Source organism: Ostrinia furnacalis, unplaced genomic scaffold (genome assembly GCF_004193835.3).
Source record: "Ostrinia furnacalis isolate ACB-3 unplaced genomic scaffold, ASM419383v2 OfSCF0710, whole genome shotgun sequence".
Classification (NCBI taxonomy): Eukaryota; Metazoa; Arthropoda; class Insecta; order Lepidoptera; family Crambidae; genus Ostrinia; species Ostrinia furnacalis.
This window is the reverse complement of record NW_021130949.1, coordinates 240,457-384,635: the sequence shown is the minus strand read 5'-3', so window position 1 is coordinate 384,635 and position 144,179 is coordinate 240,457. Positions and strand designations below refer to the sequence as shown.

The 144,179-nt window shown below is 35.7% G+C and overlaps 1 protein-coding gene across 1 annotated transcript; it reads left to right on the top strand.

Moving 5' to 3' along the window:
* Nucleotides 1-53,133: 53,133 nt before the first annotated feature.
* On the top strand, nucleotides 53,134-133,737 carry LOC114349886 (lachesin). Its single transcript, XM_028300478.1, has 9 exons — nucleotides 53,134-53,201; nucleotides 75,432-75,551; nucleotides 121,620-121,732; nucleotides 122,892-123,077; nucleotides 124,199-124,391; nucleotides 130,337-130,465; nucleotides 131,620-131,739; nucleotides 132,342-132,512; nucleotides 132,787-133,737. Exons 2-9 carry the CDS (start codon nucleotides 75,491-75,493, stop codon nucleotides 133,041-133,043), a joined length of 1,230 nt encoding a protein of 409 aa, XP_028156279.1. The 5' UTR covers nucleotides 53,134-53,201; nucleotides 75,432-75,490; the 3' UTR covers nucleotides 133,044-133,737.
* Nucleotides 133,738-144,179: the final 10,442 nt, after the last annotated feature.

Genomic DNA, 144,179 nt, shown 5'->3' with positions numbered 1-144,179 from the left:
GCGAGATAGGCCGAGCTCGCATCAATCACCAGCTGCAAATTGCACATGGCCCTCAGAATGCGTCCTGTGCCATTTGCCCCGGCCAGGATTAGGAGGCATTAGTTGAATCGAATTCCCCGCTAAGCGCTCTGCGGGGCTATGTGTTTCGGTATCCACCGCATTCTAATGCACTGATCGCTTGACGATACGAATGCACGGCCTGCTTTACATTCGGTATATTGACTGAGATTCTTAATTTGCCTGAGATTCCTAAGTGTAACGATTAACTTGACGTAACTGAAAAAAAAATTGACGGTATTGCCTGCAAACCAATTTTACTTTGCAGTCAAAAGACATTTTACTATACGTTTGAACTTAGCAGTAAAGCACCATGTTTCAAAAACTATTATGAAATAGTAAAATAAAATAAAAATTAGCTCCGGCGATTTTGAAAATCTATAATATTTTTGGACTCCATGGTGCCGTACTGGCCATGACATATTTTATAAGACATTTGCAGGGATTTTATTATTGCTCAGTTATCGAGTCTTATTTATCGAATTCTCCTAATTCTGATGGTTCGAGGACATGAAAATTTTATCGAGCAGCAAGATTCGCTTAATTTAAGTTCGCCAATTCACGCTTCCTGAATCGGTCGGCGATAAATTGGTTACTTTCGTCTCGATTTTAACGATTTTGCGTCAGATTCTAATCGGAGCGAGAGATCGCGAGGGTCACGATCGAAATATTTATAGTTTCAACTTAAGAAATAACAGAATACGTCAGCAGATTATATCTACCTAGTTTTACTGTTTATATTATTGTGAGATATGTATTATTGAAAAATTAATTAAAGAAACTTTGGACCCAAATTTTAATACCAACATAAATAGGAAATAAGTAACATGTTTTTTGTATAGTAACTAATATTTTATCAGGATCCGGCTTCCATCGGACGTCATGATAAGGGTATGATAACACTAAGTATTTATTTTGGTCAACTCCAGAAAAAATAATACTGAATTGAACATCGAAGTACGGAACTAAAAAAGAACTAATATATTTTTAATGTTGCAGTTAAGTTACTAACTTCATTTCAATGTCCTCAATTTCATCATTACTATAACTTAGGAGAGAAACAAAAAAGTGAAATCATTTGGAGGATTATCCCACGCTATTATTCTTGGGTATTTCTATCGTTTTTCTATGACTTTTTCATAATCTTAATGTTCATTACGCCCACAGTATGAGGTAAGCTACTCGTCCATGTCTATTANATTAAGTACTTCATAATAACTTTGCTTCTGCTTGATACAAATCGGGCTCCTAAAATTGAACATAAAGCATATATCAGAAGTTCGACAACTTTACTTTTTATACACAAAATTTGACAATAATGATAAGCTCTTAACTCCATGGAAGTAAGTGAGAAGTCCAGATGTTTTTTAATAAATTTTAATGTGTTTACTAATCAAGAACTTAAAATTGTCATTCTTAAATTACTTATAAATCTCAATAACACATGTTTTATATTTTAAATACGATCCACACAAAGACGGTCAAGGTTTATCTTTGTAGATAAAATTTTGTTGTTTGAGCATTTTTACGAGTATTTAATAAAGAAAACATAAGATAAGAAATGAAAAACAATTAAATCCAGTTTTCATAATTTCAATTGTTTACTATAAACAACATGATAACCGTACACTTAGAAAAAAAAACTTTAAATGCAGACGTATACGGAACAATTTTTAGTCTTTTGAGGCGCTTTTCACTCCCATTGACGGGCAGACAGGTGCGTTGTAGAACTTGTTCAAAGACGAACTTTGCAGACGAGAGATGTCTGCGCTCCACACTTTTTACTTACTTGTTCGTCTGCTATTAAAATTTTACCACTCATTTACCACTGGGAATTGCCCATGCGTTCTTTTCCACTTAGTAATAAATTGTTTCTTGGAAATCGTAGACGATTACTTATTGTTTGTTCGCTATATTTTCTAACAAATAGTAGCTACATTTGTGTGACACATTACGACTTATATTAGCTTCAATAAAACGGGCGATTAGGCTGAATACAATTAAATTGTGCATTTAACACATTTTGAACTATAATTATTGGAGTTCCTACGTAATAATTTGTAGACAATAATATCACTTTTTAAATATTATGTTGATATTTTAAGCCCACTGGCTTCAAAATGTAGAGTCGTAGTCTGTGAAGTAGATATTTATTTAGGTAATCAATGACAAATCCTAATAGAAATTAACGTGATAATCCCTAGGTATAAATTGATCTAGTTCACTTCCTTGAGTAGAATTAGGGACCTCAATAATCGAATTCGACACCAAAATATATACGTAGGCTCCTTGCCCCAGATTGATTAGCATTTTAAACATCAGCTTATCTGAAAAGAGATTTATTACTTCGTGCTATCTGATTAACACTACTATTGATCGCAGGACGGACAGACAAATATTTGTGTGTTTATATAAGAGCCAGCTGTTTGTTTTGGTAACCGATCGTTTTATCAACACCTTCATAACTATAAATAATGAATGATAATGTTGTGTAACGTGATCTTGTGTTATGACGGATATAAACTATCATTTCTTTGAACAATCAAATTATCTAGCTTAGTTAGAGTTCAATAATCTTAAAATACTTAAAAAGAAATGAGTACGACTTTTTTTAAATATAGAAAAGAATTTCCACGGTTTTTATGCTGAATGAATGAAATTTGAAAATTTTCACAAAAAATGAAATAAAGTTATTTATTTTAATATTAATTAATGTATTATTCTGTAGATTAAAAAGGATGAATACATATAATGCATATTAATACTAATGAGCAGTTAGATTGCTATTCATTTGCCTACAAACGAATATTAGATAATATTTTAAAAATTTTATAAATATAAGTATGCAAGAGTAGATCAAAATAGTAGGTGTGGTGTAATCATAGCATTTCGATAAATATACGAGAATATTAAACTTACAAACGGTAATTTTTTTCGTGAAGTTTGTGGTAATTCAAGTTTATTTAATTGGATTTGAATGAGGATGCTTCTTCGTAGACTACAATTTACTGCAGAGGAGAATCTCCTTCGGATTTTAGTGCTGTCAGCTGCATAGCTCACTCGAGTGATTAGTGCGACTGTACACTGTAGTTAACTGCTTAGGACGCGTTTGGAAACGTACTCTGGTTGGCGCGAGGAATCTTACAAACGGAGTGATAGTTAAAATAGTTCTTGCAACTCACGAAGGCGAGTGAGCTTTACTTGTGTGTGTACGTGTATGTGACACACAACCATAGTGTAATGTCTATCAAAACTTGTGAAAAACGATCAGTAGAAAGCCACCACAAATGTAAAGATCACTTGCCTTCGTGAATTGCAACATCTATATTGATAATCGTTATTGATGATAAATATAGAACAGATTTGACTTTGATGTAGCGTTCCAAAATATGATCTAGTCTCTCGATGTGTCCAACGAAACGCGTTATTCTGTGAGACAGAATCTCTCAGTGTTTTTTGTTAATTGCAAAAAGTTCATCGGTCTTGTTTGTAATAAAAATCTAAGCTAAACTAACCCGACCTCAGTCTAACCTAATGAGGAAATTGGGTGAATGGATTATACCTACTTTTAAATATTAGTCATAGTAAAGATAAAAAATGTCAGTTTCGTAAATTACATATTGCGTACCTACCTACATTATTTATCGTAACATTGAAAACGATAAAAATATTTCAAATAGTTGTTTTATCTTTGGCTTATAATCTGAATTTCGTAAGGCTCAAGGTCGTCGATAAGCCTATTTTTTACATAACTGAAACGCAATGTGTTTTTATTATTGAAATTATTTTATTTATCACTTTCATTCCGATATCTCGTTAGTCGTGTCCAAAATGGTGTATGACAGTGTAAATTACAGTAAAGTTATATCCGATGTGGTTACATTGATACTCTCAGTGATTATTAATTTTACTTTATTTCAATTGTACCTGTACCTAAAACACAATGTTTCCAACATAAGTGACAAATAAAACCAATGACTCAAAAGTACGTAGTTTTGTAACTTTTTTACCATACTCCGTATCCGAACGCGCCTCCTGTAGTGTTACTAGTAACAAGGCCAATAATTGTAGATCAATGAATGGGTTAGGACCAAGAATCGCTGACACGTCCCGTAGAGGGGGAAGGGGGGAGGGTAACATGCATTGTTGACACACTCCTGCTGACTCCTGCCAACTTGTATATGCAAAGATGTTTACAACATAACTTGGGCTGGACTTAAATTATTTATGTGGTAAGAAACTAGCCTCTATTTCTCGACGAGTATTTTGGGAATATTCACGGTTGTATTATTTCGGTTGTTACGTGTCTAGAGAAGCTTAAAAAATACATAATCAAAAAATTCTTCATGCGTACCTAATAATAAATAGACAGACCTAAAATATTAATTCGCTAAAAAGAGAGCTACTTACTTTCTAATAACACAAGTATTACTATACTTGTATTATTAGAAATAACACCAGCAACCTAAAATCATATAAGGCATTTTATTTAAATGTTAACCCTAACATAACATACCAAATTTTTTATACATAGATTCATCACTTAAGAATACGTGAATATTAAAAAAGTTTAAAACAACAAAAGTTTGGCCGCTGTATATTTTTATACTGGTTTATTGTGGCCACCTGTGTATTGCAAAACTTCTTTTGCGGTACGGTGAACAAAAGAAGTGGTAATAACTCCCCTAGCGCAACCACTGGCCAAAGTACGGACAGAAGTACGGACAACAGAAAAGGCAGTCTGCGTTCTTGAGTGGGCAAGCCATTGATAGCCAAGAAGGTGTGCAGTTTTGGAACTTTTAAAATAGAAACTTTGCTGACGCTACTGCGGTGTCCTGTGAAAGAAAAAAGTGTAATATACAACCTTGGAAATGTATTCTTGCAGATAGGAATCCGAGTTTGTAATTTAAATCTTATTTTATTTACTACGTAGATTTTCGGCATTATGGAAATTTTCCCAGAGCATCTAACAAGGAACTATGTACTAGGTACAGTAATTTTCAGGATGGGATAGAATTGAGATGCAAAAAAAAAATCAATAGCATATTATATCAAAACTGTAGATAAAAATATTAATTTCTCAAATATTATTTTAGTATGATAATATTGTTATTGTAAGATTTCCTTTTTATTTTGTTTTATTTTATACATAATACCTACTTTCCCAATAGTTGCTCTACTTGGCACCTTAAAATATTTTAAATTAATATTAATGTACATAATACAGCAATTCTTATTTCATTAAAATATTATGGTCCTTTATCGAATCATTATATTGAAATACGCAAGTGACATAATATTATTCTATTTTTCTACACTCAACCCTAACGTGTTCTTTTAAAAATCAAACCCACAATATGCTAGAAATCCATTTTATTTGCAAGCAATAAACCGACGCTCCGGTCTTTTCATTTCCGATACACATTGACATGTTCCATACTAGCCGATACTTTTATTACTTTTCAATACTAAACTGAATATAACTCAAATAAACCACGTAACGAGTATCTCGTAACTCCTGCTGACTCCTGCCAACTTGTATATGCAAAGATGTTTACAACATAACTTGGGCTGGACTTAAATTATTTATGTGGTAAGAAACTAGCCTCTATTTCTCGACGAGTATTTTGGGAATATTCACGGTTGTATTATTTCGGTTGTTACGTGTCTAGAGAAGCTTAAAAAATACATAATCAAAAAATTCTTCATGCGTACCTAATAATAAATAGACAGACCTAAAATATTAATTCGCTAAAAAGAGAGCTACTTACTTTCTAATAACACAAGTATTACTATACTTGTATTATTAGAAATAACACCAGCAACCTAAAATCATATAAGGCATTTTATTTAAATGTTAACCCTAACATAACATACCAAATTTTTTATACATAGATTCATCACTTAAGAATACGTGAATATTAAAAAAGTTTAAAACAACAAAAGTTTGGCCGCTGTATATTTTTATACTGGTTTATTGTGGCCACCTGTGTATTGCAAAACTTCTTTTGCGGTACGGTGAACAAAAGAAGTGGTAATAACTCCCCTAGCGCAACCACTGGCCAAAGTACGGACAGAAGTACGGACAACAGAAAAGGCAGTCTGCGTTCTTGAGTGGGCAAGCCATTGATAGCCAAGAAGGTGTGCAGTTTTGGAACTTTTAAAATAGAAACTTTGCTGACGCTACTGCGGTGTCCTGTGAAAGAAAAAAGTGTAATATACAACCTTGGAAATGTATTCTTGCAGATAGGAATCCGAGTTTGTAATTTAAATCTTATTTTATTTACTACGTAGATTTTCGGCATTATGGAAATTTTCCCAGAGCATCTAACAAGGAACTATGTACTAGGTACAGTAATTTTCAGGATGGGATAGAATTGAGATGCAAAAAAAAAATCAATAGCATATTATATCAAAACTGTAGATAAAAATATTAATTTCTCAAATATTATTTTAGTATGATAATATTGTTATTGTAAGATTTCCTTTTTATTTTGTTTTATTTTATACATAATACCTACTTTCCCAATAGTTGCTCTACTTGGCACCTTAAAATATTTTAAATTAATATTAATTTACATAATACAACACTTCTTATTTCATTAAAATATTATGGTCCTTTATCGAATCATTATATTGAAATACGTAAGTGACATAATATTATTCTATTTTTATACACTCAACCCTAACGTGTTCTTTTAAAAATCAAACCCACAATATGCTAGAAATCCATTTTATTTGCAAGCAATAAACCGACGCTCCGGTCTTTTCATTTCCGATACACATTGACATGTTCCATACTAGCCGATACTTTTATTACTTTTCAATACTAAACTGAATATAACTCAAATAAACCACGTAACGAGTATCTCGTAAGTACTTGTGTAAGTTCTTTCTAGTGCCAGTAATATAGCGTGTAGGAAGTCAAAGTTTAGGGTGACCAAGATTTGATTTCAAGTAAGACTATAGTTAGTCTTACTTGCAATCAAATGGCGGGCTAGTGCCCGCCATTTTGTATCGTTTTGTAGATCAACAAAGATCTGTCTTTTAAAATATAAAACAAATAGCAATTGATGCTTAGCTGCCACAGAACATAGAAAGAAGTTAGCTGCTAACAATATAATTAACGCTACTGCTGGCAATGTTAGAAACCACTGATCAGTGTGCTTACCATGAGTTTACGTTAGGTGTGCTCTCTAGCGACTACGTAAAAAAATGACATTAATTGTATGACATATTGTGCAGCGCCCCTAGCGGCTACTTTCAAGAAACAAAATCTTCATAGAGATTTTTGACGTACTCGCTAGCGAGCACACCTAACGTAAACTCATGGTAGGTGCACAGTATGTACTTACTTACGTTACTTACCAAATACATCTGTCTATAAAAATGAGAGCCGTCATTGAATTATGTTCTTCTAAGCCATTTCATTCTCGGAAAAAATCCAGGCAAAACATTATCCCATCAAAAACAATACTTGTCAAAAAAACCAAGTCTCGCAACTCAGTTGTTCTACGGTAAAAAGTTGTGAGATCCATGTAATACCAAGTCCAGGCCAGGAAATCTTTAACGTTTTACATAAATTATTGACTTGGCCATCGCACTAAATAATTTAATTTACACGTGTTTTCATGCGATGGCCAAGTCAATATATTTATGTAAAACGTTAAAGATTTCCTGGCCTGGACTTGGTATTACATGGATCTCACAACTTTTTACCGTAGAACAACTGAGTTGCGAGACTTGGTTTTTTTGACAAGTATTGTTTTTGATGGGATCTCATTTCTTTTTGTATTTTGTAGACAGCAGTTATGTATCTAGAAAACTGGACCGAAATTGAAAAATTTTACTCGACTTGGCGGTTGCACTACCGTGCCCCCAAATCTCATTTCTTTTTGTATTTTGTAGACAGCAGTTATGTATCTAGAAAACTGGACCGAAATTGAAAAATTTTACTCGACTTGGCGGTTGCACTACCGTGCCCCCAAATATTTTAGTTTTTCCTTGATTCATACACCAAACACTACTTATATTCCAAATTTGAAGCTTCTAGGTCTGCTAGAAGTGCCTTAGAGTTTTGATGATCGGTGAGTCAGTGAGTGAGTCAGTGAGTCAGTGAGTCAGTCAGTGAGTGACAAAATTAAGTAACTTTGACCCGTTATAATTCTTAAACTACTGGTTCAAATTGAATGAAATTTTAAATATACCGTGTCTTTACAATGCCTGCATAGCTAATGAAAATTCAGCCTTCTAGTTTTATCCACAACGAAGTTACAGGCGGTCGAAAATGGCCTGAATTGCTTCGAGAAAAGGATGGTACGGCCGTGCCGCTTTTTTGCTCGACTTGGTGGGGGCACTGCCGTGCCCCCAGATCTGAATTGTTTAATGGTACTAATTTAGAAACTAAGGCTGAATTGCACCATTTTATTTTTAACCATGACTGTTAAACGATAACCGGTGTTTTTGTATGGAGTTTGACAAACTTTTGACGTTTGTTAGAGTTAAAGTTAGGTGGTGCAACTCAGCCTAAAAACTTAAAATAATTGAAGTTATCTATCTTTATCTCTAAATACACCGACTTTGTGGTCACAACGTACTTATTGCGTAATAAAAGTATGAGAATCCAGAGTGCACTCCGCCTGGCTCGTCTTAACATAGAAACGGATCGTCCCAGCTTCGTCCCACTATCACACGCAACCTTTGTTGAGAGTTGAGACAAAAGTGTTCTGCGCTTGCAGATTAAGAACTAGGTTATGTAAACACTAGCTTTTTGCTATAATATGTTATTCTGGGTTATAAATAATATAATACTGTACAAAATCCATTTATTAGTTTTTGCGTGAAAGAGTAACAAACGTCCAGACATCCATACAAACTTTCGCATTTGTATTAAGGATATTTTATGTAGTTTTAATTATTATTAAAGATAGACGTCTGTCTTTTGTGACTTTACGACCGCCATAAGCATTTGACATGGCTCAACAGCTTTTATACCCCATGCACAAAGGTATTTATCTCTTTTTGGATATGTACCTCTAGATTTCGGATAATTATGTAGATTAGTCTACAATTTCCTGAGTATTTTGGGCTAAGTGCGTACGGTAAAACAATAACCGTGTACCTCTACGCTCAAGCTTAGCTAATCGACTGTACCTTCAAGCCAGTTGTCAACGTTAATAATGTAGGGACTAAAAGGAGATCCAGGTATACGCTTGGTTAATCTAGAAGCTTGGCCACTGTTCAATGTGTATAGAGAACACCTGGGAATATAGGCGAATAGAGTCGAATACCCGCAAATGGACGGAAAATTAAAGCTTCATTCATGGTCAGTTAACACTGCTGATCAGTTGAGCTGACGTAGGCCTAAAAAACTGACAGTGTACAATTTCAACATAATATTTGGCACACACGGTTTTTAGGATCCACGTCTAACCGTGTGTGTCCAGCTTAAGCACTATGATATGAATGATCAACTGTGCAGCTGTACAAGAGTCAAGAATCAAAGTAATAATGTAAGTACAGACAAGACAATAATAATATGAGATAGTATAGCTTTAAGGGGGTGCAGCGCCGACGAAAAATTACGATTTGCTAGCCGAGATAGCGGTGGCGCAACGAACTAACACGATCGCACACAAACTACTTTACAGAGTAGACACAAAAGAGACTCAATACAGAGTAAAAACACGCATTTCACTAATTTTGCTAAACAAAACGTGAGTTTATAATACTTTAATTAGGAAAAAGGAAGGATTTGATTTTTTGTTGGTATTGCTGCGAAAATTCTTACACAATAAAAATCCTAACTAATATTGATTCTTCTGATGAACAAAGGCGTTAAAAAAGTTTCGTAAAAGAGTATTTTTCCTAGACGGAATATTTTNTTGGGCTACCCTACACAAGTTACTTTGATGTATTTAAGTCACTAATCGCAGAGCACTCGTGATTTAAAAATATGACAATTTTAAGGATTCTGTGCAGGACCCCCTTAATGACATTATTATCCCGAAGCACAGTAAAAAAAATTAAGTTATGTTGCATTTTAAAATTTATTCTCATGAATTTTTATTTCACGTGGACATTATTGTTAAAATAACTACATGTTGATTGGACTACTAGTACTTGCAACTTGAACGGAAGCTCGTATCAGTAGTACTAAAATAAAATTATGTGAGTAAATTACTCCTACGATTTAAAGGGACAGCCATTAATTTAGATTAAGCTGTTACATTTGTTTCAGGGATACACAATCCGAATTTCAATAACTACATACCAATAGCTCGGCTAAAATAGAACAGCTAGCACACTAGTTACATNTGTGGGGGCTGGTTGCGGACGGACACGAAAACATTTAATGCAGCCCGAAATTACCGACCGAATGGCGCGTTTACACGACAGGATCCAAAAATGCTGTGTCCAAAAAAGGTAGTAGCAATGGATGTTTCACTTCAAAATCAACCCTGGGATGAGCCAAGCGACCGCCCACCCTGAGAAGACCCGCTTCGAGACGAAGATTAACGATATACGAACATTCATCAGTAACAACTCGACAATAAACAACAGCACAGATTTGATCAAAAAACATAAAGGCGCCATGAATTTCGGACGGCTGCAAAGGTCCGTAATTACNCGCACCCGTCGGGCGCAGCAAGCGTCTGGCACTGCGGGACAGCCGGTGCCAAACACCTGATAGCCGGTGCCAACAGAGCAGCCGGTACCATACACCTCCTGCTATGGAGGCAACGTCAGCAACAACAGACAGCAACAATAGACAGCAACAGCAGACAGCGCAGAGGCTCGCCACCGAGCACTGCCCAACCACACACAATCTTCAACAGTAATAAAACTCAGCACGTGGCAGTGAGTCCACAAAATCGGCGAACAGCGGGATTTCGGTGTCCAACCGGAATTCCTTTTTTTCAACAACAATAATCTGCGTGCCCTGCCCGTTTGAGTTGAGAATGGCACATTTAGGGCCGACTCAGAATGCCACAACACCACACACTAACGAACTTCCGTCCAAGAGCACGGCCAGCCGAGCAAAGGGAAAGGTCACTCCAAAAAAGCGCCGGTCATCACCCGTGACTTCGTTTCACTCAGAATATGTCAAATTTCTAGAACGTTCCGAACCCATGATCGATCAAGATACATTACAATGTTATTTTAATATAAACATTCACTTTTAGTCAAATGAGATGACTTTTAGTGCGAATCTGGTAGTTTAGTACTGAGATCCGAAGATGTATGTGAACATACACTTATGGGCTACAATTTATACTTGGTGATACAATTTATGGGCTACTGAAATGGAATAACATATTTTATAAATAAATACAATTGTTACGCTCCCATTTTAAGCATTGAGCATACTCATTTTCTTTCATCAGAATTGTGGTAAATTGAAAACCGATGATCAAAACAAATTTATACCCTTCCAGTTTTTAATTTCCTTTTAAATTATAAGTAAATACTTGTACTTTGTTAAATAAAAACGGTTGTCATAATTAAAAGCACTAATTAAAAATTATACATAGGAAACTGATTCCTAAATTACAAGAACAACGGAAATTGTGTCTTTTTGTTTTTTTATGATAAAAATATTATAATACATATTTTCAGCTCAGAGCATTTCTTAAACCTAATAAGCATACGTAAATAATCAATATTAAATATTAAATTCCACCTAAAAAAATGTTGAATGAAAATTTTATCACTTTGTATATTGGGGTGTGTCATACCCCACCTGGTACGGGACGTAACTTTTAGTCACCTCGTACACGGAGGGTTAAAGTTCACTGCTTAGTCCCGTTGAGTCTATAAATTTCCAGATTCTTTGGAGCGTGATATCTGCTATCTCATCCGGGTGCATGATGTGTCGCCCGAGATGGATACTTCTTTTGCTCATAAGCGGGAAGCATGAGCAAAGAACATGCATGGCCGAAATATAAGGTAACCTAGACTGCCCCCCNTCATTGACTGGACTACACTCAAAGTTTCTTATTTCAGTTTTTATTAAAAAAATATACCTACTATCCTACTAATACTGATTGATCCATCCGACCGATTTCGGCCATGGCGACCACTCCGACTCCTAGCTGTCTTGGCGGCGCTGGTGTGCCCGAAGATGGCTTACGTAGCCTATTTTCGCGGTAAAATCCCTTCCCGCGCTAGCGACTGCGTAAAAAAATGACATTTAAATGTATGACAAATTGTGCAGCGCCCCTAGCGGCTACTTTCAATAAATAAAATCTTCATAGAATTTTTTGACGTATTCGCTAGCGAGCTCACCTAACGTAAACTCATGGTAGGCACACTGAGCATTTACTGTTAGTGTATAATTTTAAATAAATGGTCTATACAACATGCGTACAATACATAATAATTATCTTTGTTTGAATGTGACGTTCTTTAACTGAAAGATTGAACTTTGAATGGGTTCATAGCAAACAATGGCTCGTATAACTTAATACTCGTAGAAAGTAGAGTCGTCAACATATTACATTTATTTTAGTTACAAAATAGCATAGAATTGAGATGCAAAAAAAAAACAATAGCATATTATATCAAAACTGTAGATAAAAATATTAATTTCTCAAATATTATTTTAGTATGATAATATTGTTATTGTAAGATTTCCTTTTTATTTTGTTTTATTTTATACATAATACCTACTTTCCCAATAGTTGCTCTACTTGGCACCTTAAAATACTTTAAATTAATATTAATGTACATAATACAGCAATTCTTATTTCATTAAAATATTATGGTCCTTTATCGAATCATTATATTGAAATACGCAAGTGACATAATATTATTCTATTTTTCTACACTCAACCCTAACGTGTTCTTTTAAAAATCAAACCCACAATACGCTAGAAATCCATTTTATTTGCAAGCAATAAACCGACGCTCCGGTCTTTTCATTTCCGATACACATTGACATGTTCCATACTAGCCGATACTTTTATTACTTTTCAATACTAAACTGAGTATAACTCAAATAAACCACGTAACGAGTATCTCGTACCTAAGTACTTGTAAGTTCTTTCTAGTGCCAGTAATATAGCGTGTAGGAAGTCAATACTTAGGGTGAGCAAGATTTGATTTCAGGTAAGACACTAGCCCGCCATTTTGTACCATTTTATAGTAAAAACAACAATTATTTTGATCAACTAAAACAATTAGCAATCTAATAGATGCTTACCTGCCAATTTAAGCTGCTGCTTTCAATGTTAGAAACCACTGATCAGTATGTACTTACTTACCAAATACATGTCTTTATAAATATGAGCGCCATCATTGATTATCTCTCTTCTAAGCCATGTCATTATCGGCAAAAATCCAGGCTCTTACATTCTCTGAAATTTGTAATGGTACCTATTAAGAAATAAAAAATTAAAATTATAGAAGTTATATATTTTTATCCCTAAATACACCGACTTTGTGGTCACAAAGTACTTATTGCGTAATAAAAGTATGGGAATCCAGAGTGCACTCCGCCTGGCTCGTCTTAACATGAAACGGATCGTCCCAGCTACTTCGTCCCACTATACTGTCCCACTATTACACGCAACCTTTGTTGAGAGTTGAGACAAAAGTGTTCTGCCGCTTGCAGATTAAGAACTAGGTTATTTTAACTTAGATGGCTAGCTTTTGCCCGCGGCTCCATCCGCGTTAAATTTAGTTTGTCACAGATCGTAATAAATTATATTCTATATGTTATTCTGGGTTTTAAATAATAATACTGTACAAACCTTGGGGGAGACCTTTGTCCAGCAGTGGACGTCATTTAGCTGAAACGACTGTACAAAATCCGTTTATTAGTTTTTGCGTGAAAGAGTAACAAACGTCCAGACATCCAGACATCCATCCAAACTTTCGCATTTATAATATTAGTAGGATATTTTATGTAGTTTAATTATTATTAAAGATAGACGTCTGTATTTTGTGACTTTACGACCGCCATAAGCATTTGACATGGCTCAACAGCTTTATACACTCTACACATACGTATTAATATCTCTTTTTGGATGTACCTCTAGATTTCGGATAATTATGTAGATTAGTCTACAATTTCCTGAGTATTTTGGGCTAAGTGCGTACGGTAAAACAATAACCGTGTACCTCTACGCTCAAGCTTAGCTAATCGACTGTACCTTCAAGCCAGTTGTCAACGTTAATAATGTACGGACTAAAAGGAGATCCAGGTACATGCTTGGTTAATCTAGAAGCCTGGCCACTATTCAATGTGTATAGAGAACACCTGGGAATATAGGCGAATAGAGTCGAATACCCGCAAATGGACGGAAAATTTAAGCTTCATTCATGGTCAGTTAACACTGCTGATCAATTGAGCCCAAAAAACTGACAGTGTACAATTTCAACTTAATGTTTTTTAAAATGAAATTGTACACACGGTTTTTAGGATCCACGTCTAACCGTGCGTGTCCAGCACTATGGATACGACTATGAGCTGTACAAGAGTCCAAGTAATAACGTACAGTCATTACTTGGGGCAATACAGCATTGGGTTTAATGACTTTTTCTTGCGTAGATTTTTCTCAGTACTCACTACATTACTGTCCCGAGGCATGCAGCAAGCAGCAGAAGATAAGTTGCATTTTAAAATTATACTCATGAAATTTTATTTCACGAGGACATTATTGTTAAAATAACTACATGTTGTTTAGACTACTAGTACTTGGTACTTGAACGGAAGCTCGTATCTGTAGTAAAATAAAAATAAGTGAGCAAATTACTCCTACGATTTAAAGGGGCAGCCATTAATTTGGATTAAGCTGTTACATTTGTTTCAGGGATACACAATCCGAATTTCAATAACTACATACCAATAGCTCGGAAAAAATAGAACAGCCAGTACACTGGTTACATTATGGCAGGGAAATTCAACGTAGGCGCTTTGCATTGTAAAGGGATATTTCTTGATTACCTAGATCTATACACAGTTTCTCCTTTCTTAAAGTAGTCTACCGTAACTAAGCCGCCAAAAGATGAGTGTACAACTATAATGGTTTGGATTATTTATTTGATTATACTTTTGCACATAATACAGTACAGTGGCGGGCTTAATGCCAGGTAACATTCTCTGCCAGTCAACTACAGGTTAATTAGCGAGACTAAGGCGGTGCAAAAAATATGACGGATTACATACCTATTGAGTAGATACTATGGGGCGAAACGTCAACATTGGCCAGTGTAACGGTCTGCATCCAGCGCCTTACTGTAACCTTTATGAGGTCATCTTTCCACTTCGTGGGTGGACGTCCGACGCTGCGCTTGTCGAAGTTAATAATAACTGATGTTGCTGTTCTCTTCAGCCTGTGTCAATAGTACGTTGTGATGAATACGCGTATTAATACAGGTGAGGCCGGCCTCAGATGGCCGGTAGTGGTCGTCAATTACCCGCAAATCTGGGGATAACCCGTGTTATTGTGGCACACGCGATAATGTACTGCAAATTACTTGCATTAGCCTGAAGCCGGGCAGATCCGGTAATTAGTTTGGTCGGCTGAATTAATTACTTGACAGGTGTCTTGATGGAAGTAATGTGAATTAGGACTTTTAATAAGTTGTTGTTTGATTTGAAAAAATAATTAATTTTAAATAAATAATATTTTTTTTATTAACCTAATAATTTCGATAGTTATTACATACTTACCTAATCATTTAAATAGCGTTCCTTTGTAAGGACACAATGAAATTGACGAGTAACGAGTCCTCCACGTCTGATGTTTTTCTGAAAAAAAAAAAAAACAAAGTAAGAAAACTTATACTAAATTGCTAGTTTTTTTACATGAATAATCAAAATAAATTCAGCATGTTCCATCTATTTTGTAAATTTTATGCCAATAAAATCATGTAGGTATCATATAAATAGTAGCAGCCACCCGCGACTTCGTACGCGTGGACTCCGTTTTACCCCCCCTTAGGGGTTGAATTTTTCGAAATCCCGTCTTAGTGAGTAGGTACCTAAGTTCTAAAAGGTGCACGCAAAATTTGAGACTCTCACTTATAGTTTCTCAGATTTAGTGATGAGTGAGTCAGTCAGTGACCTGTCGCATTAATTTATGTAGATAGATAAATTAACGCAATAATTCTTAAACTTAAACTTTTCCTTTGTGATAACGTGCCTATTTCCAAGTGCAAATATTTCAATGCAATAAGGACTCTTTTCCTAACTTCCAACTGTAATATACTCGCAGACAACCGATGCAGTTGTTTAGAAGCGCCTCCTTAATAGCGGCCAATTCCCGTCTTGCCCGCCCAATGGCTGGCGATTCGGGTCATTGTGCTTCTATGCTCTGTTTGCTTTGGAAAAGCGAAAGAAAACCCCTTGTGCGGAGTGACCTGGAATGATAAGGTCAAGGAGTCACTTAGAAAGAGAAAATAATATTCAGTCTAGTACTTCATACTACATAGAGAAATAAATATGAAACTTCTGCCTGGTTCTTTGTTACGTTTTATTTAGATATAGAGAAACTTCGTGAAAGGCAGTTTTTATTTTTAGTTGAGTTAATGATACTAAATTGCCAATCGCTTCGCGGGGGCTTATTGGATCTATTTTAGCATTAAATTGGATCATCTCTTTAGCCTATTATGGCATTCAATCGTTAAATTAAATTCATTATAATTTTATTTCATCCATTCTTATAATAGGCTCTAAGTATTGTTGGCCACATGAATGGAAAAAGGCTATTATCATTACATAGGTACTAGCGGCCGCCCGCGACTTCGTACGCGTGGACCCGTTTTTTTAGGGGTTGAATTTTGCAAATCTCGCCGTAAAAACTATCCTTGGAATTCAACGAACAAAAAGAATTGGTAAAATTGGTTCAGGCGTTGTTGTTGCGCTTACCAACACATTTTGCATTATTTTTATATTACTTATAGATTATTGGACTCATATACATATTATTATTATTTTGATAAACTCATATAAGAAACGTGGATTATACGCAAGGGAGTAGGGAGTCAACCGTTCGAAACATCGCAAATCACGATAAAACACTTAACGTACTCGTACATCACATGTAGGTATATTGTCTCAATCTACGCCCGTGTTAAGACGTCAAGTACAATGCCGTACATATTTTATGTTGTTGAAATAAAAAGTAGAAAGACATTCACGGGGAGACTCGGCATCAGTATTCCGCGCGCCAACCAACGGGAGGAAACAAATTCCCAAAATTGAATTTTAGGAAACGAGTTGAATACGACACGGGGTACACAAACTTGAGAAAGAAACGAGATTTTTATCATTTCAACAATGACTTTATTCAAGCCACTTTTTCAGCTCGCCTGAAGGGTTGTGGTGACACTATATTTTGTTATCATGACAGAGTTGTGTAAGTCTAGCAGCATTTCTTGTGAACGGTCGAGAAAGTGCGGTAAGTAGCAGCAGTAACAGTGTTTCAGGATTATTTAAGACGCTAAGTTAGATCTTTTACTATTTATTCTAAAAGAGATTATTCTATTAACACAGCACGTAGGTGTCGTAACAAGTCAGTTAACAGACTTTATAAGCTATCATACAATGCTTTTTTTTTTAATTATTTAGCATGAAATTTGAATAGTTCATAAAACTGGTATAATATTAGCAAATAAACTTAGTAACTCTTGAGAAAAAGAGTTAATAACACTTTTTAAGCCCTCGATCAAAACATCAGTGAATAGATATTGAGCTGCCGAACGACTCTAAAGCAAAATAGATATTTAACTATTAACTATCATCGAAATCATGATCACAATTCCTAATGAAAAACAAGGTAAAGTTGTTAGCTTTGTTTTCATTATCATTATTATTTCCTAGACGAGCATTTTCCATCCAATTTCGTCCACCGAAATTTCAACGTGGACACACTAATTAATTACTCAAAGTTATCCGGATAAATGCGAACTCATCTCTATAGCTCCATCTTTAACTAGATTCCAAGATTAATACCAAGATTTTAAACTCTTATAAGTTTAAGTCCCGCGGAAGTCTCAACTAGCATTAAATTCAAGTCTTTGTGCAATTTAACAACTGCAGCTACGAAGATAATTCCCTAAAGTAATTCAAGTGGTATGAAATTTCCGATTTATAACTTGTTCGTCATATCTTTGTGATCTACAAGTTCGGTTGTTCGTCTCAAGCAAAAGATGTCCACTGTTGGACTTTCTCAAGGATTCTCACTGCGATTAATTCTACCTAAACCTACATGGCATCTACAAGCAGGTAAGTAACGGGACTATTCCCACCTCTCGTTCCCACCACTGCAACTCCTGTGTAGCCAGGATCTACAGCTTGACCGCCACAAAAACCCAACCAATGAAGGTCAAGTTTGTCCTGGTACGTTGTACCCGTAAGCAGGTAAGTAGATATTTGAATGCAATAAGACATACTTAGGCTAAGTTGCACCACTTAACTTGACGGTAACTGTGACGATAACCGGTGCTTTTTGTATAGAGATTGACAGATTTTTGACTTTTGTCAATGTTACAGTAAGATGGTGCAACCCAGCCTTAGTAATCAACATCATACAAATCTGTGGTTATTCTTAAGCCGAGACCAATCAGTTTCAGTACGATATCGCCTCTACATCGTAATAAAGGACACCCCACACTGAGCTAAGCAAGACGTATCATTTCAATACAACGTATACCGTTATAACGGTAATTTATAACGGATTAATCAATGTAGTTACGGCCTAGCTGTGCCTGCAATCGGTTTCCGAGTAGAGCCTGTATTCACGATCATTACTTGCCAGCCGATTTGGACACGATTCGGACCTCAGATTCATAAGGGATTAAATCCAGAGGCCTATAAACTATCTGCGGTGGAACAAGACTATATTAGGACTGAGGTACCTACATCTCAGGTTCATCCTACTTTAGATTGAAACAAATAATCAGATATCAAAATAAAAATTCACTTTCGAAATGTGGGCGATTAATTCTGAACATTTTATTATGTTAACAACTGGGTGAGCCTTATCATGTGAAATAAATTTTATTTTATTGCATCGATCACATCTATATTTAATTTCGAGGATACAACGTTTCCTCCCACCGTATTGAGCCTTCACTTCATTCGTGAAATCAAATTTCCGCCATTACAATCTTTCAATTGGTTCACGCTTGCATGAGCACTACACGTTATGATTTTGACCTTTTATTCCGTATGTTACGAGTAGGTATATTATTTTTCCGCAACACAAAATGTCACTCTAACTGTTTAAAATATATATAAAGACCCTGTTTCAGCATTAAATAAAGTAAACAAATATTTCACATCCATAGGACATAGCTTAGCAAGTGAGACTCTAAACCGCATTGGGATGACGGATATGGACTTAGCTAAAAATGCGAAAACGGCAAAATCACCATCCAATTCATTTAGCACTGCTCCTACAGATTATATTGAGATAAGAGAAATCATCTTAGGACTCAAACAGGATAGCTCGCCGGGCTGGGATGGCATATCAATAAAAATCCTAAAATATCTCAACAAATACCTAGCCTCTCCTATAGCACATCTCTGTAATCTAAGCCTGGAACAAGGAGTATTCCCCACATTGTTTAAAAAAGCGATAGTTTGTCCAATTTACAAAGCAGGTGAAAAAGAGCTAACATCNCAATTGACATCATTGGATTGTTGTTAGTCATATTTCAAATAACATTTGAGCTGAAATTGCTGAAAAATGAAAATTTTCCACGGACCGAAAGTGAGGTTATGTTTTACTTAAAACTTTTACTTTTTTACTTTTACGTTAATTACTTTTAAAATACTACACGACAGGCGTGGGGCGGCCCATAACCTGATGAAATAATAAATCTTTAGATAGAAATAACCTTGGTTTTATTTTATCAAAGTAATTTAACAAAAGAAACGCGCACACCGTGACCATAGACCGGAGAGAGTAGAGATGTCCCATAGACAACACAAAACGAGTTGCGTTCACACTTCATCACTTCAAATAGAACAATCTGATGACTCTATACTAAATTAGGTTACAAAGTCATATTATGATATTTTAAGCGAGCTCTATCTACACCAAAAGTCACTTTGATTTAATTGCAAGTCTGCAACTGACGTCATTAAAGATTTTGGGAATGCGGGATGCGAAAACCCTATAGCCTGGCCAACTATCTAATGGGAACTCACCGGACTTTCGGCCAGCCGTCCCGTCACAGGGAGCCGTCACTCCTGAGCCCTCCTTGGCTGGCTTGATAGGTTGCGAGCTTGTGGGAATGCGATGCAGAGCAAATCTACTGTGACGTAAAATTGACAGACAAGCTGACGTTCTTCCGAATGAATTCCACCTGTCACTTGACAGTCTATGTAAGTGTGTAGTGCTATGTAATGCGGTTTTATGAAATGAGGTTTTTATGTGGTGAAAGAAAAGGCCATAAAGTGGCGCGAACAGAACTATCAGAAGAAACTTTCCCAAATTTTCTTCTATTGTTTTTAAAATTTGTAACGTCCATTCGCATCCCCATTGTCCTTCCTGCCAACCCTAAAATGACTAATGCCACGTTGATCCGAACCTAAGCCATCTGCGGTAAACAACCCCCCAAATGAGTAATCTACCAAAAAGCCGGGAACACTGACATATTGTGTCGGGAACAATAGGATTTTTCATACAAATAGCTTTTGTCCAATAACACGGGGAAACGCTATTTTGTAAACAGCCTCTGCCACAGTGGAAAAGGAAGTAGTAGCTACGAGTACAGCGATTACAGATCGTTTCATCCACGAAGACGCGCCCCACCATTCTTCCGCTAATATTTAAGTGTTATCGGTACACGCTGAATTATTATCCATGAATGCACACGCACACTACAATAATGACGCTCGGATCAAACTCCCTTCACCCCGTGCTTCCCTCGAACAAAAATAGGTGGGGCGCGTCTTCGTGGATGAAACGATCTATAACCAAACGGTTTAGAAATAATTAGAGTGCCATACATTTAACTTATTAGAAAGGATTCATCGAAATATTAGTCGTAAGGTCCTGGTGAATACCACTCAACACACAATGATCTTCAACTAAACTTAAAATATTGTGTTTTAAGTAAGAGACCAGTGTTCCTCGCATTTGTAATTGGTGGCTATTGGTTTATTGTCGCCTCAATTAAGGATAATTTTATGTTTTAATTCATATTCTGTGTCTAGTTTAGGACGATACCATTGTAATTGAGAACTTTAGATAACACACAAAAGCTATAAATTCAAGCAAAATGGTGGCTTTAACCTACTGCTTCCACATACATTATGGCAGGGTTGAAAAAATCGTCCGCAATTCACGCAAATCGTAAATTTCTGAAACAGAAAAATAGCAAGTTATTTGTAGTAAAACATTCTGAAAGGCTCTTCTTTGAAATTTCTCGGCTCTGATTTGTTCTTGGCCTTTTTCGAGCTGTGGACGTTTATGGGAGGATGGTTTCAATCAGCTTAATTGATTGAATGGTTTATTTCTGGATTCGTGGAAAAAGCACTGCTCATTGAACAGGCTATTGAGGCATTTTGTTTTCGTAAAAACTGCCACATAATAAATCTATTTGTTAGGAGTTTTTATTGGGTTTCGCATCCAAACGGGACAATAAGATGGAATAAACTGGTTCTCGAACAGAGACCACACCTTCCCAAACGTAGCATATGATATCCACCTGCTGGATGGACTGACGACCTCAAGTAGATGCGTGGATGCAAAAAAAAGGAGATCGTGTTTTATTTTATTTATTTATTTATTTAATTAAAATGCAAGTGAGCTTACAGATTTATATCCAAAGCGCTCACATTGACAATTTGAAATTACATTTAATGTTAGTAAGTACTTATATCTGTTTATGGTTAGTAGACAAATACATTTTGCTGAAATCAGCAGGGATTCATATTATTATCATGTCTTGCTGTCTCTTTGAGTATAAGTTGAAATTCAGGTATTAAAAGACGTGCAATGGAAAACTGATTCCCAAATAATTTTGAAGTTTGATGCCTTGTATTCCGATTTCAAAACTGTGCACACTTACTGATTTTTTTGAACTGGAATTTCTGGTTAAAATAACTTATTATAACTAGTTATGACTATGGGATACATACACAATACTTATGCGTTCCTTTGGCCAGTCAAATGACTACTTAAGTATGTATAATGATTCTAATAAAACCATAATAAAAATCATCAGCGGAAATCAAGAGGAAATTCGTTCACATAAAACCACTTGTGTGACATAATAATTTAACATATCTATGCAAATTGATAATACACACTACTTAACGTAATTTCTCTATAATAAAACCGGTACGCTTTTCTCGAAGTCAAAATTTTCTCTGGTGATCCCCGGTCGTTAAAAAATACGACTTATATCGACAGAAATAAGAATGTTTGAAATGCTGTGGGATTGGATAAATATGAAACATAGCAAATAATAGAACAAGAAAATTATTGGAGAACATATTTATTCACATAGTTCCCACAGTTGTGTTCCCAAATAGTGATGTAGCTAAGTTGACTATCGGAAAACTATCGATAAGACCGATATTTCACATTATTTTATTGATCTATATTTAAGATACAGCCATTTTATAATTTTAAAGTAACTACTAAGTTTCAAATACAAAATTACAAAAGATTCAGAATACTAATGCTGAATTTCTAGTGCTTCTTTTTTTGAGGCAGTGGTAGGGATCAAGTTGTATTGTGATGTACCTATAAAGTGCTTTACAATAGCGTATTTTCAGAAATAAATGGCTTTCAAAATAATATTTTAGCACAGCTAATGATTTAAAAATGTTTTTGCACGCAATACGAAATATCTCAAGCGAAGGTAATTAATTTTTTGGCTTATTCGTGACAGTATTAATTACCAAAATGATTTTACGTACGAAACTATGCAAACAAAGTTGGAGAACACGAAAATCTTTCCCTGGATGCAGCTCGAATTTTTCATGAATATAATTAATTACAAAACTTCTTTCATGCAGTCGTGATATCGTACTTAATATCGAAAATTTTATCATTAAGCATCGACAAAAGTATCGACATCTTCCCAACACTACACGTTCCCAATATGTTGGTAAACACTTGGCATTCCTTACACAACGAGGTATAGTCTCAATATAAAATTGAAAATACTCCGCTCCTCTGATAAATTCAATATATTCACTTATTTTAAAGTCGAAGATCGAGTATTGAAACAATATCTTGGTTCTCGAAGACTACTATGAAATTTTATTTGGTTCAACTTTGTATTTTATATACCTGCAAGTTTGTATCGTTAGAGCGTATTTGTTATTATTCTAGTCTTAAATTAGTCGGATTGTTTTGGGGGTTCTGTTTCTTAATTTTTTTTTATCGGAATTATAAATTAATACTAGCGGCAGCCCGCGACTTCTTACTCGTGGATGCCGTTTTACTCCCTAAGAGTGAGTCAGTCAGTCAATCAGTGAGCTTTCGCTTTTATAGATATGATGGCGTTTTGCATGTTTCTGGAACAACGGAACCGTGACTAAAAATCTTGAGTCGCACTTGACAGCTTTTAAACTTTTATTATCACATCAATCAACATATTAACCAATAATAAATTCGTTGTCATGAAATAAATTGTTTTACTTTATGAAAGCCGATAACGTACACAATCTGATGAAACCCATTTCAATATTTCGTTCCGGCACTTACAAACAATCACACTATTAAATAACAATATTTTAAAGCTGTTCCTGAAAAATAAGACACACCCTCAGGACACTGATTCTCTCAATGAAATCGAATAACGGCCATATACAAACAAACACAGTAAACACAACTTGTTTAATATGCGAGCTTAAAGCTGCATCCTCAATCAGAAGTCTCATGGGAGATATTTTTGCTGAACATAGCGCCAGTGTTCGTTAATATTATTGGATATTGGAAAATAATGTTTTGAAATGAAGTTACGAGAAAATATTGCTTATTAAAATACTAAGCTTTCGGTCGCTTTGCCGGCTTGAATATCAGTGTTCCGCTTCCAAAATACGGCATAAAACTATATTAATTTATTTTAAAGAATATTAGTAATTACATAGTAGAAAATACGAGATTGAACGACTTGTCGTGCAGGGGAAGGTTGAAGGCACAAGAGCGCGCGGCAGGTCACCCATCTGGTCAAAACCGCACTCAATGGTCCACTCCACGAGTGCACAAGAAAGGCTGCAGTGCGGGAGGAATGGCGACGGATTGTGAGGCTTGCCACCAAACCAGGTGTGACGACCACGGGCACTCTGCCAAGAGTGTAGCGACGAAGAAGAATAGTAATTTGTGCAATACAAAGTCCTTTTAGCCCCTTGTACTAAGCTAAATATGCTTGTATCACGAGTGGACTCACCACAATAGTCGAGCGGCGGCGGGGTTCGAACTCTCGTTCCTCGGATGTAGAGTCGGCTAGTTCAACCCTTTCATCATTCGGCTATCGTGGCTTCCTCCTTAATTACTGTTCCCTCCTACAAAACTATTTTAAAATATTTATTTATGGTCCATATTTGAAGCCACGATAGCCGAACAGTGAAGGGGTCTGGCCGAGTCGTGATTCGGGGAACGCGGGTTCGGTCCCCGCCGCCGCTCGACTATTGTGGTGAGCTCACTCGTGACACAAGCATATTTAGTTTAGAACGAGAGGCTAACGAGACTATTAATAATTTGTGCAATAACAAACTACTCTTTTTTTAAACACAAAAGAACATAATTCAGACTCCAATCGGACACAAATCATTCTTCTTTTATTATATGACTAGATACGTCAAACTGGCATATTAAACAGATATTCTTTTAATTCTCTTCATTATAAATACTTTATAACCAAAGATGATTTTTATTGCCCCGCAAAGATCGCGTCAGTCCCCTAATACTACACATTATCGTTTATTTGGCCATAAAAATTATTGCACGATTAATTTAAGCTCTTTAATATGTATAAACAATCCGAAAGCTGGTACAATCTAAATATTTATGTAACTAGGTATTATTTAACGTAACTTAATGCAGTAGAACCTTTACTTTTAGAGTTGACTATGTTATGAAAATTCTAAAATGGCCACTAACAATCATCTTATGTCGGCAGCGAAAAACTACACACTCAATAACCCTCCTTCTAGCGCAGTCGGGTAAAAATAGTAATCGCATGTCTTTCAATAGAAAGACCGGATAATTATTAGGTACTTCACAAATTACTATCTGCCTAGAAGGTCACACTTATCTTGAAATGCCATAGCTAAGTTTCTTTAAAAGCAATCTTTAGTTAGGAACGAACAAGACGCTTTTTTCGTCACGTAATTATTTTATGAAATAAATTAAACGACGCTCAGTCCAACTATAATCTAAGCATTCTACAATAATTAAAATTGACTGTACTACGTCGATTGTACCGAAAAACGCAGCGAGAGACGTCCACCCACAAGATGGACCGACGACATCATAAAGGTAGCAGTAAGGCGCTGGACGCAGGCCGCTACCAACCGGGCAACATGGAAAGCATTGGGGGAGGTCTATGTTCAGCAGTGGACGTCCTATGGCTGAGATGATGATGATGATGATGTACAACGTCATAATAATATTGCATTATATTGCAGTAAGGTTACTCCACCATTGTCTACTGTGATATCAACGCTATAAAGAAAAGGGCTTTTAAAATATCGGATTGCGAGAAAAAACATTTCAATTAATTATACAGTCTATTAATCTATATTTATTGTGCAATTAGCCGTTTTATGGTGGCGTCGGCCGTTGACAAAATGGAGCGGCTCAAATGTTATGGGTAAGTTTATAAAGTTCATAAAAAGGGTTAAATTGACCAAACAGAAAGTTTCCTACCGTGAACAGTCTTTAATGCCTTTCAGTGGGAAATCTGTGAAATGATTTGTAAAAATTATTTCATTTTTAATTCTTTTCTTGTTCCTATACATCTGACGTAGACCGGGAGACGTAGTGTGGGCAGGCCCCCCCACTAGGTGGACCGATGATGTGGTGAAGGTCGTGAGAGGTGCCTGGATGCGGGTGGCGCAAGACCTAAGTCTTTGTGGAAATCCTTGGGGAAGGCCTTTGTCCAGCAGTGGACGATATAAGGCTGAAACGACTACAACATCTAAAAACTTACTTTGCAGTATATTCTAAATTAATTTGATAAGTAATTATTCTTTGTTATCAATTAGTGGCGTTTATATTCGAATAAACAGAATTACCATGAAATATGTAAAAGTTCAATAGAAGCTAAAATACAGGCAAAAGAAGTAACGAAATATAAATGTTTGTTTCGCTTTGACTCAATTAACCTTTTCAAAGCCAACACTGAAAGCCAACAGACATATAAAATGCGTAGCATCTTTAATACTTACAGACTTAATAAAACTTAAAATTCACGCGCAAAACTTATTATTTTCTATGAAAAGAATTCGCAATTCATCACTGTCATCTCAAATGTAATTTAAAACTTAAACCACGTTTTTTCATAAAGTATTTTAATAATTGCATCAAACTTTATAGCTGTGACAGCGAGACGAATGAAATCTGTTTTTTATGCAAATATTATTTATTAATTACCCACCGGCTGGAGACATGTGGTTAATTATTGAGCATTTGGTTACAGATTAATTATTCTTTATATCAACACTTCGAGTCACCGTGTCAGTTATGAAAGAGAATACGACGGCAAAATTGTAAAAGAGTGTTACTATTACACTACTCACAGGTGGTCGTAAGAATTTTAATGTCTTTTACTGCATAAGTGTGTTCTTGAGTGTCGACCACGTGCCTGAAGACGGCAGGCCTCCCACTAGGTGGACCAACGATCTGGTGAAGGACGCGGGAGGTGCCTGGATGCGTGCGGCGCAGGACCGGTCTTTGTGGAAATCCTTGGGGGAGGCCTTTGTCCAGCAGTGGACGTCTTTCGGCTGAAACGAACGAACTGCATAAAAGTGAACTGTGTGCTTACCATGAGTTTACGTCAGGTGTGCTCGCTAGCGACTGCGTAAAAAAATGACATTTAAATGTATGACATATTGTGCAGCGCCCCTAGCGGCTAATTTCAAGAAATAAAATCTTCATAGAATTTTTTGACGTATTCGCTAGCGAGCTCACCTAACGTAAACTCATGGTAGGCACACTGTTTGCTACAAGCTTATTAAACAACGCCAAACTAATTATTTTATAAGGCTTTTCCCGGATTTTTTTTTCTATAATAGGTATGCATGTTTTAAACCTATAAACCTTCTAAGCATGCATAGGGACAGACAGCGGAAAGCGACTTTGTTTTATACTATCCTCGTAGCGCCCACGGATTTTTTGGATCCTCTTTAACTACGACCCGACCGTCCTTCTTATAGGACTTATAGTTATAGTCCTATCAGCCCAAGATTTTGAGTTGAAATTTGTATGTGTTAGAGTTACCGGTTTGAAGTGAAACTTTCAGGGTATAATTATGATTATATTCCAACTCTCAGTAAAATATTAGAAAAGGTAATGAACAAGAGACTTGTCCTTTTCTTAGAAAAGCATAACATTTTAGTTGATAATCAGTTTGGATTTCGTGAAAGAAGNCTAACATCATTAATGCTGTTGAACATTGTTAAACAAATAAAATAAAATAAAAATCTAATTATAGACCAATTTCACTCCTTTCAACTCTCAGTAAAATATTAGAAAAGGTAATGAACAAGAGACTTGTCCTTTTCTTAGAAAAGCATAACATTTTAGTTGATAATCAGTTTGGATTTCGTGAAAGTAGATCAACTGAAGATGCTGTCCTAAACTTGACCATGTCGATAACTTCATTTACAGATAAAGATGAAAAATGTATCGGTATTTTCTTGGATCTTCAGAAAGCATTTGATACGGTGTCAATTCCAATTCTGTTATCAAGACTCGAGAACGTGGGTGTAAGGGGCATAACGCTCAAATGGTTCCAAAGCTATCTTACTGACAGAGCGCAATGTGTTCGAATTGGAAAATACCTCAGTGAATTTTCTACCTATTCTTATGGGGTGCCCCAAGGAAGTACGCTGGGACCAACACTATTCTTGGTTTATATAAATAGCCTTGGCGAAATTGACCTAGAAGATGGCACCATGTATATGTTTGCAGATGACACTGTACTTTTGTTCCATGGTCCTGACTGGCATTCAACTACTGTGTCAGCTGAGAAGGGCCTCAATAAGGTCACTGCATGGCTTGAAAATAGCATACTCTCACTCAATATTGCGAAAACTAAATACCTATGTTTCAGTAAAACATCCGCTGGCCAACCTGAAAAGAATCACGAACTTAAAATCCATGTTCGTCCCTGCAATGAAGAAATGGCTTTTGAGTGCGTCTGCTCTAAGCTGACTAAAGTAAATAGAATAAGGTACTTAGGTGTTATTATCGATGATAAACTAAACTGGCTGGAGCACATTAAAACTATGGAACAGCGAACTAGAAAACTTATATATATGTAGGAGGCCTAAGTTTGGTGTGTGGTGTGTAGCCTTCCTACTTTTCAGTGTTGAGGAGAGGTAGTTGAAGTAAAACTCAATTGCTGGTTCAGAAGGGAATAATTTATTGGCGAAACAATGCCATATTTATTTACAAAACTTATGTACAACTAGACTACCTAAGCAACCATACATTTTGACCAATCGCCGTTTGATGTTATATTCTTGTCGTCTCGCTCCCACGATGTCTCTCTGTCACCGGGTTCGCGCAGTGTTCCGAGTGCGGCGCGAGTCTTCTGTCTCGCTCTCACGCTACCTCCTTGTCGCGCGGCGCGCGCGCGGAGTGCGAGGGGAGGTGTCGACTGGAGTGCCCGCTGCCCCCAGCCTCGATCTTTTCGACGGCGGGCAGCGGCGCAGGACGCACGCGTGTACCGGAGCGCGACGCGGCGCGTGCCCACGCGGCTCGCCGCTCCACGCGTGGGCGTTGGTGATGCTGCTTGGTGACAGTGGTGCGAGCGGTGCTGGTGCTGCGATGAGGGACGGTGCGACGTGCAGTGGTCACAACGAAACAGCTCTTCTCAGAGCTATGCAACGGCTCTTGTCAGGGCCACATTCCTGTTTCTATTATGATGACCAATGTGGTGTTTCTGTGCTGAAAGTTGCTTGTGGCTTCGGCTGCAAACATTCATTGTTTCGATTCGAAGACGATTTTTATTGTGGTCGCTGGCGGCTACATATATCTTCAAAAACTTACGGGGAATTGCTGACATGGAACTCCTTAAACAAATCTATCAGGCCTTGTGTGAAAGTGTAGTAAGGTACTGCATATGTGCATGGGGTGGTGCAGCTAAGACACATCTGATTCGAGCGGAACGAGCACAGCGTTCAGTACTAAAAGTGGCAATGTATCTCTCATACAGGTATCCTACAGAAGACCTCTACAGGAGAATGAAAGTTTTATCAGTGAGAAAGCTCTTTATTTACGAGAGTATTCGAAGGTATCATCGCCTCTCCGCCGTCAATCAACAGCCTACTGACAGAAGGAGAAGAGATCGTTTCCCGGTCCCGATTGTTAAAAGCAAATATGCACGTAGACAGTATGAATACATGGCTGCACGTTTATACAATAAAATCAACATTCACACAAATCTAAGAAATTATAGTAACCACGAAATAAAAAAGGTCATTAAAGATTGGCTGCAGTACTTTGATTATGAGGCTGTTGAAGCACTAATGGTTGACTATAATCGCATGTAGTTCTTACACACACCACACATTATACACACCACACACTACACACTCAACATACTACACACATCACACACCACATAGTTACTACATACACCACACACTACTCACAATACACACATTCTTTTTTTTTTATTACATTTTTAAATTAAACTTCTTTACATACTACGTATGAATGTAAATTGAATCAACCTATTTGTTAAACTGTTTGTACCTAATAGGGGAGGACACTGTCGTCCATACTACAGGCAAATGCCTATTTTGGAAGACAGAAGACTCACTCAGAATTGTAACACTTTTTTCTTGCAATAAAGACATTTATTATTATTATTTTTTCAAAAGAATTTTGATCTCGACCGTAGTCGGCAGTAAATATAAATTTTATTATTATTATATGTAACTATATTTTATCTCAGCATTAATGCTGGTAAGAGTTAGACCAGATACGGGCCAAGCCAAGTATCTGAGCCATAGAATACCACCTGTTACATTAATAGTTGGTTCATCCTGTAGGAACCGCCTCACTATACGGCAGGTGTTCAGTATTGCCGCTTTCTGCATCGTGATATAACAATTTTCGTGGAGATCTATAACTTTGAGGCTATTAAGCAGATGATTAGGTATGACTCCAGTGCTGGAGAGCACCAGTGGCACAATGTACACTTTGTTAAGCTTCCAAATTCTGATTATCTCTTCTTTTAACTCTGAATATTTATGTATTTTCTCCGAAATAGTATTTTTGATGTTATGGGTGTTAGGTACTGCTACATCTATTAGAAATGCAATCTTATTAACTTTGTCTACCAAGGTGATGTCGGGTCTATTGCAATGAATGGTGCGGTCTGTCAAGATTAAGATATCCAAAATCCTGCAAGACTGCAATTTCCTTCATCTAGTTCAAGACGTGCAAGAGCGAATATTAGTTAATACTTGGGGTACACAATTTTTATAACAATAAACAAACATCATGTAAGATGCCAGAGTGACTCTGAACCGATATTGATGAGTATTTCAACTTTGAAACTCCGAAACCAACCAAACTAATACCGAAAAATAACAATACATATTAATTGGAAGTACATTGGAGTTGAATTTTTGGGAACCAGTCAGTATTTTACAAACATTGGAAAGCAAAAATCTAAAAATGCTCAGTATGGACGTAAAATCCTCGGCTACTTTAGAAAAAAAGTTGTGTGAGCATAGAGATTCAAGCTTCAATCATAAAGGACTACAATCAATAGTTTGCAGCCTCGTCGCACGTAAGCTCAGCGCTATTTTGTACCANAATTGAATTAACCTATTTGTTAAACTGTTTGTACCTAATAGGGGAGGACACTGTCGTCCATACTACAGGCAAATGCCTATTTTGGAAGACAGAAGACTCACTCAAAATTGTAACACTTTTTTCTTGCAATAAATACATTTATTATTATTTATTATTATTATTATTATTAAAATTACTATGGAATTTTTTAGCAAAAAATCAAAGTTGTACAAACAAATTATATTTTAAAACCTTTGAAGGGCTTTATTAAATTAAAATAATGCACTCTGTACGCCAAATTTAATTATTATTCACAATTAATTAGTGTAAAATGACGCGCGGATGTTTTTCCGCACAGCTTGCCCACAGATTATATCAATGAAGTTGATAGGCGCGAACAGCCTAGTTTAAAAATACAGTTGCAAATTCGCACTTAATACTTAAAACTTCTTAGAATAGGTAGGTACCTCAGTGTTTTCCTTGATGTGCCTTCGTCTAAACCTAAAGCATTCAGAACCCCAATTATTTTATTGTTGACAAAATTAATATGTTTTGATCAACACAATTGGTTTACTTAGTTTGAAACTAAAAGCGTAGTGTAAAATGTCCAAGGATATAAGTATTTATTCAAAAACTGTTAAGAGAACATCTATTCGATTGTAGTTTTCAAAACAAGTTATATTACAGCACTAATGCAGTCTTAATAATCAATAGCTATCGCGTATGTGATTAAGGCATTGCGAAATTAACATGGTGCTATAACGGTCATTCTATTAGCAAATGTTTTCCAATAAAAACCAGTTGAAAGACCTCAAGATCTCATAAGATATTGCTCATAATTGAAACCTATACCGTATGCAGCAAGTTTCGTTCCAGCAAAACGTGTTCAGAAATGAGAACTGTGGTTTTAGATCCCTTCATTAAATGTTACGGGTGTCTAATTTAATCCAATGTCAATTATCTGAACTAGTCGTGGGTTAGAACTTCAGAAATTGAGCCATATTGCGCCAACGTGCTTGATATTACTTTATTAAGATATCCAAAATCCTGCAAGACTGCAATTTCCTTCATCTAGTTCAAGACGTGCAAGAGCGAATATTAGTTAATACTTGGGGTACACAATTTTTATAACAATAAACAAACATCATGTAAGATGCCAGAGTGACTCTGAACCGATATTGATGAGTATTTCAACTTTGAAACTCCGAAACCAACCAAACTAATACCGAAAAATAACAATACATATTAATTGGAAGTACATTGGAGTTGAATTTTTGGGAACCAGTCAGTATTTTACAAACATTGGAAAGCAAAAATCTAAAAATGCTCAGTATGGACGTAAAATCCTCGGCTACTTTAGAAAAAAAGTTGTGTGAGCATAGAGATTCAAGCTTCAATCATAAAGGACTACAATCAATAGTTTGCAGCCTCGTCGCACGTAAGCTCAGCGCTATTTTGTACCATATTCATATTACATGCCGCATAATTTTGTAAAAATTTCAAAACGCTCTAAATTCTTAAAAAGAAGTTTGACCATGTCATGCTGTACTTTCTGAATTCGAAATTTGAAACCGGTTCAAAAAAATGTTTTTAAACAATAAACTGAAGACTTGGCTGTATAGCGAATGCCTTTGCTTTTTCCTGCAAGAGGAAATAAAGAAACAAAAAGAAACAATTGTTTTTTTTACCAGCCTGTATCCATCGCGAAACCTGAAACTCGGCATTTTGAAAATCCATTACGATTTTTTTACATTCGTTATTTAAAAGGTGCTGCTTAGGACACCATGCTAAATAAGTAAACCAATCGGACCACTGTCGTTAACGCGTGTCGCGTCGTGCAATTGATATTCAGCCAGCAACACACAGCATGCACCGAAATGCTACCGCCACCGCGTGCGCAACATAAACTACGGCTCCCGATTTAAAATACAAGTTTGCGACAAACATGCCAGAGTTCTGAACTTATATTGCCTTTTAAAATATAATACTTCCGTGATACTAATGCACAAACTGACAAAACAAATAAAGAAAAAGCTGGTAAACCAGAACGCTTACAATTAACTTGGGATAACTTCTCCTACAATAGACTTAGCAGGATTATTGAAAGTTTGTGATAGTTTCCAAATCTTTCCCCAGCCGATACGTGGCTTCCGAACAAGTTTTGTGCTTGTGTTAGAAACTTCCACATGATGCCCATTAGCAGAGATCACTATTACCAAGTACCTATTTATTCTAACTAATAACTAAAATAAACGGAACTAATTTAGCATCAATATTTTGATGAAGAAGGTTACAGCTTACCACTTATCAGAATTAAGTGAATTCTGTACCTCTACCATGAGTTACCATGGAAGACTTGTATTCTTATACTACAGTCGATAGCGAAATGCTCGATAGGTAAACTCATGGTAGAGCTAGATTTTTATACATAAAAAAACAAGTGGAATTTCAATCCACGACTTTGCTTCTGACCTAGACTGAGCGAGCTTTAGATGCATAATATTATTACATAATGTAAAACGAATGAAAGGGTGCACGTATGTATACTAAGGCAATGTAAAGCTTTGATTACTAAGGCTGGGTTGCACCATCTTACATTGACTTTAACAAACGTCAAAAATCTGTCAAACTCCATACAAAAAGCACCGGTTTTCTTTATAGTTACGGTCAAAGTTAGGTGGTGCAACTTAGCCTTAGAGCTTAGACTGACAACCTCTTTTTTTGAATCGGTTAAAAAACCTACCAATTGCTTTTCAAACCAGACAGAGCCTGTGACAAACGCTATCGATCGAAACGAAACGTCACCATCGCAATCGATAGAGATTTTTGTGCTAATTGAAACATGTCACAAGTTTGACGGTCACGTGAGATGGATGTCTTTGTCCGGTGACGGACAGATACGTTAGCGGGTCCGTCCGTCATGTCAGTCCTCGATAGCAGGCCGCATTCAATTTCCGCTGTGCTATACTGGACATGTATTTAATTTCGTTGACTAAATTGGAATTCGCGCAGGATTGAATTATCGTTCGGATACGCGGTCTGGTGTGTGCTTGCCTTTTTTGATTCAAGTATCAAAATAATGTTAGGCTATTTCTTTTGAGGAACATGTTCTTTATTATACAAATAAGTGTAGGTTTTTATACAATTTTGTTTTCTTAAATAGAACTAAAAATGTACCAGTTTTAGCGTGTGTAGGAGTGCAAAGTCTACTTCTTACTGTTAGGCTTTTTGTATAGGCGTACCTATTTTAATTGCCATTAAATAGCTTTACTGGGGAAACGTGTTTCATCTTGACCTTAATATTAAGTATTGATGAGTTAGGCTGAGTTGCACCACCTAACTTTGACCGTAACTATAACGATAACCGTTGGTTTTTGTATGGAGTTTGATAGATTTTTGACGTTTGTCAAAGTTAAAATAAGATGGTTCAACCCAGCCTAAGATTAAGTTCAGACAGTACTCAGACATTATTGAGTAGGTACTTATTCACTGATCAACTTAATCAAATCAATCAATCAAAACACACGAAATATGTTATGCATAGATACGACCGTGGAGAACTTACGAGAAATTACGACTTAACATCGAAGTCTGTTAAAAACAATCTGGGCTAAAAATCTTTTCAGGCAACCCAATTTTTTCACAAAAAGATCGGGCTGTGGAAGCGATGACTGCCAGAAATTTACGGAGATAGACAAGAGCCGAATTTAGTGGTGCAATTTTGAATGCATCTAAGGTTTGATTAATGATGGTATTACAGACTTTAAAGTAACGATAATTTGTACGTGTATTTGTAAATTTTTACGTGACTTCAAAGGAAAGAGTAATTCTTAATCAATAAATGGGTGCATAGAACATTAACTATAAAAATTACGCCTATATTATTAATTATAATGTTTTTATACACGCCTTATTTTGAGACTACAATCTGCAGTAATTATAAAAGTAATTGTGTATAATGTAGCACAATAAATCAATTGCCATTTAATCAAAATTTCCCCAAATTTTCTTAATTGCCTCCTCAAAGTAATCAATGTTGATGCGCGCCGGGTCATTCATAACGTCTTGTAACACTCGCTCCGGCTTGATTCATTTACCTCTCCCATATTAGGCACGTAAACGATTTAATGCCTTAATTTCAAGAACAAAGAGAAATTAAAGAGCCTGTTAAAAGCTTGACATGACAAAGTGCTCTTTCTATTATAACTTTTAAGTCCATAAGCCTTGCGTGCAGTAATTTTCACTAATTACTCGAGTCATTTAGTGTGAGTGTAATTAAAATTGGGCACCTCTAGTGTGAACTCTATTTAGGGGATGCTAAACATCTTTATACAAACGTAATTGAAATTTAGAAGTTTTGCATCTGTTTTGTACTCTTATATGTATCTACAAGCTATGTTTTCTAAATTACATTTGGTTCTCTAAACAACTTATACTTACTGTAATCAAACTGCACTGCAAGCATGCTCGGCGGTCTGGGTTGTCGCGTATCGTATCGTCCAATGCGGTCCCGGAATCGAATCCCACGAGGGACAAATGTTAAGTGTGATAAGCACAGTGTACTCGAAAACTAAATAACTACATTTATAATATACTTATCCATAGAATGCATACCTCTTAGCCTTTGGCGTCAATAAGTTACTTTTAAGCTATTTTAAGAAATTTCTAAAAATATTTTATTTGATCGATAACAACCGCAAACATAAAGAAAAGCTTTAAATGACATTTTTCGTAATAATGTGAGGTGAAATGTCGTGATCATTATGAAATATGAAACTTTTTGAGGAGTGTAGGTAGATGTGTGTGGGTGTAGGTATATTATTATTTCTTCTCTTTGACGAGTGTAAGTATTATTTCTTTGTCTCTTTAATTATTAGTTTTTTTTTTTTTTTTTATACACAACGAGGAAGCTCTTGGCCTGTATCTCACCTGATGGTAAGTTGAAGGCGCTATATGACAATGATATTTGAGACCTCTTCATAATGTACGAATAACATTAGAATTTGAAGGAAAAAAGCTTCATTGAATGTCCATCCAGATGATAGTTTTATAATGGTGAATAAATAGACTACTTATTACCTATAAGGTGATTCGTTTGCTCGTTTGCCTCCTGTCACATAAAAAAGGCTACTTAATTATATTCAAGGTGTCGTATTTTACTGTCGACTGTTTTGTTGAATTTGTAGTTTTGAATATCCCAGATACCTCACTTCTGAGGTTTCACACACAATGATTATTTGACAATCATTTCATTCTAAGATGAAACTTCCTGAAAAGCATATTTCCAAGAAATCTCTATTAAAATACAATGCTCTTACGATGTAAACTACGTTACGGGTTTTTGTATTTTCGCACATTATATTATATTATATTTCCGTGAAGCTGATATTTATGTCGAGATCCTGTAACGCTCACCGAATGTTCCCGACAGATATGAATTGAGGTATAAATCAGTTATCAAATTTACAGTATAAAATGATACGCGCAGTTCATTTATCAACGGTTAATTGACAATGTTTGCGTTTCCTATTAACAACATAACTGTATTTTAATGACTGAAACTTTTTGTTCTGTTTGTTGATACAATTGAATTAAATTAATGTACTGGGCTTCAAATTGTAGGTAATGAGTTGTTAAAAAGTTATGTACTTAATCATTCAAATATTTTATTTGTACCTTGCGTCGATTCATCTCTTGTCTGAAATAGTTATTGCCTAAATATAAAAGTCATCCATCGAAAGCATTTTCGAGTTAAAGTCACAGATTCGAGAATTATAGGTATCAGTAAGGGAGGAGAACCGAGCATTATAATTCGCACCTTGTAATGATAAACTACAGTGCTTCGAAATCGAAAGTCAAATCTAATTTGTTACATTACACCTCAGATTAATAAAACCTAGATAGATAGTCAGTGCACGAAAGGTGAGGCAGTTTTTAGGGAGCCGGCACGGCTTACCTACCCGTAAACGTCACATGAACTGTCAAAGTGAAAAATTGGTAAACTCTTCCGACGAATTTTAATTAATAAAACGGTTTATGCTGTGGGTGTCTAAAATACATCAGAAAAACAAAAGAAAGTGACCAGTGTTACATTTCATAAGTAAGTACTACGATTCGACGCGTATTTTGCTTGATTTTGGCTTTCAAAAATTAAATACGGGAATGATACCAGTAACAAGAAAATTTATTTCCCAATTGTTCGCCGTACAAATACACTTCCTTTTTTATGAAATCGAGACTTTTAAGTCGATTTATCTTATTGTTATTAGGTAGGTTAGGTACTTTGAATTCAATAAATAAGTAAGTACATGATGCGTTTTGTTTTTGTTAATTATAAAATTATTAAAAACGTATTAAAAATTTCCCTACTTTCGGGAAAATCGCCTTCACTGTCTACACTCCCCAACAAAATTGACACTAATGACATAAGATTTTTGCCTCACTCTTGACGAAGCGTTTGTATGAAGACTATCCATCTAGGTTTTATTAATCTAAGCATTACACTTGAAAACTTCTAGTGATTTTTATTTTTTATTTTATTTTATTTATTTATATTAGGGAAACAAACAATTTTGATATACAGACAAATAATCACACAAAAAAATATGTTATGATGGAGCACCTTAATGTTAAAACCACAAAATCCAAACTGAATTCTTTGTATAAATGTGGCCAATGGCCATCTAATTTCTAATTCATTGGCTGTGGTTTCAAATATCTTATCAAACCATCTACATATTTAGTTAATAAGCCAACCATCGAAACCATATTTACCCACAATTCCTGTAAAGCTTAAATTAGTGAAATAGTAAAATAGTGCTGTACGAAATTAAGCAAGTTCATAATGAATATTTATAGCTTTAATACCGTCCAGCCGGGCTCCGGTTAGGGCTACCATTGATCCGGATTTGCCCGGACTTTTTCAATTCTAGGTCGTCTATCCGGATATTAATAGGACTTTAAATCATCCAGTCGTACGACTTTCGACCTCCTCCTGATGTATGGTTTATTCTTTATATTTTAGACGGTTACTTACTCTACAAAATTGTCCCAATATCGCCAGATCAAGCAATATTGGATACCTCTATAAAAATATCAAAAGCTTATCCAAATATGGCCTTTAATCATTCCTTTTGGTATTCCAAAATGGTCATCCTAGCTTTGGTAGAGTTTGCAGAGTTACAATCGGTGCATGCAGGGAATTGCCACAATAACTGAGCCTTTTTTGTATCGGAACTGCATTCGTATTGCAGCGAAAAAGTACTCAAAATTGCAGTTTAAGGCGAGCTAAATAAATCAACTAGCATATTATGAAATACTGCATATGGGATGTAACGTAATAAAAGAGTAGCAAGCATAATACTTCGATATGCATGAAAGAATAAGAACAAAAAATATGTACACTGGAACAATCTAAACACAATATTATAAAATATGCGAAAGTAACTCTGTTTGTTGATTAACAATTTTAATGAATTTTATTATAACATTGAAAAAGGGGCTGGAAGTTTATAATGAGTGAAATATAGACCGAAACTTCGTATAGGAAGCCCATCATTTGAATTTATTTCTCATTTTATGAACGTGAACTGGACGCGTGATTAAACTTTATGTGACAAACCCAATTTCTAGCGGGTGAAGTGAGAAACATGTAGTAGAATATTGTTGTTTGTAGTCACCGGCAATCATCAAATTCGCAAACATAACAAACTCATAGTGGATTCTGTTACAATGTTATATTTTAAAATATTATAGAGGCTAAATAAATAATTTGTGCTGATAAATAACTGCATAAATCCAGCATAATATGTAATAATCATTCTATTAAAATCCAAAGCCAGACATGAACTTGTACTGCACTATAAATAATAAAATCCGTAAAAGTGCTCTCTGAAATAATCCACCGATAGTTCAGAGAAAATACTATCAACCGTTCGTTGAAATTACGCTCCCGTGATCTTTATTTCGACGGCAGTAAGGACTATGGTATTTGTGGCTGTGTACACAAGGGTGCACGGACAATGAACAACTCTATTTGAGCGCTAGAACAAACGCAGAACTGCTATTAGAGTTAGAAAATGTCGACAATATACTCGGTGACACAGCCTTTCCACGAATCATTTGTTTGAACTGCATACAAGCTAATGTACAGTCGACCGCACATCAGACTATACGTTTTGTTGCAAATTTGGCACTTATCACAACTGCTTAAGAACTCTGACGTGCTGTCTTTCGTACACAGTAGGATATGCGGATTGTTGCACTATGTTCAAACGCTATCGGTAGTCTACGTGATTACGAGATAAATGTAATCCTGTGTGCACAAAACAGATACGTTTTATTCGACTTTATGAAAATTATACAACTACACACTGTTTTTACTGCAGCAGCCTGCAACTTTGTTTATGAATGTTAGATTTTCCAAAGCTTAGTAATTTTACTGAAGACATCAATGATTATGATCTTTAGAAATGAGCTAGAAGAAGAACGAAACAATGTATTTGCTTTTTTTTTTTAGTATAAACCTTTTTTAACTAGTTTAGATTCTTCCCTCTACAGTAAGATATATTATATAGTATCCTAATTAAAGTACCCTACTGCGCAAAATACCCATGTCTCTTACTTACCCAGGGATTTTAATAGAACATGAGAGGTGCAGAGCCGATATATTGATTCGAAATCGTTTAGCAAAGTGAACTGAGGGCCATTGAATGCAGGCCGCTAAGGATCTTTCAGCTAGAAATTATTAGCAGCGGACTTTAAACGCATGTTGGGTTGTGGACAGTTATAGGCAGAAATCGTAATACTGAAATTGGTTTAAATATTAGAACTAAGAACAGCTTTTTTTTTACTTAGATAGTAATTAATATGGGACGCATAGTATAGTAGGCGGGACACATAGCTCGTAGAGCTGATGGCCGTTGAGGCAAAAAAATCTCAAGTAGCGACCACGGGCCGGAAGACGTAGTGTGGACAGACCCCTACTAGGTGGACTGACTGGTGGTGAAGGCTGCGGGAAGTACCTGGATTCGGGCAGCGCAGGACCCGTCGTTATAGAAATCCTTGGGGGAGGCCTTTGTCCAGCAGTGGACGTCATTTGGCTGAAACGAACGAACGAACGATAAAATGATAAGTCAAACCTTTTTCGTGAATCTATCTAAGGCTGGGTTGCACCATCTTACTTTAACTTTGAAAAACGTCAAAAATCTGTCAAACTCCATACAAACACACCGGTGATCATTATAGTTACTGTTAAAGTTAGGTGGTGCTCAACCTAAGTGTATGAGTGTGTAAGGATAACAACTGCTGTCACAGCCTATCTGGTCGGTTCTATGACTATAGGTAACTGCTATGGCTCAGTGTGTAACGGCTTAACGTCCCAAAAGCAATCAGCTTGATTCTATCCCACAATGTCCTGACCATACACAAAGTGATTTCTCCCATTTATGCGCTATATCTGGGCATCGGACCTAGGTGATCTAATAAAGCAGGCCCAATCCTGTAAACAATAGACCCTATAAGTTTAGTTACATCCTGAAAAACCTGGGTATTTTGCTAGTTATTTACTGAACAAAATCTATTTATGGATTTTGGTTTAGAACAATCTGCCATATTTGTGGTCCGTTTGTGTCGAAATAAAATGGTAATCCGGGCTCTGACCTACATATATCTATAACAAATACATTTGTTTATTGACAAATTAATACCCCAATGTTATTTATTTCCACAACATATGCCGAATTAATCCAATAGATTTTCCATAATGAAGCCTAGAGTCCTAATTATCTTGTATCACAATGCTAACAGAATAAACCTCTTATAGACTATAGTGCGACAAAAAAGATTTTCTAGAAAGCTGAATCACTTATTACTCGGACATACGAGTACACGTTGAATGTGCCTAAGTGTGCGTTCATAGAAACGGAGAAAAACAGACTCAACTACCATAATGGGACTATTCTCACCTCTTGTTCCCACCGCTGCAACTCCTGTGTAGCCAGGATCTACAGCTTGATCGCCAATAAAAAACCCAACTAGTGAAGGTCAAGATTGTCGCGAGGGATAAGTTAAACAATCATTGGACCTGCAACGAAATTAATCAGAAGAACATCATAGGAGGAGGAGCTCGAAGTTGCGGTTCGCCTTCTCTTCAGTGCAAAGCAGATAGCTAGCTCCATTTTGTCTCCAGTGGGATCCAAACCTATAGCCGCAACTATCGTTGTAGTTCGATACACGCATCACTAGTCTAGGCGGCCATCAACTAATCAACGTTTGGGTAGCCGCAACCGCACAAATTATTTTATGCAATTAAGACTAATGTCGGCTTTACAAGTTCACAAATACTCGTATTCGTATTATTATTCGAATATTCCAGAGGAGATGTTTAACGTTGATTCCTAGTTTGAAAAGCGTAAATGCATGAAACATTTAAAGCAAACATTCATAGGCTTTACCAATACATAATATTTAAAACTTACTAATAATAGTAAGCAGGCACTGAAGGTTCTGACTACTCATATTCCTTCTGCCAAAATAAATTCACTGTTTAGGCTATACCTAATACTAATAGAGCACGCGGAAAAACACAATGAAAAACATTCCTCTCTCCTTGTACGGTAGGGTATTAAAAAGATTAGCTTAGAAAATGCCTTATAACCCGCTGCCACGCTCGCTCAGCCTCTCAGCATAATCTCAACCAAGCCGTATTTTCTCGCTACAAGACATTGCAATACTTTTGTTTGTTCCGGTCCGTATCTTTCTTTTTATAAGATGTCTTCGGGAGGTAACGGTCTATACACCTTGTAAAGTTTGAGCTCGAGAGCTAATAAACTGGCTCCATCGTATTCGCAGGTACGTCAGTGGCAGAGTGATAGCTCGCAGATCATTTGGTTAGGCAAAGGGCTTCCAAATGCTAGGGACGTAGTAGTACCGTAGTGTATTGAATCATCTCCGAGTAAGCATAGTGTTGTCATTACATTGGAATATTTGATATATGGATAAACGGAGCTAAAAAGTGTTGTCGAATATTGAATAGGCTTAATCTTGATTATAATTTCACACAAAAGCTTCAGATGCGAGCTTTATGGTAATGAAAGATAAATCTTATCAGATGAAGGTGGTATTTTTTTTTATCCACAACGAGGAAGCTCTTGGCCTGTATCTCACCTGATGATGAGTGATGATCAGTCCTAAGGTGGAAGCGAGCTTCACCCGGAATCCTCAACCACGGAGGAACTGGCTATCTTACCTCTAACTGCCGGAACACAGCAATGCTGTTAACATTGTTGTTATGGCGACAGACTTACGTAAGATGGTGGTAGCTAGCCAGGTGGACTTAGAACAAGCCCCACCACCAACCAAACCGAACAGAAAAATCTGCCCCCATTGGGAATCGAACCCGGGACCTCTGCGTCTGAAGCAGGTGGTCTTACCACTAGACCACAGAGGCGGTTAAATTATTACTCTTTCTAGTTCAAGATATAAATAAGACGAGCTTTTTCATACATTGTTCCAAAAGCATAGATTAAATGACTTGAAATTCGACGCAATGACTAAATCGTACATTTCGCCCATGATTCATGAAAATACCGTATTAACAGTCGAAACAGCAAACAGTTGGATGTTAACGGTCAAATGCATTCCAATAAACGTACTATTACTATGCGTTGAAGCGCTTTGATTCACTCTGCCATGATTCCTGTCATGTTCTATGTGTGAACTGTAAAATGAAGTTCGTTGTTCCATGTCTATTTTGTATACAGCTAACATTTCTATGTTAAATATATGTGACCTATTTATATGATAGCAAATCAAACCTTTAGTGCTGCAATGATTTTATTTCTACGCTGATACGTAAAATCATTAATATTATTTTGAAGGCTGTGTGCCTTCGTTATAAATATGTCTTTCATTTTAAGATATTGTAAATAAGTAGGTACGATTACTAATTTTTATACGATATAATTAATAAGATTTATCATAAGTATTACTTAGGTTGAAGTTTTTAGAGTATAAGCTCCTCTTTAAGGGTTTCAATATAAAAGCTGTAAGCTAACTTTAGTCTTCGAAAACACTGTTGACTGTTTATAAATATGGTCGCCAACAACGGCAGATTTATTAACCAACTAAACTCATTTTGACTGTTTAAAAACTAAAAATCTTATTTTCTAAAATAAGCGTATTTAGTTAAGTTTAATAATGTTAAAAGTAATATGACTTCTCAAAAGGATCACCTATCGTAGCATGTCTCAGTAGCAGTACCTATCCGCGATATTTCGATTCCCTACGCATAGCCAGCCACACATACGTGACGCGCCCATCGATATTATATTAAGAGCCTCTTTGCCCGAATACTTGTGGAAGTAATAGGTGCTACCAAATCACGTTACGCCGGACCTATTACGGGTACTCGTCCTCCCTAAGTGTATTACTAGCTATTTATCATGACATTGAGACCGCTCGTCAGGGCAGTGTCATCACGGGTGTGACAGACGACCCCTAAATTGCCACTTAATAGTATCTTTATTGGTAATCAACGTTACTCATACTTGCAGAGGATTTATTATTTGAGGCGAGAGTAACTTGTATTAGGTGGCTAAATTGGGAGAGTATCGTTGTGAATATTTTTCGTACATAACACGTAGGCTATTATGGTGATTAAAGCTTTTTAATGAAACATGAGCTATCGATAAAAAATAAACAAAATATTTCTTAACGCATTTTTGCACACACAATTATTAATAAAAACTTACTTGGACATACCATAATTATTACAATATTATACATAGAAAACAAGTCAATACACAATACAAAAAAATGTGTCCATTTATGGTTATACACACGCAAGTTTTTTATGAGAATCGAATCCACGATCTTTGGCGAAGATGTCCAACATTCCAACAACCATTATTCCACAAAGCTACCTTCTCAAAGATGCCTACTTACTTGCGTTACAATGTATGAGTTTGAGTGGAGTGAAGTGCACTCACGCCGCGATGGGCGTCTGATGGTTGAGATTATATTACTGCAAAGGGAAGAAGTCAACTATGAGAAAGAAGCACCCTTTAACTTCTAGGCCGTATCCAAGGCGTATATCATTATACAGCCCGGTTCGTCAGGAACGTACTGTAGTAATCTTAATGCAATCTAATAAAAATTGAGCGTGCTGTGCCGCGAAATGTGAACCTACATTTTGTGGATCATATGCTCCACGCCACAGACGGGGCCATTTTGACATTGGAGCATATGCTCCACGCCACAGTGAATATGATTTTAATGATGTAATTCACACGTCATATTCATTTGTACACAAAATACAAATCTAGAAAATGACTACTTTCAGCGAAATCTTAACTAACCCTGACAGCTTAACTTGCAGCAAAGAACAAATTTTTAAAATAACTACATATTGTACAACTAGAATATCATATCAAAATACCCAAAATACAACCAAAACGTTAGCACTCAGAGAGTTCAAGCTTTCAGCCTTCTTAATTNTCTTAATTAGTCCACCACATCCCTCCGAGCTATACATACGTAATACGCCTCGTCGCCACCAGGGGGCAGTAACGTGATTTCACAAATCGGCCAGCTCTTCGCTTTGAGTGCTCTCGACGTCACGTAAAAGGCATATCTATGACGCCTGCGTGAACATCGCTTTAGCATGCTTGTGTCAATATTGATACTATAATGAAGGCGCTACGCACACTTATACAGTTACACATGCTCATAAAATGTCATGCTTATTAGCATTCTTAGCAAGCATGCTCGAACAACTCGAAATGAGCATGCTACAAAGTAGCAATTGCTAAATAGTGGAGATGCTTTCGTGTTAGTAATAACCATGTGTATGTACCTTTCCATTAATATGTCTATGTCTTACCTTTGGTCCTGATTTTCCTTTGGCGCTTCAAATGTCTCTTTTCATAATTAGATGTGAAAAAAAAACATAATTAATTAACCTTACTTCTTTTCACGGTTTGACGAAAAAAATAAAAAAAAGCAACAAGAATAAGAAAGTAAGTTGTCTTTTCTTTATCTCCGACAAATAATCTGGTTCAGAGATTTTTCTTAATTTTTGAAAGGGTTTTATTAACCTTTAACACATAGTTTAAAAGGAATATCTAAAAGTAGTTTATGATAAGCCATTTCATTATCTCTTCATAAAGTGCCAAAGGTAGGTAAAAGCTAGTATCGAGTCAGGTAGTTTTCTTAATTAAGTAAATATTTGGACTATTTACGAATAATTGTCTTGGCAGAGACTTGTTGAGTCTAATTATTATTGTTGTCACGCACTAATTACGAAAGCCGAAAATAGATAGAGGTCGCTAAGTAAATTACTTAATAAGTAATTACCAAGTAAAAAACAATGTTAAAAGTTAATAATGATAAGAAAAATTTCACTTAGGAGTAATTCTCATCATATCGCAAAACGCAGCGGCTGAGAAAAGATATAAATTCATTATCTTAGCACGCAGAAGAGAAAAAGGGGCGTTTAGTGTTGACTTCAAGAACTATTTTGGCTGCCTCGAGCCAAGTAAATGGGTTAATGAAGGGGAAAATGACGTCATCCATCTTAGTTGGATTCCTCTTAGCATCCTCGTGCCACGATGCCCGGCTTAATTCACTTCATTAATGTTTTTTACTTTTTATATTCAGCTATGCATAAAAAATAATGGGGTAGATAAGATGACAAAGGTTTGTTTAGTGTATTTTCTCACTAGAATTTGTTATTAGTTTCTAACCTAAATATTTCAATTTTCTGACATAAATTCGATTAAATCTCAGTCGTAGATTCTATCCTTTGATTTGTCTAAATTGGTCTAAATATTTAAATTCAAAAGCCTCCTATAGTTCCAAAGCTCCAAATATATTTTTGAATTAGAATTCATACTAGTACTAGAGTACTACATTCTAGTAATTCAAGGACAGTATTATCTCAGGCAAATGCTCCTTTAAAGTTAAGTACTCTAAAAATGCTAAAAACATGCCTAATTGTGATCATAGCAATCTTTTAACTTTTCAGACTACTTAGGCACAACCGAAGTTTCTTAGAATAATTGTATTTTATCTGACTGAGCATAAATATTATTTTTTCTACGCGCAAGGGCGCTCATGCCACTTAAATTTTATGTGTAAGTCCAAATTTTTTTCTGAGCTCATTTCTTATCATCATACTTGTAATTTGTGTATTATGGAGAAAAGCAAAAATATTGTTTCGTAGTACTCGTAGCTTTTTATGTAATTATCTACTTAGTTTACAAAATACATAATGTCTTAAATTAAATGACACTGTATAAAAGTCGTTATTTAGTTAAATAAAGTTGCGCCTTACACAAAAGCAAAATAGAGAAGAACTTAGCAGAACAATTTTCATTGGCGTATAATTTTTTTGTTTTTCAAATTATCACGGCAAACATCTCATACGTCATAGAAAACCGAACATACTCCAATGTATTCCGTAACAAACGACTGTAAACCGTGCAACAATGAGGGTATAGCTATAACATCACATATTTGCGCTAGGATAAACCTCTCAATCCCATTTCAATCACGGTTTTATCCAATATTCGTAATAAAACACATAATAACGTCGTCGGCCGGGACAATGCAACATAAAGATCGCCCGGCATCCGATTGGCCCGAGATAACACAGATATCAGGCCATGGTGGATGCCTACGGGATTGTTGCCGAGCTAAAGGCCCGATTAGGGAAAGCTCTTGCTAAGCTCATTGACTCAGTAGGCGTATTTCCCTATCACATTATCACTCACTAAGTTCATTCAGTTTACATAGTTATTAAATTTTTAGCGTTAAGAGTCGCATCTCAAACTTCAACGTGGGTTCAATTCCCGCCTTAGGCAGTTCGATTTTTTCAAGTTATTTATAATTTTCAAATTCATTCAGTTTAGTTTCTAAAGTAAAGTAGTAAAGACCTGAAATAAGCTTTTTTACTCTTGGGAAACTCTGTGTTTCTTTTCAAAATATTACAAACACCAAGCCCATTATATTAATAATACCTGCTTGACTTTTACACAAACTTTTCCTGATGACTACTGCCTGCTGCTAAAAATCTTGATTTCATCCATATTCTCTCTAATTTAGAGATATATTTTATAGTACTAAATAATTGTAATAATATGTAGAATTTGTAACATTATACTTACATTCTGTAACAAAAATGCTACAGCAATCACAAAACAACAAAACATTACAAAAACACATAGATTTGTTTTAAAGCATACTCTAGTACCTCTAACCCAAAATGTCCTCGTTTGGCTTCCCATTCAGTTTCCATTACTTGTCCCAAACTACCTGTATATCAAAGCGCGGATGTGAAAGCCTCCGCCGGAATTTTTCCGCCCAACGTACGGTCCGCCCTAGCAAAACTGCGGCACTAATGAAATCTCTTGTATTTTTGAAAATCCTCAATATTTATGAAAAGTTATTGAGTTTTGTTTGGTACGAAAAACATACAGAGCTTTTCACCAATATTTTTGAAAACCTATAAAACTTATTGTATTTATTAGTTGTTGTATGCATATCAACCAGAAAAGGTTATGTTAATTAAGTCTGTCATCATCCAGAATAAATATAATATCTATTGTTTATTATAGTCATCGCGATCCGTTTATGAACGTGACACACTTATAACTTTGTATTTTTCATACAAATAATAAATGCAGTAACAATGCCCGCGCAGGCTTTGTTAAATTACTTTTCCGCAGGACTTTTCAACTTTATTGCTTATTGTTTGGTTCCTATTTACTCTCTTCATTATTATTATTGTGAGATACTCATGTTCTAACTTGTTGCGTAAAAATGTGTCGAATATATTACGTCCAGTCTACCAAATAGAAATGTTACCAAAATAAAAATAGGTAAGTATAAACTTTGACCTACTTTTTCCTTTTTAGAACACAGTCAATATTAAATTACCTTTACAAATCAATGTAATAACAAGGTACTCAGAAGCATTATAAAGACTTCAATCATACGTCCGGAAGTAACAATAGGAAGTCTAAAAGATAATACTCCGTTGGTTCCACTACGGTCTACGGGCGATATCACTAATCGGATTTCAAGTCGTCCGCCCGCCCAGCTGGAACATCCGTACAAAGAACTTCCATTAACTGACAAAAAAACCTTGGACGTTTTACCTTAACGCCTTCGATGGCCACATCTCACCTACGCTGCCAATAAAGCTTACCTCGGTGGAAAAAAATCCGTTGTAAGTCCTAATAACGGTCGTTTAACGTTTTCAATGTTGATGTTGCTGAAGTGATTGAAATGAAACTTTTGAAATATTCATTGTATTAGTACTTTTTTTTACAAGATTACGACATCAATTATTATAATTTGACCATTGTCTGGCCTGTTGGTTTGCGTACTAGAGTTCATATGGTTAAGGTTCGAATACCGTAAGGGACATATGAAACAGACNTAAAAGAGTTTTCTTTGTAAACCTATTTATTTACTGGGTGATTGTTGGAAAACAATACATATTTGTGAACACAAATAGACGTTATACAAGAGTTGAGTAACAGGAAACAATGTTAACTGTTACATACTACTTCTTATAAACATTTTCTGGAGTAGGTGCAGTTTAATAAAGTGCAGCAATGAACCCGGCTGAAAATAAAACGCGACGAAGTAATTATTCGACATTAAAGTTAGGATTAAAAAGTAACGATTTAAAATTGAAGTCATTTTATATGAACCGCGGTACGATCATTGTACGACGGGAGGCTGCCGGTCTGAGATTTTGGGATAATATGGATAATCCACGCCGCTCGGAATGAAGCCATGGAGCGATCCTTTGCCGTTCATCCGACTCGAAAATTATTTATTCATTGCCTTGTTTATGATTACGACGATAATATTGTGTATATACAGAGTTGTCCCGACCTAAATGGCAGCTGGGACACCGAGCCGTTTTAATCTGCGGTCGAGACAAAAGAAAAACTAGTTTAAACTTTTTTCAACGCATACTCTCCTTGCGAATAATGCAGTTCCTGTACCAGTGGAGGTAAATGAAAGCGCATTTTGTTGGTGGACTACCGAAATATGTATTTAATTAGTTTAGATGACCAACTTTATTAATTACTATTGTAACTTCATAAAGGTTCATTTTAATTAGCTACAATAAAAAAATAAAATAATTTTATAGTTCAATGGTAGAGAAAAAAGAGCTCTATGGAATTTTAATTACATTTAGGTCTCGTAGGTTACTAAAACAAAAGCGAGTTAAGAAATATTAAGGTAATATTGTGGACATGAAAAATTAAAGCTTTTTATGGCTTTACGTAAAAAGTTTATCACAAAAATAAAACAGAGAACTTATGACGTAGTTACTAGTGAAATCCTACTTAGGCCCAGTTTTTTGATTCGTAGTTAAAATAACAAATTGTTAAATTTTGCTACTAATGGTTAAATATTAACAAAATGTTAACTAATAGTTAAAAAATGTACTAAAAGTCAAGCTAACCATTGTTCAAAAAACATTTTTCTCTGATATTTAACCACTTGTCATTTGACATCTGTCAAATTTGACTATTGGTTATTTTAACTACGAATCAAAAAACTGGGCCTTAGAATATCAAAAGATCACAAAAGGTCAAATGTTGAACAGACTATCCATACCATACTTTCTGAAATGGCACCCATAATATTGAACTCTCAAAAGTACCGATTCACAATATCTACTTATTATACCTTTTTACTCTTGCCTTTGGAGGCGAACATTTATTACTATCTTATTGCTCCGGAGTGCTTGAAGCCATACTGGGAGCAGTCAACAAGAGGTTATTATGTTGGTACTGGCTAAAAATGAGTAAGAAAAGCATTGCACTCCGCATCGGTGCGGGACGTAAAGGAAGCAACTTTTTTGAAGCAACTTTTTTACGGCCAACCGTAAACTACGCTGCTTTACTTTTTTGAAGAAACTTTTAAATGTGGGGTAACTGCTACCAGATTTTTTTAATAGCGGAGTGAAAGATGTTGTGCTTCAGCGAGAATATCGACTCGAAACTTTTCTTGGTAATTGAAAACTTTAAGGACCGTTTGGTAATGTCCTAATTTCTACTTAAGACTCGATGTTTTGTTCTTAACAGATTTATGCCCCTACTGCTAATTAAAGGACGAAATATCAGGCTACAGACTAGTGGTATATTAAGAAGTCGATGTGTAGTCTGATCGCTGTTGATTGCCTAAATAAATCAATAAACTTTGCAAACATATTTGGACGATATAAAACTCTGTGAAACGAAATATCCGTGAAAAGTCAAAACTAGAACCATGTCATGTCCCAGTTAATGTACGTTAGGCCTATTTATAACGCGGCAAATATTAAAATACCGCGGAACCTAATTTGACTTCCAAAACACTGTCGCTTGCAACAAAAACCAATAATCAGATACAGATACGAGTTATTTGTTGGTTTTAAAAGCATTGTGCGGCAAAGAAACCTCGTTGTTATGGCATAATGCGTAAAAAGGTACATTCGGGTGGATTTATGAAGGAGGCCTCGGTTGGTTTATGATGACAATGCGGCCGGAGTGCCGCGAGCGCCACCTCATTTCCGCGCTGAAAGTTATAAAAACATATTGAAAATGAGATTCCGCTGGAAGACCTAGCGAGTGTTATCTTGTTTTGTGATTTGCCTGTTTTTATGTACGCTCGCGGGGAAAATAAACTTATTTCTGGCGGGACCTTTACAATTCGCGCGGATAAATTTCACGCTTATACCCTGCCGGGAGAAACATACTTTTAATTGGGTGCTCACTGGAAATACTGTACGTTTACATCAGCGATTACAAAGGGCTATTCCGACTGAAAAATGTTATGTTACGCGCATAGATTAATCTACTGGATATGCAAATGAATGTGGAATGACAAAAAAACGAAATGTATGTATAAGTTTGTAGCTAAATAAATGGCCTTCGTAGCCCGTATGTACCAAATATAGCAAACAAATTAAAATGTACCTAGTTAATTTTGAAAAAGATTTATTAGTTGAATTATTAAGTAAGCCATCCTACAGCTAGCAGTGTTTTGGCACCCCATCAATTCAATTTTTTTTCTTCATCCTAAAATAATTAATAATACTATCGCAGCGTGGGACGTCCACCTACAAGGTGGACCGACAACATCGTAAAGGTAGCAGGGAAGCGCTGGACACAGGCCGCTACCAATCGAACAACACCAATCGAAAATGGAAAGCATTAGGGGAGGCCTATGTTCAGCAGTGGACGTCCTATGGCTGAAATGATGATGATGATGAAAATAATTAATTCCAATCCATAAACTTTAAATGGCTGACTAGGTACAAAAAAAGAAAGAGCTCTAAACTTGATCCAATTCAATCCAAGACATAAAACATCTTCAGGATTCCTCTTATTCGTAATTCTCAAGAAAAAAAGGTACAGAAGGCGACATTTTATCTAAACACAGAAAGATCGTATGTAGTTGAGATAAGTACTATTTCGTAAAAAATATATAATATACTCATGAACTGTGGACTGTACAAAGAGACTAACGGAAAATAATATTTAGGTACGAAAGCAAACACGTATCCAATACGAGGAACTCTGGATAAATTTAAATCCAAGTTTATTCGGTGTAATGTTAGTAAATTAGAGTTCCTGAAGTAACGTGTACGCACGTGAAAATGTCATATAATTTAGTTAACAACTTTGTTACTCCCATTACTTGCTATTTAGCTAAAGCTCGCTTTACTGAGAGCGGATCTAATTATAACGTGCAGGTTAGGTAACTAAGCTGTGCTGCTTCAACACACTTTTAGCTTTCTAAATAATTAATGCACTTATTTGAATTTAAAAATGCTGCGAAGATAATATTCGCATATTTAAATTAGGCGCTTGTTTTGCATGTAAGAGTCCTTGTAAGGCAGTCTTATAAAAGTCTCTAGCTATAGTCAAATTTTAACGAAATACTTGTAAGTTTTACCAGATAGTTGTATTTTTTTCGACTAACTTAACAAAAGAAACCATCGTCAACAACAAGATTTCATTTAAAAAGATATTTTATGAAGCGATACAAGTACGAACAACGGCTTATCAAGCTTTTACTTTACATTGTAATGGTACCTACGAGTACCAATTAAGCGACATAAAATCTAACCCCCTTATTAAAAATGTTATACCCTAGTTGAAGTTGTCATTTAGTATGGAAATGTCATTTTAATCCAGAGTTCATCCTAGGTGTAACATTTTATTAATAAGGGGGATAGTGTTTAGTATGTCCGAAAGGTGGGAGTAAGTACCTAGAAAGAGATGATAAACACAATTAACTGATTAGATAGGTAACTAGATTATAATGAAAATTGTATCACTTTAAGTACACGTGTGCTGTGCATTGTGCATATACGCTGCAGTAACGCACTTATTGACACAATAACGCAGTCAAAGACAAGTGCATGCGATGACGAGATCAAATTGCTTGTGCCACGGCTTTATGCACGAAGTAGTCAGTGTATGCACGTCACTGTACTGATTTAATGTCGCGAACACACTGGCTTTGAGATATAATCACGTTTGATATCAAATGTTAAACGTTAATGTAAGGCAGACGTAGCTAAACAGTTGCATTGTTAATGAAGACTAAAGCCTCAGTCAAACGGCTAGCTTAATCTTGACTTAGTGTACCTTTCTGCTTTTAAATTCTTAATAAGTATTATTTAATAACCACGTATAACGCATTTGTTTTGAAGTGTCAAATATTAATAATAATATTTGACACTTCAAAACAAAGGCGTTCCAACCGAAAATCGGTCAGTGAAATTCTCAAACAAACTTACCATCAAAATGATAAATTTAATTACAACCTCACATTTCCTTCAGCCTCTTCAACTTTGAAGTATCAAAATGAATTCCAATAACAATTAGATAAACGGCGTCAATTAGCGTCGTGACGGCGAGTTAAAAAGACGGCGGAAGACAAAGCTCGTTACGTTATCCGTGTGAAAGCAACTTGCTGTTGTCAGTTAAGGGCCACGTAGCAAAGAGTGTCTTGTCAAGCGCCCGCCTCAGTGCGAGCCACCCTGCGACTCTGGGCGGACGCTACGCCGTAGCAGCGCGCGCTACGATCCCCGTAGCGACTACGAACTTTGTACAAGTTTGTAAAAGCGTGTGTTGATTGAGGAATTAGGTGTGGATTTTTAAATAAGGATTAGTAAGTATTGACGTTTTTTGGATTTATGTTGTAGATAGTTGTAAAATTTGTGTGGTTTTTTAAAATAATTTATCGGGCTTCGGATTTGGTTTGAAATAATAGGATTACGAACAATTGTAGTGAATTTAACGTGTTTTAGATAATCGTATTTCCAAAAATATTGTTTCGCTTTCATCAACATTTAATATTTATTTTATTAAAAGTTTTACAGTGATTTTAAATTAAAAAGTATAAAATTTTATAACAATGTGTGTTTTAATTTAAAAATACTCATAAAGGTTTAAGATTACAATTTTTAAAGTAAAATATTTTATCAATAATTCCGAAACTTTTGTTCAATTAAAAAATATAATTGTATTATATTTACTACAAACTACACAGAAAATTGACTTAAAAATAAGTCTGTAATAATAACGAATGAAACCCTCGAAATAACGAATCGTTTGTAGACCGACTGAATAAATAACATTCGATACAGAAACAAAATCGGATCGCGCTAAATACACGCACTCTGTAAAACGTATAAATATACCTCATTAGAAGGAACATATTATAACTATGTCGGGTACCGTAAGTCAAAATAACGAAGGAAATTACGTCAGTGATTCCGAAGAGGGCTCATTTTATTTCGGCTTCCTTTGTTTTCTCTCGTCAAATCGCTTTACGTTGCCAGTTAGTAAGATGAAAGGAAAAATAATTAGTTCTGATAATGTGCGATGCTTTGAGCGATCTAATGCGAGTCCCGAAATTAGCTTTGTGCTTTTCGACTAGTGTATAGACAATGCTCTCTTTAATTATTGTTCGGTGGACGTTTCGACTTAATTATTATTGATTGATTTAATTACTTAGAACTCTTCACGTATCCATTTTCGTTACGTTTGTAGACGCTTTCATTGTTTGTTGTACCTACTCGTAGATCCGAACCGAATATGAAATATTTAACAAATTTTTCAATGAAATAAATTAACTGCATAGTTGTAAATAAAGACATAATGATATGTATATTCGTCTGTTATTGTCGTTTCCTAAAATAACAACAAAAAAGAAGGTCTATTTCTATATTTTCGTAAAAGTAGTGTCATCATCATCATCATCTCAGCCATAGGACGTCCACTGCTGAACATAAGCCTCCCCTAATGCTTTCCATGTTGCCCGGTTGGTAGCTTTCGTAAAAGTAGTGTACATTATATTATGTAAAAAGAGTAACTTAAGCTGTTTCAAACAGCTTAAGCTACACTTTTTACATAGGTACCTAATAAGATTTACACTTCAGTTTTATATTTCCAACATAAAAAGCAAAAATCATAACGCTTAACTAATTTTTATACAAACACAATTAGGCTCGTATTTTGAAACAACGCTAAAGTCCACTTAAGAATAGATTAAGCCTATGATTGGTGCAAATATTGAAATTCAAGCACTCGCCTTAAATCTGTACTTGACTTTGAATCGAGCTAGAACTTCGTTTGATATAATAAGACCCTTTTTACTTTAAAGAAAATTCTTATTTAACTGAAGAATTACTTTTACCTACCACAACTATTATGCAGAATGCAGATATACCTAGTACCCATATCGCTATAAGCATGTCAAAAGATGTTTCCTGTAATAGAGTATTTCAAAAAAATACGCAAACAATGATAAATAAATCCAAATATCCGTAATAAAACGACAACACATACCTTTTAACAGTACTTAAACATTCACGCGTGTCCGATGCCCATATTACGTAACTTTTCATTACAAAATATTCAACTGCAAATAATGGAACTTCACGTCACACCGCGTCAGAATAGTTTCACCGTTTCATACTTTTAAATTAATCCCAGAATTGAAATAAACTTTAGTTGAATTTAATGCCAGCCGAGCTGCCGGGCTGGGTTTAAACATACCTAGTTTTGGCATAGCCAGCGGTTAAATGTGTAGAATAGCCCACTGCGGGCTATTTACCAAATAAACAGTTTTAGTTCAACCATTTTCAATGACAATGGGAAGTTTAAGGTATCTAGGCGGATATTATTGTTGACCTTAATCCTTTATTGCTGAAGTTTGTATGAAAAGAATATTGTGCATTGAAATACATTTCGAAAAATAAAATTTATTAATGTTCAGTGTGCTTACCATGAGTTTACGTTAGGTGAGCTCGCTAGCGAGTAGGTACGTCAAAAAATTATATGAAGATTTTATTTCTTGAAAGTAGCCGCTAGGGGCGCCGTACAATATGTTATACATTTAATGTCATTATTTTACGCAGTCGCTAGCGAGCACACCTAACGTAAACTCATGGTAAGCACACTAGTCTTTAACCTACCTTTAGGCTGAGTTGCACCACCTAACTTTGACCATAACTATTACGATAACCGGTGCTTTTTGTATGGTGTTTGACAGATTTTTGACGTTTGTCAAAGTTAAAGTAAGATGGTGCAACCCAGCCTTAATCTACTATCTTTCACAATATAAACTCGAATCAAAAAAATTCAGAATTACGTTTTCTGCAACTCGTGCTAAAGCTTTTATTGATTCAATATCCAACGCTACATGATTTATGCATTAACTTCATGAAATCTTTAACAAACGCACAACCTTTTATAATACGATTGTAATAAACTCTGAACGTGATGCGAATTGCAAAAACATTAAATATTAGGTCCAGTATCAAGTACAGCAGAATATTGGACTAAGTAATAATTTTGTTCTAAGTTACGAGCCAATAAAATAGCAACGATTTCTAGTTGGAGATTTTTTCACAAATGTCTATTACTTCGAAATATCCTTTCGAAGCCAAATTGATAGATATCAAATAACATACAAAACGAATTATTCGAATTTCATTCTACGTAAATCCAATTTGTAAATCGACCTTCAATTTGGGTTTTGTGGGAGATATCCCTGTAGATTTCTAATATGGCAACATCCATTCGTAGCTGAGCTTTTGAACTAATCTGGACGTTGTAGAGAATCTATTAATAGAACTAATTGCAAAGAATTAGGATAGAATAACAAACAAGTCTAACATTATAATTTTGTAGGAGGGATACGCTGGTTGAAATGTTGAAAGCTGTAACAAATTAATCCTGTTTATTCCCCTAGGAGTAGATTCATACAATTACTGTTTAATTACGCCGTCACTGCTGAACAGATGCGGACGAACCAGAACCGCTGTATACACGGTGACTGGAACTGAACCCGCCATAGCTAATAGGCGTATAGAGGAGGTCATTTNATGGCGGGTTCAGTTCCAGTCACCCTGTATAATAGACTAGAGGTACAAAATAAAAGGGATCAGAAGGTCTACTTTAGAGAATGAAGAAGTTAAGTTGAGCTAAGATTTGAATTTAAAAATGCGCATTATGAAAATCATCTTCTTTCCATACTAATTTAGAATGGAATAAAATGGAAAGCAGATTAGATGTAATAGTCTTCAATTTCATTAAAGTTTAGATTATACTATTATACAGAATGTTTCTGTAACCGCAAAAAGAGAGTAAATATTATAAGAAAAATCTCACGAAATATTGCAAAATTATTCAAATCTAGAGGTATAAAAATGTCCCTTCAATCTTATGACTAATAGATATCATTACTTCCAGCCTTAGCACTCTATTTGGAAAGCATTTACAAATCCTATTCGATCAAAAGCATTTTCGTTATAGGGTCGCACTTCTTACTATCAAAGATACCATCGTCTTCTGTGCCTAAGTAGGTACGTAAAAGTTATGAAATATACTCAACATCAAATAAATCGCACCTTCCGCGACGCGAACTTTAAAGATTTTCTTCTGACACAATCATGGTACCCCAACAATATTGGTGTTATTTGAAAGCCCAATAAATAAACTTAACGAAAAACACATTTAATTTTTTTATAAACAATTAACAGGTACCATAAATGTGACTTGAAAAAAGGCCTCCCTTGGGGCTCACCTATGGGACCAAGTAGACCAATTTTTGTGGTTATAAAACCAAATAATGATCTTACGTGTCCTTTTTAACAGATGGATAGCAATTAATCCCAATTTAACAGTTTTATAGCCATAAAATTGGCTCAAGCGTAACTACCTATTTCTTGAAGAAGTGACTCTGAATCCTTCTAAATACACATTTTTGGGGTAAAAACCTTTCGTTTAATGAAATGAAATTTAGAACTAGGCTTTCAAATGTTACCAATGTTGGTGGGAAGTGGGGATGCATACGTTTGAAAAGTGCTTGTCGCAGGAGGTGCGATTTATTTGATGCCGATTGTATTTTTAAAAAACATAATGCTTCAATCACACCAGCGCGTGCAGATTGCCATTGCCGCCGGCACGATCACGGTGCGATCATAGGCCAATGACAGGTCGCGCGGACTGTCATGGGTCGCGCGACCTGTCATTGGCCTATGATCGCGCCAGTGATGGCGATCTGTACGCGTTGGTGTGATAGAAGCATTATGTTTTTTTAAAATATTTCATAACTTTTACGTACCTAGGCACAAACGACGATGGTACCTTTTGGTTGAAGCTTAAGTAAAATACATGAAAGTTGTCAAAAGACGAGCTTACTGCATTATTTATGTTGTGGCTATAGACTGCAGTAATTCCAGTTTTTGTTGAGATTAGTTACTTAGCCGGACCGTTTTGTCGGAGTCACGGGTGTTCGACCCTAAAGTTTCCCTGTCCGGTAATTACTTACCGATCAATTGTAGGTGTTATCCTAAACACTTTGCTAATTAGGGAGCTGGAATGTTGGTTCTATTGATAGAGATAGCAAACTTTCTCGGCTTTGAAGCCTTGATTCTCCTTCCCAGGTAGAGTGTATACCTACTCCAAAAGAAAATTAAGAGTACTTGATTTGACTTATAGGATTTGGTTACGGTACTTTTCTAAAGTATAGCCAGAAGTTACATAGTTTATAGCTTGAGCAGTGAATACTTAGTTCCGGGGGTAAATTAAACTGTCATCGGACCTTCGACCAAATTAATCAAAAGAAAATTCAAGTTCAAAGCTAAGGATTGAATTCCCTCCAGTGCAAAATGGATGAGAGGTGGCGGCAAATATTTTCAAAAGGAGATCTACGCCACTGAGAGTATGCATATATTTTATGGACCTGTCACATGACAGTAATATTTTTTGGAATGAAACACAGCCACATTACATGACGCACACATCATAAATGGAAAAATCTGATGTACCTATATGTACATAACTCTTAAAACCTGAAATAAATCATACATTTCACTGTCCTGTTTCTGTTCTTCTGTCCTGTGAGATACTGATGATGAAAGTTAGACTGACTATTCTTGGGTAAAACAAAAAATAAAAGCAACAAGTCAGAATTCATTCCAGCTTGGCAGGTTTGAATAGAACTAATCCAAGTTAATTCATTGATTTCAAATTGTTTCTTAAATGAATATCATAAGCGATAAAATATTTGGTTTGGTTGCAAAAATGTCTTCACAAAAAAGTGACTTGCGAACTGAGTGATTATTACCTACCTATCCTACAACTAATAAACTAAGTATAGAGCTCACTACAAAATAGTTTATTTTATTTAACATCTTATTACTCATAACCAAGTTTATTTTCTTTCAAAATAACCAAAATAGTTCAGGTAATCGTTATGCATCTCTAAAGGTTAATAAACAATCTAGTTCATTAAATTTAAAGCATGAAATTCAGTACTAAATCACCAGCTTCTATCTGCGATTTCAATCGTGAACAGGAAGAAGTTAGATGTTATACATATTTTAGCACATTTGAACGTACGCCAAGTCTGATTTAGCGTGCAATGAATACTTTCGAATAAACTATGAGTTGAGGAAATCGATAACCCATGTTTTGGGATTGGAATCTTAGACTGTAGTTGACATTAAACTTTAATCAATAAGTACAAGGCATAATTGATTTACAACACTTTATTTATGAGCATAGAACGCATAATAAAATAATTCCCTATATATTAATAGAGTCAATTGAGTTGGTAAATGCAACCTCGTATTTTTATTGCTATACAAGCTGTAAAAAGATTGATCGGTGCTATAAAGTGGTAATTTGCTAACTTTTGAGTTCTTAAGACTATCATCATTTATGATTAGACGGCATGATTAGATTTGTCGAAGACTGCATTGTTGCTTTTGCTTTTAGTGTATTCTGCAATATAGCAAATTGTTCAAAATGTGTAATTTAAAAGTCAAATAAAATAGGTCGTCAACACTTAACATAAGGTACCTACATAATGCACAAAGAAAATAAGATCAGAATAATTTTATATGAGGACAGAGAATAACGTTCAAAACGTGCACAGGTTTCCAACCAGAAGATAGATAGCTTTAATATCTAGCTTTAGAAATATCGGGTCACAAACTCACAATAACACAACTATATTGCATATTTTATGCAAGTTTCATAAAACGTTCCGATAGTTTATACTCAGCGACTTCATTTGAACTTTACAACATCATTGTCTATCCAATAATTGTTATCATGGTTTCTTGTTACCGATTATTTATAATATTACTCGCTTCTCAGTATTCTCGATTCGATCTCTCAATAAATTAATTAAATTATAATTAGGAATCTAAATTAAGTTTCCACTAAATCGATTATAACAATTCGCGGCTAGTTAGCCTTTTGTAATTAAATTTCACGTGTAATGAATTCAGGGTTTCGAAATAAACGTTTGAATTTTAACGAAATAAGCACTAGGTATTAGCTAGATAGCTAGTCCAGCAGCTGGAGATCTAGCAGTGCGAGTAGGTATACGGAGGGCCATCCATTCTACCGATCATCACTAGCACATGACTCAAACCTCAAAATCTGTTTTTCTTTGTTATTTAGGAGCATCTGCGCTTACACATCTTAACTGCTGTTCTACAATAACCCCCTTATTAATAAAAAGTTACACCTAGGATGAACACTGGATTGAAATGACATTTCCATACTATCGTAAATGACAATTTAAGTCAGAAATCAACTAGGATGTAACCACAGTGTGTAACTTTTATTAATAAGGGGGATAGAGTTTATTTTAATGGTTGATAGATTTATAGATACCATAAGTATACCTCTACATCGCGAGTTACAGCACCAACCACTAATGATGCCGGCTGCTTAGATCCGTCAGCGAATGCGCGCTCAGTGTGAATTTTTAATCAAGTTTTCACCATTAACATCCAAACATTGGGGTGCTCGAACTATCAGCAATTCCAGCACTCCTCCAAATTGCGACACACGTCGAAGCTAGCGATATCTCCGCAGGGTCATTAAGGGTGCTGTTGTCCGAACTTATTATCGCCTAATTTATGGCCACACATTACCGCTTAAGGCGCCATTAAGCAGCTCCAGTCGGGAATAAATAAGGGGAAGAACATGATGGAATAGTGATGGGCGGTGATCACCTGCATTCTTACCCTTCTGTCGAAGAATTCTCTGAATTCTAGTAGATGAATTCTTCTGGTTCTCCTATTATGATTCTAGCAAGCTTAAAAATTAACTTATTCAGAGTTGAAGCGAACCTCATAACAGTGCCAACGAATAGGTATATTTTCAATTGTGTCATAAACTAAAAATCATTTTTACACACATTTTAAAGCCTACAATAAATTTTATTGACTACTAGTACGTAGAAAAAGTAAATTTATTTTTCGTCTCTATGTATTTTTGTACATACTTAATCATTAAATTGTGTTGTCTTTTTGAATATTTTATTACTATACGATTANTACGATTTCATGTAGGTTGAGAAAAATACTATTTTTAGTCATTACTTATTTTGTTTCACCTACGCCTACGCATCGTACAATTATATTATTACCTACACGTGAAAAAGTTTTCTAAGGAGTTGGGAAAGTACCAAAATATTTATTCGCTTTAAACAATAACATTATTATGTGTATTTAGCTTGATGAATCAAACTCTTCAAAGTGACTTTACATTATCCAGTTGGTCCTTTATTTGAGTTGTGCTTGCTGCTCAGTGAATCCATTATGAATATATCGTAATAAATGACTGCCGTAAACATCAAAATAGCATAAATACAATTTTATTGCATTTGTTAAAAAGTACAAAAAATATTTCTATTTTTAACTGTCCCCAAATGGAAAAGCTATTTTGGAGCACATCACTAGAAAAGTCGCGATAAATAGAGACCTACCTATACCGGGGAAGTCCCGCCAACGCAACCCCCGAAGACGCCACGTGCCGGTTAATTTGTCTGCGTCACACGCCATAAACTGTTTATAGTTTTCTATTAGCGATGTTAAAGGGGGTTTATGTTTGATAACTTTATGTGCTCTTTTTGCTTTGGAACGAGCTTTCGTTTGTTACGCATTAAGTGCTTGAACTAGCTCATTTTATGGCGCTGAACGAAAATTCGAGCCCAAGTGGAAATTATACATTTAAAAGCAAAAGATATAAACGCAATACGTACGTTTTTTCATACAGATTAATAAAATTTAATGGCCATATAATAATTTAGGAGGAAAATAATCCTTATCCTAAACACTGTGGTGATACAAAATCAAATAATGACCGATCACTGACTACCCTAATGTGCTTGTTTCAGGAGGCCTCGACTTTAAAAAATATTTTATTTATAAAATAGTCATTACATTCCATAATCTTTAATTCTCTATAAAAATTTCTTTTAGGTTTGAATTAACGATCAAAATATTTTCTGTTAAACAAAAAGAAACAGCACATGTCAAATAGAGCATTCTAAAGTCCATAATCTGTCTCCCTTTATTCGATTTGAGGAAAAAGAAAGGTTTTAGCTGAGTTTATTTAGCGAAGGCTCAGGATCGCGAGCAATGGCGATAGATCGACATCGGAAACGAACCCCTCACCTTAAATCAATTAAGGGCTATCGACGGATCAGTTTTAATCGCAACTTGAGAATTGTTTTATGAACTTGGGAAATAAATGCCCGAAGTTTCTTGTTAACACAGTATTTGATTAATAGCGCTGCCATTTTAATAGTGTTTTTAAGATACTTAAATGTTAATAGCTTTCAAGTAGGTATTGGTCGTTACAATAGCGCGGCTACGTGAAAACTTACATAATTTCGTTTTCCACTTATTAAGTAGTTACAAAAATACACCTAGTAGGTACACGAATGAAGTAAGAGTAAAAAGTTTTTAGACGTTTTATGCTGGATTGTGGTTAAGGCCACGAATACGACTCCACCGCAATATCCTCCGATCCATAGTCTAAGGCGCAGTAAAGTCGAAATAAAAGTGTCGTTACGTAAAATATACAAAAAGTCTTTATACGACGTTACAGTCTTAACATTCCCGACGAGCACGTGTCAACATCACGGACACTCACATGACCTATTCTTGAAAAGGTACGATACCTGAATAAAGGTAGCACTCGGCCAGCATGTTTGACATGCCTGTATTTACATGGAAACTATGTGTGGCTTAAAAGAAAATAAGTCTTACTACATTTGCATTAAATCCTTATTGTAAGAACAGGAAGCGGCAACCGTGCCGGCAGGGGAAAACGTGCCATAGCTCCGGTGTTTTAGATTTAATATCGGAACGACGTTCGCAGGGATCAGCTCAGGTATTTGTACAAAAAGTGAGCGCCAGTGTGTCACTGTAGATTTTCCTGCTTAGATAATAGGGTGGAGTTTTGCGCGGGAGGTGTCATCAGGAGATTACCTAGACATGCAGACGACGATAAGCGGGCAGTCGTTATAGAGGTTGTCGGAGCCCCTCAAAATATAAACATGGCCAGATGTCGCAGATAACGGAGGAGCTTTTTGCTCTAATGGCAGATTACTCCAGTTGAATATGTTGCGTGTCGACCCTAAGTAAGGCCATGACTTATTGAATGGAAAATTTCTCACGATCTGATAAAGGCGAGGGTTGAGTAACAAACATCTTGCGTCCCTAATTTCGTAATCAATTCTGCTGATAATAGGGTGAGGGCATTAGGAAAATAGATGTATTATGTCTGTAAAATGGTGCGATCGGTGTGCCGTTAACTTTAATGAATATTTCATTGAGTGAAAGCTATTACGGGAAGGTAGATTACAATTTGCACGTGGAAGTGATTAGACAGCAGAAATGAAGCAGTTTTCTGCTCTGCTAGTAAGTATCAGAAGCATGTAAAAAAGTCGGTATTTTCTACATGTTTACTTTCAATACACAGAAAAAGCAAAGCGTAATTTTCACCCGTGACAAAATATTTGGAAAACTTTAGACTCTACAAAATCGTACCTATTCCAGTCAGTAAAATTTATGTAGTAACCAGACTAGGCCCGAAAGTAAATTTTACATTTATCTCTTTATTTAATACACAACCAATAAGGAAGCAGTTAACATGTAAATGGTAAATACGACGATGTCATAAAAGAACGGGAAAAAGTTTATTGCCCGACTCACCCGTGAAAGGAACACGATATTGTGTTCAATAAGGCTTGACAAAGACTTGTCTCAACTCGTACGGATCTTCTAATTAGGTTCACTAATGAATACAGGGCGGGCTCATCCGCAGTTGTCTGGGTAATTAACAGCTGAGATAGGAAATATTAATATTTATAAGCCCCACCGTAGAGAACAAATTTTCGTTATACGTTATAACTAGCTCGAAGTGCCGTTGAATTTTACATACTGATTGTAAGAACAGTCGGCGAGTTTCCGAATATTAGGTTTTGTAAACACTGGGCTTGTGCGCTAATTAATATTTCATTAACTTGTTTTAGTGTTTTGTTTTATTTTAGTAACCAAAGCTGAAGTCTGAATTCATATTAACGAGCTTAATTAAATTTAACATAAAATTCATGCTTTGTTTTGGAATCTGACTATGAATAACATAGACAATTTCAGAGTAAACAACTTAATTAGAAGAAAAAGGATTGTTACTTTGTAACTTTTACGTGGAATACATTTGCTTTGTAAACAATAGTGTATTTTTAGCTTGACTCAAAATATTCTAGCTTATCTTGGGGCTAAATTGCGCGTTGTATAAAGTCGTAGTATAATATTGTCGACACAAGCGAATCGTTTCACGTTCAAATTTGGCTGTAATGAGGCGGATGTTTTTATTACACTGGGCCCTTCTAATAAGCGGGCACTCGTTGTTTGTTCACAAACAATCTCATCCCATTCCGTAATTTTACACCTATATCCGCCAGTTTAGTAAACAAAATTACACAGACTAAATAAGTTAGAAAAACAAGATTATCTCATTTGTTGCGTCTGGGCTTTAGGCGATTATTTTCTGTTTTTTTTACTGTATCTGCTTAGTAAATACGCTTAATTATTTCGACTAAGCTTCATGTAGAATTAATTTTTCGTTGTCTCGCCGTTTTACCTATAATATAATTTTGGGGATTACTTTCGGATACTATGAATAGTTAATATAAATTAAATAAATATCCTTGAACATTTCAAACTACGCTTCTAGTCCCAAACTAAGCAAAGCTTGTACTATGGGTACTAGACAACAGATATAAACATGCTTAAGTAGTTTTTTTTTTCTTTGCGATAGCTCTATTTTTCCTTTAGGTTTACACTTCGAAATACCACTACAATATTGTTATATTACGAGAATATAAATATCTTTGGACAATCTCACACAGCGCCATCTAGCCCCAAAGTAAGCAATTAATATGCTTGTGTTATGCGTGCTAGCTTAACGGATATACTACTTAAGTATATACTTTTTTTTTAAATACATACATATTATACATAGTAACACCCAGACCCGTCACAGAAATTAAAATTCATCATTTCAATTTCTGCCCGGCCGGGAATCGAACCCGGGACCTCTCGGCATAGTAGTCCGTTCTGAACCACTACACCAATCGGCCGATATTGAAAATTAATATTACACTTTGATTTTTGTAAATAATGGCGTAATCAAAAGATCTTCACAGCAAAATGAATACGTCTCTCTCTGAGTAAATAATCGAATCAACAACATCTCTCGTAAGTGTTACCCGGCTCAAATTATTAGCAACATAGGTAATTAAATACCGCATTAGCATCCCCGTGTATAACTGCATTACCCGTTTAATATTCATGAGAGGGAAACTTCCACAAGTGACGAATTCTGAGACTCACCCGCATTGAGTTATGCCCATGAATAATATGAATATGTAGCATAAGAGCATGGCCCTGATAAGCGCAACTTTGACTCGGTCTCAAATTAATCCGAATTTAAAACTGAGACACAAGCTTATGCGAATGGGAGTTTGAGCTTTGGAATGTCACAAGTTATGATCCGTCTGAATCTGATTGCAATACACATTCGTTCGTTCGTTTCAGCCAAATGACGTCCACTGCTGGACAAAGGCCTCCTCCAAGGTTTTCCACAATGCACGGTCCTGCGCTGCCCGCCTCCAGGGTCTCCCCGCGACCTTTACCAGATCGTCGGTCCACCTAGTAGGAGGCCTGCCCACGCTACGTCTTCCAACCCGTGGTCGCCACTCGAGAACTTTTCCGCCCCAACGGCCATCGACTCTACGAGCTATGTGCTCCGCCCACTGCCACTTGATTTTAGCAATTCTGCGAGCTATGTCGGTTACTTTGGTTCTCCTGCGGATCCATTACTCCTGCACATTAGCATTTGGATATCCTCTCGTGTATTGAGATTACTTGTAAGTGCAGTGAGTGAGAGTAGATCCATGAAGTTAGTTTCTTTGGTGTCGTGTCTCGACATAGTATTGATGGAATACGAAAAATCAGTAAATAATTGTGGTCATTACAGAATTTTAACAGATTCATTTACAAATACATTTATAAACTTGTCAAGTTCAACGGCGAGCTATTATTTTCTGCCTATCAGAAAAAATAAAATAAACTTTGTATTCTTTGAAATTGAAATTGACGTAAAACCAATAAGTAAATATGAAATGCCATTCGTGTTATTGCGGTACCTTTACAAAGTCATTAAATTGAATTTCAATTTTGTATGATAGCTTTATCGTGCTTTGTGCTCTCAATATCAAATCTAAGGATGTCCTTAGATATCGATGTCAATACAAATTGATTTTGTTTCCACGGACTGCCGCATCAGGACGGCAGTTAGGACGAGTGATGTTAATACCGTAAAGACTGACGGAGAACTGTATCCCATAATGTCGTACAGATTACCCGAGATTCCGATCAGGCTTCCCGCGTTAGAGGCCAAGTGATATCGGCTAAATAAAAATCAATATCTGAATCGGTCGCGAGTTTCTTCTTCACAATCCATTTGCTCTAAGAACGCGGTACTTTCTCAAAGGGATTTCTTGGGCCCTTATTTCGAGATCCTTTAGGACCACACTTGAGGAACGGTACTGCTTTAGAACCCCGCTTCCGCCCCTCCGAGAAATGTCCAAGATAAGAGAGACGTTTTGGCGCCATTCATGTTTATGGCAGGGCAAATGGCCCTAGAATACTACGTACTTATTATAAACAAGCGCCAACAAATATGTACATTTAAATAAAAGCGTTGGGCTCAACTGAAACTGAATAAAAAACCTAATGTTCCAAAAAGAAGTGAATACACGCCAGTATTTTGATAAAGACAACGATTTATAAGCATTAGATTAAGTAAGTAAAAATAAACAGTCTTTTTCAGCTTAAGAAACTACCGATCTTAAAGAATCCGCTGTGATATCCCAGAAATGGCGGGCCGCAATGCCGGGGCGGGGTGGTATTACTTTATTTTACAAAATGTAGCCACCGTAAAATTTTATGGAAACGGTTTAAGAGGGGACGTGGCGACGGTCATTACCGGCCTACTCGTACCTACACGTGACACGTCGCCAGGGCCGGCTTCCAAGTCGTTGATTTCAATTACCCCCCAATGTTAGATAATGTGCAACTCCTTATTGGAAGTAATTCCTTCAATTTCTTCCGTCGAGCTCCTATTAACCAACGAAGAATTCAGCCCGCTAGAATGGACGAGCCTTATTTTGCTGATAATTTTAGAACAACCCAGCAAATGAGAACTGCTTTAGCGGAATTGAAGGGAATCAAAAAAGCTGATAAACATCTACCAGATACTACTTATGTAAATATACTGGAGTGGCTAAAACGTTTAAAAATATGCCTAGTAACAGGATTCGTCCGTAGCAATATTATCAAGGAATCGATATAGGTAAAAGCTATTTGCGTTATCGGAATATAACAGTTCGGACTGTGTTAAGAGCCGTCTGTATTTGGAACTCTCAATAAAAATAAAATTTCGTAACTGTCTATGGTTGTTGCCATTTACATAATATTAATATGTATTGTAGGAGTTACAAATTGACACGAACACAAAACTCTAAAAGCACGAAGCATAAAAATTTAAACCTAAAAGCGACATTCTTTTGAATGCACAAAGTACACAAGTAGTTCATATTTTATTCACCCGCATTCTGAGAAACCGGAATAAAATGCACCTAAAATACACACGTCATCTTGCGGTGAAATCAAATTTCTGGAAAGCCATACAGTGGGCCCTTAACACGCGGAAACAAACAGCAAATGAGGTAACACACAAAAGGTGAAATTGGAATATGAAGTTGGGCTTCGGGCCGATGGAGTTTACGCTTGTCCCCAGAGACACTTGCCAAACAAAGTTTCTGTTTTATCAAACTGGTAATTCACATTTTTTGTTTTATTGCCGTAAAGCTCAAGAGATTTATGGGCGGCCACTTTGCATTAATTTCACATTCATTACAGATCTCTTGAATTTTCGCCGAAATTTTTTCCCGCTATTGAGTGTAAATTACAATGGAATTATGCATATTTTTATTCAAGTAACGGACAAAATATTGTCGTGAATTATAAGTCTCTATAATGGCTTAGTGACGTACATAGTTATGGGTTTTAGGTGAATTAATAGATCTTTTGGTCACTCAGGTACACTCGTATGTCTTCGCCTCACCTGCGTGATTTGCATAATACACATATTTACGTTCTATATTAAAAAAAAATAGGAGAGAGTTGTATCCCTCGAAAATATTTTTAAACAGAAGCAGCGGCCTTAAAAATTGCTCTACTTAAACAGATGCACTAGACTTCTCTTTCTTATTATAACATCAGCATATACCTACTATCACTACCACATATATTTCTTACAGAAATTGAGAACGTATTAAACTTTGCACATCAAATTACAAGACATTAAAATAGTTGAACGACTACCAAAACTGCGGACTGGATAGCAAAACCGCATGGCGTCCGTAAACCTTTAATGAAGATTAATTGTCCATTGCAACCCTCTTGCTGTACGACTTTCATCTTGCTGATTGAGATAAGTTTACCGAGAAACTATTGTATGGGGTCTCCTGGAAAAGTCACGGCTGAATTCCATGGAAATGTACCACAATTCTCCGCAATTAACCAAATTGATGTTACTCAACTGGTGGAACGACCACTGTAAAAATATGTCAGTAGACGAGGAATGTAAAGACTAAATAACATTCACCAAATACTTTTTCCAAAGATAAAATAATATACAGAGAAACAAGCTCATGGAACGAAAATGTTATACCTATCATTAATGTATAATAAATAATGTATTGATATGACATTATCCGTTTATTTGTTTGTTCTTTTCTATCCAAAACATGGACTGATGAGTTACAATTCTATTACTTGCTCAGAGTCTATTATCCTCTGACCCAAGCCTCTAACCTTTTGTTTTCAACCTACTTTTCTGTCTACACTTTTAAACAGGACACTTCTCGGACGCACAGNGGACGAACAAAACGGAATTCCCCTCAAAATTCTGTATCCATCGTAGATTACTGCCCTCTGCCATCCGTTCCTTATCGCAAGGAAGTGCCTGTACCCCCCATTGTGTCCCCGAAATAGTGGTAATCGACTGGGAGCCCGCGGCTAACGACTCTTTGATTAGAACTAGACATTAGAGCTAGTTCACAATGATGGAGTAGGAGCTACTAGAATAACTTCAATTGATGACAGGAAATTGGATTAGTTCGACTAAACTTTTGAATTGTCACGTTTGGCCTTTATTTACTTGAGAAGGTTGACTATAAAATGGATGAAAGTTACTACTATCTGTTCATTACACTTTATTACACTCGGATATTACCGTAATGGCCGCGTATCCACATGTTAATGACGAGTGAGGAGATATGTTTTTAAATCATGGCACACGTTTGACTCGACAAACAATAAAACCATTTGGCGACCGTTTACATTTGAAGATTGAGAGAGACTGCAAGTCAAGTATTGCCAGAGAGAGTCAATTTTAATCCTTAAGACTTGTCTTCTTTTTCTTATTAAATAATATTAATACATCAACGATATTCATCTAGCTGCACCTTTAGCTACACGATGCGCAGGACATAATTTGAAAACCGCTAGGCAAATATTTCAAATGGTAGCACGCATCACGCAATAAGTTTGAAACCTAAACGTAAGATGAAACCTTTTGTTTACCAAATACGCAAACAAAAACATTAGTGCTAGTAAAATTGCTGCTATCACGGCAATTTAAAGTCGTTATTAACTATAAATAATTTTAAAAGCTTTCAGTAATCTTTATAAGTAACTTTTAGGAATTTCGTAATTTTGAAATGGTTTTGAAATGGTTTAAAAGCAGTGTGAACGTGCCTTACAGCTATTAAGGCTTGGTATTTCTTCTAAAGTAGGTATTTCGCGCTGTCAAAATCTGCGCGCGCAATTCTTCGCCGAAAACAGCGCGTCAAAGAGCTCCCGCCACAATTTCCAGCTACACAGTATAGAAATACGCAGTTGGTTAGGTAAAGTTGACTTCCTTCCTTTCAAGCGTCACACTCACAACACTTTCTAATAGAAATCATATCCAAGTGATACNATGGCCGCATATCCACGTCATGCTAATGACGAGTGAGAAGATATGTTTTTAAATCATGGCACACGTTTGACTCGACAAACAATAAAACCATTTGGCGACCGTTTACGTTTGAAGATTGAGAGAGACTGCAAGTCAAGTATTGCTAGAGACAGTCAATTTAAATCCACAAGACTTGTCTTCTTTTTCTTTTTAAATGCATCAACGATATTCATCTAACTGCACCTTTAGCTACACGATGCGTTGGACATAATTTGAAAACCGCTTGGCAAATACATATTTCAAATGGTAGCACACATCACGCAATAAGTTTGAAACCTAAGTAAACGTAAAATGTAATCTTTTATTTACCAATTACGCAAACAAAAACATTAGTGCAAGTAAAATTGCTGCTATCACGGCAATTTAAAGTCGTTATTAACTATAAATAATTTTAAAAGCTTTCAGTAATCTTTATAAGTAACTTTTAGGTAGGAATTTTGTAATTTTGAAATGGTTTAAAAGCAGTGTGAACGTGCCTTACAGCTATTAATTGCTCTTGGCAAGAATCCTTATTGAACGTTTTGATCATCGCAATAATATTATATGTCATTTGAAGCTTCAAATTAACGTTTTGATTAGAAATTTTAGTTTACACACTGAGGAGATAGGTAATTGTACCGAAGAAGAAATGTATATTTTTTTTAATAACGTTATTGTTATTTCATCTCGCCTGATGGAAAATATCTAAGTTCCAGATCAGCGACACAACCATTTTAATATTTTTTCAGTATTGAAATATTTTTAACAAAACTGCTGCATTATTCTTATTTAAAGTTTACTCTTAGACCATCTCTCTAACGAAAATATTATTTAATTAAATTTTGTTGAAATTGGAATTAAAAACGTCCAAACGCTTACAATGACTTAAAAACCCACAAGTAGGTACCTTACTTCATCACATCTGCGAACATCTAATCCACTTACCCGCCCCTTAAAATCCATTTCATTACTCTCATAACCGATGCATCAAATCTGACAAACCCCCGGGAGCCGATAAACTGTACATTGTTGCAAACGCCTGAATCGTTGCACGATCTGAATCATTTGTATAAGTCACAGCTCGAGCTAAACAGCCAACTAAATTGTTGCTGAAAATATGGCATTACAAGTGGCTATTTAAAACGAAACGAAGTGACAATTAATTTTAGCTTTCACAAGCATCGTCGTAATTAACTTGGTTCAACTTTAGGTTATGTTATAATTAAAATACCACAAATATCTTTGGACACTCACTAATAAGATTCATAGAACAGGAGTTTTTAAAATTACATCTTATTTCAGCATTTTGATTTTTCTGGCATTTTATAAAGCAGTCAAAGATCCTTCTGTTGTTCTAATAGACAAGAAGACCGTGATATAATTTTATTTATAAACTTATTACGATAAGTTATAAGTAACTTATTAGTAAGCTAAACAATTGCACCCGTAAATATGGTAGCAAAACTGTTGTTTTTGAGCTATGCCTTTGAGCGGTCCCCTTCCGCCATCAAAACTAAATCAAGTAGGGCGAATGGCGTAACCGACCGCCCTTGCAGTAAGATAAAATGTAAAGGGAAGTTTGATTCACTCGCGTGACACACGTAGGGACGAGTCCCTTTTCGGCTCGGATTGAATTTGAAAGAAAATTATTATAAATTCATGCGATTCTCTTACAATATACGGTGTTTTTCCACTGCGCCATTTTGATATTATTATTCCATCTCACTCTAGTAAATTACGAGTATGAAAGAGTAAATACAATTTTGTACGAGACTGAAAGTGATTTTATTAATACCTAGTTTCACAAACTTTATGTAGGTACTTTTTTCTTTCTTTCTTTCTTTCATATCACAGTTCTAAACCTAAGTTTGTTTAAAACTCGTTTATTGGTGAAATTGGACTTATTACATTTTGTAGGTACAGTGTACTAGTAACATGTATTATCATCATGAATCAGGTCGTTATGGCTATAACGAGTTTAAACTTCGCGTCGTGGGTCGTCCCCTCAGATCATAGAAAGAGAAGTCGTCCCCTATAAGACATACTGAGGGAAATCGCTCTATTTGCCTACAACTCATATCTCCGAATCGAGGGTACTTAACGGACATTATTGGAAAACTCAAGCCCAGTCTTACATGGCAAAGATCGATTCTATCGACGTTAACTCGCGTGTTACAGAAAAGTTAAATTTAATATCGACGAAATCAAGATATCTACCTACCTACGTCTGGCATATTAATTTGGAGACTTTAATGATGAAATATGAAGCCTAATTTGTTCAATACTGAGTCGGCGTTAACTTGGCATTACATGGAGTCAAACGTTAACCTTGCTCGTTAATGTTCAAATTGTTTCTTAATGCTTCGAGATGATAATATCTCTGTCGTCCTTGGGAACAAAAGCAGAGAATATTTTAATTAAAAGCACTAATATTTTACACGTAAGTGTACAGACACCTTGGATTGTACTTGTCAAACTTGAAAAACATGAATTAAGACTGCCAAGAGACTTATACCGAGGTGATTAATTATTCAAAAAGATGCTAAATTACTTTCTTCGCATATTAATCACATTCACACTTGACAATTTTTTGAGTTAAATTCGTTAGAAATTCATAGTATCGAAGTAGCCATCGCAAGCTGGTGATCATGTGTCGTGTCACTCGTGTCGGAGATCAAATTTACGACGGACTCCCGAGAACCACGACGGTTTCTGCTAAGCTTGTTTTACGTAACTCGAGAAACAATATTGTCTGCAAGTGAAAAGCTGTACGTGCGTTGTACAGCTCTAGGTTTAATGTGCAAACGAATAAATCATGGCCATAGTTGCGTAGTTCTAAAGGTGCATCCGAGCAGGTGACTCTGACAGCACAAATAATGAGGGCCCAAATGTGAACAATGGAGCACTGGCTTGTGAATGACCTTTTGTATTCAGAGTTACTTTACACGAGTGCAATGACTCTGGTGTGATATTTAATTGCTCAAGCGTCCTAATGCACTCAAGTATGAGCAACTTATTTCGCAAAATATTTACAGAGACCATTCCACTCTGAAACATTTAAGCAGTTTTACAAAAATAATACGTGTTTGGTTTAATCTCTCAACATCCTGCCACAGTGAGAAGATACAGTTTTAACGCTTTAGGTATTCGAATTAGCGAACTCAGCCAAAAACTGTTTCATAAAAGTTAAGCGTACTTACCTACAATGCTACTAGTAAGAATATTAGATATAAGATTCAACCGCGTCTTCTAATTACTTAATCCACGATTTGCTTTATAATTACTTGGATTGGGGGTTGAAAAAAGTCGTTGGAGCACGTCTTAGGCAAATATCGTGGGCTGAGGTGGAGGTTCATCTCGAGATAAGCGGCGGCCGGCATCTGGGAGCGTAATTAAGCACATCTGCCTACATTCAATTTTGAAACGGCGGATGAGTTGCCCCGCGCCTTGGGGTCCATTCAGAACTCAGGGTACGAGCAAATTGCTAAACTTTCAATTAAAGAGTTGTTATTCAAACCGCTCTCCCGCCCGACGATGGAATTATATTTTATTTAAAAACCAAAACTCTTATAGCCACTTGTTTCCCGTTCCAGTTGGCCACAGTTTTACGATTTCACAAATTAAGTTGTGCAAATTTATTAACAGCTGTCTCGTGGTATTAAATAGGTTTTCTGCTTAGCTTTCATGCGGTTTGTAATAAATTGCTTTGAATTTAAATTCGTTACAATCCTCTTTAAAAACAAACGCGATAATGAGTTTTGAATAAGTTATTTGCAGAGTGTAAAGGATAAACTCAAGTAAATTAGTTCTACTAAATATTTAAATTACATTTCTTCGAATCGTGTAGAATTACGAAACCGTGTGAGGTATGCCTACTCTAAATATGTAATTGGCCTGAATCGACATTGATATGACCTAATGTGAATTATATCTTTTTTCTTTTACATAATATTACTTATAACCAATTTTTAATCTGACAAAAATATTTTACTTCAGTCAGGTAGTTAGGTACTACAAACGAATCACGTAATACGACGATAGAGCACAACTAAATTAAAAACACATACATGCAAAGCGAATAATGTCTAAATTGCATGCTCACTGTTCAATATCTCAAAGAGCTTTCAGCCTAAGAACAGAACCTACCAATACATCAAACACTACGCACATATTAATCATCGGAAGTTAGATATCATACATTTACGATATCGGTATACCTACGTCCATAATAATTAATGGTACAAAAGCCTCCAATAATTTCTAATTAAAGGATTGATACATTATAGCATGGATAAAACGAAATCTTATCGTTATTAATAATTGATCATTAAAACCTTACATAAGATATTGATTTAGTTTATGTTACACTAGCTTTCCGCCGGCGGCTTCGCCCGCGTGGAATTTTGTGTCACAGAAAAACATTATTACGCGCGTCCCTGTTTCAAAAACCGGGATAAAAACTATCCTATGTCCTTTCCCGGGACTCAAACTATCTCTATGCCAAATTTCATCAAAATCGGTTCAGTGATTTAGGCGTGAAAACAAGACAGACAGAGTTACTTTCGCATTTATAATATTAGTATAGAAGTATAGAAAGTATAGACGATATGAATATGGTCGTTCGTTTAAGGTTTGTTTTTACAGATACGGATTCAGATTCCGCTAGCAATATCAGTATGATGAGCACAAGCATTTAAATACGGATTTATAATAATCTGTTTCAATAAAAAGAAACCCTGAAATCTAGAAAAGTGTGTTTTCTCAGGGAGATATTGTTCTTAGAACGTGGAGCGTGGAATAAAGAAGGTTTTTTTTTCAATATCATACCTGAAATCCCCTTTTTACCCTAAAAGAGGATGAAAGTTTACAATGAAAGTTCGTATTTTTTTTTAAAGTCTTGTTTTAGGCCAAGAATTGGAAGTAAAAAGAAACTTTTGTTCAAACGTATCGTATCTAATCATATCTTGTTTTATACAACATTATTTTTTGTATATACGAAAGCCGAAACACGTGTCACGTATTTTAATTTTTGGAATCAGTATAAAAAAAAATGATACCTTGAAAAGTCACGAAGTAAGTAGGTACCAAGCTTTTTTTGAGACATCGTACAGCGCGCGGCACTTTCGTTGTTGACAACACAATGTTTGTTAAGCTTTGAAAACATTTTACATCACATTACAAATAAAATCACCACTATTTACAATAATTTCTATCCACAATCACTATCAACAATTTCGCAACGCAGCGCGGGAGAAAGATGCGGGGTGTCCGTAAATTATGGATTTGTAAATATTATTTAGTAAAAATGTAACATGATATAAAAAATATTGCGATGGATTCTATTACTGATTCTGAACAAATAGTTTTAAGGTTTCGTATATAGTACTAAAAATAACCTTGTATTCTTGGAATTGTTTCATATTAAAAGTGTATTATTTCGTTTCAGTATTAGCAGTGCCCCACGCGCCTTCGGCTCGATGCGCGGCGTGCGACGGAGGAGGGAGCATGCTGATGCGGCTCCTCATACTTAGCGCCGCGCTCGCGGCAGCCAACACCGGGAAACACGGTAAGAAAGAAAGAAAAAGAGAAAGAAAGAGGAATGAAAGAAAAAAAAAGAAAATAAGAAAGAAAACAAAGAAGAAAGAAAAAAAAGTGGTTCATTAGAACAGTTAGTAATAAAATGTTTGTACCAAAATGGCAACCACTCAACATGAGCTATGTAGGATGAAACAGAACATAATGCGAGAACTATTCTGTACTTTAAAATTATTTATACAGCAAAATCCTACCCTAAATAACATTTTCTTGACTGCTAGGGTACCTACTCTGAGATTTTAAATTATGGTAAGTAATTATTCTATAATTGGATGAAGCAAGAATCGTGCACGAAATTTCGCTCATTGTCAAATATTGACCAGCCAAACCTGTATAAGCTTGTTACAGTATATTGGCCGTTGCGAGAATTCAAAGCTCGTTAATAATACGATATCATAAACGCGAATAGATGCGATCTCGCCACAACTTTATTATCTTCGGATTATTCTATTCAAATTCGGCAACATCGGCAAACAGAATAACGTCGACTTGGCCCTTGTTGTTCTCAAATAAGTACACAGAGTTGCCAAGTTAAAAAATTTCGCGTAAAATTTGCATAAACCTCACCGCTCTGTTCACTTTTTCATACTTTTTCTTTTTCATTTCATCCCTCACGGTGGTCCGCAACTCATTTCATTAGGAGATTTTATAAATTATTTATACGGATAATGTCTACATGCCTGCCCCGAATGTTCTTTCTAAACAACTGTTTATTTTCCATTGAATTCATTATCTTTATTATGGTTTTTTGAGATAATCTCATCAAACAATTGGTAATTCTGCTCAAGTTTTCTTTGTAACTTATGGTAATTGAAAATTAATATGATTTATGTTACTTCTGTTAGAATTTAAGAGATTAGAACCTGCTCTAGACCTAGTATAGAAATGTCAACAACTTATTAAAATCAAAATACAGAGAAAAGTCGTAAGCTTCAAACCATTTAGTGTGAAATGGAGCGAGTGTAAAGAAAATAGACCTTACGTAATTTTATTTTGAATCGCTCGCTCTCCTCATTCCGAGATGTGTATTCCTTGAATTTCTCATTAGGAAATCCTGCCTGAAGTTCTAATAAGGAAACCTATGCCTTTGCAGGCAGAGTTGTAATTAAATTGAAACGACATGTCGGTACCTCGCTGGAGTATGTGACGTTGGCAATGCACGCGAGATGTGAAATTGAGCTTATGTCACACAGCTGGTTTTAGAGCAAACTGATAAAGATAGTACATTATTGACCATAATTATTACAAAATAGTTAAACGCGCGTTGAACACTGGTTTAAAATAACGTTTCCATACTAAATTACAATTTAAAGTGTTCAACACTCGTTTAATTTTTTTTGTTCCCAGTTTGGTTAGCNTGGTTAGGTATTCAGATTTCATTCGTTCGTTTCAGCCAAATGACGTCTACTGACAAAGGTCTTCCCCAAGGATTTTCATAACGACCGGTCCTACGCTTCCCGCATCCAGGTTCTTCCAGCGTCCTTCACCAGATCATTGGTCCACCTAGTGTACGTAATTCAGCCTTAAATTAACCTTATTGTCCGAAAAATCTTTACGTTATTTAAAAGGCAGGATAGATCTATCGTAGTCGGGGCAATCAAGCCATGTCATATGCTCATGGCCGCTCAAGTCTAACGCTAAGGCTGTAACTTTAGTTACGACAACCCAGTTGAGAGACGACGTTACCAAGGCCAGTACTGAAAGCATGATAGAGTAAGGTTTTTATGAGAAAAATCTGCTATGGAACATGATAGAAAGTAGAACTTTTCATTTTTAATAAATATTTGGACTCTATTTTAAAACTTAATCTTAAATGGATGTTTGGTATCTTTTAATCATTAGAAAGAATGAAAGAAAAAAAATTGGCAACAAATTAAATCATCTCTATGTCTATGTTTCATTCATACATTCGTTGATATGAATTTTTCTATTTTTTACACATAAAACAAATTCAGAACAATGTTTTGTTGTTATTCTTATGTCTAGTTAAAGCAATAAAAATAAGCTATGCATAACTCGTGCGCAAAAATACTGTAGACAGTTGTTATAATGTAATTACAATATTCCTGACTTTTTCAGTGTTTTAATTAGCATACTTTTATATCTATTGTAGTCCCCTCACTGGCTGGTTTCAGCTTTCTGTCAGTTATCAGGTTTATTTGGTGTTCGTGAGTCTGAAACATTAATAAAAGTGAGGTACTGTAGCAGCCGAATTACTGAGTGTACGATAAGTTCAAGTTAGGCTAAGGTTGAGTTGCACCACCTTATTTTAACCGTAACAATAACAATAGTTGGTGCTTTTTGTATGGACTTTGACAGATTTTTGACGTTTTTGTCAAAGTTAGAGTAAGATGATGCAACTCAGCCAGTAAGTGGAATTTGCCGAAATATAGTTAGTTTTAAATTTATTTTATAACATTCATAAGGTAGGTAATAGTGCAATACTTACATGACAGACCATTTTGTATGGTGAAGCAGCGCAGAACCGCCAAATAATTTATTCATCAAACCACACCGGGGAGGCTCCAATGTAGCTGAAAAATTAAAAAGTAGTTTTATTGAAAATACGTCATCGTCGCCAAACTTTAATAATTTCTGTTTGTGTCCAATCCAGTTAATGTTTGTGTCCAATTAGTGCTGACTGCTTCAGTGTAAACCTAGCTCTACTATCGCTCTCGGACGTTTGTCCAGCGAATGTATCGTAAATAACTGGACCTACTACCGGCCTGCGATGGGACTCATATAACACACAGTATTGAATACCTAATGCCTGGCTGTGTCGCCGGTTGCATAGCGTAGGCAGATAGGTATTTGCGGCCGGTTGTTTGTTTACGCTGCTAGCTTGTTCAATTAAAAATAAAATTTGCTTTTTGCAAATTACAGAACACAGCAGGCTTTTGTTTTTGTTATACTGTATTCTTTGTCGGAAATGTATATTCGTATCATCGGGGGTTTTGAATCAGTGTATCTGTTTTAACTTATATTTCTCCTCACTTTGAGTGAGTTAGTTAACTCACCGTCCAAAGTGAGGATTATGACAGAATCTGACTCTCTGGTCATAATTTCAGGTGTGTCAGTTTTTTAAGTTTAATAAAACTATTATCCAATTTTAAATTTCAACAAAAATTACTTATGATAGAAACATATCAGCATCAAACAATTAGCTTCAACTTGAGGATCCTCATATTCACGTCACGTTACCATTTTCCCTCAGAATAAATTCTTCCTTTAGAACGTAACTCCAGTGCGATTGCCAAATACTCTTAAATACCCTCAAGAATCCCCCCAATAAACATCGCCCACAGCGTTTATCCTGGAACACGCGTAATTCCTGAAAGCACGTGTCATACACCCGAAGTACACAAGCCTGATCTGGACTTCCCGGAAACGCTCGCTAATCCTTAATTCCGCTTGACTTACGCTTGACATAGGACCTGCCCGTCTACTCGGTAGAGGCATTCGTCATAAGTCACAGTTTCCGGAAAGTATTCAACTAGACATTTGCCACGGTCATTATAATCCGCTGGAAACAGAAATCTTTTTGAAGATAAGGCCGAGTTGCACCACCTTATTTTAACCGTGGCTGGTGTATATTGTATGCAGTTTGGCAGATTTTTGACGTTTTCCAAAGTAAGATGGTGCAACCCAGCTTAAGAAAACGGCATCATTTTGTCTTTTGTTTGCTTAAGCTTCATTATGAAGCAAAATTCTAACTTGAATCCATAGTAATCTGATAGTTTAATTGATTCCTACGTGTAGATTTATGCTTGTCGTTTTATGTTGAAAACTCTTATGTTGAAAACTCACTCATTGGGAAATATAATATGATTGTATTTTTATGATCGACAAATTATTCTATTTGTTTTCAATTCAGTTAAGGTATCAAATTGAAAAAATTTTAATTGAAATAATAACAATTTTATTTAACACTAGCGGCTGCCCGCGACTTCGTACGCGTGGATCTCATTTTACCCCCTTCATCTATCTTACGCAGTTCAGATTTTGTCATACAAATGTTTTTTCCCGTTAACTCCCGTTCCCGTGGGAATTTTGCAATATCCTGTTGTGACTAAGCTTTAAGTTTACTAAGGTAGGTACCTGCATGCGAAATTTCAAGCGTCTAAATTACGCGGTTTAGATTTTTTCATACAAATGTTTTTTCCCGCTAACTCCCGTTCTCGTGAGAATTTCTGGAATTCCTTGTTGTAACTAAGTTCTAAGTTTACTAAGGTACCTACATACCAAATTTCAAGCGTCTAACTTAAGCGGTTTAGATTTTTCATACAAAAAGATTTTCCCGCTAATTCCCTTTCCCGTGGGAATTTCGGGAATTCCTTGTTGTAACTAAGCTTTTAGTTTACTAAGGTACCTACATGCCAAATTTCAAGCGTCTAACTTAAGCGGTTTAGATTTTTCATACAAAAGAATTTTCCCGCTAATTCCTGTTCCCGTGGGAATTCCTAAGTATACTATAACCTGCCCAGGAGTATGAAGAATAATTGTACCAAGTTTCGTTAAAATCCGTCAAGTAGTTTTTGTTTCTATAAGGAATTGTACCAAGTTTCGTTAAAATCCGTCAAGTAGTTTTTGTTTCTATAAGGAACATACAGACAGACAGACAGACAGACAGACAGACAAAAATTTTACTGATTGCATTTTTGGCATCAGTATCGATCACTAATCACACCCTGATAGTTATTTTGAAAATATATTTCAAGTACAGAATTGACCTCTCTACAGATTTATTATAAGTATAGAAGACAAAATAATACATCAATTATAACAAATTACACAGACACTTTTCATAAACGGTAAAAACCTATCAAGCTCTATTAAAAAGAGAGCACACAGCCTTATTGATACAGGTAGGTCATATTAAGTAATTATTAGGCAATTGTTCCTTATGAGTCACAGTTGTAATATGTGCACGTGTACGAGTACCTACCTATGTATACGTAGCTTCTATACGTAGAGTTTAACAGTTAAACTATTGGTAAAATAGATAGATGAAAATTAAATGAGTTCTTGATGTGCATAGAGTGTTGAGTAACTTTGAATTTTTCAGGATAGCTTTGAACAGGAAATAATATGCATAAAGTGCAATTCTGTACCGCTTAGTGACCCTGATATTGAGGTAACTCTGAAATTTCAGGAAATTTAGGTAGTATCTGTATATTAGGTATACAGCATTGTATGTTTTACTGTTCAAACGTACCCTGAAATACAATGTTACCCAAGATGCTGTATTGGTTTAGGGCACACTGAAAACCAGCGTCGTGGCCTTCCTTACATTGGGCCACGGCACATGCTGAGTGAGATCCCATTGCGGTGGGCATCGCTGTTGCGAGCGACAGGGTGGCACTGCTCAGTTCACTTTTTATTTGCTTGTAATTTGTTTTTATGTGCTATTTCTGTCTTTTTTTTTTCATATTCTTTGTCCTTACGTGATGTTCATCGTAAATGTTTCTTTATTTCTTTCTAGTTTTTCATTTTTTATCAGGTGATCTGAATGTGCTTCAACCCAAATAATTCTTTACTATACAATTATCTCGTCACCGTGTAAAATTGAAACATCAAACGAGTGCCGCACCCACGGCAGGACTCGAAATATTTTACCTTCTAATTACCTATTAACCGGATGAGAGCACCAAACTAATTGCCATCTGCCTACGAACCTATTCCAAAATTGCTCCGCATCGCTTCAACGACATTCACTTGTTAACACAACACAGAGAACATTAATTTCTCTGTATGAAATTAGCAGATAGGTGCGTACTTACCCTGGGGCGTGGTGGCACTTTTAGCGGACTTATCATACGCACATGCACATTCATATTTGCAGAGAGCATACTTACAGCGAAATGATAGGTACTTTATAATGAACTGTCTGGCCCTCGTCAGCTCTTTGTCCATGTACTTACTTATTTTGCATTCCCAAATAAACTTTTGTTTTTAGTGCGATCGTTATCAGCAAGCTTATATCCAATATCCTTCTAGATAAGATACTTAGGTAGTTCTCACATAATAATAATAATAATAATGATTTGAAAGTTCTGTGGGAAGGCCAGCTTAGCAATATTCGTAAATTTTTCTACAGTAAAACCAACAGTCTTATACACCAAGCTGTGATAGAGCTAGACGACAACATGACACCCTTGAATTTAAAACAGAGAGAGATGACTTTTAATTCAGAAGAGCACAGCACTAAGGAGAAGCTAAACACATGGCGTCAAAAACAACTTCATGGCAGAGATCTTCAAGATCTAGAACAGCCGCATGTAGATCCCGTAGCATCAAATAAATGGCTTAAATTAGGATACTTGTTCCCCGAAACAGAAGGCTTCTTAATTTCAATCCAGGACCAAGTAGTAAATACCAAAAATTATAGAAAATTCATAATTAAAGACCCAAATGCACTAGATGATAGATGTAGGAAATGCCATAGACAACCAGAAACCATCCAGCATATAATTAACGCATGTCCAGTTTTAACTCAGAATGATTATACACACCGACACAATCAAATTGCACACTATGTCCATCAAAAACTTGCCATTAAATACAAATTATTGCCTCCTAAAGTAGAACCGTACTATCAATACACACCTAAAGCCGTTCTAGAGAGCCCCAGTCACAAGTTATATTTTGACCGCGCCATATTAACCGACAAAACCATATACTGTAATAGACCAGACATCACCGTAGTTGACAAAAATAATAAAATTGCTTACCTAATAGATATAGCCGTCCCTAACACACACAATTTAAAAAGATCCATAACAGATAAAATTCACAAATATTCCGAATTGAAAGATGAGATACAAAGGATATGGAAGCTAGATAAAGTATATATTGTGCCACTGGTGCTCTCTAGTACTGGAGTAATCCCTAGACACCTGCACCGCAGCATCAGCCTATTAGAACTCCCAGAACATACATATATTACAATGCAAAAAGCAGCAATTTTAAATACATGCCGTATAGTGCGCCGATTTCTTCAGGATGAACCGACAATCTCTTCAGAGCTATCACAAACTATGACTTAAGAGACCATATACTTGGCAATGCCCGTAAATGGTTTTAAAACACACCAGCCCCGTGCTGAGATAAACAAAATTACGAAAAATAATAATAATAATAAATTTTATTTCCAGAAAAATGCACTTTAGTTACATAGGCTTACATACAAAGTAGTTATGCTAATAGGAATTCAGGTGACTTACTGGTAGTCCCCGAACTAGGTAATCCTGTCTTTTGGGGACTTGAGTTTGGTACAAAAGTGTTTGATATACAGGGTGTTTCTTGTAAGGTGTCAAGCCAAAGGCAGGTGATAGGTGAAGACTAGACCTATCGATTTCACCCCCATGTATGTTCTACGATTTTTCGTAGTTTAGAAGTTATCGTTAATTTTGTGATTTTTTCAAATTTTATAACCTAGTGGCTTAATTTTTTTTTTTATCTTTTTTTTGGGTTGACTTTTCTCAGATTTCTTTTTTTTGACAGATTCCCTATTAGTTGCAGATATTTGAAAAAAATAATCACCTTCCTATCTTTGATGCAAGATACAAAATTTTTGCTAGAAACATAAAAAATATGCTTTAAAATTTGAAAAAATCACAAAATTAACGATAACTTCTAAACTACGAAAAATCGTAGAACATACATAGGGGTGAAATCGATAGGTCTAGTCCTCATCTATCACCTGCCTTCGGCTTGACACCTTACAAGAAACACCCTGTATAACAAAAATTCAAGACCGCTATAGAATACCAGGTATTGCAAGTGATTTCAAAAATTTACTTGTTCAAATTACACAGAAAAATAAACATAATATACAGTGTGAGTCACGTTAAAGTGTACATATGAAAATAGATGAAACTAGACCTATTTTTATCGACAAAAAAGAGGTCAAAAACTTTTTGAGATTTTTTTTAAATTTTTTATAGAATTTTTTTTTTTCCAATTACTTATTGTAAAGAAAACGTAATAACTTTTAAACTAAGCGGTATATCCTGATAAAATAAAAACTGTAATAATGCTAAATAACAGGCAATACTAAAAAAATACATAAAATACACAAAAAAGGCCAACAAATAATAAAAAATGATACTTTTTGAAAAAAATCTGCTTTAAAATTCGTGTTTTTTTGGTTATTTGATAAATTTCTCCAAAAAATGCCCCTATAACAGGTGGTTTTTATTACTTTGTATTATTTTACATCGTATTATCTTTGTAAAACCAAAAATCGCATGTCTCTATCCCTATCACAACATTTGCTATGAGCGTTTGAACAAAGGCCTGCCACAACATTATTCTCCGCCTGCAGGTAGTGAAAATTTTAATCTATCTATACTTATAATAAATCTGTAGAGAGGTCAATTCTGTACATGAAATATATTTTCAAAATAACTATCAGGGGGTGATTAGTGATCGATACTGATGCCAAAAATGCAATCAGTAAAATTTTTGTCTGTCTGTCTGTCTGTCTGTCTGTCTGTCTGTCTGTCTGTCTGTCTGTCTGTATGTTCCTTATAGAAACAAAAACTACTCAACGGATTTTAACGAAACTTGGTACAATTATTCTTCATACTCCTGGGCAGGTTATAGGATACTTAAGAATACCCACGGGAACGGGAATTAGCGGGAAAATCCTTTTGTATGAAAAATCTAAACCGCTTAAGTTGGACGCTTGAAATTTGGCATGCAGGTACCTTAATAAACTTAAAGCTTAGTTACAACAGGATATTGCAAAATTCCTACGGGAACGGGAGTTACCGGGAAAAAACATTTGTATGAAAAAATCTAAACCGCGTAATATAGACGGTTGATATTTGGCATGCAGGTACCTTAGTAAACATAAAGCTTAGTTACAACAGGATATTGCAAAATTCCCACCGGAACGGGAGTAAGCGGGAAAAAAAATTGTATGAAAAAATCTAAACCGCGTAAGATAGATGAAGGGGGTAAAACGGGATCCACGCGTACGAAGTCGCGGGCGGCCGCTAGTTTTAACTAAAATGCTTATTTTACTTCGAAATCTTTTGTTTTTATTTAAATTTAACTTGTCTTTATCTAAATTACAAATCTAGAGCCATTTTCAGTTTCGTTGTTAACGAAGCGTTGAATAGCGCGCCCGGAGAGGCTAAGTTCAAACGATCATTGCAAATGTTGTGATAGGGATAGAGACATGCGATTTTTTGTTTTACGAAGGTAATACGATAGAAAATAATACAAAGTAGTAAAAACCACCGGTTATAGGGGCATTTTTTGGAGAAATTTATCAAATAACCAAAAAAACACGAATTTTAAAGCAGATTTTTTTCAAAAAGTATCATTATTTATTATTTGTTGGCCTTTTTTGTGTATTTTATGTATTTTTTTTAGTATTGCCTGTTACTGTTTTTATTTTATCAGGATATACCTCTTAGTTTAAAAGTTATTACGTTTTCTTTACTATCAGTAATTGGAGGAAAAAAAATCTATATTTTTTTTTTTAAAAATCTCAAAAAATTTTTGACCTCTTTTTTGTCGATAAAAATAGGTCTAGTTTCATCTATATTCATATGTACACTTTAACGTGACTCACACTGTATAACATAATATAGTATAGTTTAGTTTAGGGGCTGATCAAATAAGTTGCGTGTGTGTGTGTGTGTGTGTGTGTGTGTGTGTGTGTGTGTGAGAGTGTGTGTGTGTAAGTGTGCGTGCGCGCGCTCGTTTGTGTGTGTATGAGTTAGTATACTGACGATAACAATGATTCAGCATCATTAGTAATAATATTGTTTTTTTCCAAGGATTCAAATTGTACAGTGACATCGCCAGTCGATTGGTGAACTTTGTAGTTCAATGTCAATTAAAAGACGCCAATTTTAGATTGTGTAAGTAAACAACTTAAAACGTCATACTAGTAATATCGACTACAAACTGAATAATTCATTGATTCCAAAGCTATTAAAGTCAAATTTTACAAGTAAGTAACAGGAAACGAATAAACTTTCCATTATAATCCCAACTAATATCCCAACTTAATATTATAAATGCGAAAGTAACTCAGTCTGTCTGTCTGTCTGTCTGTTACGCTTTCCCGCTTAAACCTCGCAACCGATTTTGATGAAATTTGGCATAGAGATAGTTTGAGTGGCGGGAAAGAACATAGGATAGTTTTTATCCCGGTTTTTGAAACAGGGACGCGCGCGTTAAAGTTTTTCTGTGACAGACAAAATTCCACGCGGGCGAAGCCGCGGGCGGAAAGCTAGTTGTTCATATAATTGTGTTTTTTAAATTATGAAGAACAAATACTGAAATTAGTGAAAAGTGAAATAATGTGAAAACCAGTTACTCACATATTATATTGTGAACTTGAATTCCGAAACCAACCATTGACTTTGACCTACACTGGTTGGGTGTTTATGGTGGTCAAACTGTAGATCCTGACTTCAGAAAGATGGGAACAAGAGGTGGAAATTAAAAAAATATCTCAGCTATCTTCATCAGTGGGTTAAAGCATTTGCTTAATCTGTTCGTTCGTTCGTTTCAAGCAACCATGACGTCCGCTGCTGGACAAAGGCCTCCCCAAGGATTTCCATAACGACCTTTTTATCTGCATTCTGTACGTAAAGTGATTTACCTACTTCTGCTGCAAGTGAGGACGCACCCTTACAAATTGCGCGGCAAACGGCGCGAACATGGAAGCGATAGCGTTTTGCTAATTATCCAAGTGCTAATTTGATCGTTCACCTAACAGTCGTTTGACGGTATTAATTGGCTGCCGGTAACATTGACGACGCACACATCAAAGCCAAATAGTGATCGTTAGTGGTATTTCTGGTTTGTAACTGTAGTTATTTAATCAAAAACGTCTCTTACGTTTTCGGCATTGATCTTTAAATTGTCCTTAAGTACTTATCACTTGAACGGTTAAACAAGTTTGTTGAACTGTGTAATATAATAGTTACAATTTTCAGAATCATTTTGCTAATGAGAAATAAAAATACGCAAACCAAAAAAGAGCTTTGACTAGAGAGATTTTATTGAAATATAGAGATAGATAGACACAAAAAATTCACCCGTTTTCATTCCATTTAACGTCAATAAGAGTCAACAAATTGAAGTTTTCACAGAATTTAACTTCATCATATATAAATACTCAAGACGTATTCAAAAACATATCTTCTAATAATGATGTACCAGCAACAAAAACTGTCTCCGAAGTAGCTTCTTAATTTCGTGAAACATCGTTACCAGCGACCCCTTTATTCTTATGTAAAGGATGACCCAGCAAACTTGAATATTCTTAGTGAATAAAGCCACTGAAATAAGAAATACCAAATGAACATTGCCTTTGTGAACTTAGAACTGAATCCCTTGAGGTTTACGTCTTTTCGGATCAGGCGGCTTACTGGGGACGCGAGGAACCTACCCCTTCATAAATATTTACTTTATGAAATAACACTCCCGACGATCGTCTTAGCTACATACCTGTGAGCAGGTGATAACTGCCAAATAACAAAAACAGTTCTAGGAAATATAGCCTCCTGCGTACATTTGTCCTACACACAGTACATAAAAAATAAAAAAATCTGTTGGCTTCATTTTACTAGAAAACACTATACTATGTAACTTTTAATGTTACTTGGCAACACTAATCTATGGTAAAAAATGAAAACGTCAACTATTATCTGTAATTTGGTCTAAAATGGCGTCCAGAGATAAATCTGTGACTTTGATTCCGCGCAAAGGTAAATAAATCTTTATTCATCTATAGAAATAATAAGTAAATATGTGTTATTTTGTGGTAAATAATATATTAGTTGTATAAACTAAGGATTTGAAGTTCTATTTTGTTGAAGAAATAAATACTGTGGTCCTACCCTCAATATCATTTTTTATGTCCTTTGCAAAGTACAATAGCATGTAATTAATACTAAAATTCTAGAGTTCTGATGTTCCATGTAAAGTACATATACGTAACTTTAAGTTTTTTACAGCGGTTAAAAAAGGTATCATTGCAGATATCTTGATGACTCCAAATTGGACTTTTCTGGTGATGATTCCGATGAAAATCCTGAGTTATTCCCACCAAAATTCCAACAAAGAACAAATGACCATCGTATCAGTGAATCTAGTAGCTCGGATGAGGGAGAGATAGCTTTGATCACTCCTGTGGATTCTCAAACATCTTATGCATCATCAGATTCCTCATATCTACCACCAATAAGAGGACGACTTAGTATTGCATCGCGGGAGCGGGGATGTTCGCGTGGCTTTAGTCGTGGCCGTAAAAAATGTTGGTTCGCCATCGGTATCTACGCCAAATAGCTATGCAAAACAATGCTAACACTCAAAATAGATGGCCAAATGACACACTAAAAACAGAAAATTAAAAAAAATGATGCAACCTGCCTATTTTCCAGAGCATAGTGTAAAACAAGCGCGCTGCAGAAGCATTGGTTGTAATAAAAAACTACAGTTCTTTGCAAAAAATGTGGGATCTACCTGTGTTTCACTCCTAATCCCAAGTTTTTCACCAATTTCCATGTAGAATTCATAAATTTAAGTCTTAAAAACTAACTATTATGAAGAACTGACTGATCTCTAATGTTTCTAATGTTTAATTATAGTGATTTTGTAAGAGAAAGTTAAATTTTGAGAATAATGTTGATAAAAATTTTAATTTCGTTAATTTTGATAAAGAACAATAAAAATAAATATTATACATCTAAAATTATGTTTGAAATAACCTATTATTTGTAGTATTTTCTTAATTAACCCGCCAAAAATGGCTATGTCCTTTACAAATGACATGTTGATTAAATACCGTTGTCCTTTATAAAGGACATAGTGAAAAACAAGATTTTCCAATTTGATAATTTTTTTTCTATTTTTTTTATACTAACTTACCATAATGTAGTGCACTACAAAAATTTCATAACGAAACTCCAAAAAAAGTATGTCTGGTACTCAGGAGGATAGGAAAATGTTGACGTTTTTTATACGATTCTATTACTGTTCTCTCGATTTGTGACGATTCGCGTCTGTGACGTAACAAACGCAATCTATTATGTGTTTGTGTATACGAAGCCTCAAGCCTTATTTGGAGAAATTGAATGTAAACATCAATGCCTCATCGACCTTGTCACAACTGATGGTTTCCTTATATTTATAAGCACGTGTCATGTTTATAAGTGCGGAAAACGACGCTAAACAATAATTTCATCTCATTTACTCGTAGTTCGTGTGATTTACATAATAAATATAGCCTTAAAACTTGATGGACAAGAAAGAAAAATTGATACATATCGTTTGAAAGAAATGAAGAAATAAAAATGGTTGAAACAGTATGTTGAGCAAAACTAAACACTGGTATACGAATGTTTTCAAAAATATAATATTTTCACTACCTACTCGTATTCCATTCTACATACCTAGTGATCACATATAAATTTCAATGGGAGCAATTTTGCGTTGTAAAACTCTATTACATTTATTTGAATTTGTAATGTTTTACTTTGTCCATATTTTGAGTCGAATTGTATGAACAACAACCATTTTCGAACGTGACCAAGATTTTACCTGCGAAAAACCGAGTATTGTTTGTAATACGAGTAGCATTTGTAATTACACTCGGCATCAAATAAATCGCACCTCCCGTAACAAGCACTTCTCAAACGTATGCATCCCCACTTCCCACCAACATTGGTAGCATTTGAAAGCCTAGTTCTAAACTTCATTTCATTAAAGGAAAGGTTTTTATCCCAAAAATGTGTTTTTAGAAGGATCCAGAGTCACTTCTTCAAAAAATAGGTAGTTACGCTTGAGCTAATTTTTATGGCTATAAAACTGTTAAGTTGGGATTAATTGCTATCCATTTGTTAAAGAGGACACGTGTGATCATTATTTGGTTTTATAACCATAAAATTTGGTCTAATTGATCCCAGAGGTGAGCCCAAAGTGAGGTCTTTTTTCAAGTCACATTTATGGTATATGTTAATCATTTATTAAGAGGTTAAATGTGTTTTTCTTTAAGGAAAGGAGGGCTTTCAAATAACACCAATATTGTTGGGGCACCATGATTGTGTCAGAAGAAAATCTTTAAAGTTCGCGTCGCGGAAGGTGCGGTTTATTTGATGTTGAGTGTATTTGTTTCTCAGAACTATGAATAGCCCCAAATATTTGCCCTGTGTATACGCAATATTTATTCCGTGGGGTATGTTCTTAGTAGTTAAATAATATGTTCGTAATATTTATTGACTTCTAATAACAGGCAAATCGAGAATTGATGGAGGAGTGGAGGTCCACCACCTTATTTAGTTATGCTTTTGACAAATTCTTTCTGAAAAATAATCTGAAAAGACAAAGATGCGATAATGTTAAATAGCTATCTTTAATACAGCAAAATCCACAATGTAACTTTATGAAGAGAATTACAAACCTCTATTTCTTTCAGACAAAATAATCATCCTGAAAACATTAGCTAGATGTTTGTCTTGGAGATCCTTTAGTACCGTAAATACAGCGACCTGTAATAACTCTGTAAGTCTCTCAATCCCTTTCGATACTTTAATTTAACTTCTTGAACGACAATAGCCGTCTGTTGAAAAATATTTTTTGCAATGCTTTGTTTCATTTTTAATTCGAAACAGTTCCGTCCAAGCTTTTAAACCAAAATCACTAAAATAATTACAGTACGGATGACGCACGATTGCATCTCAGGCTCGCACCTTATTAGTTGTAATTGACCTATTTATGTTATGTTAAGCAAAATCCCTAGTATGAAATGATTAGCTGACACCTAATCATTCTTATTGCTACAAACTACAAAAATCTTTAGAATGTCTCAACGCTATAAAACAAAAAAGCATCGTACACAGCCCAATAATCTGAAAATAAATTACCAGAACGTTAACCAGCGGATGAATTAATACAATATTCATCCAATGCGGCCCCCAATACATCCAACGACGTGTTAAATGTACATCGGCGATGCGCGATGTCCAATGGCGGGCCGCGCGTACCACTTGTGAAAAGTTACGTCCAATTAACAGAAATCGATGACGCGGGAAACTACCGCGCGAATGAATTTGACAGCCGCTGTCAGTTTAAAATTCAAAATACGTTGCGCTCCGTTTCAGCCGCGGTTGTTTTAAACAAAGTGTCGAGTTGAATATTAATGGTTGTAATTATAGAGCCTGGAATGGCGATCGATGTATTGTTATCGTGCTGTTGGTACGACAGTTTTTCGCTGCTGTCACCTATATTTTTACAGTCGCTGTTTACCTTCTGTGTGCTTACCATGAGTTTACGTTAGGTGTGATCGCTAGCGAGTATGTCAAAAATATCTATGAAGATTTTATTTCTTGAAAGTAGCCGCTAGGGGCGCTGCACAATATGTCATACATTAAAATGTCATTTTTTACGCAGTCGCTAGCGAGCAAACCTAACGTAAACTCATGGTAAGCACACTGATATAGGCATCATGTGTCGAAAAGTTTTATGGTGCTCGTAAAAGGTATATTTTTAGTAGGCAATTACTGTCAAAAAAAGAACGAACTAAATCCCTTGAAAATAAAGATCCAAAGATCCAAACTCAGCATCGAGATCATCATCGATAGCAGCGAGAGTGAATAGGCACTTACAGGGCAGATATGTACCATCCTAGACTGCATCTCACTTAACACCAGGTGCGATTGCGGTCAAATACCTGCCTTGGCTAGCATAAAAAAAAAACCTATAGACATTAAAAACTGGTCTGGCCATCATTTGCCGTAAGAAGTTCTGTGTGAATCTCGCAGACTTTCAACGGGTCTCTAATTGTTTTCGCTCGGCGCCTAATAGGTCTCTAATAGATATACGCAGGCTATTTTTCCTTGCGCGAAAATAACTTCGAGAAACTTCGAAAAAGAGAAATTTAATTTTCGCCGCCACATCAAACCATAAACACTGATTGTACAAGCCCAACGAGTGGAGCGGCAAATTCACTGGAATCGTTATGAAAGTAGTAAAAAGGGAAGAACTCCGCTAAAATAACGTCTTTCATCATAATAACGTGACGGCCGTGTCTTTTTTTTTACGATGTTTTATTATCCAGAAATTAAATTGAGTTTCCATATTTTTATTCCAACTTGCATTTTCAAACTGAAGAATTTTACATCCATAGTAAATTATTCGATCTTTAAACGTTACCTGCACATGACAGGGAAAATTGATTTTACTAACGAGACTTTTCTACGTATGAACAAAACATTTTTGCGTGGCACTCGGAAAATATGAAAGTTGAGGTGATTAAACTTGCTACGAAAAACGGTATAATAAACAATTATTTTACGGAAAAGAAAGTTACCATCCCACGGAATGACCGAAGCTTCATGTAATAGGTATTTATGGGTCTTAGGAGAATAAAGTAAAGTTTCGTTGCTTGATGGCCGCCATCGTGGTTTTGGCAGGACTTTAAATTTCATGAACCATTTTGGGTGTGATTTTCAACGTTTACAAAATGGATGTTCCGTACAATTTTGAAGTTTAATTACATGACAAAACCTTATTTGTACAAAATTACGCGCAGATTGAATTACTCTCAATTAACTCGTGAAATTAAATTAAATCATGGTCAGGATTTTCCGATACGATTAATTTAAATGTAACGCAATGGACATTTAATTTTAGCCGTATAATTTTATTGTTATTATGTGCTATCTGTTAACAGCTGATGATATTATTTTAATAAAACAAGTTTTAAGTAACCGAGAGAAAATTATTTCCCAATTAAAATTATCTTAGTATTGTTTTGAGATCACTTATTTGCTTTGCAAATTAACACAAAATAAGCAGGTATTTAATTTAAGTCTAGCTTATGTTTGCGGCTTCATCTTTATAATTTTTGTCACACACAGAAAATAATTGTGTGTTTTTTGATCATAAAACACTGCACTGTTTTCTTTTTCTTTTTAGACCTTTCAGAGGCCTCGCAAAACCCGCTAATTTCCACTAAAATCTGCATTGTTCAACGGTAGGCTAATAATGAAAGTCGTTATTTAGAAACAAAATAATTTCGACAGTGGCGAAAATATCTCTGTATGTATTTTCTTTAACGAAAATACTTGCCCAATATGGCGACAGTCGATAATTATTGCCAGCATTAGGTATAATGGCCCCAGGCCGAATCGGAATGGCGGGATCTAGCTTAGGAAGCCGCAGGCTGTGCCAATAATATGAAATCTGTTACTATTAACAATGAAATTGTATAATCTTTTAATACAGATATAATTTTAAATATAGCCATTAAGATTAGGTTTAATACTGAAATTCTCAGATTAGTTTTGTGTCAGTGTTACTTGAATATGACTTTTTCAGCTTGGATCTTCTGGGTGCGATTTCAAATGGTTTTAGCGTAAAATACACGCACTAATCCCATTTAGGCAAGAAAAAGAAGCTGTTTTATTTTATTTTACTACTAGCTGACCCGGCGAACTTTGTTCCACCTTAATGGCAATAAATAAGCAGACTTTTTTTTTCATTTCGAACGGTATAAAAAGTATCCTATGTCCTTCTCCTGGCTCTAAACTACCTCCCTGACAATTTTCAGCTAAATCGGTTCAGCCGTTCTTGAGTTATAAGTGAAGTAACTAACACGACTTTCTTTTATATATATACTAGCTGACCCGGCGAACTTTGTTCCGCCTTAATGGCAATAAATGACGGGATAAAAAGTATCCTATGTCCTTCTCCTGGCTCTAAACTACCTCCCTGACAATTTTCAGCTAAATCTGTTCAGCCGTTCTTGAGTTATAAGTGGAGTAACTAACACGACTTTCTTTTATATAATAGACTAGCTGACCCGGCGAACTTTGTTCCGCCTTAATGGCAATAAATAAGCAGACTTTTTTTTTAATTTCGAACGGGATAAATAGTATCCTATGTCCTTCTCCTGGCTCTAAACTACCTACCTGACAATTTTCAGCTAAATCGGTTCAGCCGTTCTTGAGTTATAAGTGGAGTAACTAACACGACTTTCTTTTATATATATAGATAGATATAGATATAGATTGAGTTGTTAGAATGTCAAATATCTAAGAAATGTCCCCAAATTGTTTTGGAAATTGTGCTGTAAACAATACTGAAACGAAATTCTTTCACACGTTTTGAGTAAATCTCTCCTAAATTATTTCTACCTCTCAAGGGTGTTTTTATACATATTCCAGGGAAATTCTTAGGAAAAGTCGCAATTCTCGCAAAAATTAAAGACTCAAGACGTAGCGAGATGCGCCACAGGGGAGCGTTTTTGCTCGCTGACGGCTGCAAGCGCTAAATCGCTTTCTTTAGCCCAATATATAGGTTATTGCAAATGTTTGCTATAATTACACAATTTCACAAACATAAGTGCTATTTTGCGACAGAAACAATAATATTTCAGTACTATTGACTGACCTACAGCTTAGAAACATGCTGTCATTATTGATATTTAGGCAGTGCCTACCTGAAACGCAATTCAAATTAGAGACGTGAGAAAGCGCTACAGTGCAGAGACGCCTCTTTGGCGCGCTTGCCGCACCACTACTAGTTTTCATACAATTTCTAGAAGCACAATTATTGCAGCACCAATTGACAAAACCTTGACAAAAGTGATGTTTAGCCAACTATCTGTAATATTATAAACCAAGACAATATAAGTCACTTATTGTCTTTAATATCTAATTTGTAAAACCAGAGACGTAAATAGCAGCAGATGTCATCGCCTTAATTTTATCCCATTGAAATTCAAAGAAACGCTGTACTACCGTAAAATTAAACACCCACAAACTGGCCCCAGGGAACTTCTTACTCGGTTTAATCGCTGTAAGCGCTGAATCCTTAGCTGAATATCTTTAATTTCAGATTTCTATTTCGTGGCTGTAGTGTCATTGTTTCTATGTAACTATGATATTAAAAATAAGTAGGTACTTACTAATCTTATTAAGATTAAGCCTAGGCGCAGACCACCAACTTTTAGTTGGTTTATAAAGAATCGGCCGATACCAAATCGGCGTAATGTGCGCACGTTCATACATCTCCATACTGATTAACAGCCCGATTCAACTATCGGTCAGCTAAAAGTTGGTTTTCTGCGTCTAGGCTAAGGTGAATTATAATTGTCTGACGCGTTGTGATGCATGACTGAAACTGGCGCCTGAAATATGGTGTAGGAATAGGTAATATAAATAGAATAATTGAGGAAATCGTGTCTAAATGTCACTTTATTTATATGTAAGTATTATATTGCCTTTCTCCAAAAAATAATGTTACTTATTCCTTCTACAAAATGTTACTAAAGCATATGTTACTTTCAGCCCTTTAATATAAATACGCCCACTTCCACACCTATACACATTATTACAATACATCTCTTGTGCTAATATTAGGTTGGTAATATAATAAGCGATATTTTCAATGTTAAAGCTTAAATTTCGTGTAACACTCTATTCTGAGTATTTAGTTGTTAACTAATAATTTCATAATTATTAATGGAATAAAGGTTATCTAGGTGGCAACTACATAATAAACTAGGAGACGCAGCGTGGGTAGGCCAATATTGGGTGGGAAGCCGTAATCCTAATTACTAGTTATAGCCAAAAAAAGCCACTGAAATTAAACAGAACAATATTTTGCGCTTCACGTTAGAAGAGAAGCCATTACCTATGCCCAGTAGTGTCAATGAAGCCAGTGGACTTCAAAAGACTACTAATGATAAATAAATAAATAAAAACGGCACGGCAATATTAGGCAGAAAAATCACTTCAACTTATGTCATACCGGATATTAACACAGATAATTACATAATTAATTATTAAGGAATTTATCACTTTTCCATAAGTTTACTGCGAAAAGTAAGTACGAAGAGACACAAAATACATCCCTCATCTGAATCACCTTTTACGTTGTCCTCTTCTCTCTCTTGGATTATCTGAAAGATATCCCTTGTCATAAGACTGTACAGTTATTTCTTGTACTTTTCAGTATTTGTGTGATATGCCGGGCTAGGATGCGTGCCGTGATAAAATCTTATCGATGATTTTAGACGACAAATGTATGGGCTTATTGCGTAAAATCGATAAAATGGCGCGATAAAAGCTTCTCGCCGCATCCTACGCCTAATTACCTTTTCTAGCTACTTTATTTACAAAACACGTCATAAAATAAGAATAAGCAGTCGCTTATTAACCTCAATGAATTACTTATCCCGGTAACGAGTCCCCAAGCGATGATAAATCAAAACCTTCATTACGCTGACATCGAGTATTTGCCAAACAAGTCTACAAGTGGGGTTTTCAAAAAAGGCGATTCTTAAAGGAAATTCTGGCCGGGATATTCTCGGAAAGCAAACAAACGGGAGCAGAAGGTTTAATCTCTATGAGGTACAAATCGCTCGTTATGTAAATTGAATCTCTTGAAAATTTAAATCGCTTTCATAAGCCAATTCTCTCTGAATAAAAACAATAGCATACTCTTTCAACATTTAAGATATTTCCTGAGAAGGGAATTTATCTTGATTCATTAATTATTCAGCTCTGTATCGGGATGAGATTTTATAAAAGGTTTTCCTGGAACTATTACTTGTACCTACTAAAGTTGATCGGCTTCCACAATTTTGTAAGGAATTTTGTTAACCTGATTCAAACACCAGTAACCTTTATTTTAATCATTAATTTTCTTTCATTGTGAGTTCATTGTTATGGTGACAAAGATAAAAAGTTAGAAAAAACGGCCCAAGGTCCTATCGAAATATTAGGTAGGTACACAATGGATAGTATAGATCAAAGCACAACAAGGTTATGAATTTTCCCGATGCATATAGACTTTTTATTTCTATATGTATTACCACAGATAATATAATACCAGTAATAACTAAAAAACCTAGCAGTGGGTTTTGGCATTGTTTAGCTTGTACGCCTTTTTTATCTGTTTTTCTCGTTTTACCTACTTATGCAACTTGTTTGTTATGTTTTTGTTTTTTTGTAAGTAATTTAATATCGTGGTATAGGTACATCTAATTATTGTTTCCTTTTCTTTTTTTATTTCAACCGATAACTTGAACTAGGTTTTGTGTGTTTTGCTGAAAATTTATTTGATTTACGTAGGTAATCCTTATTATGTAAGACTACAAAATTAAAAATTATTACCTTAGAGATACGGATCCCCAAAAATGATATTAGGCGTCATCGTCAAGTGTTCCACGTTGGCTAAAGCGGAGAAAATTGTCACCATTCATTCATTGAAAGGGTCGGATCAAATGCATTTAAGCTGGCAGTTTCAGTCTCATGCAATCGTTCTCGTAATCGTGTCTGCCGAGAGCAGTCGAATCTCTGAATCTACTGCAAAAAACTCATCATCTCTGTTACATTTTTTTGTGTGGCATAAAATTCTTAGAATGAAATACTTCGCTAAAGAATCGATGAGGTGCGTTATTCTTTCCTTTCAAACAAAAGAAAAAAATAGTCTTAATGGTTTGAAAGAAAGTAAAAGATGACCACTAAATTGAGGTTTTTTCTTGACGTATTTCGTAAAAGATCACAAATTCAAGTTTCAAAAAGTAAAATGTCTCGAGGGAAAATCTAAAAATAGATTATAGAAATACAGAGAAACTTTCTTCAAATTAATAACAATACGTAGAACCTCAATTCGTAGAATGAGACATGATAACAACACTTAAAAGTTAAAACTTAAACATTTATAACTCATTTTTATGGTCATCAAAAATAAGAAATCATTGCTAATTTTCTTGATAGTGAGGTTGCAAAACCCATAGTGCGCGAGATTAAATTTACCGGTTTTATACCTAATCAAATTTTTATCGTGCGGCAAAAACGTCTTCATTTTTATCTTATTTAAGCATAGTTACCAGCTGATGAAACCCATGCTCCAAAATTTTATGACTCATTCTCCGATACCGCTTTTACCTCTACTAAAACCATACATTTCACGGAATACTTGTCGCTTGCGTATAAACCACCCAGATTAAGTTGGCTGCTTGGAATACAAAACTACATGAAAAATGTGTATCTAGGATTTGTGAGCATAATAACGTTTATTGTCGATATGTTCCTTGGTAGCAGTGACTTTTCTCTTCTATTGTGAAGAGAGTTGCAAGTACAGTTTCTTACAACAATCCTATACTGTTAGATGAGGTCCAAAGGCTTTAATCTGAGTTATAAACAACACGAAAAGTAATCACGACCTCGACTCGAACTCATCCAGCACTCGTCTAAGATTAAGTGACAGCAATAAAAACGAAGAAAACAGAGCAGTTGAGTTGCACAATGACGTCAGCAGACACGGTGTCAAGTACAGAAAATTATGTCCATTCAACCAGGCTCCGCGGATTAACCAGAACGGGGTCGCCTTCTCAGCAGAGACTCTACTTCGTAAAACGTTTTAGCAATTTGAACTGCATCCATCCCTCTCGCCCTTTACAATATCTCACGAAGAGTGAGAGAGATAGCTGGATCTCAAAAACGAGAAACGTTTTACAGAGTAGGACATCTGACTTGTGACTCCGCTGACGACAGATTCAAGCGTCTCGCTTCGAATCATGACGTAAGCCTGCTAATTAAAATGTTTGTTTCACTCCTTTTATTTTTAATTTCTTTCTTTCACCGAGATGGGTTTCCTTTGTTTGCGACACGGTTCTTACAAAGACGCTGATTGCTGGCACTTGTAGGTAAGTAACTAGTTTTTGTGAATATGAAACTACGAGTAGTGTTTGAGGCAGTACATACAGAGGAGTTAGCTCCAATAGAGATGAGCTTGAGATATGCTTCACCAACTTTGTTTTTAAATCTTGAAGTAACTTTGTATAACAGCACCTATCTAAACTAGTAACGCAAGCCACACCTTGAGCTGACTATGACATTTGACACGTGAGATGAAGATGTAAGCTAAGATAGGTAGAACTTACGGTGTAAACTGCTTGTTGTAGTTAATTAATGATCTAAGGCTGAATTTGCACACCATCTAACTTTGACCGTAAGCCTAGGCGCCGACCACCGATTTTTAGTTGGCCGATAGTATTGGGTCGGGCTGTTAATCAGTATTGAGATGTATGAAAGAGCGCACATTACTCCGATTTGGTATCAGACAATTCTTCATACAAACTAAAATCGGGCTCAACTAAGTACTTATCGGCAAACTTAAAATCAGTGGTCTCCGCCTAGGCTAACTTTATAATAATCGGTGTTTTTTGTATGGAGTTTGACAGAGTTTTGACGTTTGTTAAAGTTAATGTAAGATGGTGCAACCCAGCCTTAAAGTTTATACATGCTACTCATATACTTAGGTTAACACTAATCACAACATCTACACGTTCTAAATGGTAGTAATTTTAAGATATAATTTGTCCATGGCACATAAATCATAGAATCTCCGTTTGCACTTCCATCGCATTAATAAAATCTGCCTTCACTTTCTCATAATTACCTACAAATAAAAGGATTTTCCTCACTCAATCCTTTCCGCGCACTCAAAGTCGCCACATTAGCGTTTATCCCTTTGCCTTATTGGATTTAAAAACAAATCAGGCGAATAATTAATAGAGCATTAATGTGAGTGCCGACTAAACAAGTACATACTATGACGGTAATATGGCAAAGTGATTGCTTCCAGGATTTACTATGAATGCCGTGCTCGGAGTTTTACATTAATTAGTACTTGCAACGCGTTTAAAGTAGACACTGAATTATGTCAGATAAGAAGTTCTTCTAGCAAACGACTGTTAGTTGCGCAAAAAGGTCAGATTGTACTTAGCAAGTTAGTTCAAACTTGTTGTTTCTTTTGAGACAGCAATGGATGAGTTTAAGCGAAGATAGCTTATCTTGTTCCTAGCAATAAACACAAAATCATTGTTAATTTTCCTGAACTTGGGTTATTAAATTTGATATTATTGTGTCTTTTATTGTACAGCTGCAAATCCAATTCTTTTAATTAACTAATAACGATCACTTCATGTTCCGAAAATAGCTGAAATCATATGTATTGTGTACAAAAGGCTTTTGCAAGAAACAGTCTACTTTCAATAGAAACCTTCTAACATAGATTATTATCACTATTACGTTGCTTATTCAGCGTTATTATAACATTTCTTATCTTTCGTAATGAATGGCCGAAAATATTAGGGCCACCGTATTCTCTCATTCGTTTCAATATTGCGATATACGTTATTAGAATCGGGACAACCTTCATCAGCGTGCGATCGTGCGTCAAAAACAATACCGACTTCCTCAATGAACCGTGATTCGAACTCCGCCAATGTATGAAGACCCTTGGATTTGCCAGACCTTAGGATTTGTCAGACCTTAGGATTTTTACGCTAGATGCGTTCTCCAGGCTGCGGTCAGTTCAAAGTGAACGCAGGCCGCATGTATGAACAACATCGTCGGTCAGGGCAACAGTCAGTATTGCGAGCAATACAATCTATCAGCAGTCGTAACAAGGCGGTTTGCGTTCTTTGCTCGTGCCTGTGCGGGCAGTTAGATTGCATGAATACAAAATGTACCTACATATAGAGACCGACAATGTAGTTCATAGTGTAGTGCACTTTTATCAGACCGCTGATCGCAGAACGCATTCAGTGTAGGAAATACGTAAGTAAAAATAAGAGCTGTTCGAGCAAGGTACCATTCATCATTTCATTCGGACATCTTCAAGATGGATCGTAGGAAATGGTAGGAAACACTAAATAAATCTAGCAACCTATTGCCGTGGGGTTTATCGGCGTGGGTTTTAGCCTGAAATGAAAGACAGCCAGGAAACATTTTCAATTGCCCATCTAAAAGTAATCTAAGCGGTATTTTTTCTTTATTTTTATAGAAAAATATGCTCTGCTCGCGTAGATTTATACATCTGTCTCTCTACATAAAGATATACGTAATTTACTAGCATTTTCTAGCGCATCGGGCCAAAAAAAGATTTTTTCTTAACGGCTTTCTATAAAAAAATATTTATTTTTCATTTCCCTGCTCCAAATATCATGGGGTCCATTAAGACATTGCAACTTAAATTTCTTTTTTTTTTTCGATATAAAAGCCTATGCCTTCTCGAACGTCTGAAAGTTGTCAAACATGAATCACTAAATTCTTAGGTAAGTAATTGTTTCAACTTGGAAAATTATGTAATAACCTCTTTCGGCGCTCTGAAGAGACCCTGATGAAACGCGAGTAGAAATTGCACACTGTTAACTAATTAAATAATTAATTTTGTAGTTACACCAAAACAGTTAGCCTATGCGCAGACCATTGATTTTTCGTCGGCCAAGAGTTTAGTCGGGCAGTTGATCAGTATCGGCATGTATGGAAGTGCGCACATTACGCCGATTCGATTTGGCCGATTCTTCATACAATTTAAAATCGGGCACAATTATCGGCCAACTAAAAATCGATGGTCTGCGCCTAGTCTTAACATTAACGTTCATCGCTTTTTCAGCATACACTTGCCTTATTTCTATTTATTAACTTAATGACAACTATATACAGTGTCTCTGTGGGGCAAGTTCTTAATTCGACATCATTATCAAATGCAACAGATAAATAAATGATGCAGGAAAACCCGAGTGACCGATCTGGTAAAGGTCGCGGGAAGAGCCTGGATGCGGGCAGCGCCGGACCGGTCGTTATGGAAATCCTTGGGGGAGGCCTTTGTCCAGCAGTGGACGACATTTATCTGAAACAAACGAATGAACGAAATTATAATGATGAACAATGATGTTACATTTTTCTACAAAAAAATCGCTATATACCGGGTGTTAGGTAAATGGGTATATGAGCCGACACTAGCCCATGTTAACATATGCATATAAATGGTATGGTGAAGTCAGAAAATTGATATCATCATTTTAGTTATTTTAATTTTCATACAAATCTGATTTTATAAATTTTATTTTGTATGAATATTTAAAAAATTAAAATGATGATATCAAATTTCTGACTTCACCATACCATTTATATGCATATGTTAACATGGGCTGGAGACGGCTCATATACCCATTTACCTAACACCCTGTATATTTAAAAAAAAATGTGCGCATCTGACTTTACACGTGCTAGATAGCAACAGGTCATAACATTAGAACGAATTACGCTCTTAGATAAGAGGTTAAACCTGATCGTTCCGAAGGTCTGCCACCACGAAAGTATAAGTAATTTGTACAAATCTTAAAAAGATGTTAGATACTGTCAAAGTTTCCCAAAACGTTAATGCGCATTAAAAGTAAAATCGGATATTTTGGTAAGGAGTTCCAAATAGCCGCGTCAGAAGGAAGAAGCTTGGATAATGTCCTCTGGCACTAATTAAAAGTTTGGAAACAGCGAGAAAAAGGGTTGAGAAATATGGCGTCCGCCGGATAGTAATGGCGCTGTGGTCTGTTTAATACCCACAGTTTTTCTTCCGGCATCGAATTAGAATATTAAATCGCCGCTTTATAGTTCACCTCTGTTGTTTTTGATTCTTTGCGGATTGTGGTAATTGCTTTTCTGCTAAGAGGCTTGAATGGGATATATAAATTTGAAGTAGCTTCTTGTAATGAAGAAATTGCTAGTGCTGGTGTTTTCAGCAGACTCTGTTACTAGGTACTTAGGTACTTACATGTGTAGGTACTGGTAATTATTTGATCTTTAATCTTGTCTTTGGCTAGGACTGCTAGGAGGAAAGGCTGGGAGGTGGTTTAGATGTATTTGTCATATTGAAGTGGTGTAGGTACTTACTTACTTGCTACAATCATCCTGAAGAAGAAGAATCCCTTTACTCGTATAGTCACGCATTCACCCTTTACCGATGTTAAAACAAGCTTGACACAAAACCTAACAATAATAGCCATCAATCTAAAAGTTATTATTCCAAGCTTAACCTATCTCCTGTTGGTTCCCAAACTTTCCATGATAAATGTACGTAATCACGGTCAAATCAGGAAATTAGTATTTATATCCTCAGTCGGTCATTTTGTTTTTACGGAGGGAGAGAAGTGGCCTATTAATTAATGCCCTCATCAATCATTGCCCTCTCTTGAACCCGACGTCATAGTGGAAACTCGCGGATCAAGCAAAAATAGAAGTATATTTCTTTCTGCAGTTTCTGACAAATTTTCCTTGTAGGGCAAATTTCGTGTAGGAAAATAGTTGCCTTTTATCGTTATTATTTTCATATGCACATATGTTTTTTTCCCTGGAAATCCTTCCCAAAATAGTGTGCCATAAGTATTTCATATGACATGAATTAGTGTATTTTCATAAGAATCATCAAATTATGAGTTCGGTTCGGTAGTTTGCATAACTAAATGACATACTTTTACGAGCTTTCAAACGGGATTTACTCCATTAATTAATTTCAAAGCAATTAAAAACTTAATTTTACAGTTCATTCCCAATTGGGTTTTCAGACCAAAATAGAGTAATTTAGAAAAGTTAAATGCTTGGGAATAGTGGTTAAAACAGTTTTCAACCTTAACGCAAAAAATATCATCTAGGTACAGACGACATTATATCCAGATAAACACTATGCTATGTATAGTTTGTATAGTCAGTATGTTCATCATGAGTTTACATTAAAAATAAGTATACTCGTATTCGCTAGCAACCAGCTCCTAGCGGTTAACTTTCAAGAACTAAAGCCGTCATAGATTTTTATATGTGTAGTACTCGCCTGTACGTACAACATTGATGAAAATCAACAGCAGATTTTGCTGCTCAATGATCGCTATCGCGTACACCCAAACCTTGTTTGCCTTCCCATACATGCATACGTACAGAACAACCTCACCCTTCGTCTAATCGACAGTCTGGCGATTCGTTTGCTGTCCAAACGCAATCTTTTAACTTCCTGACGGCCCAGTAGTCTCCGGCGACGCAATTAGGGAACGGGAGGGTCGGCGACGTGTTAGCATCGAATCGTGCATTTGTCATAGGGCAAATGGTTTTCTACACAGTGGGGTTAATAGGTTTNATAGGTTCAAGCGTACTTAACATTTCGATTACCTTTACAGGGTGCCCAAAGCTATATGCACTGGAATTATGTACCCGAATCGGACGCACGATGCACGAACTAATAACGTTCTCGCTATAGAAAAACAAAACCTCGCCGCGTCGGTTTTATAAGGAATGCTTACTCGTTCTTAGGACACTAATTCGCTATACATTGAACGATTGTAGTGACCCCGTTGGGATCATGAATGTGTGGCATCATCACAGTTTAATGATTATGTCAATTGAAGATGATAGATTGTACAGAAAAAAATTATTTTTTTCGAGAAAAAGTTGACTAACTTAGCACTCGAAAGCTAATTATGTATTACCTACCTTGATACGGGGCCTACCTTTATTTCGCACTATTATGTTATTCCATCAGTTTCCTTTACAAATATAAAATCAAATTATATGATTGTTCATCATTCCATTTACATTTCAAAATATCATTCAATAAACCCACATTAACTATGGATGCTGTCAGAAATGTTCCGCACGCCACATCAAAACGGTAATATCCGACAGGTTATCAAGTTACCATGTTACCGTACACAAGATATCCGTAAAGCCAAATAACTTTGATGTATCAAGTGGAACAAGCTCACCTGTGGAAGTTTCTAGATCGAAAGTTTAACTTTCATACCGTCTGGGGAGATATTACCTAATTGACAACCTGCGGTCTGCGGTGGTGATGGTTGCGATACCTACTATGAGAATAATATTTTGCAGTTTTTGTGGCTCAGTTTTGTGGAATCAAAATAAAAACCTACAGTAAAAAACATTATAACAAAGCTTTCATATATAATTAAACTATTGTTTTTTAAAAACGCCAGGAAATCTAAGGCTTTAAAAATCTTAAACTCTTAACGTGCATAATTTTAATGACGTCACTGGAAAATAAATTCCCATACAGAGTCGCAGTGCTACGCGAGCTGAATAAATGTCATTTCATTTTTAACACCAATCTCTCATGACAATGTTAACAACGGTACATTGTGCAATAAGGGACAGCTGTTTAGATATCATATATTATGACAGTGAGACAAATTCACCGTCTAGGTTATTATGCGGAAAATGTCGGGCGAACGCGACAAGGGCCCTTAAGGAGCTCCGATTCAAGCGAGCTAACGTTGGACATTATCCGTGAAATGTAATTGGTATTCCCATTTTACACGTGCTTTGGTATTGATTAAGAAATCAATAAGGGTAAAGGTGTTTACGTTAACGACTTTTTGTTGGTTCGTACATCAATTTTATGAAATTACTAGCTGACCCGGCGAACTTTGTTCCGCCTTAATGACAATAAATAAACAGACTTTTTTTTTATTTCGAACGGGATAAAAAGTATCCTATGTCCTTCTCCTAGCTCTAAACTACCTCCCTGACAATTTTCAGCTAAATTGGTTCAGCCGTTCTTGAGTTATAAGTGGAGTATCTAACACGACTTTCTTTCAATTGAACTGGAATTAATTAATATTTGGAGCCTTGAAATGACAGTCAATTTGAAAGTAGTTTATTTTAATTATCTGTTTTCTTTCAAGGTTTCCTTACTTCGATATAGTTACTTTTTAGAAGTGATGCTTTTTTCTAAAGGCAATAGGTTTTTCTTTCATCATTTTAACGTCTCTGCTACTTCCGGTTTCGGTTGCGTTTCTAAATGTGTCTTCTGTCTGTAATTTAATTACTTACTTATTTATGTAAATATGTATTTCAATGAATCACGTCTTTAAAAATAGATCCAAAACAAGGCTCCCGGCATCCAATTATGGTGAATACCAAGTTCAATAGGGCAAAGATTACGATTGCGCAAGTTACTTGGTTACAGTAACCAAAGTGCGGCCTTCGCGAATACCATTACGTATTTAAGTACAAGGGCATTTAGATAAACTGTAGCTTATGTAGTGGTAATAAGTATGATTTTGCTACAAGTTAATAGTATGACGTGCTGTTGCTTGTACCTATAACTCGAAAAGTTCAATTAAACCTTTCGCTCGAAAACACAGGGAACTCTTCCAAGTTTATTCAAACCAACCGCGGTGCCGTGTGAAATCTCATTTACGAAATCCTTAGAAACTTGGCAGCTGTTGGCAACATTAAAGTAAACAGAGTAGCGATGCGACAAGAGGTACTGACGCCCGTATTCACAAACATTACTATGAGGTCTCACCGTGCGCGTGGACGCACAGGGTGACATACGAACCAATCACAGAGCTCTATTCAACGCTGTGCGTTCGATTTGCTGTTTCACTTAAGCAGGCATCGTTTGTGAATACGGGCATGATACTGGGACGTCGTTACTTACTTAGAGTAAATCTTAACGAGCTATTCACAATAATACGGTCACAAATCTATGTCTCTAAGTTGAATAATTCCTAACTAAGTCAGAAGCTTCTTCCTTTATCATCAAAGTTTGGTTCAGTTCAGTGTGCTTTCCGAATGCCCATGGTAATAATAACAGTATTTAAAAAAGGCTTTACATTAAGAACGATAACAATCAAATCCATCAAAAAGCATACATAATCACATGCATATACTCGTTACTTGCACTAATCGATAAACTTTTCCAAATTAGTATATCGTTACGCACAACACTAAACAGGCGAACTTCTGGAATGCATCACCTTAACCTGTAATAAACTCACGCGGGAAGAGCTTCCCACACTTCTTTTATTTCAATTTCCCCCGGCTGTTGGCAAAGTTGGAGTATTATTACGCTCTTTCGAAATAAAACTGAAACGGTGCGCTTCCATTGTTTACAGATCATCTGAGTTTTGGCGATTTACGCCAGCTGCCAATTTTTAATGGGTATGCATTTTTAGACTTCTGAGGTATTTTTGGACGGGTTTCCTTAATGGGGGCACGTTATGATACAAGTTCAATGACTGAAGCACTCGAAATCATCTCTTTCATAATTAAATAAATCCATTTTTCTTAGGAAAAATAAGGCAGAAGTCATTCATCTGGGGGCACAGCAGTGCCCCCGCCAAGTCGAGCGCGAATTTTATTTATAGGATAATGATTGGTTTTCTAAGAAATTATTTTTACCAATCGCAGATTTATTTATCAGTTCCACGTGTAGGATATCATCGACATCCGCCAAAAACAAAGGTTATGTGAAAATCATAATTATAACGAAACAAATGAGATACCTACTATACATACNACTGGACTATACCTATAATTCACGAATTTTTCATAGTGCCTCTTACTCTATACATATTGAACATGTTTAAGCTTAAAAAATCTAAACAAAGGTCTTTTTAGGGTTCCGTAGCCAAATGGCAAAAAACGGAACCCTTATAGATTCGTCATGTCTGTCTGTTTTAACCTCTTAGGCTGAGTTGCACCAGCTTACTTTGACGGTAACTATGACAACAACCGGTGCTTTTTGTATGAAGTTTGACTGATTTTTGACGTTTGTTAAAGTTAAAGTAAGATGGTGCAACCCAGCCTTAAACACCTGTACCTGAGTACCTCATGATACTTTTCATTTCTAAGATTCAATTTACTGTTTTTTTCTGTGTCCAGTATCAACCCTTACTAAATTAAGCCTTGTTCGCACTAGTCCAGTAATTTAGTCACTAAACGCGTCGTCCGAACAACAAAAAATTTGTCGAGTACGTTACTAGTAAATCGTTTAGTCGAGTGTATCCATTTTGTTATATTTTGACCACTCGTCTCTGCTAACTCGCTCACCGACTAAACGAGTCCGAACCGAGTGGTTTAGTCGAGCTTTCATACAAAAATCACTAATTACTTGTAAACTGTACTCGACCAAAGTGCGAATGTTTTTGATCAGTAGTGATTAGTTAAGTTTTTTTTTTTTAAGATAAATAGAAATTTGTATTGCACAAATTACTAATAGCACAGAATAATAATAAGTACTACGTACAGAAGTTTTACTTCGCGAAGGTATTTAAAAAAATGTATGCTCAATGTCATTAACAATATGGTGTAATTTAGCCTGTCTCAAGAGACAAGCACTATTTTGTTAACAAACGTCAGTGATCGGCATTGCGCCGAAGCTATAGCTATAGGGCTGACTTCGGTAAAATGATGTGACGTGAGGTGCCAAACTGCGGAAAATGACGGAGGAAATACATGATTTAGCATGAATTATCATGAATAATATTAACTACTTATTTACCTCTCAGTGTCTTGAGGCAACTTAAAAAAGTACATTCTGTGTTTTTATTATTATTTAGGCAGTTAAATATTGCACAGTATTTAGTACACCATTTTCTTTATTTTCTTCCATCATACACAAGAATACGCGTGCGTGAGTCAATGTTCGCTCGTATGTGAGGCCTTGTGGAATAGTATCCTGTAGGTGGGCCATCGTGCGTGTTTTGTTTTCGATGTAAACTCGCGGAGATGAACAGGCCTGCTAATAGTCCCTTTAGCCCTCGTGGTAAGCTAAATAAGCTTGTGTTACGAGTAGGCTCACCACAATAGTCGAGCGGCGGCGGCGAGTTAGTAAAGGCGAGTTGCTCTACTAAATAACTCGACAGTCCGAACAAGGCTTTAACGACAATCGGTCCCGTATCTTCCATCTGCTCTTTGCTCACTAACAGTCGCATCGGCAAAAATGTTGCAGCGCTGAGATATTCTTTGATTGCATCTGTTTACTTCTATTTTTCCACGGCATCGAAAGTATTATGAAACAATTTTAAAAGTATTACAGTATATGAAAGCATTCTGGACAAAAATGGTTAAATAATAATTAAAAAGTTTAATAGTTTCATTATTATTAACGGGATTGCTACCATGTACCTACCTTAATTTTGAGTTTCCGATGATCCTTCGTGATCATGGCGCTTATTGCAACAGTGGCGAAACATCATCGGAAACTCAAAATTAAGGTGCATGGTAGCAATCCCGTCAGTAATAATTATTCTGTTAGTGACCATGAAAGTTTAAAACAATACAGTTTAATAGTTTATTGTGATGTTTTTATATCTTGTAAATGCCACGAAACGTCTGTTTGGGATCTCGTTACGGGATGAAATCTGGAACACGGTCGTTATGCAGAAGGTAAAAGGAATAATCATCNAAAGCCGAGGTTCTGGGTGAGATCGAAAGGTTTTATGGACAGTTATATACCTCGGTCACCAAACCTGTTGATAGCTCAGCCACAGATCCAAGAGCTAAGCTAACCCGACACTATACCGAGGATATCCCGGATATCAGCCTATACGAGATTAGGATGGCTCTCAAACAACTTAAGAACAACAAGGCACCGGGTGATGACGGAATAACCTCGGAGCTTCTGAACGCGGGTGGTACACCGATACTGAAGGTCCTTCAGAGGCTCTTTAACTCCGTTTTACTCGAGGGAATAACGCCAGAGGCATGGAACAGAAGCGTGGTGGTGCTTTTCTTCAAGAAAGGAGATAACACCTTACTGAAGAATTACAGACCCATCTCGCTTCTGAGCCATGTTTACAAGCTGTTTTCGAGAGTCATCACGAATCGTCTCGCACGTAGGTTCGATGACTTCCAGCCTCCCGAACAAGCCGGTTTCCGGAAAGGTTATAGTACCATAGACCACATCCATACGCTGCGGCAGGTTATACAGAAGACTGAGGAGTATAACTTGCCACTATGCTTGGCGTTCGTGGACTATGAGAAGGCCTTTGATTCGATTGAGACGTGGGCAGTGCTGCAGTCTCTCCAGCGGTGCCGTATCGACTATCGGTACATCGAGGTACTAAAGTGCTTGTACAAAAACGCCACCATGTCGGTCCGAGTACAGGAGCAAAGCACGAGGGCGATTCCTCTACAGCGAGGCGTAAGACAGGGAGATGTTATATCTCCGAAACTCTTCACCGCGGCATTGGAAGACGCTTTCAAACTCCTGGAATGGAAAGGATACGGCATAAACGTTAACGGCGAGTAATAACGGCGAGTTAAAAGGAATAATACATTGTCCAAAAACTAAGTACATCCAAATGTGAGGCTTTCGAATCAAGTCAAGACCATGACTGAGCAAACATTGCATTCTACTCAATACACTGACAATCTCATGAACAGTTTTTATTAGTGGCGTTTATGGGAAGTCTAAGTCGGCAGGCTATAGGCTGAAATGGTCATTAAGTATAGAAAATTAAAAAAAGTGAATTATTTTTTCTAGATCCATCTAACATTGATGATCGTGAAAAACTGTCCTAGAAATGCTTTTAGGTGTTAGTACCTGAATTACCGTAACGAGCTCCGTCACACGTCGTACGAGATAAAAGGAATCCGTGCGCGAGATACAATCGTCAAAATAAATTATATTAGCGCGAAGTGGGAGTGTTCGTCACGCGATCTCTAATGGCGTAATAAAGTTACGAGAAAGAAAACTTAGGAGCCGCCCGCTTTTTTGCGTATTTATTAACCTCACCAGACAACAAGACCTCCCGTTCTTCGGCAAAGTTCTTAACTTTAGCAGCATCGTCAGAGCCCTTCAGTCGCTGGTTCTGTTGTGAAATCTGTTTGTGCTAAAGTCGTCACGTGCACCCACTGATGAGTCTTAGACGTGATATCACTCACTCGAACGTGACTTTTGCTTTATTTGCCCTCGGCCTAAACTTTAGTGCGTTCAAATGTAAACGCCTTAAGGTGAAACGGACCGGTCGTTGGCGAAGATTGGATCTAATAAATGCATTTTCGACGCACCAATCTTAAAGTGATGTAGCGTAAAATGTAGGTAAGATTTCAGCTTCCTGGGAAAACTATTTCAATATTCTCAGCTAAATTACGAATATTTTTCAGGTAAAATTGCTAAGTATTTCCATATCAAAAATTTTACTAGCATTAAATTGTAGCAAAACTTTACGAGCTTTTTCCAGCTTATTCAATTTTTCAAAATATTATTTAGATAAAATATTCATAATAAAATTGTAATCGTTAAAATATAACAAACTGTATGAGAATTTTATAATAATTACTTTTTGCCTCTCCAAACCAGAACTATATGTGCTAATCATTAAAGTTTAAAAAAAAATGTTTAATATTTTTATCCCAAAATCTGCACGTGCATTGAAAATCCTGACATAAATTGCGAAGTTTATCCAGCCTATTCTTATTTACGATGAGTTGTACATAAAAGTTAGTACAATGCCCTCACTTTTAAGTTTTCTTCAATTTGAGGTAATTACCAAAATGAGAAATGGGAAAAGTTCATTCTGCGGCAGAGAGTTGCTGCCGAATTTTTTAATGAAGTCAGTAAAACACCAGAATGTTTTAATCACTGAAGGTATTTTATGTGATGACTAGGTTTTGAACTTATTTCTCCAAGAGAAAAATGGCATTAATTAATTATCTAGGCAAACATTTGGACCTAGGATTAATTAAAATAAATTATAGCTTAAAAGGTTCCTAAGCCTAGCTAGGCGAAGACCACCGACTTTTAGTTGGCCGATAAATAGTTGGGCCCTATTTTAATTTTCATGAAGAATCGGCCAACACCCAATCGGTGTAAGATGCGTACATCTCCATACTGATTAACAGCCCGACCCAACTATCGACCAACTAAAAGTCGGTGGTCTTCGCCTAGGCTTAAGCTGGGTTGCACCATCTTACTTTAACTTTGACAAACGTCAAAAATCTGTCAAACTCCATACAAAAAGCACCGGTTATCGTCATAGTTACCGTTAAAATTAGGTGGTGCAACTCAGCCTTAATGTCGATTTTCAGAACGAGAATTCACCTAATTCTAGGTAGGTACCTACCTACTTTCGGAAATGGACAACCTGAATCCAGCTGTGGTTAAGACCATGATTAATTGCTAGGAACCTTCCTGAACCTAGCTGCTGGCTAAACTGGAATGAATTATTAAGAAGCTTTACCCTTTTACCTTCTGTAGGGAAATAAATATCCCAAAAGTCACAATAATTATACCCACAACATGATGCGCCATTTTTTTTAGTCTTACTCTTGTAGATCATACAGAGTAGGTAGGTACTTTATGAATCGTGAATGAAGCTTTAAATTTTATGTAATAGAAAAAAAAACTTTTTGATGATGTCTTGCCTAGGTATATTTTATGAACTAACGGATATTTTATGACCTATGTATAGTTTAAGTAGGTAATAAAGATGGTGAGGTATGTATTTAAGTATTGGGTATTTATTACATCCCTGGGCACCGTAGGATTGTTTCAAAACATCTTGATATTAATATAAAGTTAAAAGCTTAAACAATATTTTAAGTTCATAGATAGAGTTATAAATAGTAATGATCACGTCATATATTGTGTAACTGAAAAAACTTCAGTTATACAACGAATATTGTTGATAGATCGAGTATGTCAACAAATAAGCAAGTAGGTACCTACTTACTTACATACTCGTATGTACGCTGTAAGGTGAAACACTTTTATGAGACTTGTTTGCTAGGTAAATACATACTCTTGAAATACATACCTACATATTCTTACCTTGAATATGGCAGGCAATAAGTTTTAATGAGGAAAAAGTCCTGTCGCTTTGTCAACATGTTGGTAATTTTTAGGTCGCTCGTAGGCAGGTAAAAATAGTTAAAGTATTTTAACATGTAAAAATATTGAATGACCTATATAAACGACTTTGATGACAGGAATATATTTAATGTAAAAAATAGGAATTAAAAAGTAGGTAGGTAGGTACTATATTTTCTGATAATTTACCCTAGCATTAAATAGGTGCTTGAAAACCAGTACGATGTATTGGTTTTGTTTCTATGTATCTATACCGTTATTAAGCAACTTTCAATAACAACACCGTCTGCCAGTACAATGACTAATTGCCCTTTGTTGTCTTTTCTATAACAACATATAGAAAAGACTCATTACAGATGACCTAGTTTAAAGTAAAAACAGCTAGAAGTCGTAATAAGAACGCCAAAAAACGCTGCATTCTTGGAAGCTCCAGCAAAAACCACTTGCATCCTGAAATTGCGTTTCAAATGTCCAAGACGGTCCATGATAAATGGGCATTCGTTTTATAAGTCCGGGCCACGGTGGGGACTTAACCATCTTAGGCAGACCGTCAGACTGGACTAGCCTTATTTACTCTAAGATAGATTGATATGTTTGCACAAGTTCTAGAGCTAGTGTGGCCCGATATTCTGAGCTTCAGTGTACAGTCGACGGCACGTGACACTATACACTTTTGTGGTAAAATGATTCCTATTACAAATAAATAAGATGTTTAGCTATTCAGCGTTTAGTTTAATGATCCGTCGTCTGTAGGTACTTGATGGCATTATACTTGAGAGCTTGTTTTAGGATAATCGGTTAACTAAGTCAATATGCCATTGGTAATAAGGTTGCTTGTATGTTACAGTACTTACAGTCAGTTGGAATGTATGTATTTTCAAGGTCGTGGAAAACAGTGCTTGTAGACAAAATACGACTTATTTGCTAGCCTCTGATCACTAATGAGTACGTAAAATGAAGTTGTAATTAATTTATAACCCTACTCAAACAAAGCTGAAGTTGAAATAATATAGCTATTTTAAGCCTCCATTATCGAATATAATATCTTTAAAAGATATATTTCTAGCTGCAAATATTGGCAATCAGTATTCAGGAGATCCTGCTAAGCACAGTCGGCAAGACATTTTATAAAGCCGCAAAGACTCGTAGTAATTGGAAAGCTTGCCCAGACCGTGGTAAAAAAGGAACCTTAGGTGGTTTCTAGCTGACTTTCAGAATAATAAAATTGTTGAATTTAATATTTCATTTGTTTGCGCATGATCCGTGTTCCTTGTGGACGTTAAAATGACCTCAATATGAACCAAAACAAACAATCCTTCTCTTTGGCAAGGGTCGGAACAATTCACTTAATATTTCACCATAGGTAAGGGCTCGAATTTATCCATATTCCAAATCTAAAATCTGTCGTAACCCTCAATTTACAGAATTTATTTTACCCACATTCATTTGCACATATTCAGCAGAACGTTGAGACTGTTATAAAACTGAAATTGAAATGGCAAAACCATTCGCACTAGACACAATTTAGTTCGAAAAACAGATGTAGCCCCACAAAAAACGGGTCACAAAACACAAGCTGTGCGACCACATTAATAATTTATCAACCACATGACGTTGTTTGCTAATAAAGCGCTGAATCGCTGGAAATATTAATAAAAGCAGCTTGCTAACGGAACCGGGAAGGCCGGCCATGACAAATGACCAGCTGGAACTTTCATTTAGTTTCCATTTAAATTAAACAAGCAGATCGCGGATTATCTGAGAATTAACAATGGTATTTTGTTATCTATACCAGAGTTTTTTTACCTGTGGTCTACGGACCCCTGGGGGTCCGCGAGAATATGTATGGGACCCCCAGCCATATCTATGGACCATTTAACAATCATAAATAAATGCCACCAAAAGTCTCGTAATCGAAATTTATTGGTGCTTAATTAAGGGGGTCCTTAAAATTGTGCTCGATTTCCTAAGGGGTCCGTGGCCAAAAAAGGTTAAGTAACGCTAGTCTATACAATTTTTTTTACAAATGCGAAAGCAACTAAGTTTGCCTACCTTGTACCTTGTCACGCCTACGTTGAACAGTTTTAAAAAATTGGCATAGAGATAAATTATTGGACCTTCGAGGCCACTTTTAGGAGAAAAGAGGACGAACATTCTGTGTAAATGATTAAAAAATCAGTAATTTCGCCTTTTTGCGTGGTAATAAAATAGGTTAAAACTAATTATTTTGCTTGCGGTAATAATAAGGGTTCAAAGCGCTTTCTGTGATAGACTAAAAATCACACGAAAAACCGCAAGTAAAAAATACTGTAAGATGTTGAACAGGTTTAATTTTAATAAATAGCTATTTTTAAAACTCGTAAACCTTATTAACTTTACAATTTCTACTTGAGTTTCGGGTATAATGAAACAATATTCGTGGCTCGGTTTTGGGCATCCTAATTTAATCATGAACTAGAAACGGAAAAATTACGCTATTCGGTTGATTGCGTCCAAGTTCAAAAGGAATTAGGCTTAAAGCACTTTAACGTAGTAATAATTGTACTTTAACCCTCAAATTGTTTGTTTTCTTCCCCGTAATCCATTTCCCAAATGAGTTCCACAATGGCCCCAAACCTTGAAGCGGGCAAGTAATTTAAATTTAAAAATTCATGAGCGTAAGCTTTTTTCGTGATATTGTGCGACCATACTGATTTATCTCCCGCGTGATGGTCGCATTGCAAGGAGCTGTCTCCAAGGGGAAATATATGGGCCCCTTTGAAGCGCAGAAAGATGGGTAATTTCATTGAATTTATGAACGTATCACCGTTGAAATTGCCAAGTTGAAAATTCAGATGTGGAATTCTGATAAACAATGTTCCGGAACAGTTGAAGGGTATTTCCCGATGCAGACCGTTGATTAAATTTTAANTAACCATTAATTGAAAGTACAACCGTTTAAATATGGGTTAACGTTGATAACGTAACAATACACTCGTGCAACAAATGAGTGAAGTGCAAATGGTGCAAAAGTTACATGAAAGCATTGTTAATGTTACTTCTAGAACATAGGTAACTGTGTAGTGTGTACCAAATAGTATTTAATTTAAGCATTTGTATTTATTATTCATCTTAACCACCCCAAAATAAACTGAAATCATAAATACTCGAACGTAATCGTAATTTGTTTTATTTGCTTCAACCATGAAAACCTTACAAAGCAGGCATGTAACTCTAATATGTCGCAGAAACGGTCCTTACAAAAGCGTATGAGAGCCACCAAAACATTCCCACAGTCCGCAAAATCCAATCGTATTCCAAGATCTCACACTACGCAAACGGGTAATACAAAAGCAATATGAAACACTTACAGGCGCCACCACAAAACGGGTATTTTGTAAACATTTTACTGCGTCCCAGTCTGTGGCGATATTGTGGACGCTGCCGAGGCAAAACGCCACTTTTACTACTCCCTACAGGGACGTACCCAGGGGTTCAGGGTGCTGTTTATGTCCTGCAGGACCGACATAACAATATTTTGATTAAGATTCTAAAATGTATAACTTACTCTGTATCTCGATGCCAGTAGTTACATTTTACTTATCATATTTTTACTTTTACTTACTCGCATCTGCTTACAGCGAAGCTTCAATCGAAGTCATTTTATCGGGTTCTTTCAACCGAAACTGAAGTAATAAAACTGGTTATAGTGCGTCAACAAAATTCTTAAAATAACTAGAAATATCATCCTTGCCCAATGTAATCTAGAGGGATATAATACAGGCATAAGATTTTTTCTGTTCTTGATACGGCCCTGTAATGTAAGTTGGCCAGGTGAAACAACTATACAACAAACATTACACTTAAAAGAGAATAGTTTTTAAAATAAATAATACATGTTACATTATAAGTAGGTACCTACTAACGGTTAGTTCAAAAATTAATAATACCAGTTTCAAAACAACGAAAAAAAATATTTAATTTTCGCTTTAGTCAAAAATAAAACGCCCGGGAAATAATATTTACAGTCTTCAGCCAAGTATTTTTACGCAAAACTGATAAACAAGTTGTTTTTGTTAGCGAAATGCTTTTTTATTTTGTATCTTTTGCTATCTTTAATTTATTTTCAGTCGATAAAGCCTTAGTAAACCCAATCATTTTCTTTTTTTAAACTTCCTGTTGTTAATGATTATTTTTTCCTTTCATGTTTTTTTTAATTAATGATTCCCAATGTACAACGACGTAAGTGCACATTGATATCGCTAGAATAAGGATTTCGTAGCTAGTAGTAGGAACATAAATGATATTTTGTAGAAAATTACATTTGCTAAGTGTAATCAATTCTCGATATTGAATTTGAATTTGAGAATTTACGTTACTAAAGTTACACGACTTACACAATATTACATTACATACCCAGAAATTAACATATAAAATGGGTACATAACAAATAATGATACATAAAAAGCGGGAACAATTTCTCCAAACGCGTGACCCGAAATTCAATTTGTTTCCTTTTACATGTCAATAAAGTCGTATTAAATATGAAAGTATTGTTCTCAGTTGCGTTGAATGCCCTAACATCAGAATAAAAAAGTTCCTTTTTTCGAACTCAATGGCGTTAATAATAGAGCTTATTTTTCCAAGGGCTTGACTATTCAGCCTCGCGTGACTCGTAAACTTGACAAAAAACCGGTCCTTAGGTCCTTGTCTTTTGGAAGAACCATATCTCTGAGCCAAGTGCAATTTTCGCACATGTATATGGCCATAAGTATGAAACTTTGATACTTACGGAGTGGACGCCGTTGGAGATTATACCAACATTTGGCCCTAAAAGTCATAGACAAACTAGATGAAATACGTATAAAGTTCTAAAGCGAAAGTCATGTTTAGTTACAAATTAATGTATCTACAAGGCCCCGGATAGTTACGAGGGAATTGTTTTAGAAAATTATATTCACTAACTGAAGTACTACCTACTCAACGACCTTAAACTTTATGCCAAATATCACTAACAAAAACGGAGTGCCTAATTAACCGTATTATGTTTTACAAACTTAAAAAAACAAAAGTTATTACTGTATTACCATTACAGATTACTTGGCAAAGATTGTAACATAATTTTCAGCTGTGTCCAGAATTTCGTACGAAATCGTTTTTCTGAGAAGAGCTTCGGTATTCACAATAGCAACTCTCCAGCCAACCATGAAAGACATGTGATTTATTTGGAATCGGACAGAAAATTCAAGCTAAATACGCCTCAGGATTTAGATTTATTTAATAGAAGGCTCCTTAGTTATTTATTGTATCATCAAACAATGCTAAAAAAACACGAAATTTTATTTCACTTACCCTAAAAAAGGCCTCCTACCTAATCTGCAAATATGTACATAATCGTGCATTAGTTTCATTAAATTGTTACATTGAAAATGAAGTTACCTAAATGAAATCTGCGTGTGCATAACCAATTTATATTATAAACTAGCTTTCCGCCCGCGGCTTCGCCCGCGTGGAATTTTGTCTGTCACAGAAAAACAATAACGCGCGCGTATTTGCTCACCGTTTAGACCTACCCTGAACTACGACAAACATTTTAAAACCAAAATCAGTTCAATCGGCCCAGCCGTTCTCGAGTTTTAATCAGACTAACGAACATCAATTCATTTTTATTTATATAGATTAAGAAAAAGTGTATTGCGGCAATAAGTTGGTATATTTTAAGGCTTGGTTGCACCATCTTACTTTAACAAACGTCAAAAATCTGTCAAACTCCACACAAAAAGCACTGGTTAAAGTTACGGTCAAAGTTAGGTGGTGCAATTCAGCCTTAGAATACTGAAATAAATTCGTATCTAATGCCTAAGTCGGATAAAACAAAAACAGAGCCCAAATTATCACTACTAGCGTCCAGCAACGCGGACAGGCACATGATTTAATTGCAGATTAACACGAAACCGAACTTTGCCGCGCAACTGTAAGTGACACTGCGATCCACATACAGCCTAATAACGTTCGCAGTTTTGCAACACGAACATTCTGAATAATTCTGTTAGTTAGCAATTCCACGATAGAAGGCGGTCTAGTTACTATCACTTGTGAAGTTATTCGCGGAGTTGAGACCGCGTATAACGGGGTAAGTTGAAGTGGTTAGTTGACACTTCGCGCAGGTCTTCGGGCTAGGTGCAACTGCGCGTGACAGTATCGTGGGCAACTTTGTGATAGCAGCGTATACAACTGACAGCGGTGTTTGGTTGGGAACTTTTCGTGATAATAAATGAATATCAGGTATATTGTGGCTGAAATAAGCTTAAAGATTCTTTGGAAACCCATTTATAAAAAGAAATTCGTTAATAATTTGCAACATTTTTGGTCTCCTCCATATTTTATAAATATTTTAGATAAATTACAATACTTACAATTTTCTGGTATTATTTACTTGCGTGTAGGTAATGCAAGCCAAACTGACCCATCAATCGTTAAAGTAAGATGTAAAATTGGATATCTGCAGTTCCGATTTTGTCTACGCTAGTTCTTTTCCTACTGCACAGAAAAATTACAGTTTCCAACTTATACGCAACCACTTCAGCGCAGTAGCGCTAAATTGATTTACGTGATTTTTCCTGAAGTTTCTGTATTTGGCTATTTACGAACGATTTGATACTACAAAGTTGCTCATGGTCATCGGATTAGTAACAATTATAGTTAGGTATCTGACATAGGTATCGATAATAATAAACAAACCCTAATCTAATCTCATTAAGTATGGAAATCATTGGCATATGTTCAGAAATGACGTCCTATTGCTGAAATGATGATGATGATGATTATGAAGCCCTAATCAGTGCAAGTAAGTCTAAAAATATTTCTGGCAACAAAAATTTTTACTCATCAGAGAATTTGATATTCTTGATTGATCAAGTGGTTCTGGGTATAATTTTTGAGGGATACACAATGACGATGGTTCGTAAAGTCTGGCAACGTAACGGAAACTTTTTGCAAAACAAAATATACAACACTAATTTCAATGACTAACTATCCACCATTCAAGAACTTCTTCCTTTCTATCAAGCCGGCCAACTTTCCAGTTGTATAGAATTCCAATGCCTCCCAGAAACCCGTTGAAGTCGTACTGGCTGAACTTAGATAAACTAACGAGTGTTTTTATCGCACTAAATACATTTTTGGCCTACTTTCGAACCGTGTTGAGAGAGTTAACTGTGTGGGGACTGCGGCTTGGTTGCGATAAGCCCGAGAACGCGCATAGTTCAGGAAGATGAGCCTACCCATTAATAATCATGTAGGGAAATAATAAAGGTATTTATTGCTCATTTAATAAAAAATTTACGCAACGTTTTAACGGTATAGCGGTAGGTAGAGTACTTAAGTTTGATAAACGACTAGACGATGAATGTTCTCATCTTATGACTAAAAGACACTATTCAGTGCAAAAAGAAAGGGAGAGTAGTCTTCATTAGTAGGTAGTTTTTTAACCGACTTAAAAGAAGGAGGAGGTTCTATGTTTAACTGTATTTTTTTTTTATTTCCTTGATAGACTGAAATGAAAATATACCACTATTATTTCCAAATGAAGCTAAAACGACAGTTGCAACTTCCGATTTACCTGCTCGTATATTTTCCTTCTCACCAACACCCGATATGTGATCGCAAAGTGGTGGTTTGATTGAATTTTACCTCTAACTGCTCTTGTTCTATTTTAGTTAGCTGATCTATTTATACTGTGACACAAGCAAACCAATGTTCCTTAAAGTTTCGTCTTGTAGCGGCGACGCTGCGTCAACATTGTCTTGGGAACTAATTCAACACGCACCTATGTGTCGCCGCCACTTTGACACCTAATTGTTATTCGTAGTTCTCACGTAACGAGAATTAACTAACACCCGAGTGAAAACACATTATTTTGCAGGTAGAAAGTTTGTTACGGTTGTGTTTTGTTTATTTTTGATTATTGGCAAAATGTTTTAAATTCAGACTTTTGTCTCTGTATCTCAACTCGCCGAATGATTAAAACAGACTTTTTGATACGAGTATTAACTCAGATATGAAAACAATGGTCTTAATGTAGCTACAGTATCACCATGTTTTTCACAATTTTCAGTAGGTACTCGTAAATGCCAACAGTAACCCTTTAAAATTCCTAAGAGTCTCGCGGCTTACACGTTGAGAACATTAATAATTTAATTACCTGTAAATAATAATCGTTCTTCTTTACAATTATCATTAATAAAATATAACTCGTGGATTTTTTGAGCAAATTGTTTTCATTACCAGGTAAGGGGTCGTCAAGCCCTTAAGCCCTCGCAGCGTTTTCGCACGACTTTCCGCTTCACCATTGTACTGGTCTGATGTATCTCGTACGTGTAAACATTTACAAATTAAACACAAAATTAAAATTAAAATGTTTTATAAAGTGTTCTTTAAAGTACGATTAATTATTAAGAATGGAAACCAAAAATACAACTGAATTGTTCTAAATAAATAGGTACGCGACGAATTCTGCCAGCAAGTTACGTTACGTTGCAACAGCATTATTGTGTTCCGGCAGTTAGAGGTAAGATAGCCAGTTCCTCCATGGTTGAAGATTCCGGGTGAAGCTCGCTTCCACCTTCGGCCTGATCGTCACTTACCATCAGATGAGATACAGGCCAAGAGCTTCCTCGTTGTGGATAAAAAAAAAGTTGTCTTTAATAATAGGCGAGGAATTGTCGAGTATTTATATCTCAATAGAGTTTCTGATGAACCTACCACAACATTACGAGTATTATAGTAATGCCGTACCAAACTTTCTAAATTTCTTAAATAAATAACAAATCAAAGGCTTTTTACATCTTTGTTATAAACTCCGTCACCAATTCGTGGAAGAGCGGCATTTCAAACAAACCACCCAAGTAATGCATAAAGAAACATCCCAGCAAAGACGTACAGGCTTACTTTACTAACGTTGACACCGCTAGAATACAACAATCTTGTAAACAGAACTAACTGATATTGACAATAGATTATATTAATTTTATTTCTAGTGATGTGAATAAAGCTAATCTTGATTGGAAGGTGAAATCAATATGACGGCACTGGCTTACTTCGAACTCTGTAACGATACCTACAAGTCTTAGACTAAAATAATGAAAGGCATCTTCTGAGAAAGTTTGCTCCATCAGAGCGCGTTTGTATTATTTGAATGAGATTGATGATCAAGAACGTAGCGTAGCGCACCGTAGCAGAGCGTACCGCATCGTAGCGAAGCGTAGCGCATCGCAGCGGAGCGTAACGCATCGTAACGGAGCGTAACGCATCGTAGTGCTTCGTAGCACACCGTAGCGGAGCATAACGTACACCGTAATTATCGCCCGAAGAAGCAAATCGAACGCACAGCGTTGAATAGAGCTCTGTGATTAGTTCGTTCGTGTGTCACCCTGTGCGTCCACGCACACTGTGAGACCTCATAGTAATGATAGTAAATACTGGCGTTAGTTACAATACCCTTAGTAGGCTCATTACGTATTTATTCACTTAAGAACTTTTGCTTCTAACATAATATAAGTAAATATTTATAACTATGACTATTGTAACTATAGTTAATACTTAGCTTTGTGTTTCTTGTTAGCAGGTGTAGGTGTTGAGGTGCCCGAATTCGGCGAGCCCATCACGAACTTGACAGTGCCCATCGGACGCGACGCGACCTTCGAATGTATCGTCGTCAACCTTGGCAACTACCGGGTATGTAACGAATGGCAAATTACTACCCCCATAAAGAAATTACACCCTAAATTATAGTCCCTTTGCTTTCTTGGTACATGGAGTTCAAAGTTACGAAGGTAATTTAAAAATCGATTGGTCGTCCACCTCAAGGAATGTATACTTGTCCACGATGTAAAAGGAAGATGAATTAATAATCAAATTCCAGTAATTACTGGAAGTGAAGTGATTAACTTGGTAATATTATACAATTTTCATGATTATTTTTATAAGTCAGAAGCCTTTAATTTAATAATGAAAATTTTTCTTTCATGTTCAATATAATGGCAATTAAAAATGTAATCGCTGTACCTACCAAATTGCGAAAGATGTTAAGTAACAAACTGGACACAGATTGCACGGAACCGCTAAAAACAGAATCTTACAACCAAGCAACAACTTTAAAACTGTTATCTCGGAGTTCGCAACAAAATAAATGGTAGCGAAGCTATCAGCAAATTGGCAAAGTCAATTTTGCATTGGTGTTTATATAGTTCAGTTAAGACCTGTAAAGTTTCGAGCTAGAATTCTAATTTTGTTCCATTCATTTAATTGTAAAACAGCGAGGTACCCTTGCATGGGAATTAGAGTCAGCTTTGTTGTTTCCTTGGTTTGCGCATAGTGAGTGCCAAATAACGTAGCTGTGTATTTGTAAAGACGAATAATGTTGTAACAGTATTTGCATTTAAATCGCGTCAGAAACTTAGATATTGCTAATGTTTATCAACCGCGATCTGATTTCATCTCACACAAAGCGAACGGGTGATAAATACATGACAAGTTTCTTGAAAGATAAAAACATCTTTCTTATCTACCAAACGGACATTTTTGGGGCACATGTGATTCTCCATTCTGACTCCATTAGAAAGTCCAAGTTGTGATCCGATGATCAAATCATCAAATCAGGCGATCAACAAAAATGGTTATTCAGCTTTAACATTAGTAAACTCTATTTACTTGACTTTGAATATATCTACCTACTTTTATGGGTCAAAAACAATGTCCATCATAATTAAAATTAACGATTTTTAAATAAGTAACATTATTTATTTATGTGCATATTTTTCACTCTACACCGCTCGACAGGGGATGCACACTGTTACACTTACATATTAGACTTTTAATTAAACTATATCTCCAGGTGGGCTGGGTAAAAGCAGACACGAAGGCCATCCAAGCTATCCACGAGCTGGTCATCACGCACAATTCCCGCGTGTCTGTCTCCCACAGCGACCACTCGACCTGGTACCTCCACATCAAGAACGTGCAGGAAGAAGACAGGGGGCAATATATGTGTCAAATCAACACGGACCCTATGAAAAGTCAGGTCAGTCTTATTACCTTCAAATGGGCTGAGTAAAGATTACTTAGACGATCCAAATATTTCATAGAAATTTTAATACACACACTTTGGTATTCACTTTCTGAGTAATAAAAGATGAAAAAAGGCATAGGGTCCGATGTCCATATTATCGGAAATGAATGAGCTCAATAGCAATTAACCTTGGGGTAAACATCGTAATATTAATTTCAGATATCACATATAATTATTTCCAGGAAGCGATTAATAAGTATGTTTGAATAAATTGGATTTTCATGACCAGTAGCTTTTGAATCCAAAAGCGGCCCGTGCCAGCGGGGCTACTTCTTATTGTAACCGTATCAACTCGAGGCGGTCAGTAAGTATTCTTTTTTATGAAACTTGATACTGCAACGTACACTTATCCGCACCGTAATGTAAACGCCTCGCCAGAGCGCGCGCAAAAGGCGATGAGACAGCTCGCGAAAAGCGATACGCTGTTGATCCCCTATGACCTTAAAACGTAATCTACAGTTTTGACTATCTCGAATATTGCATTGAAAGATAAGCCAGAAACTACATGAGGAGTTACGGTGTAGCCCTAGGATTGTCTGGAAAGTGAATACCTTAGTAACCGCTTTTTAATGTGTTTGAGTTGTACTTTGATAACATGCAGTTATGCGACTTGCATTATTTTCTTAGGCAACTCCAGAAGTTAGTTTGCTTTAAGAGCAGAAGCAAAGTTTCATAGAATCTTGTTTCCGAGTATTTAACTTGCCTTCAGTTAAAGAAGAAAATTATAGACGTGTTCTATGAAATCGTTTCAGCCGAATGACGTCCACTGCAGGACAAAGGTCCCCAAGGATTTCCACAACGACCAGTCCTGTGCTGTCCGCATCCAGATTCTTCTCGCGAACTTCACCAGATCATTTAGTAAGGGGCCTGTCCACACTACGTCTTCCGGCCCGTGGTGTCCGTGGTGCCCGTGGTGCCACTTGATTTTAGCAACTATGCGGGCTATGTCAGTCACTAATGGTTCTCTAAACTAAACTAATGAAACTACGAGTATATCGGTATTTTATAAAACCTATTATGGAGCAAGTATAGAATCAACATCTACAGCCAAACTTTAATCTCTTTCCAACCAGATGGGCTTCCTCGACGTGGTGATACCTCCAGACTTCATCCCGGAGGAGACGTCGGGAGACACGATGGTGCCCGAAGGAGGCACAGCCAGGGTCTCGTGCAAGGCGCGGGGAGTGCCGCCCCCGAGGGTCATGTGGAAAAGAGAAGATGGCCAAGAAATTGTCGTTCGGGACCACACAGGTGCAAAAAGCAAAGGTACAAATGACTTATTTAAATTATTTTTGTATTATTCGACGGCTATGAGATCTTAAATGTGTACCATCTAAGTTCAAACATTTTTGTCCTGTTTAACTTTTAATTTTATTTACGGTAGTCTATTAACTTCACCTGATTAATTTATTGGCATTAACAACGAATTACTTACTTTTCTGAAAATTGAAAGGAGACGTTGGATGCAGGCTTCAACGGACTCTTTTTTCTTAGAAGTATACGTTCAAAAGAACATTATTGTTGCTTGTTTCACAAGTAGCTACCTACCGTTTTACTCTTTTTATTTTAATTAAAAACTCGCGTATTTTTAAATCCTATTTAAGAAACTACATAATTAAGGTTTCATACTTTAAAATCGAATTGGATATTTTATGCCCAATATAGGTAACACTATTGTAACATAATTTTTTGCATTTTAACCAGCAGATTGTAGGTACACAGTTTTGGCAATAAAGATTATTCTATTTTATGATTCGTAAATATGACTTAATTTTAATTCTTCTGTAAACGTCAAGAGAAATTACCAAATATGAAATTTCAATTTACCCATTACGTAGCTAAGTATATTCACAGCCATAACAATCCACTCAAATAATTAAATCATGATGCAGGAGTTTTTGTGCCATTTCGAATTCCCGCATCAAGATCGCAAAAAGACAATATCGCTTGCATAACCAATCTGCGAATTCCTCTCCGGCGTGAACGTAAATTTACATTTCTCTAGCTGCTAACGAGCTTATGCTCTAGGTGTAAATGCATAAAACCTTTGAGATTTTTACAGGGATTTCATTTTTCTATTAGGTTTTTGAATGAGCTGGTTAGAAGTGTTATAGAGATTTGAAGTTAACTTTTGAAGCAATGTTTATTTACGTCATTCTGAGATAAAGAGTTTACCTACTTAATGCTGTATTCACTCGACAAGTACAGAATCTACATAATTAAAAAAGAAAAAAACAATTTATAAATGTGGAGCCTTATAATAAAAAACAATGCTGCTCTAATTCGATTGAAGATGGTCGTCATTTTGAAGCAGATATTTTGTAATCTCTGGCGGCCTAGCTTCGAATATTATTTCCGACCTAGATAATTTACGAATAAATCTTAAATTAGCTTTAAACACTCAACAATAAAAAATGGCTTATTATTGATTTGCCACAGAATCAATCATTTTTCTCACAACAAATGACTGAATTCTCAAATAACGCATGTTTGTTTATAAATGACGCATTTATTTTTATGAATCTTCCAATTTTGTAGAATATAGACAATAACCCAAATATTCAACATATTCACTGTAACTCTCATTGAAATTCGTATAATCTTAATACATAAACTAAATCTATTTACTCACAAGCTGTAATAGGTCATATTAAGTTGATTAGCCGAACCGAACTACACAAAGACACGAGATCCGACGGTAACTAACCAGAAACCCGCTTTATGGAATAGGTAAATTACAGCGAGCAGGGCATTTAATCTCGTTTTTGGTAAACATTATTATACAGCTTATTATGAAGGATTAAATTCGGGGAGTTCATTAATATAACTATCAAATGAACCATGTTACTAACGAAAGTAATGTTATATCTTCTTCAACTTCACTTGTTTTTTTTATTTGTTGCAGCTTTGTTATGATTACTCTCTGAAAATTTTGTTATTTATTTACTTTATTGTATAAACTTACAAAATATATTACACACAGCAAAATACTTGCACAGCCACGAACACCATTAGACTCCTAAGTATTTTGTGATTAGAGTAAGACTGGGTCACCTACACATCATTCATTTTATTGTTGTCAGTTTGCTTAAAGTTTTTTAAAAGATGTCAGGTAAGTAATCCTAGACTGAAAAAAATAGACATTAAAAACTCCTAATGGATCTGTTACAATTTAACACCACGAGATGTTTATGTGGGTGGTTAACAATTTACGTTCCAAATTACAAAACCAGCTGGAGCTTTACTTATAAATCAATCAATCAAGATTACTTTAAGAAGTCTACTACAAATCCCATTATTCCTGAAATAAGGTATTAAACATATTGCTTTATTTTCCTACATTTCGAAATAGTACTTATAAGACAAGATTACCAATGTCCAATCAGTCAGTCACGTCCGTTATCTGACGCGGTCCAACCTCCCTGCTTCCCCAATTCCCCACTTCCCTAGTTCCTACTAACCGGTCACGTAGCAACAATTTCGGGTAAATTTCTTCATAGCACCATTACTCCTCGTTCAAACAACATCGGCGTGGAAGGGTTATGTGATACTTGTACGTGATTTAGGGTCGTATTTGGTTTTTGTCTTATAGACAGCTTAGCAGCGAAAAAATATTAATGATAATAATATTTTTTTAACTTTTCTGACTTTCATTTACTGGCTAATATTTTTTTAGCTTATGAATAATCTTAATGACTATGAAACTTAAAACTTTACTTAATTTTTATAGACTTCTTATTATCTCTTTTTCTATGTCTTTCAATTTTAGATATGTATTATTGTACCTAAATAGTAGCGTATATCAAAATGTTAAGAACTGTAGAGAATTACTTAGCACTCATTGCAAGCAAAAACTAATGGGTGTGAAGCTTTTTACAAGATTGTTCATTAGTAAAACAGCATTTATTTTTTCAAAGAAAGTAAAATAATAAGGACAAGTATTCTTTATAAAACATATTTCCACTTGATTCAAATACGCCTCAAAATAAATCGTGAAACGTAAGCCTACACATCTGTTCTCATGTAACAAATATTTTGAAAATTCGTCCATGTGTAGGTGAAACAAAACCTTATGAAACATAATATTTTAGGTAAAACACGAGTAGCGTGCTCACTCGGTGGACATAATAACAAAATCGTAATTCGGGTAGCCTTTTGTTCCACTTCGTACCCACGATCTGACCTTATTATGTGTACCTTCATAAAATTTGCAAGTTTCCATTTCAAAATATAATTGAGTCCAAAAATTCGCAGCACAAGTGTTGAAAAAATATTCCATTTGTCTTAGTTATTTGAATAGCGCAAGGACGGCATTGTTTTTCCGAATATGTATAATAATACGAGTGTCTGTGTGACCGCATTTGTGGTTCACAATGAGCCGTGCGGCGACCATTCTCGGGATGAGTTTCGAGTCCAGTATTGTTTAAAGTTTGTCGTAATTAGTAGAGTTCTGCACTGAATAGACTCCTAGATCTTATTGTACTCGAAAAGCGTTTTAATGGTTTATTGAAAAAACGTGATCATTACGCTTAAACGGATTTGGTTGATGAACAATTTATGTTGAAAAGAGCTTATATTGGTAATGTTCATAAGCTTAAATAAATGAAGATGGCTGAAAAAAGAAAAATATTTAAAACAGAGTTGTGACGAATATCATTAATTTTAAAATTCAAGCTGGCGATATAAATATCAGCCTACATAATAATGTCTTTTCATCATACACCTATTTATTAAATTGTCAAATAATGTAACTTTTCATTTAATGAAAAAAAACTACCCTTTAGAACAAGATTGCTTACAAGACTCGTGTAAGTACTTTCCAAGAACGTTCGACAATACGTATGAGATCTTTGAGGATCTCGTATCGGCTCACAGCGATGAAAAGAAATGTTCCCAAACCGCTGCATATTATATGCCGTCTGCAATAGACGCGGCTGATTGATCGAATTCCAATTACATTGAAGTGATTGGAAAATTCACAATACAGAATTATGAAGGAAAAACAGCCCTTATTAATACTACCTTAGAAACAGTAATTCCAAATACCTGCATCTCGAGTAAACCAGTTCTGAGAAACATCGGAAATTCGCGAAATCACATTCATTGCAAGTTAAGCTTTGCCAGATGCTCATTATTATTTTAACCCCACTGCAACTGCGTTGTAGCCAAGAACCATATTTTATGATTATTGTTAGCTACGACGAGCACTTTATTAATTTAGCACACAAGATAAGTTTCTTAGTCTGTATAGTATGGATCTACATCCGTACCTATGCGTAGGTATGTCGATTATTTGTTTCACAAATTAAAAAATCCAAAACACTGGATTGAGAGGCTTCTATATAGAATCTTAACTTTATCGCACTGCAGAGAGAGAAAAATGCTCTTTCTCCTAAAAACTAACTTCTAGCACTTGCTAACTATTTTTGCCTTACTATTGCCGTATCCCACTGATTTTGGAGTTTTGTTGCCGTGTCGCATGCCATGTGGCAGAGTAGAATAGAATCATCTAAGTGCTGCCTAAAAGACGATCTGGAAAAAAGTTTTCAACATCTGGAAATTCCAACTCTTGGAACCAGCATGGGGAATATGGGCCAACCTTCTGGTAGATTAGAGAGAGTCCTGCAATAGAGACTAGGCATCGTTCACACCGAACGTATTGTCCGCCGCCGATTGTGTGTATGCTCATTTTAATTTAAAAATACTAAAGCACTACGTAATTGATAGTCGGTTCGGTGTGAACGACAAGTTAAGTGGAAAAGCGATAAACTACGTAACGCGCGCTCACAGTCAGTGGCCGAAAAAACGTTTGGTATGAACGATGCCTAAATTACCTGACGATGATGATGATTTCAGACACTACCTTTGTCCACAGTACTGACTTACCAAGGCGAGATCCTGAAGCTGACCAAGATCTCGCGGTCAGAGATGGGCACATATTTGTGCATCGCCGGTAACGGTGTTCCCCCAACCGTTAGCAAGAGGATCCATATAAGTGTACATTGTAAGTATTAAGTGTTAATTTAACTATTTCTATCAAGATTATAAAGTTTTAAGTGTCATTTGAATGTTTCTATCAAGAATAAATAAAAATTGAATAAGGAAGATTAGAAAGGAATTAGATCAAAACAGGATCATAATTCTTTGAATAGTTAACAAATATAAAGGACTATTTAAGTAACTACATAACTTTCTTTTCTTCTATTTCTGTTTAAAACCTTTGTTGAAAAGTAGTTTTTCTTTAAATAATGAGATCGTAATAAAAGTTGCATAATCATTTAATTTATCAAAATGTCTACTGAGACGTAAAATTCAATTTTGATTTTCAAGCTATCTTATAATTCAAAATCTTAAAGGAACCCTAAAAATTGATTCATATAAAATAGAAGAACTTGATACCAAAAAATGTGAGCAACAACATTTTATGTTACATACNTGAGAAACGTCGGAAATTCGCGAAATCACATTCATTGCAAGTTAAGCTTTGCCAGATGTTCATTATTATTTTAACCCCACTGCAACTGCGTTGTAGCCAAGAACCGTATTTTATGATTATTGTTAGCTACGACGAGCACTTCATTAATTTAGCACACAATAAGAAAGTTCCTTAGTCTTTAGTATGGTTCTACATACCTACATACAAGTGTAGGCATGTCAATTATTTGTTTCACAAATTAACAAAATTAAAACACTGGATTGATCTAGATTGAAGCTTCTACATAGAATCTTAACTTTACCGCACTGCAGCGAGAGAAAAATGCTTTCTCCGAAAAAACCAACTTCTAGCACTTTTGCTAACTATATTTGGCTTACAATGTATCACACTGATTTTGTAATATAGTGGCCGTGCCGAACTTGCCATGTGGTTTCAGCAGAGGAGAATAAGATCATCTAAGTCCTTCCGTAAAAGACAATACTAAGACAATACTGAATTTTCAATCGTCAGATATCTTTTAACTGCAGATTAATCTTGTCATTTTGACATTTATTTCCCATACTGAAACTATCAATGTGCCAAACTTATTCTTCAGATAAAAGTTATCCGACGATTATAAAATCAACCCTAAGAAAGAAGTTGCTAACATTTGGCCATCCCGACTCTTGGAACTAGCATGGGGAATATAGGGCAAATCTTCAAGATTGGAGACAATCCTGCAATTTCCACTAAATCACCTGACGATAATGATTTCAGATACTATCCTTGTCCACAGTATTGACTTACCAAGGCGAGATCCTGAAGCTGACCAAGATCTCGCGGTCAGAGATGGGCACGTATTTGTGCATCGCCGGTAACGGTGTTCCCCCCACCGTTAGCAAGAGGATCCATATAAGTGTACATTGTAAGTATTAAGTGTTAATTTAACTATTTGTATCAAGATTATAAAGTTTTAACTGTGTGTCATTTGAATGTTTCTATCAAGAATAAATAAAAATTGGATAAGGAAGATTAGAAAGGAATTATATCAAAACAGGATCATAATTTTTTGAATAGTTAACAAATAAAGGACTATTTAAGTAACTACATAACTTTCTTTTCTTCTATTTCTGTTTAAAACCTTTGTTGAAAAGTAGTTTTTCTTTAAATAATGAGATCGTAATAAAAGTTGCATAATCATTTAATTTATCAAAATGTCTACTGAGACATAAAGTTCAACTTTGATTTTCAAGCATTCTTATAATTCAAAATCTTAAAGGAACCCTAAAAATTGATTCATATAAAATGGAAGAACTTGATACCAAAAAAATGTAAGCAACAATATTTTATGGTACATGATATACAGCGTCTGATAACCCAGAACAGAAGCTTATTTAAAAAGATCGATCGCTGGTTATGACCTATAGAGAAGATTACTTCAGCAGGTAGGTTTGGAGCGCGGGATAAAATACAAGGCCTAAATATTTCATCGACAGATCCAACAAAAAAGCTCAATCAAATTATGTTGACAAGGCTACAAGTAAAAATCTAAATTCTTTTCACTGTATTTCTTATCCATTAATTTTATGATAGAATATTTTTGGGCTAAAATTAAAGAAAAATATCACCCGGGTGATCATTTTTATTGTGAACTGTTGAATAAAAAATAAAATGTTTACCGAGGATACCTGAGGATGAAAAATTACTGAAGATTATTATTTGACTAAATACCTACATAATAATTTGATACTTATTGTGTCACGTCTACTTTAGTAAATGATCACCATTTGTTTTGGTTATGTTATGTACTGTTATTATTAAAATACGAGTATGTAGGCTACTGGTGGATGTCGCCACATGAAACTTAACTCAATGGAGAAGTTTCGTGATGTTGAAAACATTAGATTTCACTGAAAGGGATTAACTTATCTTGCATAAAAAAAATGAAAGAACATAAAAACTACGAATTTTCTAAATGTCTGCCTGACGGGTGACGGGCAAATAATTGAAATTTTGTCATCTAGCCTAACTAAAGTAGAAAACTAATATTTGAAATGTGCATCTGTTCTCCCCACACAGTTCACCCAGTGATTCAGGTGCCAAACCAACTGGTGGGCGCTCCGCTCGGCACAGATGTTACCCTCGAGTGCTACGTCGAGTCCTCGCCAAAATCCATTAACTATTGGGTCAAAGACCCAGGTAAGTCATCCCAGATATCCCTAACCCCCTTTCGATACACCCTTAGGGCTCTTTGCTACGATGACATCCCGTTCTTGCAGGTACTGTTTTTGGCAGGATTTTGTATTATTACTAGATTTTCCGCCCTCCAAAAAATCGATCCGCTCGAATTCACTATTAGATATTTTCATAAAACTGAACCAGTAAAAAACAGCATCTAGTTAAATTACAAGTATTGTTTAATAAAAGTGTTCCTACTAGCAGCTTCATGCATAATTTGTTTGCAAACACCTGTACCACAAAAAATCGTAGCTGCCAAAAATGAGATACTAACCGTGTGAACAAATGCTTTCTCAGTAAGTTAGGGATATAACTCGATAGCCGTGGGAAAAGGTCCTTAATAAGCAAACTTCCTTCATAAATATCACCTGAATCTAAATACTACTTGCATTTGATTAACTCCCTCGCATCCCCGATAAAAGTGAAACAAATTATAAGACAGCCATAAAACTCTAGGTGTCTGCGGAAACTTTTTACATTTTTCATAAAACTTCGCCGTGGAAAGATGAAATTCTAATATTGAATTTGAAAGCAAGTGTTTTAAGTAATAAATTGTTCCGCAGGTGAGCTGATAATACCGTCTGAGCATCACGAGATGACTGTGAGGCAGAAGTCCATGTTTGAAGCTGAGATGACCATGACCATAAAGAACATAAGGCGAGAAGACCTCGGCAGCTACATTTGTGTAGCGAAAAACTCCCTAGGAGACGTCGAAAGCAAAATTAGACTATACGGTAAGTTGAACTCAAATAATATTTTCCCAAAACTATTCCATTCCGATAGAGCTTTACCTTGGATGAACTCTGTATCGAAAATAGAGAATTCCTTTACAAAAATGTCCCTTTTCTGTATCAAGCTAAAAACTTAACCTTCGAAAGCGCCATCTCATTCGGGACCTCCATTCTAATACGAAGACGATGTTTTTATAACGCGGCCGACTCTATACAAAAGTATAATAAGAAAAACCTTTCCCTTAAGTAACATAACAGACCGTACTTTATCGTGCAGAAATCCCGGGCAACGATAGACATGTCTACCAATATCCGGACGAAAGGATAACTTCTGATGACGAATACGGAACTGAGATATACGATGAGGACGTAGACAACGAAAATATCAAGAGCAACAGAGTGCCAGACCGAGCCAACAAATGGTACGCCAACGATGGAAAAGTTATCGTGGCTGGATCCAGCAACGCACGCAAACTCCTTCCCACGGTGGTTATTAAAACGATTTTCTTCCTACGCATGTTAACAGTTTTTTAATTATAGCAATGTGTACTTATAAACAACAATATTTTGTATACTCCCCAATTAATAAATTGTCAGTAAATTATATTAATTTGCTTTCCAATAATTATCCACTATTAGGAAAATATAATTGTTTTTACATTTTAATTGTGTCTTGGGGTAACATGTGTTTTTATTGTTTTATTTTCACAATTCCATCATCGTGTAACGTGATAATAACTAGATTTAATTAAACTTGTATATAGTTGTCTAGGAGAATATCTAAGGCAATGTAACAATTATAAATAACGGTACTATTTAACTTCGAATAGCTATTGTTGGACATGAGAATTGTATCTGTCATGACATAAGAAACTGTTTATATTGAATGTGCCATGTATATTTGCTAATCTTGAATAGAGACATTTATATTATAGAGTTTTTATTGAGTACGATAAATTATAAAATGTAAATAATATTTGAAATGATCAACTGTAACTGATAAGAATAGAAAGCCTATTTACAGCTAGTTATTTGTTTCAGACGTATCTAAATATGACTAAATTGACGCCGAAAGTTTAAAGTTTTAAATTGTTTACAGTGCTTTGACTCCGATTGCAACTTTGGATGAGGGTAATAAAAGTCATTTTCAAAACAACTTGATATAACGTTTGAAAACCTTTTCCAGCGTTACAATTGAAGTCTTTTTCTGCGTATCTCTAAATAGCGTAGTGAAAACATAATGAATAACTTCTTCCAAACAATGTATGTTAATATCCTGATCGTTACAAAAAATAATAAAATCGAAGACATGTAATTACTTTGTCTTTTAATTTCTTAGAATTATAATGAGTTATTTACCCTAATTGAGGTTACCGTGGCGGCTCATAATTACGCCGTAGTTGCGTGCTAAGTAATTTTGTGTTAATTTGTTTGTCTGTTCCAAATAAAGAAAATTGAAATACTGAATGATGTCTCTGACGTGGACTTAGCATTACGAGTATAGTCCAAGTCAATAAATCTGAAAACATTGAAATTAAAGTCAGCAAACTTTTACACAGTACTTTCCACTTCTAACAATTAGGAGAACCGAATTTTTCAACCGACTTCAAAAAAGGAGGAGGTTCTCAATTCGACCCGTATGTTTTTTTTTTTTCTATGTTTGTTACGCGATAACTCCGCCAATTATGAACCGATTTGAACAAATCTTTTTTCGGCGTATAGGTAATACCTCAAGGGTGGTCCCATTTAAATTTCATAATAAAAAAAACAACCCCCAAGGGTGGAAAATTGGGGATGAACTTTTTTATACGCAATATCTCCGCCGATTATAAACCAATTTGAACGATTATTTTTTTGTTGAATAGGTATTATCAAAAGGGTGGTTTCATGCGAATTTGAAGAAAATATTTCACCCCCAAGGGTGGAAAATTGGGGATGAACTTTTTTATACGCAATATCTCCGCCGATTATAAACCAATTTTTTTTGGTCTCAGTGTACTGCCTACCTTCAGTGGTAACATCAAGGTAATAATTAGTTAACTAAAAAGCAAGAAATAAGTAAAATTTTATAAAAAAAAAAAAAACCGACTCCAACTCCAAACTCCAAAAATTTTGATCAACTGAAATCATAATATTGATACGTACTTAAGTACGAGTCAGTAGATTTTTAACATCTCTTATCTACAAAATAGTCACAGTCAATCGGCGTGGACTGTAAATGTAGATCCAAAAAAATTTACTCTTTCATCTAGGGTTCGAATACCAACAATCAAGCGATCCAATACATTGACTGGATATTTTCAACATACTAATTAATTCAATCAACTTGCCTTCGTAATTGCATCAATTTGACGTCAAGCAATTAAGCCATAATTTAATTTACTAGCACCAACAGTGAGATATCATCAATATTAATTTGAATCCTTTTTGACAATGGAAACGGTGTGGGGCGTTGAATTGCTTTGTTCCTTTCGTGTCATTTCGTCAATACAAATTAGACATCTTTTTATTTTTAGCTAAAGACTACGGCTTTTGGTATTACTTGTTTTTGCTGACGTCATAGTATAATTATTTTCGTTATCTTATTTCGGAATCTGCTGACTCGGCCGCTGAGTAATTGGACGCTAACTAGGCTAAGCTAAAACTGTCGATCACTACCTAACGCAAAGCCGGATTTAATAAGCTAAAACATCAATATGTTTGCTAAACAATTTTGATCAATCTGTTTACGTAATACAAACTGATTAAGGCCGAGGAAGAAGGAGGACCATTAAATGAATTGGTAAGTTTGAAAAAATATTGAACGGCTACATTAAGTAGATTCTTTTGTACGTCAGTGGAGACGCTGAGTACTTACATTACACTCTAATACAGTCGGTTGGTATTGGAAATAGTAATTATATTAAAAGGAAGTCAAACAAAACTATCCGGCGCCAGTGGCTTTATCCGTATAGAGCAATTAATTAATGTAAACTATTTCTTGCTTTAAGGCTTTAAGCTTTCAGACTTTTGTTACTGCATGCATAGGGAATTAGGGATGATTTTTCAAAAACGTTTTAAAAGAAAATTTATATTAAAATTAAACATAACCCTGATTTGTGACGTGAAAAGTTTTCATTCAAGCTTTCGATCGTATTTCACCCTACAAAGCATTTTTAACAACAAAAAGTTAAACATAAATTCCGAGAGGCCAAGAGCTTCCTCGTTGTAGATAAAAAAAAACTGTACCAAACGTACAGAGAAACCTTTCTCATATTTTTCTACAAATGTGATACTACTTAAGAAATTAAGTGGTTCACGTACCTAATTTTAATGATTGAGACACAAATACTAGAGTCAAAAGAGTTGAATTATTGGTGTTATTTTTCTTCCCGCTAATCCAAAGACAAGCGGAGGCGCCATAATTCTGGCAATCTAAACATGGCGCTAGTGATCGATGCGCGCCATTTGATCCGGCGTGTAACAAGTGTTCTGACGTGACTGTAATCAGCGCCATTTTCGCTACTTATGATGGGAAATTGGCGCGAATCGAATGGAGCCAAGCGGAATCCCAACTAATATTATAAATGCGAAAGTAACTCTGTCTGTCTGTCTGTCTGTCTGTCTGTCTGTCTGTCTGTCTGTCTGTCTGTTACGCTTTCCCGCTTAAACCTCGCAACCGATTTTGATGAAATTTGGCATAGAGATAGTTTGAGTCCCGGGAAAGAACATAGGATAGTTTTTATCCCGGTTTTTGAAACAGGGACGCGCGCGATAAAGTTTTTCTGTGACAGACAAAAATCCACGCGGGCGAAGCCGCGGGCGGAAAGCTAGTGTAACAATAAATAACATGATAGGGCTGTATGGTTTTATTTATGTGTTTTTATGACTGGGTTGAACCGTTATGAGTTATCGTAATTTTTATTATTTTGGTTTCAATAAATTAGTTTCTTTGCTGGTAATGATAGTAGGTAATCAACCTGCGATCAACGTCGTTTTACCTAAAGTTCTGAATAAGACCTTGACTCTATATTCCTTTTTCACTAATCAATTCTATTTCTAGGACCTTAAATTATGTAGACGACATGCTCGTTTTAACCCATTTAGCCCTACCGTACCCTATGTGGTACGGTATCTTTTTGAAAATATTTCGAAGTACCAAACTGTTGTTAATTTGTAAAAATGATTGTGACGGTAAGCTTAAAGTGATTATTTTACATAAAAATATTTTAAAATATGTTTTAACAAGTGGTTTCGGAAATATTTATGAAATTCCTCGACAGAAAACCAAAAAAATATTTACAATGTATTTAAGAAGGTATAATTTCTTATACTCATGGTAAATTATGTTATTTATCAATTTTATTTTAAAAATAGAGTACAATAGTTATCATGACTACACAAAAAATATTATTCAGATTATTTTTATACGATTTATTCTAGTCTAAAATAGGTGTACCGTATAAGGTACAGTAGGTCTATGCATGAGCAAATCATGCAAAAAAATATAATTAATATTTATTATTTTCATTTGTTTTAGGCTATTGATGCTTCACCATATTGCCACAACTCATGAAAAATTTGATAATTTCAGCAAACATAAAGCAGTCTTGGTATTTTTCTACTGCTGTCTTATCAGATGACCGCTAATGATGATCAGATTGACGAAGATTTAGGCGATAAAGAGAGTGTCAATGTAAATAATAACCCTCAGAGTTTTCTTCGATGGATTTGCTAAATTTCCATCATCGTGTTGCTTAATGCGATTATGGATAGCACTAAACGTAACAAATCAGAAGAAGTCAGGTCTTCTTCAGCTATCCTCACTAACTTAGGAGAAGGTAGGAAAAAGAACCAAATGTGGTTAGTATCACAGAAAACGTCTTACAAGATATGTCAAGAGTGATATTAGTGATCATGTAATTTTATTTTTATTTTATATCATACAAAAATAAATAAAAATCTTCTTTGAACAACGACTATGTTTTGCTTGCTTATAGACCTACTGTACCCTATATGGTACGGGCTCCCCACGGCCCCCTATTTATGGATTATTTTTTTAAATATTTTTTTCATGATTTTTAGGCTTCCCTTTGTAAGTTTTTGCTGAAAAAACGATATTTATTTACAAAAATAATTATCGGTCTAAATGGGTTAATCACAATTTGACGGATCTTTGTAAATTGGTTCGCGCTTATAAATGTATGAGCTCGTAACGAGTTTTGAATTTAAACATCCTTTCGCTCCAAAAAGCGAATAAATTGGAAGGTGGAAATCAAAATATGTGAAAACCATCGTCTTGGCCCATTAAAGAGTCATTAACAGAGTGAACGGCAAACGTCGGGGCAATTTAGAGTTCGGGAAATATTATTTTAATATTACACTACAGGAACATTACGGAAACTGGAAAAGTTACTGGCAACGAATGCATGTTTACATTCGCCATTGGTGGTTTGATTACGATGGGCTGCTTGATATGAGATTGGGCTCTTGGGTCAAGGATACAAGGGTTACAAAGCTTTGCCCCTTCGCCCTACTAAATTAAAACTACAAATAAGTAGGTAAATAATTATAAAATAAAATATAGACATTGTGACGATACCTGTAACTTTGGTGCTTTTGGGTGTATTAAATTTTTCCAGTTTTCAGTTTTTCAATAAAAGAAAAATTGATATTCAGTCGCCATCCAACTAAACAAAAGATAGATGTTCTTTATTTTAGGAGTTTGTGCATAAAATACAAAAACTATTTCAAATTACCAACATTGTTAAAAGCCATTGGACAATACTTTATTAATTTCAGGACTAGGTACCAAGATACTTTAAAAATTCAATGAGAAAAAAGTCTTGCAAAACGTAATGACTTTATGACAAACTCATAATTTCTCAAGTACCTACTTAAGAAATATGCAAATCAACACAAGCTTAGTAAGAATCAAAGTGCTTCGGAATCTTGACATTTCGTTCCCTTAAAAGATCGGCAGGCGATAAAGGCTTTCCGCGACAGACAAAAAGTGGTTAAATAAAGCCCAATTGAAAAGTAGAAACACAAATCTTCGAAATGCTATACATACATACAAAAGAATTCGTACATTTTGGTACTAAATTTATTACTATTTCACAGTCCATTTCCTCGACAGGTCTTCGCTCATTAATAAAGGGAAGTGCCACGCTTTGTCACATGGTACAAAAACACGATGTCGGCGGCGGCACAAAACATAATTCCAGGTAGCAGTGGAACATGTTATTTTGGCATTTCTAAATAATGGAATCTTTAACCCATTAACGCCCGCCGTACAATAAATAGTACACAACTTTAAGTTACGATAAATCTGGTTTAGTGGGTATTTTTACTCTGGAAATAATTACAATCGGTAAACAAAGGTCTATGCATTATATCCTGAGATGAAACAGACCATAATTATACAATCTTAAGGGGGTATTTTGCGATTTCGTAACAGTGATTTTTTCGTATCTTCTAGTGGGTAATTGATAATTTTTTATGCAAGGTTTAAGTTATACAAAATACCAAATAAGTTGTTTGTGTATTAGCTAACAACATATCCTAATAAAAAATACATAGAAAAGTTCATTTCATGGAAAGTTTTTCATGCTATAACTCCCAAAGTGATGCTGTACTAACTTTAGTACAATGGGCGCTTGACACGTTACGTAAAATAGTACAGTAACGACATTATTATTAGAGTGTTTACCTATTTCTTCATAGTTTTTATATGTAATCATTGTTTTCTTTTTCCAATGACATGGCTCTTTATTTATGGGGTTACAGATAACAAAAAGAAACATTTTGTTTTCCCAATTATGACCTATTTGTCGACCTAAAGAGACTTAGTTACATAGTTTTTGGAACCACACGTGAAAACAGAACTAAACGGTATCCTTTGATTACTTATGAAGATTTTCATAAAAAGCATAGAGACTTATTCGACAAGCCAAACATGATTTTATTAGTATTGATTGAAAGATAATAATGTGGGTACTATTGGAACAAATTTTGACGCTTTAGAACCATTGGGAAAGGTCATTATTGGGGTCTATTGATAAAAATAGAGTTAGGCACCACAGGGTGTCCAGCTACAGTATAATAAGAAGATCAGCGGGTTAGATCAGATGGCTAGTCTATAGAACTTTACCAAATTGAGGTAAAAGGAAAAAAAAGCGGTGGATGGGTCTTGTTCACTTATGTGGTGGACATGACAATTTCAAATGCATGCAGACTGCACTGCATAGTAAACCCATATAGTCGCTTAGATCAGCTAGCATTCCGCAGATATATAGTACGCACATATTTTACCTATAAAAGATAAATAAAAGTAGGTAGTCTTGCTCTAGTTGATGGAGAAAAAATATGAAATAATGGTTATAATCAAAATAAACCAGCAAATAAGCTGATTTGACAGCTTGAAATTACTGTGTGTTTCAATAGAGTCAAAACAGCTTATAGCAAGTGCCTGAAAATACTGTGCCAGGATGGAGAAAGCTTTGCTCAATATGACTCATAAGCGCCCATTGTACTAAACTTAGTACACCCCTGAAAATCTAACTTCTGATTTTGTTTTTGGTTTTCTTTCTGTTTAGTATTATTTCTGAAGTATTTTTATAAAGGTAATAAACATTGGCTATGTGAAATTGACCGTAGTTTTCATTTGGGCGTTAATGGGTTAATGGAACGGACATTTTGTTTTTAACGGAATCCACGGTCCACTGAATTTGTTGGTAACATTTTTTTTAAATAAGTGAGCACCTAATATTATATCTGTTACAAATATGTCATAGTCATTGTATGTTATATTATGTTGAATACAAAAGAGAATAAAGCATTAAACAACTCAACATAAACAAATTTTTGTTTGCTATAAACAAAAAATCTGAAAAATTATGTGTTTTAAGAATATTAGTGGAATCCTCAGAAACTCAGAATTGATAATGTGAATATTCGTCTTAAGATAGGACTCGGATTATAATGAGTTACTTATTATTTTAGTTACCTATTACTCTAATTAATACCTCTCTGTGTGTGTGTGCAGATATTATTATAATCTCAATTACATATTCCAATCATTTATATTGCTATAAGTAAGTATACTGTAATGGTTCTGAGCCATGCACGGCTTAAAGCCACATTTTAAGCCGGGTACTCACTAACGAGCTGTAACGGTAACCGTGGCTGTTACCAAAAACCATAGTGGGAATGTGGTTCACGAGTGGAACGTGTTGAGTTCGTAGCGAAGCGATAACCCGATACTACGAATAAGAATATAAATTAATATATACAGTAGATCAGAAGTAAGCCTTGTACATTTATCAGGAGTTTTGGGCTGACACTGTGTAGGTTGGCTGTCGAAACGAAAAGAAGAAGGTGGTAATTACTTCTCGCTAATACTCATTAGCGAGTATGCAGACCATTTCAAACGTAAGTTTACACAAGTCCTTGTTAATGTATCTTCTAGTTACCGTTACCGTTCAACTAGTGAGTGAATAGTAGCTTTACTGGGCTAGAATAATTGACAACTAACTGCTTTAGGACGATTACATGGGTCAATGCACGAAGCAACAAACTCTATCACTATTGTTACTAGCTTGTTTTAGAATAGAAAAAACCGTCTGAATTATAATTAAATTAACTTAATTTAATTACTTATCTGGTGAATACAGAAATTTCCGTGATTCCCTGTATACTTAAAGTCTGTAAGTCTGTCTTATAAGCTCTGTATGTATAGCTATCAAATGTGCTATAGAGAAGTCGAAGACCTACATTGATAAAAAGTATAAAAGAGCCACAAATACCTGCCATTTACAAAAATAAGATAGAAACTCAGCCTTTAGCAGACTTGCCAAATACGTGCCTTTCATAGACAAAGTATCCTTTGCATAATGTCAATAATGGTGTGAAGTATTGGCAATGCATCAGCGGTATCGATCAGCCAGCGCAGACTGAGTAATGCGGATAATGCGCTTGTCAGTGTCAGTTGGATGAAGCGCTGACAGCCGCTGAGTCAATTTAGTAGAATCGGTTCTATACAGAATTGAGATACAATTTCAATATTTTACTAAACGATTAAAAATTGTCTTTTGTATTTTGTAAGCTATTTGAAAAGCAGAACTTTTGAATAACTTTTATTTTATTGTCAATTATATTTTTCTGTGAACACTGCAAAAGTGCACAGGTCTTCTAGTTTAAAATTCATATCTGAAAATAAGTAAAATGGTTTTCTAAACTTAGGTACTATGAATGAATAGGTTATAGGTAAGTTTAAGTTAGTCCCCAAAACGTCGAATGCCTCGTCAGCCATGTCAAATTCTTCTTCTTGTCGTGTCGACAACAAACCTACAAAGCGTCAGCCCAAAACTTCGCCACAAGAATAGCGTTGTCAGTAGCCTTCAATAAATCTTCCTGCGTGCAGTTGTTTGGGCACGCAGGGAACGACATCATGTGCTTCGTCGACTGGGGAACAAACCACACTTGCACTCCAAGTTTGAGCCATCCAAGAATCTTTTAGGTAAGTAGGGGAGAGTTCGGTATATTGTACCGCCGGGTAAATTGTACCACCCTCATATTTCGTAAAGTATTTATTGAATGTCTGTAATTGCAACACTCAGCGATACACAACTAAAATCAATTAATATCGGCCATGTGGTTTTTGCCGTGACAACAAACACGTGTGTTTTATTTTGAAAAGTATTTTTTCATTGTTTTCAAGTAACTTTTGACAATACATGTTTAGATTGTAATTTTGTTAAATTTAATCACAGGGTGTTTCTAATATATTATTTAGAAGCGTAAATTAGTGTGGATTACAATTATTTGAAACATTTTTCGGTATTTATAAGCTATATTTTTTACCGATTTTTTAAAAGCACTATCACCTAGTCGGCTAAATTGTACCACATCAAGTTGTATGGAACTTTACCAAAGGATTTTGAAATTTTTTTTAGTAAATTATATTTTGAAGTTATAATAGCGTAGATGTGTTTGACTAACAGTAAATGAAAGCAAAATACTGGCAAAGTAGATTAGGTAGAAGTGTGCGTTACGATAATTGGAATTACAAAACTTTACTCAAAATCGTGATAACGTGTAAAACAATATCGATTGTCTATGTTATTAACTACTGTTCCTCTTCGTTTCCTAATTTGTTAAGAACGTATCGTATAATATTTTGCCATAGTTTTTTTAAAGGCTTGAAATTTATTGAAATCCAATTTAGTAACCCTGTGGTACAAATTATCGAACCGGTTGGCTAAATTGGACCGAAGCTCTGAACTCGTACTTTGTTGATTTGTGCTAAATATACAACAATCATGTTAATTAATACTCATGAAATAGTAAGTTGAATAATGTATCTTTTATTATATACCATGGACATTAGCAAAAACAAAAGAAAACTATGTGTAAAATGGGATTGAAAAAAACTGGTCCAAATTAGCGGACTCTCCCTTATTAGTACCTTCCTAACCTTTTCTTAATCTCAAGTGAAATCGAAACACACTCTAAATACCAAAACCTTGTACAGTCGACAGCATATCTCACACAATTCAATCGCAAAATAGCATCTATAACAGTCACATAGATGCCACAATGTAAAGGTTGACGTACCTTACCACTTTCTCACATCGCGTTCACAAGTGGCTAGAGCGGCTTGAACTTCCACAAAATTAGCATATTTATTTTATCTATGCTCTGACTCGGTAACAACATTCCCTATACATTTTCCGTTCGGGTGAAGTTGTGCTGGATGACTGTTTATTGGGAAACTTTTAATCGAATTGAACCAAAATAAACACGTGCCGCTCCGGCAAACTAACGGGGCACCTGAGGAACTTCTGTTACACTTAAATAAGCAGGAATTAGGCATTATGGGTGAAACATATTATTATTATTAATCTCAATTCGAAGTGTGGGATTCAAAGATAATTATCGAGTTTGTATTCTTTACTGGCAAATGCTAGCAGCTTCACTCGCGAGGATTTCGTTAAGTCACAGAAGAATCGGTTGATCTAGTACCTCTGTCAGCGTATCATTTATTACAGGAAAACCCCATTTACATTGTTTAAACATTATCTTGATAATGACTTACACTGTCAGGAACCGAGCAGCTTCGTAGGAGAGAGAAAGAGGCAAACTCACTCTTAATTCTCTAGCAATCGGAAATTAATACTCTTACTTATTTGAAGAGCCATATGTCGGATAAAGAGTTAGGCGTATGTGGACTGATGTCTGACAGAATTCTTGACAGGAAAACGCCGAAGTTTCAGTAACAAAAAATATTTATGACGCCATTGACACCGTCACCAAAAATCAACCAGTGTTGTCATTGTTAAAAAAATAAAAAAGGAAGAAGTAATCTTATTACACAAACGCATCAGAATACCCCCTTGAACCTTGTTGCCAAATTAAAGCAATTAACCAGCCAAAGTGGTTTATTAGCAGCTTGAATGCGTGTCAAATTATAAATCAACATTAAAGGCCGTGTACCGCGTGGATTGTAATTTAAATGTGAAATGAAGGAAATGAAAGCTTATTTATGAATTTGTAAGTTTTACTACTGTATTTAATGGATATTCAAGATTAGTATTCGCTTTCAAGAATTTAGGTTTCATTGGATATTGTAATTAGTAAAGTAAAATTTATTTTCTTCTAACGTAATTTGTTTTAGTGATAAGTAATGTA

Excerpts from the sequence above, each read along its gene's own strand:
- LOC114349886 (XM_028300478.1), top strand. The coding sequence starts at position 75,491 with ATGCTGATGCGGCTCCTCATACTTAGCGCCGCGCTCGCGGCAGCCAAC. Across the intron at positions 75,552-121,619 it reads AGCCAACACCGGGAAACACG|CAGGTGTAGGTGTTGAGGTG; the intron begins GTAAGAAAGAAA and ends GTTTCTTGTTAG. Across the intron at positions 132,513-132,786 it reads AAGCAAAATTAGACTATACG|AAATCCCGGGCAACGATAGA; the intron begins GTAAGTTGAACT and ends TTTATCGTGCAG.